Source organism: Passer montanus, unplaced genomic scaffold (genome assembly GCF_014805655.1).
Source record: "Passer montanus isolate IOZ18808 unplaced genomic scaffold, ASM1480565v1 scaffold128, whole genome shotgun sequence".
Classification (NCBI taxonomy): Eukaryota; Metazoa; Chordata; class Aves; order Passeriformes; family Passeridae; genus Passer; species Passer montanus.
Window position 1 is genome coordinate 267,592 of NW_024359610.1, and position 142,907 is coordinate 410,498.

General features: G+C 45.7%; 3 protein-coding genes across 14 annotated transcripts; 1 reads left to right on the plus strand and 2 right to left on the minus strand.

Annotated features, from left to right (window-relative positions):
* Positions 1–375: 375 nt before the first annotated feature.
* On the minus strand, positions 376–55,192 carry PKP4 (plakophilin 4). 12 transcript variants are annotated; one of them, XM_039698600.1, is made up of 22 exons: positions 55,057–55,192; positions 37,135–37,268; positions 27,497–27,609; positions 23,577–23,611; positions 19,349–19,474; positions 19,000–19,190; positions 17,644–18,199; positions 15,823–16,014; positions 14,182–14,386; positions 13,057–13,189; positions 11,789–12,002; positions 10,683–10,866; positions 10,258–10,375; positions 9,600–9,791; positions 9,286–9,459; positions 8,317–8,467; positions 5,819–6,014; positions 4,958–5,042; positions 4,733–4,850; positions 2,634–2,765; positions 1,897–1,970; positions 376–1,443 (listed from the first exon to the last, which is right to left on the minus strand). In XM_039698600.1, the coding sequence occupies exons 2-22, from the start codon at positions 37,261–37,263 to the stop codon at positions 1,195–1,197; spliced, it is 3,567 nt and encodes a 1,188-aa protein (XP_039554534.1). In that variant the 5' UTR covers positions 37,264–37,268; positions 55,057–55,192; the 3' UTR covers positions 376–1,194. The 12 variants fall into 12 exon arrangements, with proteins under 12 accessions (XP_039554534.1, XP_039554526.1, XP_039554525.1 ...); XM_039698592.1 differs by having other exon boundaries at positions 376–1,446; XM_039698591.1 differs by having other exon boundaries at positions 376–1,446; positions 17,644–18,202.
* An 8,107-nt stretch (positions 55,193–63,299) lies between these two features.
* On the plus strand, positions 63,300–112,915 carry CCDC148 (coiled-coil domain containing 148). Its single transcript, XM_039698604.1, has 15 exons — positions 63,300–63,393; positions 74,336–74,405; positions 75,996–76,117; positions 78,801–78,904; positions 79,473–79,555; positions 79,718–79,881; positions 80,126–80,221; positions 80,312–80,493; positions 85,864–86,002; positions 87,998–88,204; positions 101,343–101,483; positions 102,731–102,849; positions 107,969–108,086; positions 109,601–109,741; positions 110,850–112,915. Exons 2-15 carry the CDS (start codon positions 74,351–74,353, stop codon positions 110,994–110,996), a joined length of 1,818 nt encoding a protein of 605 aa, XP_039554538.1. The 5' UTR covers positions 63,300–63,393; positions 74,336–74,350; the 3' UTR covers positions 110,997–112,915.
* Positions 112,916–113,036: 121 nt separating this feature from the next.
* UPP2 (uridine phosphorylase 2) lies at positions 113,037–120,602 on the minus strand. Its single transcript, XM_039698603.1, has 7 exons — positions 120,390–120,602; positions 119,678–119,795; positions 118,385–118,537; positions 116,223–116,337; positions 115,328–115,537; positions 114,008–114,154; positions 113,037–113,513 (listed from the first exon to the last, which is right to left on the minus strand). The coding sequence occupies exons 1-7, from the start codon at positions 120,413–120,415 to the stop codon at positions 113,365–113,367; spliced, it is 918 nt and encodes a 305-aa protein (XP_039554537.1). The 5' UTR covers positions 120,416–120,602; the 3' UTR covers positions 113,037–113,364.
* Positions 120,603–142,907: the final 22,305 nt, after the last annotated feature.

Below are 142,907 nucleotides of genomic sequence, written 5' to 3' on the forward strand. Positions count from 1 at the left end.
GCAGACTGTAGTCAGAATGAAGACCATAATTTCTAGGACAGCAAGGTGACCTCAATTTCCATGAGAGAGCAAGGGGAGGGGTAGAGAAGTGATGGAAAGAAAACAGCCTGCAGTTCTGAAGTATCTTGGATTACCAATACCAAAAGTAAAATCACAAGTCTGAGGAATCTTGGTAGGAAGGTGCTGGATTTAGCTCTTTGGGCCACCAGCCTGACACATTCAGGACATTTCCACTGGAGAGAGCTGGGAAAATGTCCCAGATGTTTTGATATGTTTAACCTGCTTAAGAACATGCATTTAGAATTAATTTTCATGGTATTTCTTTCTGATTATCACACAGAGAAAATAATAAGAAAAAAATGAACAGGGAACAGCTTTCCATGGATGAGACTTCCATATTTATTGTTATTCCATGTGCATAGAAAATGGCAGTGAAGTTCCTTATGAAATAGGCAGGGAATGGGAGAAATGTAGATATACTGGACTAGACTTGTGCTTCAAAATTACGCCATTCATTTTTTAAAATTTGGGGTCTTTTCCTCTTAGAATTCACAACACTTTCTTGGTTTTGGGTTTGTTTTTTTGTGCATGATGTTTCAAATTCCTTTTCCAATGACACACTGCATTACAAATGGATGGCACTTGAGACCAATGTGGCATTTCCATATTTACACCAACAAAGAAATTTACATGACGCAGTAGCATACAATCCTGACATTCAGTAATAGCAATAAAACAAGGGCAGCCATTGGATTTTTTCTGTACAAACTATCAGAACAAGACTTTTATTCACATTTAAAAAATCAGCTTTAATTTGCTCTGACCTACACGCTTTCCAAATTCATCATACTCAATTCTCAAACCTTTCATCACATCGCCCACACCCTCACCAGACTACAGGAGCTACAAGTAATGATACCTAACACCTAAGCAGAGCAAAACCATCCCTGCCAGCTTTTTCTCCTGACAATTCCTCACTCAAAAAACCCCCAAAAAACCAAAAACAAACAAACAAAAAAACAACCCCAAAAGCAAAACCAAGCCCCCCTGCAAAAAAAAAAAAAACCAAAAAACAACAACCCATCCTTTTTCCTTCTTTTCTTTCACTTTCATATTTCTTAACCAAAACAACACGGGGCCATTCCAGTCCTTCTCAAGCCAGACAAGAAGCACGCTGGGTTTTTCTCTCTGGTGCTACACCCAGGAGTCAGGAGAGCCTGGGTACTGTTCTGCTCGGTAAGAAGATCGTCTGGTGGAATAAAAGTCTACATAATTGGTGGTTGATTTCAGTCCATACTGTGTTGTGTAATCTGAAGTAGCAGGAAAGTGAACTCGATCGTCAAAGTAAGGGTCCTCGTAGCTGTGTGGGGACTGCAGGTACAACCGATAGGCATCGTAGTTTTTCCTGGTGCTATCTTCTTGGCTGTAGTACAATTGCTGATGCTGCTGGTCAAATGATATCAAAATGAACTTTCAAAAATATAATTAGCAGAGAAAATACTTTAGTATTTTCTAATACTAGAAAAGTGCAAGTGCAACTCTATCCATGACAGTAATGCAGGTTTCAAACCTTCATGAAATGCACCCAGGGAAATGGAGGAAATGCCCCTGAGTTTGCTGTCTCCTCCTACATCACTCAAAGCGAGTAACTCCCAAAGTGCACAATTTTAGAGCTCAAGCACAATAAGTACAGAACCTGGCCATACCTACCAAAACCAGCCCAAAGCCAGCTCAAATCACTGTAAGAAGGTGCTGAAACACGTGACTCGTATGGAAGCAGCCAGGCTGCAGCAGCCCTGAGGCGCTGCCAGCTCAGGGCACTGTGCCCAGGCCCCAGGCTTGCCCCTCCTGCTGAGCCGGGGCAGCAGCGCTACCTGAACACGCCTCTGGGCTCACCTGCAGCCGCCGGTTCTGTTCTCTCGCTGGTGAGGAGTAGGAGCTGATGTAAATTGGTGAAGCTTTGCTAGAACCTGGGAGAAAAAAGTTTAATGCAACTTCAGTCTTTATTCATTCAGCTGCAAGTCTATTGGTTTTTATCTTGCCTTTTATGTAGCACCCACACTATTAAATCTGCAGATTTCAGTACCTGCTAATGATACAGTGTAATATTAGAATGATGGCAAATGCCCCTCAGCAGCAGTTACAGCAAAGACAGGAGGCTTATGTTGCTGTTTCTCATTTTACAGACTGAAAATCTTTAAAGCAAGGAGTTTCCTTCTCTTTAGTTACTGTTATCTATTGTTTTGCTACTTGTGTGACATAGTAAGAAGGAAAAGAGAGATCAGAGAAAATATGAAATCTTGATATAATTTAGTAATATAATAACATAAAACTGCATATTAAAATTTATAACATAATGTACATAATAACACATTTCTCTGTACTAGTATTTTAAATAAAAATAAGAACTCCAACCACCCCTCACCTCCCAGTGAAGGGATCTGTGTTTACTCTGGTACTGGGCAGTTTTACAGAGAACAGCAGACTGGTGACACCCTGCCCTGTGCCACCGCCAGGGAATACAAAGAACAGAAAGGGAAAGCAGAAGCTGGCAGCAACCAGCCCGCTAATGCAGTTGTCTGTGTGTGACTGTGAACTCTTCCCACGAGGAAGATGCTCAGCTGGTCTCTTACCAGTGTAGATGTCTTTATGTGCAATGACATCGCCCTGGCTGCTGTAATACTGCATAGAAGGGTGCGTCCTGTCGTACTCGGAGCGAGGCTCTCTGATTCCCAACAAAGCCGGGGACGAGGACGTGCTGCCAACTGATGGGAAAGAGAGGTTCTCAAGATTGACAACAAAAGCCTTTTGCACAGCCAGCCTTCCTCACCACTCCCTGCTCCAAGTGTTCACAGCCAGGGGGTGGGTAAGGACAGAACAGCCGGAGCTATTCCTGGGTGAACACCCTAGAGCTGCCAGCAAGGTACCAGAGACTGCGAGGGGCAGTCACTGAGGTGCTCACAGGCAGACAGGGGATTTTGTGACACTCACAGCCCAGGTATGGCACCTTACCATGCCCAGGACATCACCTGTGTGGAGGCAGAAGATGATCCTCTGCTAATGGTGATGGTTTATCTAAGTTACACTTAAACACAATACTTAAGGCCACGCTGTCACTTGCCCAACCTACCTGGCCTCAGTGACCTCTGTATACACAGGTAAGTCCTGGGCACGGTGTGCTCTGGGAGGCCAATGGCCATGGGGAGATCCCAGAAAGGGATCACTGTGTTCCTCAATAAGCAGCTGAATCTCAACTGCCATTGTAAGAAGTTTGTCCTAAATCCTCCCTGGATTTAGCACACATCCCTTGGGCTTTGTTGGCTCAGAAAGACTCCAGCAATGGGAGTAAAATAGGTAAAAACAATTTCTATAAAATTTGCTTCAAAATATTAGTTCAATGATAATCGTCTTCCACTGATGTGTCCGTTACATCATAGCTCAGAATTCTGTGTTATTATGGATAATTTAATTGCTGGTATTTTTCTGGCACATTCATGGCTAAATATGCCATGTTGTTAAAAGTCTGACACGGGTCAACATAATAATGTTGTTTTAATGGTGAAGTGACTGAAACGAGAACAACTGTTCCAGGCCAAGCGTATCTGCTCCAACAGGCATCTGCTGTGCTCAGCACGATGCTGCACAGCCCCTCTGGGGATGTGGGCCTTTCACCAGCTTCCACTGACTCCCTTGGGCTTGGCTGTGCTCTAGAGCAGAAAAGCAGACACTTCCTATTAGGAATTTTTACTAAACCCTCTTTCAAATACAACATCCTCTGAATATTAAATTAGAGCTGCTCATCTATTTCCTACTTGTCATTCAAAGAACTGGAGTAACACAATTGTTCTGCTGGTGTGTCCTGGGAGAGAAAGCGCCGAGATAGAAATTTGACAGTTGGTGTCAGAATATCCTTTTACACTTGGGTAGAATCCAGTCATTCCCTGAGTGTAAGCTGTACTTGCTTCCTTGGTGGGTGAGAGGAACTCTGGCACAAACACAACAACAGGTTTACTTCTTGTAGGAAAACAAATCCCTGGTGGAGTCCTTGTTTTTCAAGTCAACCATGTCATAAAGGAATGTGTGGGGGTTGCTACTTTTATGTAAAGAAGTAATTAAACAAGAGTGTTGTAGGAACTGGTCACCAATCTTAGCAGTCACAGTAGCTAGGTATTTCTCAGTGTTAACAGAGATCTGCTCTAGATAGTCTCTAGAAGAGTAAATTGGGTAAAATAAAATGCCATACAAAAACAAAATAGAAGGCTTCAGGTAGGTTTTGTATCAGCTGTCTTGAAGATCTAAATCCTAGCACTGAACACATTGAAGGAACAAAGGTGAGAAATAAACAAGGAGGAGTCAGAAAAGTAAGGTTTGGGGTTTGGTTGCTCATTCTTATGGAACATGACACAGCTGGGAATGAAAATGAGCTCCTCACTGTGGGTGTGTTGCTGTTTATGCTGCGAGGTCCCCATGTTCCATGAGGCCACTTCCCTATCCCCACACAGCACAGGAGGAGTGGCTTTGAACGGGGCAATGGTTGGTACCAACGTCCAGCTCTATTCATTGAGGATTCCACTTTGCAGGAACAGTTCAGGGAGCACTCAGAGCATGTGAAGTACTTTGCTCAAACACCAAACAGCAACAGCCTGACCTCTGTGTTTTAAATGGAATTAGTACAAAATAGAGAGGTGTTTGAGTTAAAAACATGGGACAGCAAGTCCCCTTCCTGACTGACCTGACTGCATGACAGGTGACATCTGCTGATTGGCTGTGGATAGAGAAGGATGGGATTTGAATCTCTCTCGTTCCAGTGTTGATACTGGTGTAATAAAGTGACTTTGATTCCATCCATCCTATGGAGTGGCAAAAAGAAAAACACATCAGAATAAATTGCAAGTTATAAGTAAATGAGGAGTTTTTGCGGCACCGTTTTCCAGTGTAAGCTAATTTTACAATTTACCTTTTTGTAAATGCTCCGGAGGTCGCGGTACTGCCACAGCGTGTTGAGTACCTGGGCCGCCGCCTTGACAACCTTCAGCGAGGACCTGAGGAGGTGAAGAATATGGCAGTGTTAGAAAGCCACTGAATTCCGCTTCAAAAGAACAGTGTTCCTGAGCTTTGTAACAGCCTGAACCTGCTGCTGTGGGGCAAACCAGGCTCTGCACCACCAGCGTGAGCACAGCCAAGCAGCAGCCTCACCACGAGATGCGGCTCCTGCTGCCCCATCCACCAGCCACAGGGGTCTCCTGTTGCTGCTGACCCACCACACGCTCACAGGTTTAATTTCCACTAGACAACCACGGTGCCTGCACAGAACTTGTCTCTTGGCCTCCCTGGAGCCCTGATAGAGTGGGCAGGACCAGCTCCCCTCAGCCAGCACTTGCTTGGCAATGCTGTTCGAGGGCATTCCCCTGGCCACGTTCTCTTCCCACTGACCAAAGGGCTGCACTCGGTGCATTTCATAGCTGCTGGGATACATCCTGACAAAGGTGCCCACAGAGTCTGACTTGGAAAAGCTCCAAATATTTTCCTAATCTTGTAGGTGTTGAAGAGGTGACTGGCTAACTCATTGAACGTGAACAGGTCCCATGACCATGGTTACTGTGAGCAGCTGTAGAAGCCTCCAGAAGGCTGAGACAGAGAGCACTGCCCAAGACAGCGGTACCGGTGCCTCCTCCCTCCCAGTGAGACTCCAGCTGACAGCTCCTCAGACCCAGACTGCAAAGGCAGATCTTTTTGCACTCAAAAAAGCAGTTCCCACATTCTTAAGCATTTTAAATGGACACAAACAGCTCAGGTATGATCTTTGCTGCCTACTTGCCTGTCACCTCTTCCCTTTGTTATGTTGACCAGCTTCTCTATCCCACCAGTGTCGGCAAGGGCCTTGGCATTCTCCATGTTCTTGCTGGTGACCTCGTGCAGGGCGCAGCAGATGGCAGCCACCGTCTCGTCCGACAGGATGCTCGGCCCGTTGCCTCCTGGCAGCCGATTGACCAGGTCCCGCATCGCATATTTACCTGCAAACACACACCACAGAACCAGGTCAAAACCACACGTCCGTCCTTCATCATTGCAGGACTCAGCATAAAACTGCAGCTGAAGGCAGTGAGAAGCAGCACAGTACCAAAACCTGCAAAGAATTCACATTTTACACAGAGCCAAGGGAGACCACATGACAATTTTTGAATTTTTTTTTCCTTTTAGCTTAAATGTATGACAAGCTAATTTTGCACTAAAAAAGGAACAATTTTAAATGGTAATTATTTGGAGAAAGAAGAATTGTTAAAGAGAAAATATTAGGCCACTTATGATTGACAGTGCAATGCACATTGCTGGGCTTCGTCTATGGGAGGATTAAAGAAATCCTTACAGTAACTGGAAATTCTTTGTTCTGGATGTTCTGTTCAGCTTGTTTGCTACCTGTCAGCTCTCAGCTCTGTCAGGCTCCAGCTGCTGACTGATGCCAGAGATAAGCTGCACACAAGGGACAGTAACTAAGATAAGGTCAAGGTTTCTTCCTGTTTGGGCTGTACTGTTAATTGAATGATTAATTGATTTTATAGTAGACATGTATTTGCACGTAACAGTGAATAATGAAGAAGCTTTGCACAAAGTCATTTGGTATCTATTTGCATAATATGCCTGAAAGGAAAAAAGGAAACAAAAAGGAATCAAAAAGGAATTCTACAGGCAAAAGGACACTCAGTGGGAAATTATCCCCACAACGGTGTCTGCAGCAATACCCTGCCATTGCAAGCCCTTTAGCAAGCTCAGCCACATGCTGCACGTTCCAACATATATTGTGATTTGCTGGAGTCCTCACCTCTCATTTTCTTCTTCAATGGACTCTGAGAGCCCATTGTTCCTTTCCTATACCAGCAGAGAAGCTCTTAAAGATGATTTCTAGCATGGGGTAGTGCAGAACTTGCTTCACATCTGGCAATGTTTTATCCAATGGTCTGTTTCAGAGTGTCTGAGGCCAGAAATTCTCTCAGAGGTACAGCTTTGACAGGGAGAGGGAGCAGGTGGAAGACCATTCCTGAGCTGAAAAGTTTTGCCAGGAATGGAACAAACATCCTAACAAGAGAATATCACCTGAATCTGACCTGCACAGGGCTGGTGCTATGGAATAGGATTCTCTCTTTACACATTTCTCATGTGTAACATTTGCACTGCAGGAAAACACACTCTGAATGTCCCAGATCAGAAGCTTCAGAAACAGATAACCAAGTTCTGTCCACCTGTATTTCTCTTTTTGAGAATAATGATCCTCCTATCTCTATAAACAGTTGTTATACGCTTGACCCCACAATTCTAGACACAGAAAATGCTTTTGTATCAAAAATGAGACTTTTTATATCACATCATTTGTTAACAGGGTTCACTAAAGCCACAGCAGCCTGAGGCTGAAGCATGTTCAACACTAACAGACTGAGAAAATTCAGGGCAGGAAAGGCAGGAAAGCTGACTGTCATTTTGTTGGGTTTTTTAATGCTAGATAAAAAAGGCACAGATGAATGCTTAAGGGGTTAAATATTAGAACTGAAAAGACAGTAAGTTTTTCTAGCGAGCACCTCTGTTGATGACTTAGTTCAGCAAAGACACAGATGATGCTCTATATCTGTGTTTTGCTGGGGAAGATTTCTTCCCTCTCTTCCTGTTCAGGATTGTTAAAAAAGCATGGCTGTCATGGCAGCAGAGCCGTTGCATCCCCCAGGAACACAGGGGAGACCTGCACCCCCCAAGCAGGTGAGCACTGAGCTCCAAGGAAGCAGGGCTGTGTTTCCATCCCCCTTGGCACTGATGGTTTTCTGTCTGGTTTGGCTGGCTCCCATCCCAAGCTGACTCCCACCCATGAAAGGTAGCCAGCAGCACACTAATGTGGCAATATTGCTCTGGAAAGCTGCTGCTGTCAGGACGACTCATTTACGTGACACAACTGATGTGACACAGAAACATCAAGTGTGCTGGTCCCATTAGTGCAATCTGACTGTGGATTTCCCACCCAAGGCCTGACATCCTGGTGCTGTTGATAAATATGGTCCACAGGAAAGGGTGTTTTTAGGAAAATGTTTTACTCAAACTACTCTCTCTGCCACTGTAAACCTGAATGAGGGAGATAATACTCATCAGGCAGTACAATCTAAGCTTTTTAGCAGAGAGGAATGCCACAAAACCAGCATAGTAGTCTACAGACTCCCAGTAAAGCCCTATCAGTTGGGTTCTTGCAAAGTTCAGAGTATTTCCACAGTTACAAGGAGTTGGATTCTTACAACTGGATGCTCTTTTCTGGCTCTCTTGGGGCCGGTCTGTACGTACCAATGAGCTCCTTGTTCCGGACGTCTAAGGCCATGTTCCTTAAGGCAGTTGCCACAGATGACACCACTCTGTCGTTGTCCATCCTCAGCAGCTCCACGAGGATGGGCAGCCCCTTCTCCTTCCTCACGGCAGCGCGGATGTAGGCTGCGAACTGACACAGAACCTCGGTTACCCACCAGCCCTCCACAGCCCTGACACTGAGACAGCCCCGGGCTGGACTGGGACTCTCAAGCATGTTTGGTCATTTCCAATGAAAGAGGACATGTTTGATGTGTGCTTTTTCTGTGATTACAAAGAGCTGGCTCTTTGCCTTTTTTCACTCATTCCTCTTACAAAGAGAGAAAGTATCTGAATAGATGATGATTATTGAAAAGGGAGCAAGGGGGTTGGGTTTTGCTTGTATTTTTTTTTTTTAATACCAATTACATAATGGTCAAACTGAAAAAGGCTTAGCTGGCTTGCTGCAAGCAAAGGAAGAAATTAATGCTTGCTGTGTTTTTTAATTTCTCCATAACAAATACATGACACAATATAGTGTTCTCATGTGCTGCTTTTGTAGCACATTATGTATGCAATGGACAGAATGTATAGAAATAAATAATGGAATATGGAAATAAGGTAAATTTATTTGTCCTGGTCTTATTTCAACAGCACCTCCCTACCAGAATTCACAGCTAGAAGAAGCCAGAAAATTGTTTTGTTCTGATAAGATCAAAAGATTAAGCTGGAAGAAGCTTTTTCTGTTTATTTAAAATAAAGGCCAGCTTCCATATGGCTCTTGTTGCCCCTGCTCTTGCCAAGGCTTTTCACTGTGGAAACATGACTGCAGCACATGAGCACTAATGCACAGACAAGAGGGGAATGCTCAGATGCACACGAGGAAATGGCATGTCCCCCCAAACAGATTCCAGGGTCTTACGAGAAAAAGCAGTTGGACTACAAAGAGGAGGAGGAACGGAATTCCCATACCTTCCAATTGCCTGCAGAAAGGTTCTGGAGTGATCCTGCAGAGCCCTCCAGAGTGGCTGGGTTGGAGCTCTCTGCCAGGAGTGTCAGGTATGGTTTCACCACCGATGGGTGCCAGAGCATCTCCACCCCTTTAGGAGACTTGGAAAATCCTGGGATAGGGCCAACTCCATCCCACTGAGAAAGGAATGCAGATTTGTAACTGGACAAATCCTCTGTATTTTCATCCAATGTAGGGTTGTTTTTGTCAAGCTGTGTCCTCCCCCACTATGAGCCAAACCCATCTGAGGTATTTGCAGTACATTGAAAATACAAACCTGATCCTCCTGGGAAGTTTTTTTTTTCTTCTTCTTTTTCTTCCCCCAGCAGCTTGGCTCTGAGTCTTTGCTGGGTGACTCTTTTCCCAACAAGTCATCCAGTTCATTGATTCCCAGCAGCCGTGCCTGAGGTACCTCCAGTTCCAAACGATAGGAAAGGTTCCTCAAGGTGCACACACAATTCTCCACTGTCTGAACCAAACCAGAGAGACACCACGTCACCAGCTCTTCCTCACACAGACACAAACCAAATCAAACCAGTTCAGTAGAGAAGAAAAGGCACTGGGAGCACAAGTGCTAAACTCTGATGCTGAGCCTTGGGCTGTGTTGTGGCTGCTTCTTTGGGAAAATGCAATCTCTCTCAAATCTGACAGTATTTATAAGAGTGGTCTCTGCTATAGTGGCTTATTCTTTAGTATTCTGAAAATGAAAGGCATAAGAGCTTATTACTGTTTCATTAAGGAACAGATACAGTAGCACTGAAAGCAAGAGGTGACCCTGTGCACACAGCTGAGTTTGGCTGTGCCTCAGTAACCTGGGTCTGGGAGTGAGGCCAGTTGAGCTGAGGACATCACCATGCTCTGCTGAGCTATACAAAGCCCCAAGATCAGACACACAGTTTAGCACTAAAGTATCTGTAGATGAGACATGCACACACCTTGCTATCATAATCTGAGGTGTTCACACAGGTGTGGATCACATAGAGCAGTGAATCCACCAGTCCTTCGCAGGACCTCATCTGCTTTCGCGCCTCTTCCCCAGCGGAGCTCAGGTTCCTGAAAGTTGGAATGACAAAGGAGCACGGTGTATGTAAGGACTTACAGATAATCACTTATTAGACAGTCTGCAGAAGGTTTTTATGCAGTTGATTAGTAATTGGTTAGCAACTCTTAGTGACTAACTTGGTAATTTTCATATTTTTCTATTAGGAAAAAAGGACAATTGGAAAAGCTGTCTACATGATGGAACTCTGTAATTTATCAACTAAAACAATTCCTTTTGTCTTTAAAATTACAATACAAGAAAGACCTGCTGGATAACATGATTACTCTTTAAAAGGGAGTATTCTAGAAGAGCAAATACCTCAGGCATCCTGTTGTATTGCGCAGAACGAGGGAAGTCTGAAATTTAATTTTATGATCGTCATCAAAGGAGGAGCTGTTCCATCCCGAGTGGGGCACTATCACAGTGTTTGTCAGTGTGGACAGAGCATCTCTAATGATTGTCATCTTCACGGCATCACACGAAGACAAGTTCCAGAGAACCCCTTAGAAGACATTTCCAGAGCAGAAAAGTCAGCAGACCCTTGGCAAACAAACATGAAGCAACACTGACAACTTAAAAGACATTACTTTAAATATGTGATGTGATTCTAGAGCAGGCAGAACGTGGAGAGCCAGCATCCAAAAAGGAGGAAAGCAAGGTGAACAAAGTGACCAGTGCAGGAGGGCATGGCTTTGGTTTGGTTTTTTGCCAATGATAAGGTTTGCCCTGACATTCCTGCTACCTCACACCACATACCAGGGATATCAGGTACTAAGGAGCAGAGCTGAACATACAAGAAAGGATATAAAAATCCTACGGAAACTTTCTTCCTGGAAACAACAGCAACTAGTCCAGAGCATGTCCAATCCACCCATTAGCTGCATGGAACTGCTATCCATCTTTTATCCTCGGGCAGAGATCCCTAGTCCCCTGCCAGGGAAAGTCTCCATACATGACATTCAGATACAGAAGTATGAAACCTGACATAAATTACCAGTAGAACTGTATATACAAATAACATGCTCAACATAGCATTGAATCTTCTTTTTCATCATGAAACACTGCTTAAATAATTTTTCTGAAGAAGTCATCCTTGGTCATAATTCAGATTAAATGCCATACACATTTACATAGTTTGGATCCATCTTATGAATTCTGCAAGATCTTATTTAAAGCTGTTGTCAAGAAAAGATAAAAAAAGCCTGTAATAAAACGAATGTTCAGAATCAATAAAGAAATACCTGCTGTGTGTGCAGGAGACTCATATGAGGGAAAATCCATCCTAAGTGGAGCTTTAGTGCAACTACCTCAGCATTCACTTCTCCCAATGACTCTACACTCTGTGCTATTTTAACTGATCAAGATAAGTGTCCAGAAGAGTATCTTGCATTACAGCTCTCTGCTAATTTCCCTTCCAAGCTTACCTGTCACCAGCTCTTTGACCTCGCCATCGACTGACTTCCTCAGCAGCCGCAGAAGGGCAGGTATCCCTCCCACGTTCTTCATGGCTATTTTGTTCTCATCAGTGGACTTTCCGTAAACGAGGTTCCTCAATGCACCACAGGCATTCTTCTGAACCTCCAGGACTCTGTGATCCAGGAGATCCACCAGGTGCTTGATACCTCCTAGCCTACAGACCTGGAAAGTGGAATGTCAGGACCATCAGCACCCACTGATCTCACCCACCTCACTCTACAGATGTAAAAGGCTTTTGTTTTTATGAGAACAGTACTTCCCATTCTACTTCCAGAAGAAGCAGCTGCTGAACCTTATTGACTTGATTGCTACATGGGACTGAACCTCTCCCTCCACCCCACTGCAAAGGCTGAGGGTCTTTTTCAGACACTTGCTGTGTTCAGAGATCGTTATTGCATCAATTTTGTTTCCAGTTTTAAAAGTAATTTCCTATACACCAGAATATGTTTTTAGGGAATATTGGAAATAAGAGCTGATTATCACTGTGATCGTCACCAGATCATCAAAACTACCACCTCTTCATCTCCCAGCAACAGTGAATTATGTGGGCTATCGTCTTACAAAAGTTGCACCAACATTTTATTAACATAAATAAAATTTATACTGAAAATAACATCTAGCACACACACATAGATCATGCAAACGAAAAGGCAAATTCCCTCAAATTAACAGGTCACATCTGCTTTGCAAAAACAGCAGATCTTCGAATGCAAAGTTTCAAGAGATTTCAATAATAATCTGAATGTTCACCCAGATGTATTCTGCCCCCACATCACAGTGGCATAAACAGTTTCCTCCATGTTTCTCTAGGATTGGGCTCCTTTCCTTTGCCTGGCAGCTCACTCATTCCCTAGGATGCCTTAAAACACCTTGATAAAAACCAGTGAAAGCACTCCAGAGCTCCTGGTTGTTCTTGTCTCCAGTCACCAACAGGTTACACATAGCCAGGCTCTGGCAAATCTACTTTAGAGTTCTGCTGGATGACAACTTTAAGGTAAAAGATTTCCATAGAATTTCCATGCAGCTCTTATGACAGGAAGAATCTCAGTGTGCATAATTACAACCCCCAGGCACTTCAGTATTAGCATCCACCTGGTAGGCACAGGAACACAGGAGGGTCACAAATACGGTGTCATGATGAAGAAAAAGGGAAGAGGCAAGAGGCCTAGTTTTCCTGGTACCGCTGCCCTGGAAGAGCAGCCCCAGCAGCACCTACCTCTGTTTTCACTTTGTTATCCCCAAAGCAGAGGTGCTGCAGATAGGCAGCTGCGTTGGCCTGCACCGACGGGAACTGGTGCTGGAGCATGTGGATGACCTCCGGCAGCTCCGGATCTCGCCACGCAAACTCCCTTCAGTGGACAGCACACAGAGAGAAGGCATTACTCACAAAGGATGGGGGTTTACCAAGTACGAGTACTGCAGCATCTTAATGGCTTTCCAACAATGTGCTTTTTTCTGGAGCAAGAGGGCTAGAAGGAAACCCAGGTATAATGGGATAGCAGTGGGTCACATCACCTTTTAGTTTTCCAACTGGAAAAGGAACACTATATCCATGTGCTTCAGTTGGCTTATGGACCACACAAATACAAATAATCACTAAAGTAACATCAACTCAAACATTTCAACCTATAAAAAATCTCTCAAAATCTCCCACCATGTCCCCAGGACAGTCCTGGAGGCACAGCTCAGCCCAGCTCCTCCAGGATGAGCTGGTTTCTCAGTGAACCAGCAATCCAAGGAGGGACTGAAATTCCTACTAATTCCAAATCCACACTGAATATGCACATAAGTCCTTCCAAGCTGTGCACGGCCAGGGCTTTGATACTCCCAGGTGAAATACAAGGTTTTAGCGCAGTGTCCAGAGTAAATGACAGTGACGATACTACGCTTGTCAGAGGCTCACACTGTGCACAGATATCTGCAACATCAAACCAATAACTATTGCAGAAATACGTGTGTTCACTTTCAAAACGGCACATTTATAAATAGTTTTAATACTTATTTTGTTTTGAAATCTAAGCAAGCTGTTCATAAAAAATTCATTCAAATAAATTAGGTCTGTACTTTTGAATTTTCAAGCCCAAATTCCCATTCATAGAAAAAGAAAACTCACTACAGTGTTAGAGGTTACTAAAAAATATTTTCAATAATCCAGTCAAATCTCATCAAAGTTGCGTTCCCTGTAATAATTTCTCCATAAAAAGAAACATGAAAGAAAAATGCAATAATAAAACGTGGAACAGCTGTTTCTCCTCAGCGCAAGAAGCAGCCCGTGTTTGCTGTTTCGGCAATAAAGGCGGAGATGTGCTTACACGAGCCGGGCTGACTGGGAAGGACTTGCCTGGGGTCCTTGTGGATGCTGTCGATGGAGGGCGAGCGCGTGGTGCCGCCGTCGGGGTGCAGGCGGCCGTAGCCGGGCTCGGGCAGCCGGAAGGGCACCGCCCGCAGCGGCTCCGCCAGCGTGGCCGCCGTGGGCAGCCCGTAGGTGTTTCTTTGGTATGTGAGGGTGCTACGCTGGCTGGAGGATCGCTGCAGGTTACCCATGCCTAGGATAAAACAGTGTCAAGAACAACCAGGTAACAATGCCTGCTGAAGAGAAGGGGCGACCCCTACTTAACAGTGCAAGCAAAAAAACCATCAGTCTTGAAAATGTGTACTGTGCTCCACGTTGCAAGTTGATGCCAGATTGCATGGAGCAATTTCTCAGTGTCCCATGGAAATGGAGAGGTTAGTTACAGAATGAAAGGTTTGGTGGGATCAGACTCGTGCCTCAGCTTCCCTCAACAAATATTTAAAGTAGGAAATGCATCCCATGCCAACAAGCAGAAATCTGGGTGCAAAATGTTTTCAAAGTTCATATCAATTCTCCAACTGTACCAAAAAAAAAAAAGTAAACAAAAATTCATATTATTTATATGATAGTTTGCTTTTCCTAACTACACGTATACTTCCCCTGACAAAAGGTAACATGTGGATCATTGCAAAGATGAAACTGAGAAGTTCAGGAACAAGAACGTGTGTCTTGCAGTTTGAACAGAGCTGTTGTGGTGGCTCTTGTTCTTCCAAGGAAAGTGGTATTAAGTGGACAAGTAAACAAAGAATTCCAGTTTCTAGTTATATTTTTTCATTGCCACATCCTGACAAACTCCATTTATTCTAGGTTGTGGAAAGCAGGAGAATTGCAAAAGCTGGTTGCTCCTTCAGCACTATTCTCTTAGTATTGCAGTTACATTAGCAAACATTAAAAAGGCATTTTCAAGTGTGTGAAAACATGGCATATGAATCGGACAGTTCTCTATAAATACTTCTGGAGAGTTACTTAACTAAATCACTCTAATATTTTAAGAGTTTTTGGAAACCACTATACAGATTATTAATCAACCTTAAAGAACAAACTGCATTGCAACATGCATTACATTTCTCTCTACAGAAAATAAATCCTAATACTAATCTAATGCCTATGCTCTTCATAATACATGAGTGGCACTTCTGTGAGATACTGGAGGAATATTTTGGTTTCAATAGACAATCCTCAGCTGTAGCATTTACCATTATGCTTTGTTGAGAAGTTGGGTAAAACAGTATTTTTACAGTGAAAGATGCAGTAGGTAATTTTAGAGGCAAGCTCTTGTTTTACTGTATTGATGAATAAAAAAACCCCATGAACCAACTCAGTTCTTAAGAGAGAGATGCACAGAGAATGCAAGAGAGGAAGCAATAAATTCTGTGTGTCATGAACACACTTATCTGGGATGTACCCGTGCATGTGCTATCAAACAGAAAACACTCTGACCCCAGCCTGACAGTGATGTATAGCCCCAAGCATTCCCTGCAAACATCGCAAGAGCCTTTTAATTCCTGCAGGTTCTTTTAAGTCCTTCCATCCTAGCTTCTGTCTGCATTAATTGATACCCTGCAGTCCTTCCCCCTGCTCCCCGTGCCCCGGAACAGCGGGCTCGGAGGAGCCGAGGCCGTCACCCACCGGAGCCGGTGCGGAACAGGGCGGCCTGGGAGCTGTGGTGCAGCTCGATGGTGCCGTGGTTGGGGCTGCGGTACACGGGGCTGTAGAACGTCCTGCCCTCGTAGATGGGGGTGATGTGCATGTCCGGGGACACCGCCGAGCGCAGCTCCTGCCCCAGCTGGCTGTGCTGGCTCGCGTACGAACTCCTCAGGCCTGCAACCAAGCACAGGGACATGCCTGTGGCCCTTCTTCAGCAAAGCAACAGAGCTCCCAGGACTGAATCTTTCTTCCTTTAGCCAAGAAAAGGTGGTGTTTAAACCTACCAGTACATGAAATGGCCCATACTGAAAGGCTCGCTGACAAAGCAGCATTTCCTTCACCAAAAGTTTTGTCCATGCACTAACAACTTGAAATTTTCTGACTTAATTTTTTGGTATCATTTACAGCCTAAACCACAGAGAATAAAAGCTGAGTCAGCACGCATGGTGCACAGATTCAGCAATAACAGGGTAAGTATGGACCTGACAGAAATCCTGTCATGACAGAGGACACAGCCTAAAGGGGTTGTAATCCTGAAACAGTCCATAGCACTAAGAGCAAACATCTGCTTGATAGTGGCAGCAGAAATGTAAGTACATGGAGAAAAATCATTATAAAGGTTTTAATAGTCCATGATGTGAGTATATATAAACAGCTATGCTGCAGGTGGATTCATATTTTTCACCTTGCTATATATTTAATATTTCATACAAAATGTATACAACTTTGTCAACTTTGGCATTATCACTGCAGACACTAAAGTTCTGGCAGTTATCAAAGCAGCAGAATATGTGAAATGAGCTAAGCAAGTATGATGAAATGATTGAGATTACAGAACAACTTCAAAAGTACATTGGAGTAGTGATGTGTAACAAAATGTATCCTTCATCTGTGTATTCTCCCCTCCCAAAATCCCAGACCTACTCTGCCACAGCATCTGCAAGGAAAGCTTTGGGCCATCACTAAGAAAACACACCTACACATGGTGAGAAGAGAGGACTTGAGCAGGCAAAGAGGGCAGCAGGGCCTTTCCCATCAAACTCATTCCAACCCCTTATCAAATTGGCATATTATTAAGTCTTGCAACAGAGGTGAGGGAGAAGACACATTTTATCTTTTACTGAGGAATTAGAGCATTTTGGAGTTTCCTGCACTATAATGGTTCAAAAGAAAAACTAGAAATTGCCATCTGTTTCAAAGGGCACATGGTCTAATTGGAAAATCACCTTGTCTGTACTCATTCAGATGAAGGTCAGAACAAAATCAGTAACACACAAAACTTCAAGTGTAAAGCACGTTAACAAGAACTACCTCTCAGATGAATAGATTCTACCTTTTAGGGCTCTATTTTAAGCTAGTATTAAAATGGTTATCCTATATTTAACTTGCAGTATAAGATAGTCTAGAAATATCAGTGGAAAAAATCCCTAATATTCAGTGGTAATATACTATATATTTTAGGAAAGAACTAGACATAAAATTATTTCCAGGCTAGTATGCTTTACTTTATGTTTAGCCTGCACACACATTTAAATGTACTTTATCTCTGAAAATGCTGACATGCCTTTGTAAGACTAAGAATTTCATTTAGCAACTTAAATAATAGGATTTAATTCAATGCATGTCTAGCAGTTAATAATCATAAAGCCAGTATTCATGAGGAACTTGCAACTGACACAATGTTTGACATCAGTGTTTACAACTGACCTGACACCACACCAGCACTGCCATTGTGCCCCAGTGCTACAACACCAGGACTGCATTCTGGGTTTTCTACAGCTGTGGTCTGTGCCCGTTACTCACCTGTGAGGCTATCTGGCCGTGGGGGGACCATCCTCTCATAGATATCGTACTGCTGTCCGTACTGTTCCATGTCATGAATTGTCCTCTGCAGCGTCGTCCCCAAGTGCTGTGGAACTGCTGTCATGCCAGAGCGCTTCGGGGAGGAGGATCCCAGCTGAGTTTGGGATGGAGAACCCACTCGGGTTTGCACATCAGTCAGGGCAAGCGGAGAGCCGACTCTGCCCGCGGTCTGGTAGGGGGCAGAGCCGCTGCCGGGGTTTGCCTGCCGCGAGGTGAGCGAGCCGACGCGGCGCACGGCCGAGGGGGAGGCAGGCCTGTGCGCGGCGTACGGGGAGCCCGCGCGCTGCACGGGCAGCGTGGTGGAGGAGTACGCGTGGGAAGGCAGCGACCTCTGCTCAGCAACGCCGGGCGAGCCGTACCCGCTCCCCAGAGACGTCCGCAGCGACCCCCGCGACGGGGACATGCTCGTGCTGACCACGTAGGAGGGAGACTGCGCTCTGGATGGCACCGAGCTAACCCGTCTCATCACACGGTTGGTACTGGTATTTGCTGAAGGCTGCTGAAAATCAGAAACTTTTATGAGTTTTATAATTTAGAGTGGATATTGTTCTCCTGTAAGACAGAGAAGTCAGCAGGAAATGCACACAACTTAATGGTATATACAGGCAGCTGGAGTGTACCTTCTACCCTAAACTTAATTCCTTCAAGTTTCCCTGTAACTTTTTTCTAACCAATGCTTCTTTGTATATAAAATGACAATTTAACATTAAAAACCCACCTGTTTCTCATTCTCATTTGGCTTGCTACATTAATCTTCACCTATGCTTTCCTTCCTCACTACTCAATGACTCTGGAAATTCAGGAACAGTAATAATGCAAAGAGTTCTGGTATAATCCAGAAATATTCTAACAATTACTGTCTTACTATCATTCCACTTACTGAAAAAGGAGGGAAAAGCTAGAAACCACAGAATGTACAGGAACACAAGTAGCATCTTCATTTAAGAACTATGCTCACATACAGGCTAACTTCTAGGAAGGTTTTCCCCCATTTCACAATGAATTTTGAGTGAGTGATACTTTCTTGATATGATAATAGCAGCGTACTGCGCAGTCAGGAGTGCTACTTCACTTCAGCTCCAGAGAATGACCCAGATCACAAGTGCTGATCCCAGCAAAGGAGTCTCTGCTGCAAGCCATTCCCGCTTCCTAACCAGTGAAAGCGTTTAACAAAAACTAATTTTGTAACATTAACTCCAGCCCATAGAAAGGGGGGCCCAGCTAAACAGCTACTGTCTCTAAAGCCTGCTGGAGCCCGTGCACAGCCAGAGGTGCACCCTGCACTGGTCAGAGTACCTGGACTGACGTCTGCCCCTCGGCGCGTGAGCTCCTCACATCATGGTTGTTGAGGGGTCCACCAAGGGAATGCTGCTGTCTGATCTCTGCCTTGTTCAGGTTTTGGCTGTTATGGAAACTGCTTATTTCCTGGTAACCACTGTCAGAATAAGAATTCATTTGTGTTGAACTTCTTGAGTTACCTACAGACCCTGTAAATATGAAACCAGCATAAGAATAAAATCATCTGACAAGTTCACCAAGTATTATATAATTTTATTATTTGTTGCATTCATAACTGTATTACATTTTTATACTGTCAATACAAAAATATATTCTAATATTTAAAATGCACACAACAGACCCTCACTTTCATGGAGAGATGTCTGCTCTGGTGAGTAGAGAGTCCCTTGCTCTGCTTCTGTCCTAATATCATAGGCATTGGTGTGAACACCCTCTGACACCTGGGGTTTGCTTACACTGGTGGGCGGAGGATCTGAAAGAATAAATTATTTAGATAAATCCAGTGTCTCATATGCAAGTTTCCTGCAAACTCAATAATGATCATTTCCTCTTACTAATGGAGGACCAAACAATCAGTTTACTGGCAGACAGGTATCATCTCCCAAACACAATGAACAGAATGCTAATAGAAATCTCTGAGAATTTTTTTACCTGAAAGTTTTGATGTAGCTCTACAGCTCTAATTTTTCAAACATATGTTCCAACCTATTTTAATGAAAAATTACTTAATTATCTAGTACACTCTGAAGAATAGAAATACTGTGCCACTGTGCTGCAGTACCCAGTGGATAGCTACCCTTGCCTTAAGAGCCTGTAATCAATACAGATTAAAGATGTAAAAGGCTGAGCTGAATTTCATCCCTGTCTGTGTACTATGAACAGTAGTTGCTGCAAATTTCTAAATTTTTTCTTAGTAAACTAATATCTAAATATTTGCCTCTTAAGCTAACTTCAGTTCCAAGAATGCCAGATGAACTGTTGAGACAAATGACAGTGTTATAAGGAAAGGCAAAGGAAGCACAGCAATGCTCCTAGAAAAGGAAAGGAAAAAGAGTCTGGAAGAAAAAGGACAAAGATGAGGATACTGAATCAACATTATTTTAACAGAAATATTAAGCATTCAGTTATCATCTTAAGCAAGCAGCAAAGATGCAATACAGAACCACAGATTGGTTTGGGTTGGAAAAGCTCTCTGAGACCACGGAGCCCAGCTGCTCCCCCAGCACAAGGCCAGCACTGCCCCACCATCCCAAAGTGACACATCCACACGGCTTTTAAACCCCTCCAGGGACGGGGACCCCACCCTGTCCTGGGCAGCTGTGCCAGGGCTGGACAGCCCTTCCATGAAGAACTTTCCCTAATATCCCAGCTAAACCTCTCTGAGGAAGCAGAGTAGGCAATGGAGGTTATGTTTAAAGGTAACACCTGAAAGGTAAATTCTTGCCACAGAAATCCATGAAAGAGCCTGGAGCAAATCCAATGGGAACATGCCAAGGAGCACCAGCTCAGCCCCAAAGACTGGTTGGTGCCAGAAGCTGTGGGCCCTGGGCAGCGATGCCTGATGCACAGAAATACTCTGGCATTCACCAGTGGCTGCACACAAAATTCTGGTGTCTCACTACCTGCATAATGTGCCATAAAATCTTACTCAGCAATTGCTATTATGGAGAACGCTTGAACACTAGTCAGATTTTTCAAAAAATCAATAAATCCTAGAAATCCTAGGCAGTCAGCAGTTATTTACCAGTAGTACATTCTTAGGTCAAAACTAGCTTGTAAAATTTGAGGCTAGTTATTTTACTAGGAGTATTATGACCAAATTTAATTAAGATTTAATAAGAAGTGTTACTACACTTCCATTAGTTTAATCATCAGTATGCCGAGAAATGATCCAGAGAACCAACACTGCCAGAACTGACTTCACAGCCTGTTACACCAGCTCAACACCAGATGGTAACAGCCACCAGTGGGTGTTGCTTGTTCTTTGGAATAAAACACTTGGAGGACTTGGACATTCACATTAGGATTACATCCAACTTCAATACTTTAATCTTCAATCTTTTTGTTTATCTAATACAAGGCCCTATTATCTCAGTTACTGGATATTACATGATACTAAATCAATGTCAAACTGACAATCAGTTTGGGGAGAGACACAGGAAGAATAAGGTCCAATTGTGCTGTTCAGTGCAGATGTTCCCAGGACAGAGGTTTGAGCCCAATCTCGCTCCCATCATACACTGCTCACCAGCCCAAAGCCTTCATAGGGCTAAAAAATAAAGATTGTTTAGGCTGTTTAACAAAGGCAAGAATGCACAATAAAATGAATTGTTGTCTTTCTATCTGACTCCGCTACCATAAAACAGGAGGAAAGCCCTGAATAAAATAATACCCTTCTTATAAATGGCTGATCTAATATTCTATTTATAAGCATCTGCAAAACAACATCACTTTATATTTCTGTGAAAAATTCTGTATAATTCGACTGATGCAGAAAGCAATTCTAGCTACAGTCACATCTTATCATCCACTGATGCTTTTGACATAAACCACTACCTACAGTAACAGAAAAGGTGATTTAAGACAGTGGTTTATTCCATCTTTATCTTCAGTATTTTCAGATTACAGCTCATAAAGCAACTAGTGACACTTCTACAAAACAAAGATTCCTGGTGAATTGGGGAATAAAAGCTTATAATCAAACCACAATCACAGCATAAATGTAAACAGGAAATGAAACGTAGATCAGGAACTTCTAAGAAAGAAATAGGGTTTTTTTTCCAACATGCCCACTTCTGAGCAATTACTTCAGGAATGGCTACTTTGAACATAGAGATGTGTGAAATACACATCTAGGTTTGCATTAACACATAGAACATCAAAACAGAAGTAGAATTTTGGCCATATGTCAAGTGACTGCTTAGCAGGGAGATGCACATGAGATTTCTAAAGAAAAATACACAAATGTGAAGGGAGAGTTAAAGAAGAAAATAAACATGAGCTGGATGAAAGAAAGAGAGAAAGAGAGAGAGGAAAGAAAGAAAGAAACTAATATAAGGTCAAGGAAGAAAGTGAGTAAGTTATGGGGATATCAGAAGAGGAAATAAAGCAGTGGAATGTAACTGGCTGAAATAAATAAGTAAAACAACACCTGAGAGCTCTCAGTAAAATCTGTACCAGTTGTGAAACATCATTGGGACATTATAAGCAAGGGGAAACAATGTGATTTTAAAAATTGTGAACAAACAAAACCCACAATCCCCACAAATCCAACATTCACATTGAAAAAATATGTAAGACTTGTTTCTCAGTTACTTGAAAAAACAAATTTGATTTTTGTTTAAAACCACTGCTGAAAGAATACCTGAAAAGCACCACCATGACTAGCAAAAGTTAAATGGCAGTGCAAGTAGGCTGTTGAGAATATTAGCTTTAAAATAAAGGAAAAAAGCTAATACGTGCCTCAACCCAAGTGCAGCAACAGAAACCATGAAAATACAATTATGCACAAGTTTAAGAGCTTAATTTCCAAATAATACAAAACCCAGGAATGTCGTATAAAGTAATGCCAATGATGGTAATTATGAATATGCTTGATTGAGCAAGCGGCAGCAGACAGGGTCCCTGAGCAGCAGCCACTCAGCTGCAAGGGCAGACAGCACCCTGCACGAGCAGGACAGCAAGGCTGTGCAGAACAGGGTTCATGCAACTCTCACCCTACAATGCCAGCTGCACTGGGATTGCCCCATTTTGGCCAGCATGACAAGAGCACACGGTCACCCAGCACATGTGACCTGCAGCAGCCCCTGTCCGTGCCTGTCCTGCAGTGGCTCCTGCACATGCCCCCATCACTCCAGAGCCCACGGAGTTCAGAGAGCAACTCTGCGATGTCAAACATCAACTGACGCACACAACCTGTCAGAGCTCTGTGCTCTGCCTGTCAGGGCCAGAAGGATTATTTCAACAGACCAGGGAATGCCACCTTGAAGATACACTCCTACCCTCTCCCCCAATATAACCAGGAGCTGACGTAGCAGTACAAGAAAAATGCTTATTTTGGAAAGAAAGTTCACACGACGTCAAGGTACAAAAGTAGAAAAAGCACTCTCAGAAAAACCTCCACTTATTAGAGTTTTTCTCAGTTAAGAAAGAACATCTGTAAAAAGAAAAACAAACAAACAAACAGTTTTCAAGCTTAAAACATGCAGTATTTTTTCATGCTCCTTACCTGACAAGGGGAAGACTCACAAGTAAATTTTAGTTAATTGCAAGGAAGACCCAGTACATGACAAGCCTTGTGTTAGAGTCACAGCTCACACAGAAATGCAAAGGCACAAGGATACAAGAAAAGTACTTGCAACTACCTATAAGCTCAAGCACCTTTTACAGTAACATAGAGAACACATATGTCCCATATGTGACAAAGAAAACATTAATGTCATACTTTAGAAAGGACACTTGGGAAAGATATGTAGCATTGCTGCTTAATGTTCCATTTGTGTCAAAACAAGCAATGAATGCCAAGAAAATAAATCTACTTGGGCTTAAAGCAAATTGTACATAAAAGATAATACCTGAGGATCTCCAAGGAAATGACTTCTCAGTAGAGCTGCAGAAAGAAAAAAAATTATCACACAAATGAACCTTGTGGTTAGTTTGGACTTTTTATTTTGTTTTTAATTAATCATAGAAACCTTTACAAAACCCCCCAGCAGATAAAACTTAAATAGTCCATGTAAATATCACTCTTCAGTGCTTTATACTTGACAACCAAACCAGTGTATATTAAGTTCAATTTCCTGTTAGTCTGTGGGAATTACTCACGGTAACTTCCTGTACATCACAGCACCAGGCAGTGCAACCTCTCTGCAGCAGGACAGGTGAGAGCACCAGCTATGACACAAACTGCTGTTTAAGGTGTTATGCTGTCAGTGACAGCCCACAGCAGTGTGTGCCACCAGCAGCACTGCACAACCAGCGTGCACAGCCTGCAGGCACCTGTGTACCACCAGCACCAAACGTTTTGTTCGGACAGCAGCAGACACTGCTCATGGCAGGGTCCAGCAAAGGAGGTTTGGGGATCACCACTCGAGAGCATCTGGCTTCTACACGTAAAGCAGTTCAAAAATCATAGGTCTGTTTCTGTTCATTTTTTCACTGTTTTTTCAGTTTCCAGTTTTCCAGAGGGATTTCTGATCCTTTGTACAGAACAAGTCAAACCACCTGACACACGCAGCTACAACTCTGAGAGTGAGGAGGTGACAGACGTCACACTGTCCAGGTTAGCAAGATGCCTTCAGAATCAACTACTACACAGACCAAGCAGGTGTCTGATACCAGTGTAAAACCCAACCTTCTCCTGCATTTTTCCAATACTGACTTTTTACCAAACTATCTTCATCCTTTTGTCCTTCCTCTGAGTCATGTGCTTTCCTGTGCTCACAGTAGTACTGATGCAGGCAAATGCAGAATTCATCCATGTGTTATTAACATCAGTCTAAATATTTTTATGGGAAAATGTATTTCCTCACTCTAAATATAAAATACCAAACTTTGAATAATACATCATTTTCACAGTGATTACAAGCTACTGTTTTCCAAATAAAAAGCTCTTCAAAGGAAAAATAGGCAAGTCCATCAGATTTGATTGTGTCTAAATATCAGCATGAGACACTGATTTTGGGTAAAATGTAGCAATTTCTAAATGACCTTTTATTTTACTTCTTTCTAACACAGCTACCAATTACAAAAAGTAGCTTGGCTACATGAACAGCATGAGATACTTCTTTTCTACAATGAAAACAAGCACTTAGGAGCCTTTTTGGAAACAAAATATTTGTACAAGAGTGCTAAAGACACATGCTAACACAAACTGAACTAGAGTTCAATGAGACTTCAAGCAAAAGGAGAACAATGAGACTTCAAGTAAAAGAGAATTCCAATGCAGACTTCAGGTGTCTGAAAGTCAACCTCTGGCCCCAGAACCGTCACCCTACCTGAATACCAAATTTTCCACTCTTTCCCTTTTGCTCTGCTCTTGAGACTTGTTGGAAACTCAGTTCCTTACACTGAGGCAGCATGGCTCTGTGCTGCTGGCAATGGTAACACATTGAATACATGCATGTACTTTACAGTCACACACACAAGGCTACAACCCAGAGCACATCCCTGCCCAACATACCTGACTACCTGAACTTCCTTTACAGGTACAGAACACAGGAATGAAAAGGGCTGCTCTGACTGTGGGTCACAGGAAGAAAGCTGCTTCATCAACACTTCAACTGGTTAAGCATTTAACCTGACTCTTATTAAATGATTTTGGAACAAGTCTAGCATACATCACCTACTGATATCATCACCTAGCAGGTGCCATGTTTAGAAAACCGCAAATCTGTCAGCTTGGAGCAGTAACTCCAGTGCATTTCATTTCAGTGTTTAAAGCCTCTGTGGTGACACACTGGAGGGCCCATGCCGAGCTGCTGCTGGAATTAGTCACAATGCTGTCTCTTCCTGACAGCAGCATGTAATATATCCAAAGAGAGCCCACACGTGGCAAGCTGAACTTTGGAAAATGTTAATTTAGCCCACTACTATCCTTGAAAAAGAATTAGGTTAGTAGAGTAGAAATACAGAAATATTCCTCTATCAGAAATATCATAACAGCTTGGTATGACATACATGACATTTCAAGAGAAGATATGACAGTAACACAAATATTTGGTAACTGGAGACACAGCATGCATACAAAATGTGCTCAAATCCATTTATGCCTTTTTATTTTTTATCCTTTTGATGGTTTTGCTCAAGCGTATTTTTAAGCATTTGGATTGGTTTGTTTGGGTTTTTATTGTTTGAGGTTTTGATTAATTTGATTTTTTGTTGTTTGTTTGTTTTTGGTTTTGCCCCTTTCTTAATTTCACACCTTTTCCTTGCCATTTCACTGCTTTAGTTCAAAGTTATCTTAGATACAAAATTCAACCAGCTGCCAATCTGGAAAAGGGAAAAATCTGATAAACAGAAAAGGTTTTGCATGAAAACATTTAGAAACAAAACACACTAAGGGTCACCAGCACTGCTTTACTTTTTCATGTGGCAGCTCACAAACACTTTGCAGCTTTGAATTTCCAGGTTAGAACAGGGGCCAGCATCCCTCTCAGTGAAATGGCTCTGCCACTCTGCTAAGGCAGAAGGGGCTGGTGGAGGTCCCAGCTAGGTCTCAGCCCACACCTGTGCACAGCACAGCAGGCCTTCAGGAACAACACTGACACTTAGGGAAATTGCAGATTTTTGAATTTGTTAAGCAGTGTGCTATTTTATTAAAAATTATGTAAACACAATTATGACCTCCAGTTCCTAGATTGGACAGGTCAATTCCCAGTGTATCTTTTGCAGGTTTTGCATGACATGAAACAGTTTAAGCCTATTATCTCAGCAAGTACTCCACAAGGTGAAAAGTATTTCTGATTTAAACAGCACCACTTGAGAGAAAAGCAGTGATTTCCGTCGCCTACTTTCCTGCTTGGCTATACTGCTGCTGTCATCAAGAAAAGGCAACAGATGAAAAAATTAAGTACTATTTATTAAATATTTATAAAACGGTGAAAAGCTGTAAAAAGCTAAAAATATAATTCTGTTAAAAATGTATGTAGTTCACACATATTCCTGTAGTATCGCAGCTCCCTGCTACGCCTCCATGGTTGGAGTACATCTGTGCTGCGAGGCAGCAGCAAGGGGCTGTTCCCGGCCAGCCGGGCGCGCTGCCCGCAGAGCTGCCAGCCACGCTCCAGTACCCCACAGGCTGCATGAGCTGTTCCACTCGTCCTTTAGCTTCCCTTTCAAATATCTGCAGCAACAACACATTCACAACTATATACACTATATAGAAAACTTCGTGTAACCTAAAATTCTTAATATAGGGGGATTTCTCTAATAAAATGTCATGTACTAAACTCCATAAACTTGTATTACCCCTTACAAGCAACCACGAAAATCAGTATTTTATTTCTCTTGTTGAGACAGGTAAGCAGACATTTACACAAGTATTTTAAGTAAATTAGCTAAGTTTCAGTCTTCAACTTTTCTAACATCTATCTTCTTGAATTCACCAATATAACAGATTCTTCTACCCACTCTGCCAGACCCTGTACCAGGAACCTAAGTACTCCTATGCTCCCCCGCAGAACAAATTAACCAGCACTGCCACCAAAAACAGGTAGTCCTGGGACTTGCTGGCTGTTTCCAGGCGACCCTGGAAACCACTAGTTCTCCAGTTGTGAATTCAGAAAGTGTCTGGAAAAATACACGGTTGTCATTAGAGAGGCCTCTTGAAACTGTCCCATAACTCTTTACAGCAAATCTGCATTTTTTTTAATCCTTCAGATATTAACAGAGGTGAATAGCTATCAGTGAAAATATATTGTATAGAGGACATAAGCACCACTAAAAAGCCTTTAATTTATGGGACAAATGAAAGTAAAGTCATCAGGACCTGTACCTTGTGCTGGCGATACTTGGTGACTCTGCTCCAAGCCTACATCTCTCTAGCTGATTAGCCACAATTTGCCTTTCCACTTCCAGTTCTCTGGTAAGTCTTTGAAATTGAAGTTCCTGAAATTTCAAAATAAAAAGAAAAGCATTCTTGATGTTAAAAAATGGGTGTGGATTAACTCTGAAACAATCACTGATTCATCACAGTTGTGTGTTGTGTTTTGACTCTTCCTTAGGTGAATAAACTATAAAAGTGGAAATTAAATGTGTCTTTAAATCAGTGATTCATGCAAATACTGATTTATCACCTGTTACAGAAAGAAAAACATTTAAGCATTCTTGGGTTTTATTACTCCTGCAATTAAAATTTTTGTGTCTTCTTACATTACCACAGTCTAACAAAATCAGTGCCTACAAAATCAGTCTTCAATTTAATCTATAAACAAGGAAACTGGAAAATATCCTAACCTTTCCAATTATAAACCTTCAAATCCTAAGCTATCCTACATTCTGACTGTAGTCGGAAACCTTAAGATTTATAACTTCAAACTGGCTGAGTGTAGAGATGTGCTATTTCATCTTTTCTGAGTTCAGCTTTTTTTATATTTCTTGGTCAAGGGTACCAAACTTCTTCGGCCTTTTTAAGAGGCTTTTGTAATGCAACACTGCAAGGGTCATGTGGGAAATACCAGTGCTGCACAGGACGGGTGTAACTGAAATCGGGAACCATTTTCTAAAGCTCTCTGAAATCCAGACTATGTCACATCAAAGGATATTGAGGGCATTTTTCTCCTCAGTTAGCTTTTATTGACCAGAGAAAAAGGTTCTATTGAGCAATTGCATTATTTTTCAAACTGATACTGTAAACCCTCTGAAGTTTAGATAAACCATCTAAAAATAGCTGAACACCAATATTTAGTAATCAGATGAAGCACCAAGCAAGTCTTATATAGAGGTCAAGTGCAACACAGAGCACTCGTTTGATGTGAAAGCTCAAATGACTGATGAGGTTTGCTGCCCAGCAGCTGTATGGAGCCAGGGACATCAGCTCCTGCAAACTGCTCCTTCACGTCCCACATCGCACGGAATGGGGCGGAACCACTTCCCTTCCACCAACCACTCTCTGCTCCTGCCCTTCCAGAGGATACATGTGATAGTGGATGTGTCCAAACATTTCTGAAAACTCCCTAACCAAACTGAATAAACACCCTAACATCCCCAATTTTGGCCAGAAAAAGTGGGTTTGCATCCAGGACATGTTTCCTGTTCCTACTTATTAAACCAATATTTAAACAGCAATATCATGGATGCAAACTGCAAATCTGAAAACCTATTGTTATTTACTGATCTTTTAATTAGATGAATAAAATTAAACATGCTAGCCATTAATTGCTTCAATTCAACTAATCTGTATTAATTTCCCTTTCCATTACAGATAAAGGCATTAATGAACACATTATTCTAGAAAATGTCTTGCTGCATAACATCTCAAGTAATAAATTGTCCATTTAAATAAAAATCCTTGCTTTTTGCCCCACACTACAAAAATTCAAAGGCAATTAAAACAGAAGAACTATATTTCTATTCTTCTTGAGAGTAGAAGAGGTGAATGATGCAAGTGGACAACAGAGCAATACATTTTACTTCATTTATTTAAACTACATTTAAATGCAAAACTTGCTTGTATTCTATCAGAAAAAACTGAGCTAAGGAGAAATAGGAGAAAAAGTCAACAAGCCTCATTTGGCCACTTCAGAGACACTTGCACTGCTGAGCTGGGAGCAATACCATCAGCTGTCTATTTACATTGTTCCTCACTTTATCTTGACCTTGACCAGAAAGCCACAAACTGCATAGTGCACTGAACAGCAGAGGGGTAAGAGGCCTGCAACCCATCTGCCAGTTTTAAATCACACTGATGCTTAGGAAGATCCAATGTGCTTTTGCAAGTGCAAGCATAGGTAAGAAAAAAAAAATCCAGCTCTGTTTTCTAGTCTGACTACATTCTGGCATGCCCAGCTGGGAGTCCAATGAAGCAGCAGTTTACAAACTTTGAAACCATGAGTGCTGACTTGTGTATGTGCCTTATTAAATTTGAGATCTGCAGCAGGTGCTGTGTCTTACATACCTGCATAAATAAACAAGATGGATAGTTTCAGAACTACCATCATTTTTACAGCTGGAATACCTCATGCTTTAAAACTTTTTTCTTTTACCTTAAATCATATTATTATTATTATTGTAGGAAATGAAGTCCTAACCAGCTCTAAATTGACCACCTTTCTAGTTAATGCTTCCTTATAATGAAATTCTATACCACTCTGAGTGTACACTGGACATACCCCCACAATGGGTATCTATCAGACAGCACACTAGGCTGACAGGAATCTATCAGAATTTGTTTCCAGCTTCTCTGGGAGCAGTGGGAGAGCTCACTTCTTGAACAGGATGCTCCCTGCACAGGGCTCTGCCCTGGGCACAAATCACAACTCACTGACTCCTGCAGCACTGGCTACTGATAAAATGGCATTGCAGGACTCAAATACAACTCTTAATAGGCTTATTAGCATTTTCAGCAGAACATGTATGTGTCAAGCACATAGTAAAATCAGACATAAAATTACAGAACACACTGCCATACTGCATCCCAAGGAGCAAACAAACCTTCTTAGACAGACACACTACACTGGCTCAGCCAGAACTACATTTATTCAAAATTATTCAACATACATTGAGGGAAAAAAAAGCAACCTGTAATTCTATAAACCTCTTTAGCAGAAACTACTTAATCACCTGATCAAACTGCAGGTTTTATGTTCATAACCTAAAATTCCACTGCAAAGCCTCAGGACATCATTCTTAATACGAAACTACAATAAAAGCTTTAAGCACAATTTCAGGTCCGGATCAGGAAGCACACATACACAGGGCAAGAAAGCAGCTCAATTTGGAAAACAGTTGGTACCAGCTGCAGGCAGACAGGCTGCTGTGAGTGAAAACCAGAGCCCAGAACATTATAGAGCTGTCTAATCTCCTTTTGGAGGCTGTAGTTTTTTCGGAGGAGGGCCAAACCCTGTGTTGGTGTTGTAGTGTTCATACCAGGTGACCAACTGCTCTTCCTTGGCAAGCTCTGCCCAGCAGGAATCTCACTTGGGATGACATTTCACTGCATCAAGGTACAGGCAAGGCTAGTTACACCAATCTCAGCAGCTGAATCTTCTCTCTGGGTAAAAGCTCAGTGTCTCTGAGACGCTGGTGGCTCCAGAGCAAGGGACAACAACCACTGTGCTGGACTCTTGCCAGCAAATATTTGAAAACAAGTAAGTAATGGGAATGCTGTTTGCACAACTGACCATGAAGACTGCCATTCTCCTGTTGCAGGCACTGGATAATAAAAGAGGGTTTAGGGGCAATTCTGTGCCTTCTATCTGCATCCTATCGTGATACCATTGCAGATTCATCTTTTTAACTTATGTTAACGAGGAACATTTCTCCCTCAGTAACACAGATGAAAATGAGGAATTTACATTCACCATACTGAAAAATAAAAATTACTTTCTTCCTGCCCTGTTGTGATTTGAGGACCTCTGGAAAAACACAGAGAACTTTAAACAAACAGTGGTCCAGGTGGCTAGTAAAAGGTTTTCTACTGACAGCTCTGCAAGAATCAGTAGCAATTGCACAAGCAATAAAGAGAAGTCACACATCCCTTTCGAATGGCTCATGCCTGGCTAGCCAGACACAGACTGGGCAGCTGGACATCAGGCTAAACAAAGGCATCTCTTGCAGCTTCTTAACTTGACCAGTTCTCAGTGGCTGCTGTGACAGAAGACTGGGCTAGGACAGGCTGGCACTCCCAGTTGCAGTAACAGTGGGATATGTTAAGTTGCTTCAAATGCCAAATGTCACTGCCAACAAAACATTATGAAGGTAATTGTAAGCTGAAATATAAAATGTTTTCCAATTGCAAAAGTGTTGTCTGTTGAACAATTGAGCTGAGCCTCCTTCAATAGCTCAAGTTACTCATCTAAGAAAGTGTAGCCTGCATTTGAAAGGAATATTTTTACCTTGTGTTTACTATTTCTTATTCAACTGTAAACACAGTGCAGAGCCACACAACTTCCATCACCAGTGAAAGTTCACACAGGGATACAGAAAAGGCTATTATATTTTGGATATTTTCATGATGCAAATGTGCAACAAAGAAGAGGACAAACAAAACAGAAGTTGATTTATATCTTCCTTTATGTTAACCTCTTGCACTCATCTGTGCAAAGTTCTCTGTTCCTACCTGCCATAATTCAGAGCTAGATCAAGCAACCGACTACTTAAACCCACATGGAATACTGTATTTTCCAAAATGGATGTCATACCGTAGTGACCCAATATTTAAATTCTCTACCAGAATCCACTGCAGAAAAAGCCTGTACTTCTAACTAACCATATTAGAGCAACTTTAATGTTTTCTGTAAAAATTAAGTTTACTCACGCACACAACAGCATTTGCATGCTTTCAGTATCTCAGTATCTTCCAAAACAGAAGACAAAAGATAAAAAATTGGACAGTGTAGAGAGAATCACAGATTACAGGATGTGAGATGACACAGCTACAATTACTGGCTGATCACACTTACTCTGTATTCAACAGCAGCAGACCATTAAAGCCCTTAATACTTTTATGCATGCATTGTTCACTAGTCTGGTACAACAGTTTAGTGCTGCTCTAGCTGATGAGAGATCAAAATTTTAGCATTTTATAAAAAGCTTACTGTTGCCAGTGGCAGGAGGGAAGAATGGCACTGGAGGCATTCCCGGACTGCCTCTGACACATCCTCTCTGGAAGCTTTGTGACAACACTCGGGCAGCTCAAGTCAGTGCTGGAGCCGAGGGTACTGCTCTGCCAGCTGGGCACCAGGGTTCAGTCACTGCTGAGCAGACAGGCTGATAATCTAAACCAAGTGTGCTACACAAAGTGTCAATACTCCAGCATATGTCAGAGGCCCCCACAGGTCCAGATAGGCTCTTTTGCAAGGGGAGTTTCTCCTCTGAAGCCTAACAGTGCAAAGGAGAAAGGAAAATTAACTTTGAGTCATCATATGGATAAAGGAGTACAGAGAATTTTGATTAAGGAAATGAGCTAGCTATTTCACCTGAGACAGCAATGGCATTAAATTTATTCTACAGTAAGACATTTAGGAAGTTGACATCTCAGACTTGACTCACTGAAACTAAGATGCTGGTAAACAGCAGAAACTCTAAACCTCAGAGTTCTAGGATTAAGTAGGCAAGAGTGACCTATGCAATTGAACGCAACACTAAGAGAGTTGGAAGAAAACCCCAGTTCTTCCAGCCATTCACAAAACGTTGACCAAGATTTTTGTTTCACTCATGCCAAACTTGGGAGGGCATTCAATGAAAAGTACTGCTTTCAATTCAGAACTGCCACACATTTATCACCTAACTGATCATTAGATGCATGCAAATCAGAATTTCAAAGTTTGTGCCCAGTTACTGAAGTGCATTTAGTAAGTCTCTTTTCAGGTATCTCCATGAAGTGACATGCCTACACAGACTACTGAATGTACAGCACTACATATCTGAACTGTAAAGAAATCTCCAAGACTTAATATCAATAGTTCTCAGTCAAAAAGATGTTTTAACATGCAACACAAAATTGGCAGAATGCATTCTTCCTTCAGTTTCCATCTGAAAAACATAGAGGTTTGCTCCCTGCTCCCAAACCCTATAAAAAGCATCTCAAAAATAATGTAAAAATTAGTACTTAAACAATAATGAATAAAAAAGTGAGGTGCACATTCTCTATTTATACAATACAGTTCAATACACTTACACAAAAGGAAAAAATTTTGCTGAAGTCCTGAACAAACAGCACTTATAGAAAAACATGTAGAGAATCTCAAGTACTTTCCATCTGAAAAGCATATCCAATCATTCTTACTCTATCACCTATTTACCAAAGAAATGGTGAAAAGTTGCCCATCTCTAAGTGTCACAAACAGCTAAACCAAAGAACAAACTAAAAAACCAGCCACTGCTGCAAGTGCTTCTGTCTTAGCAAAGACATTAAAATCAGCACATTCCAGTTACTTTTGAAAACTGCATTGATGAGTGGCTTTTCCTGCAAGACCTTTTCTCAGCCCAACCACTGAAAACTAATGTGCCAAGCATGAAATTCACAATTCCAAATGATCCCCTTTAATCTTGTCAATTCAGCAGCAGTTCATTCCAAATCCAGCATTATACAGCTTGAACACAGAAAATAGCAACGATTCCACAAACCTACAAGGAGCAGTTGGCAATTAGTTGCCCTACATTCCAAGTCCCCCAAAATACCATGCTGCCCCTACAATTTCTAATAAATTGTTATTTTAGTATGAAAATACTCAATTTACTTTTAACTTGGATAAGAGATTCCCTACAGAACTCAAATAAATGTCTATGCAGGATTCAGAACACCCCAGGATTCAGAAGTATAGACATGTTTTACTTTTATCTAAAACTTGTTTCAGCAATTCCTAAGATACTTCTACCCATGATAGTATGGAAGCCTTGTAACATTTTAGAAGTGAAATTCATGTTTTAGGGAAAAAAAATTCCCAACCCTCCTCTAAAACAAACCCATAGAAAAGAATCCCCTCCCCAAACAAACAAAACAAAACAAAACAAACCCCAAAACAAACCTAAAAAAGAACCACAACAAACCTAAAATACTCAAAATCCATCATCAAATTCACTTAAAGACAAAAATATGAAAATATGTTACAGCTTCATTACAATTAGTCTTGGGATTCTCCTGCATTCAAAAAGGAATTCCTCTATGAGAGTCACAGAATCCCTGAGGCTGGAAAAGCCCTCCCAGACCACCAAGTCCCAGCTGTGCCCATCCCCACCCTGTCCCCAGCCCAGAGCCCCGAGTGCCACCTCCAGGAATTCCTGGGACACCTCCAGGGATGGGCACTCCAAACCTCTCTGAGCCCCCCTTCCATGGGGAAATTCCTGCTGTGCCCACCTGAGCTGCCCTGGGCCAGCCTGAGGCCGTTCCCTCTGCTCCTGTCCCTGTTCCCTGGGAGCAGAGCCCGACCCCCGGCTGTGCCCTCCTGGCAGGAGCTGTGGAGAGCCACAAGGGCCCCTGAGCCTCCTCTTCTCCAAACTGAGCCCCTTCCCCGCTCCCTCAGGAATTCTCCAGGCCCGTTTCCTCCCCTGGACACACTCCAGCCCCTCAATGTCTTTCCTATATTGAGGCACCCAAAACTGCCCCCAGAACTGGAGATGTCTCAGCAGTGCCAGCACAGGGGAGGGCACTGCCCTAGTCCTGATGGGCACACAAGTTTTGACAAGGGCCAGGTGCCTTTGGCTTTCTTGCCCACCTGGGCTCATATTCACTTTAAAACAGATCTTGAGCTTTGTCAGAAAAGCACAAAGCTACAGTGATCTAAATTTCTTCACAGATTACACCTCTTCTGCTTGTGTTATTTTATAACACTACAAGTGAATTGAAATGTTCCTTTCCTAAAACATGACCAATTTAGATAGACCCAGCTGTCTGACACCTGACTCAACAAGAGACTGATCAGAGATTAGAGTACACACTCCAATTTGGTAAAATAGTTGCTTCAAACTGATTTGCAGTCCTAGGGAAAGGAAACAAATGGAAACAAGTGGGAACTTTATTTAGAAGCAACTTGTAGGGTTCAAAGGCTAATTAGTGCAACTTTTTGTATAATCATAACTATTGTCTCATGGCTATGGCAGAAAGCTTGAAGTAATTGAATACATTTATCTATCTTAGAACTACTGCAGTAATTTTAAAAGTTTTTAGTAAATTAAAATCTTGCCCAATACAAGTAATAATAAAGGCTTTTCTTGATTGTGTTTCCACTGCAGTGTTTCTGAAGTACTTGGGTCAGGGTGTGGCAGTTCTATTTTACAAACACTGACCTACTGCCCCTCGCAGCAATTCCTGTACCAAAGGAAACAGCAAACAGTGTAGCAGTTTCTGTTCAAGCTTAATAAAGTGAAGAACTTCACTGGAAAATATTCTGTTCTGGGCTTTCTGCCACACAGGAAGGGTGTTGAACATGTCAGTGTCCTTAATTATTATCAACAGAAAAAATACCAGAAAGCAGTAGTTCAGCTCTTAATTCTTCCATATTATCACTTCCAAGACTGAAGGACAATTTACACCTTCCTCCCCTCACACTCATTTTATGTGTCTGTACATTTAACAGTAAGGCTCCAATTCTGAAGTTTGTGCAACGCTGATGATAAATTACTATTTAATTTTTTTTAGCTTTCATCACAATTTAGTTATGCAATAGCAACATATTTAATAGTCTTTTTACAAATGGAAAGAGGAAGAGGTTTTAACCTCCTTTTCAAAAGAAAAAAAATATTCCATTATAATTTTTTCTCCAGGACTAATAAAAAGATACAAACATTGTTTGGGCAAAGAACACTAACAAAAGCCTTTAGTGCACACTCATGTCTGGAGCTGTTCCCGACAGCACTGCCCTGCCTGCTCACTTGATGGGATCCAGCACAGCTGGAGCACAGAGCTGTCCCTGACTGCAGAGCCCAGCTCTGACACTGCCACTGCAGATCCAGGGCACAGGATCCCTGTCTGGAGATGGGCAGGGCGTCCCTGCCTGGAGAACCCGGCTCTGCCACTGCCACTGCAGCTCCCTGCCTGGAGAGCCCAGCTCTGACACTGCCACTGCAGATCCAGGGCACAGGATCCCTGTCTGGAGAAGATATAACCTAATTCTCACCTTTAAAAAAAATATTAATACAGGACAACATAAGAACTATTATATCGTTTGCATTCAGAGCTACATCTTGAATCAAGTTGTGATTCATCTTCAAGGAAGTTCCAAAACAGAGAAAGCAAAGCAGATTTATTCTGAGGTTCAGATGTTACAGTTTATGTATAAAGGCAACAAAGATAATGATTATTTCTCAGTATGATACAATGAAAGCTAAAGTATTCCTTCTCCCTTTGTGTTCCTTAAATTTAAAAAATTTTAAAAAATGAAAACCTTAACTGGGGTGTTTCCTTGTAGAACTGCTATTTTTTCCACTTGAATGATCTTTACAAATTAAGGCTGAATTTGATTGCAAATGCAATTTTATTTTTCCTGTAGAATTTATCACTTTAGATACACACCCATAAATGTGCTTCACGTGTATTAGTACCTTGGTATTGATAACTGAAAACAAACTCAAAGTTTAAAGACCATTTTCTAATAAAGCACAATTGATCATACCCAATCTGTATGTGCAGGACTTTTGCAGGACTTGAAAGGACTGATTCTAGTGTTGCATCAATTCTACACCAGTTTTTCTATTTCTTTGCCACTAAACCTGCATTTCCAGTCTGACTTATAACAGCAGTGCAGACATTCCAAGGGATACAGAACACCAGAATGATGCTTCTGTTTAATGCAGGTAACCGAGCCCCTTATGCTCAGATTCTAAAACCGATACCCACAACAGACTATGGTGGCACTGGGTGACATGTCACAGAAACAAACAGCAATGGTTGCTGCAGCAATGCAGTAAGAGACGGCGGTTAACTCCACACACACTCTGAACTCAGGAATTGCTGGAAACAAGGCAGATAGATACCTGTTCCTTTACAGAAGCTAAAATGGTCGTGGCAGTAGTCTCTGGTTCCATGCCTGGGCCTGTGGAAGTCTCCTGTGCTGTCTGCGGCAGCCCCTCCTCCACCATTGGGCTCTGCTCAGGGGCTGGCATTTTGCCTGCAATAACAAGATTTTAATATAGTTTACATTTTCAGCCAGTGATGTTTAATATCCAAGTTTTCAGGATTATGAATTATATTCATTTTTTTCTAGAAGCTTTTCAAGCTTAACTAAATTAGCAGAGAACTTTATTTCATTACTCAGTCTATGTTGTGTGACTGTGTTTCACCTTCACAAATGGAGACCAGAATCACCTACACAACTCAAGAGTTGGGCAGGAGCAAGCAACCTTCATGATGCTTCAAGATTATGTTTAAAAATACTATTTTGTGGTGGTCAATAAAACTAGCACAATTCAAGATGCATGAAAAATACTAGTGTTAACTATTAAGCACACCCAGGATCAGTACAAGTTTACCACATGCAGTTTTCAGCACAGAAGAATGACACATAACAGCAGAATGCTCTGCTGTCAGGAACAAACTATGGAAGAGACTAATTATGGTAATAAAAGCTTAATGGGAGCAATGCTTCTAATGCTCTTTTTGCAAAAGAGGAAATTAAAATGCTAAAGTTAAAGCAATTGCCCTGGGCTATGGATAGTGTGGAAAGGACTGACAGGATTAGCGTCCAATAATCCCAAGCTGTGTTATTGCAGAGGCAGCACACTGACAACTCCAATCCATAGAAAAGAGCAATTAATTTGTTCAATTATCAAAGTCACTATTAACCAATATTACAGAGATAGTTACAAAGTGTGTTTAATGCTTTGAAAACAGCAAGTAAGTGGCATTCACAAAGCTTCTACACAGATACCACGCTTTAATTTCCTTCAGAAAATAAGGCTTGTGAGGTCTAATGTTAGAAGTAATCTGTATTTCATTTTAGATTTTCAGAACACACTCACCCAATATTCCTAGGGCAGACAAAGAGGAACAGATTTGTTCTCCATTCCATTCATTACTCAAAGAGTGAGGAGATGCTTAGGCTGCAAATGGGCTCCAAGGCCAGGAATGGACCCATGAGACCCCTCAGTGTGGAGCTGTATCAGCCATGAGCACCTGAATGAGCACAGGGCAATGCACAGGATCAGTGCACACCTGTGCTGCAGAGCTGCATGTTTTTGACAGGGTTGAAAGGGGACTTGAGCTGACCCTGGAGGGATCTCTCCTGGGATCACTGGCCTCTTGCGAGGTTTCTCCCTCACACTGTATGCAGAGCCCAGGCAAAGGCAAAGCCCTGTGCTGTCAGCAGAGTGCTGTGCTGCTAATGGAGAGGTGAGGTGATGGTGTAAGAAAAAGTGCTTTTGTTCTACTCTGTGCACAGCAGCATATGGGCTGTAAGAGGAATGGCTCCTCTTCAGGCCCATGAGCTCTTCCGGCACTAGCACGGGGTCTTTATTAACCACCCTGTTCTGGTTTGCTAAAAGAGCTCCTGACACGGTTCATGTGCAGTTTCACGTCAGCCACTGAGGGAAACAAAGTTTTTGGGGAAACTCAGGTGAGACGAGTGAGGAGAGGCAGTGGAGCAGTCATGGGGGCAACCTGTGGTGCAGAAGCCTGGTCACCCACCAGCATCCACCACTGCAAATGCAGAAAGAAAGCTGCTTCCCAAACACATCAGAGAAGGGGCCCAACCCAGAAAGGCAGGACTCGTCCCGTCAGCACCTTGCAGGTGAAGCACAGGGAGGCTGTCCTGTACATACTCTGAAATGAGCCTGTATGAACAGCCCATTCTTACCATACATGTACACCACTTATTTTCTGGAACAAGGCAAAGGAAACTGCACAAAGGACACCTGAAAATGCTAGCCCAGCCACATCAACAGCCACTCTACTGCCTTCTCCCCTCCCCACAGACATGGTGCTCCCCTTGTCTTCCCTCCTCACAGACATGGCGTTCCTCTAGCCTTCCCTCCTCACAGACATGGCACTCCCCTTGCCTTCCATCCACACAGACATGGCACTCCCGTTGTCTTTTCTCCTCACAGACATGGCGTTCCTCTTGCCTTCTCTCCCCACAGCCATGGCGCTCCCCTCACCGTCTCTCCCCACAGACACGGGTCTCCCCTCGCCGTCTCTCCCCACAGACGCGCGTCTCCCCTCACCACAGACATGGCGCTGTGACCACCCCGGCACGCTGTCCTCCTCATGGCCAAGCCCCGCGGCGCACGGCGAGCATTCCCTGTGCCCCGGCACGGTCACAGCCCCGCGCGCTCACCCACGGCCGCTCCCGCAGGGGTTCCCGTGCTCGGCCGAGCTCCAGGCCCGTGGGGTGCGGGGCTGTGGGAGACCTCCGTCAACTGCAACTGGAACAGAACTCACTCTCGACAAATAAAGCGTCATTAAATGCTCCTTGAGTTCCAAGGTGCCACAGATGAATACCCAGACATGTCTGGCTATTTTTGAAACACTATTTTTATTGGTTTCAGCTTGCAAATACAAAGGCTGCCACACTGAGCCTATGTCAGGTGCAAGCTGCATGTCAGGTGGGCACACAACTAAAGCTTCAAGGACCATTTCTACAGAATCCATTAATAGCAATTAAGCAAGCAGAATAAAAAACTACCTCTAATAATTGTATAATAGGATTTTGAAAAGTCAAATGCACAACTTTAGGGTTTTAGAAAATAGAAATGGTTTCTTCAAAGTTTTATTTCTGAAAACAAACTCTTTAATCAAGCAGTAAGAACCCAAAGCACAGAATACATGCCACAATTCCATGTGTCATAACTGATTTTTTACATCGCTTACCATAGTTCTTTTATGACTACAACTCAGTGTTTCAGGTTTCTAAATGACCTGATAAATTTACAAGCATATCAAGTAATAAAATTACCCAATCAAGCCTTTCCTTCATTTAGAAACACCTGCTAAGCAATGTAAAGGACAAGTCTTCAAAACTCGCATGTTTGACATGCACTTCTCTCAGAAGGGGGCTGCCTGCTGGTCCATGTATCCCACTGTGTCTCCACCTGCACGCAATAGGGCGGTGCCTGCTTGGGCAGGGATCCTGTTTGGGATTTCCAGGAGAGAAATACAAAATACAGCACTGAAACAATCTCAATTTGGCTTTTCCATAGTTTTCTCTCTCTTCTTACCCCAACACTGTGAATAATTTCTCAATCCATCTGTAGTAGATTTCTGTAACAAACCAGTCCAGAGAACATCCCTCTGAGCTTGCTGGAAGGTGTGCTAATTCATTGGAACAGAAAATATACCCAGTATTGAGTATGTAATAAAAACATCCAGATAAAAACCAATCAAATTAATTATTAGTGAAGGTGTCAGTGCTAAATGTACATCTATCTCAGTGTTAAGAGATGTAATCACAGACTTACATCCTTTCACATAGGCAGTTGTTTCAACTGATGTTCCTTCAATTAACACATTTCTTGGCAAAGTTACTGATTTTCTAATCTTGATTCCAACATTAAATAACTGTTGGCTCTGATCCTACAAACACTTAGGTACAAACTTGAGCTAATAAACAAGTCTGCTCATCCCCTCCCTGCCCTCCTGCCAGGCCCGTGGGCTCGGGTGACAGCACAGGAGAGTCAGGGAGCAGGAGGAGCTCTCCAGGGCCCAGTCCCCACCCCCACAGCTCTGTCTAGGGATGCTGCTTAAGGACAGCAACTCACAAAGTCAAGGCAGATTCTCATCTTCACCTTATAGGAACAGGCAATAGCAAGAGTAGGTTTTGTGAGAGCCTTGAAATCTGGTATGAGTGAGAAGCTGAGAGCAGCTACTACAAAACCCACTTTCTTACCTACACAAGACTAGGATTTATCCACTCAAAATACTCTCTGGACTTGTGCTCCCGCTCATTTGGGGAGAGATAACTGATTCATTATTGTAAAACTAGCAGCCAGATTTCATACCATAAAAAACTAGGTTCACAGCTATTTTGCCTGTCCTGGCTGAGCAGTCAGACATCACCCAGCACAGGAGACTGCCCAGGCAGTCCAAACCCTCATTCCCCACAGCCCCATGCTGTAGGTCCCTAGCTCCTGCCCTGGGCTGCTCTCTGCAAGCCCTGGGCACGGAGGGATCAGCCAGTACACACAGGTACCATCAGAAAAGCACCTTAATGCTTTCTTGCATTCCAGTTCTTTTAATTCTCAAACTGCTCCTGCACACTGAAGATCTAGGATCTCTATAGCCACAATGAAAACTCAGAAAATGTATTTTACTGTTTATAGCTCTGTTCAGTGCATTTCAGCACACCTGACTACATCTTAACAACACTGAACATCAACGTTTACACACTAAATTCTCTGCTATTGCAAAGAATACACAAGAACTGGAAGCCTTAAATGTTCTAGAATGATCTGGTGGATGTTGCAGAACAAAGACTTGTGCGTGGTGTAAATGGCTCTAATGGAGCTCAACAGTATAATATGAGAAGCTTGGAACCATGGAGGACAGTGAGAATTCGCTGTGCATTTCAGTCTCTGGTAGAAAATAATGTCTTTCAGTCACTTAGACAATTTTTCAGGAAAATACTTAAATAGTTCATCATGTAGTGTAAGTCCAAGGAAATTCTTAACATCTATTCTGGATTTTCAAATTCTCTATTTAGAAATAAAGGCCAAAAACAGTGATAACCTAGCTCGAGGCTGGCATGTCCAGATCAAGTGTGCAAGAGACAAATCTGCTCAATTTGAAACCTCCAGTTTGAAATACCCTAAAATAATTTTGAGAACAGTGGTCTTCCCAGCCTCTCTGCTGTAGAGACTCACTGAAATAGCTTTATGAAACCACACAGTAAATCAAAGCAGAGCAAACCAAGCCACCATAAAGAGTCAGCTTTCCATCCAGGGAGGGTTTGTCAGGGACCACCACACTGGACAATTGCAACAGCCCCATACCAGCTCCTTCAGAGGGCAGTGCTGCCTCCACTGTGCACCCCCCGCTCTGCTCATGTGGCTCATGCAGGCACCAGCTCCTAAAGCCTCCCAGCCCTTCTCCTCCCACAGATCCTGCACTGGGCTGGGCAGAGTCACCCGGTGCCTCCAGCAGCAGGCCAGTCCGAGTGTTTTCCTGTTTTCTTGCAGCCAAGTAATCACTGACACAAGGAAGCAAGAACACACTACTGAGAAACAGAAGAAATATGCGAAATCACCAAACCAAGTGTAGTAAACCATACTTTAAGTTTTCACTGTCATTAGTCTCTACTCCCCACTTTTCAGTGCTCCTCCTGTTATTTTCTTAGACATATCCAGACAGCTTTGCCAGTACTGAATAATCCCACTTCTTTTACTGCAGGCCCAAGAAAAAGCCAGAGCTTTTAAGGATTGTTGCCAGACAGAAGTGGTGTTTTTCACAACGTCCTAATCCCTTCCCTTCGTATTCCTTCTGCCTTCCTTACATTGGTTATTCTTCCAAATTTGCTTCTTGCCTATGTTCCCTGTTTCTGAGCCTCCCACTGCTGACCTGCAGCCAGTAAGAACAGTCACCAGCACAATTTGTGCTGAAGAGGTAATACAATTCTTACAAACTCTGCCAGCTAGGACACAATAATAATACTGGATCAATAATAATAATAATAATGTATTTATTTCATGAGGGCAACATGAGAAAAACAATGGGCAACCTCTCATCACTGAAAATCCTCATATTTATCTAGCCGCAAGGGTAACTCAAGCAACAGTAGTAAATTACCAATGATATTAGATAAATACTGATTAGTACAGAGGGGAAAACCTCCTATAAGCTAAGATCAACTTGCTGGGACACTAACATTATTTGCTACATGACAAAGTTATTCTTGTATATCAATACTAAGAGCAACAAGGCAAATCTCAGCTCTTGGTCAAAGAATCTGGTCATCCTTTACAGTGTACATGAAAAGTCGAAAGCTGAACAAGACGTACTACATGTCTAGTTTTTACAGGATGATATGATTAAAATTTATCTGTTTCCAGGTTCCTGGACAGAGCTGTCAGAACGCTTCCAGGTAGGAGCAGTTCCCATTGGCTCCACCCTGCTGCCAGGCCAGAGTGCTGCTCACCTAAGAACCAGGCAGGGATTCACATGCTCAAGCTTCCTGCACCCAAGTGACTGAACCACGCTCTGCGTTCTGTCTGCCAGCCTGCAGAATGTCTTTGGAGGGAGAGGCAGCAGATGACAACTTACCCACTTGCAAAGACGATGCAAGCAACTAAAAATGGGTTCTGTGAAAGATGGCTCCAGTGTTTACATAAAAAACAGGGTTTGAAATTTCCAGATGCAGCAGGGGAAGATACTCCAAGCATCAAGTGCAGGCTCCCCACTGTGTTCAGAGACATGTTTCCTTTATGGACATTAGTAGTGCGCAAGTTCATGTGGACTTAAGGATGAAACCAAGAAAATAAACACATTACCTGATGAAAATATGGAAGAAAGTAACTTCAGTAATGGCAGAATAAAAACCACCTGCACAGTTGCACAGACTGAGTCCCATAGTCAAAAAAGAAACCTACACACACCTGACCCGTTGCCTGAGAAATGTGGGAGATGTGTTTAACTGATTTACTACTAAATTTAGCCTCTTCCTAATCTCTTTTTCTTTACAAGACATATTTTTTCCTCCTTTTTTTTTTTTGGTGGCTTTTTTTTGTTGGTTTGTTTTTGTTTTGTTTTGGTTTTGTTTTGTTTTGGTTTTTTTTAACTTAAATATATGCAGGTTCAAAAACCACTTGGTACTATGCCCTGATTAAAATCTTAAAATGTACATTACCCTAGCTTTTTGATAAACATATTTTTGTTACAGTTCCTAGGAAAAGACAGTTTTTTACTTTTTTTTGGCTGATGGCTACATGCTATAACTCCACTCCAGTGAGCAGGCAAGAATCCACATCCACAAATATCTAGTTGTAACATGCCCACGAGACTAATATCTTTTATAGCTTTCAAGCTAACCATTCACCAGAAGGTATCAGACATGTAAAGCAAGACAACCATTTTGAATAAAGACATATTTATAAGCATGTCCTTCAAGGCCTGAGGCACTGTCTGTAGCTCACCTGCAAAGAAGCCTCTTTGTCATCTGAAGGATGTCTGGAGAGCATTTACACTTGGCAAATGTATGAAGTACGAGAAGCTAAATGGCCATAGAGTTTTTAGTAGTTTAAGTCAACAAGGCTCCATGACTTATAAGAAAGAGACCCCAAATCTGAGCCTTCCTTTTGGGCCATCCCACATCTGTGTTGCTCTTTTCTGCTGAAGTATCCAAATCCACTGCCACTGAACACAGCCTCATCAGAGCACAGTGCTCAAAGCCAGCTCTGCAGAATAGCAAACAGACAGCAGGTCTCGAGGGATGAAGTTCAGCCTCTCTTCTATTGCACACTGAGGGGGAGGAGGGACACGCAGCATCACAGAAGGATTTTAGGTTTTCCAAACAGACTGTCAGGTGGCTAGGGCATTCATCAATTACTCATTCAAGCATGCACAGAAGGATAAATTCTCCCTTTGGTGTTGGAATAGATGCAATTAATGTAGGTATGAAGTCCTTCAGAATGAATTTCACAGAACAAAACTTGCAGACTGACAGCTGAGAACCTGCAGCACAGGCGTGCTGTGCTGACAGCACTGCTGCCCTGTGCCCCAGCTCCACACCCATACCCGCTCCATCTCCCACCTGAAAACTACAAACAAGCAAATGGCAATTAAAATGAGAATGGCTGTAAGTACAGATATGACCACTACCGACCACAACGATGGCTGCAGCTGCTGATCAATTTCTACTTGTATTTTCTCCTAGCAAAATTATTACTGAAGTGTGACTATGTTATTGCTAGAGAGAATGGTCACTCCTGCAGGGAGACATGCCTCAGCTGGAAGTATTAGCAACCCAAACAGATGTTATATGCCTTTATAAAAGTATGCTTCTCAGTTTTGTCATATAGTATATTTGAAAAAAAATCATTATACAAAAAAAATTCTCAGCTACAACAATTATCAGCTACAACCCCCATGACAAAAGACAGCTGGAGAGTTACAGACTTCCACAGCTCCGTGTTTGGACAATGGCAGTTTTTGAGCGATGTGGTGTCACATGTATCCCTGAGAAGGTCTGGAGCTGGACACCAGCAGCGCCGGCCATATCCTGCCTTTAGGAGCCAAGCAGCTCGAGCAGCGCTGCCCCGGCACAGCTGTGTGCTCACTGGCACCACAGCCTGCACATCTGCAGGGACAGCCGTGCTCAGCAGCGAGCCACGGAGCGGCAGCGGCTCGGCCGCGCTCGGCAGGGCCACTAACCCGACTGTGCCCTGCAAAACTGAAAAACTGACCATGCTGAAACCCTGCTTTGACTCAGGATACATTTATGGGTTCTTCAGCACTACCGGTGGATGTTCCTGCCCAAATGGCCACTACAGAAATGTCAAATTCTTGTATACCATAAACATAAATTGAGGTATACCACTGTTTTCCAATAAACATGGCTTGATTAGCAAAAGATTTTACTAAAATGAAGTTTCATTAATTAATAAACTGCAGTTTACTCTTCCTTTTGCCCTGAAATAGAATTGCACAGCAAAACTCTGTTTGCTGCCAAGAACACTCTACCTGCAAACTTTTACATTTAAGCAAATGAAGCTCTTGCCTTTTCTGTTCTCCAAGCTAGAAGCTAAGAAAACCCCTTGAATGTAGAAGCAAAATATAAGAATTAGACAACAAGCATCTGGGTTTTCAGGCCACAATTACCAATACTTCCGTCGGTTCTCCAATATTCCAAAGGTGATATTTTCCGAGGTGTATTTAATTTTGTTCAGCCCTCAGAATTGAAAGTACTGTAGTAGAATTACACAAAACTCTACTCTATAGATAATTTGGTATTTCTACTAATACTTTTTGAAGAGATGAAGAGACCAAAATTTACAAATGATACCACAATTCGAGGAGATCAAGGACAACTGACTAATTTGAGGAAAACCACAAAGAATGATGAATGAGCCAGTGTTGATAAACACAAAATCACACAAACTGTTCCCATCCAAGTGACCCATATGCCTTCCTGTAGCAGGGGTAGGTGACAGAAACACAGCTACAAAGTTAGGCAGGCTCAGGTTAAAGTGTCTGGCTAGGCAGGGAAACCTTTTGCAGAAGTGCCAGAGGGGGGAAAAGCCAGGTCAATGGTACATTAAATAATGTCAATAATTGTAACCACACTCCAAAACAGACATCCACAGTGCAAAATGTAGGCAATCCAGCATACAGCAACAAAAAATTCAGAGAGACAGAAAACTATATATTGAAGGAATGAAGATTAAGTGTGGAAATGGTCAAGAAGCAAAACAAATATTGAACGAAGACATATGGTTCTTTGATGCTCAGTTAAAACAAGGAGAAACTTTAAGAACAGCATTCACAAGCTTCCTGCTGTGTGGCAGAACTGCATCCTTATGCAGCACTACAAAATCCTAAGATGTGATTTTCTTCTCACAGTGAAAAAGATTTCTTCCTGTAAAATCTGCTAAAGGCATGCAATTTTGTCATGAGATGACAACATTTTGCATCAAAGTTTACCAGTTGGAGATGCAATTTAGATAGCTTTCCTGCCTCAGTTCCTGAAAGACTGAAAGTATGACTCAAACGTATTTTAAATGTTAACATCAAAGGAATCTCAAATAGTTGTCACAACAACACCAACCTTATTTCTACCTTTTAATTCCCTGCCCTATATTCTAGTCACATGCTAATTCCTGAGCAGGGCAATTAAGCACACCAAAACCAGTAACAGGCACAAGAATTTCAAATGTTAGGAAAGAGCATGGGCTTGTTTTATCAAATCTACCAAATTTTGTCCAATGACAAGAGCATTAGAGAAACACATTTGGTGTAAAATCGTGACACTGCCATGTGGCTTTGTGAGATGCAACCAAGAAAGCCCGGGTGAGAGCACAGGGGAAAAGAGGGGTGACCAGGGCACCTCCTTAGGAAGCTGAAACCAAAGCAGCAGCTCACTTGCATGGAAAGGCAGCTGGGGAGTGGGCTCTGCACAGCTGTGCCCGGGCTCCCTGGGACAGCAGCAGAAGCTGGCACTCGTAGGCATTCCGTAGGGCATGGCTGGGGCAGGGGCACACAAAGCAGGGAGTGGTGGGCCAGCACGCGGAGGTCAGGAACTACAGGAGAATCCAGCTTAAAACAAACAGCAAGCTCAAAACCAGCTGACCCCAGCACACCAAACGCTGAAGTCTGCTCATGGACCCCAGCAATACCCAATTTCCTATCAGCTCCTAGAGCCCTGCCTCACCCACACTCCAGGTGATGCAGGTGACACAGAGAACCAAGTCCTGCATCAAAGCAGATACAGCAAAACAACAGCTCTGAGGAAAACACAAAGCTGGAATGCCTGTAATCAAAGTACCTTCCCCTGGTAAAGAAAAGAGAGGGAAAAGAAAAAAAAAAAAGGTATCTCACTGATCTCTCCTGCTTCTTTTCCATTTTGCACTGCATTGAAAATGCACCATCTTCCCAGACTGCTTCACTGAAGTTTTCTGCACCCAATTTCAAGCTGGATCAATTGAAAAGTCAGAAGAAAGCAACTGAAACAAAGCAAATTTTATGAAGAAGTGGCCTGTGTTTGGATGTAAAACAGAGATTTTGGGAAAAGCAGTAACAGCCAAAATACTGAAGTCACTGCAGAAAGACAAAACAATAATCAAGGATAATATTTAAAAGAGCTAGAGCTACCTTCTTGCCAGTATCAGACAATATAAATGACATTAATAATTTAAGTGTTGCTGTCTTCTCTAAATGGAATACAGGGGTTCTTTTTTGCCCTTCCAAATTCAAATGAACATGATTTTTTAGAACACATCTACACGTAATAGAAAAAATTAAATGTTCACACTTAGGATTTATATATGCCTGATAATTAATACTGATATATTTAAATAAGCAAACCTGCCAACAGTGAAGATACAAACTCAAACAGTTATTTTTACAAATCTCAGAATGAAAGGTTTAGAAGCTTTGCTAAAAAGCAAAGCCTCTCAGTAACAAGGAGGGAGTTGGAAAACTACGCAATTTTAAGTCGTAAAAAAATACAACAATTAATTAGTGTTTTAGGGGATTTCCACTTTCAAACCTGAGAAAGCCTGCTCCTGCTTGCTCTCTGCAAGTCCAGGAGAATGTCAATACAACAACTCAGGAAATACACTCCTGGATGACACCAGCAGAAAAGAATGCACTTCCACCACTTGCGAGATTGCTCTTTATTGCTCTTTTATGTAAGCTTAGGGGGTAATTGTAGTTAGAGGCAAATCTTTCCATTTTTAGAATGTCTTACTTCAGCTCCAGAGGAGTATCTACAGTTTCAGGAGCTGCTGTTGAAGCGTCCTTTCCGGGCGCTGCTGGGCAGAACGGCCCCTCTGGCAGGATCAGCACGGAACCCCGGCCCCTGCGGAAGGGAGGGACCCACCAACACCCCAATCACTGCACTGCAGAAGCTCAAAACACTGGGCACACAAACCATTTATGCCACCTAAAATGAACCATTTCAGAAAGGTGCTCCAAGGCAGCTGCTACTTATCTTCTCAGACAGCAGGATACATTACAGATCGTAACACAATGCATATCTATCCAATAGCATTTTCCTGCCTATTTCTGAGAGCCCACTGCAAACCCAAAACACTTAAAATTGAGCTTTTCAGCAATAGCACAGGAGCCTACAGAGGTTCAAACTATTGGCTTTTATTCTTTAACTTAATATAATATAGGACATTCCCTATTACTTCAGTTCTCATGCGACCTGAGAGGTAAAGCTGCAAATACCAGAGCAAATGTGAACATGCCCAGCAAGGAGGGGCAAAAGTAGGCTCAAAAACCTACCTTACACACACTGTGTTTAAAAGAAATGTGTAACACCGCACTTTTGTCAAACTAAAACCCAATAAAAACCCGATGAAAAATGTCATGTATATATATATATAGAGAGAGAGAGAAAGAGAGAGAGAGAGTCTACACATTATTACTTCAAATAAGGTTTTCAAATAAATTGCTTCTTTAAAACAGCAAATATGTTTCATAAGTTGTTTATCTACAGTAATGCTGCTGGTTAATTCCAAATAACACTCAGCACACATCTTCTGATGAATACTGTCAAAATCTTTTTTTGTATGTTTTAAAAGTAGCCCTTGGCAAGGTTATTAATGCAGACTTCAGATCAGCACATTCCTGTACAGCAGGATAAACATGCACACACATTACCTTGTCCCATTTTTATCTGTTCTTAATACTGATGCTGCTGCTGCCCATCATCAGCCTCTTGGTGAGCTACAGAAAGGATATGCCCAGGAATAAGCAAGAAGCAAGATAAGGAATAAGCAAGAAGTCCCTTGTCATGTATGGTCACCTTTACAACTGAACTGACAGAGTACCCTGCCCATGTGTCTTGGGGTGACATCCTGGAGAGCTGCTGTCCTTGGGCCCTTGGGGACCTGAGCACAGCTCCCTTGAGGCAGGGCAGCCACACCCAAACACAGCACGAGGGCTGAGCAGAACCATGCCAGGTTGATAATCCAGCCCAGAACAGCCCAGGCTTCCTCCCAGGAGCACTGTCCTGGCCACACACTGCTGCTGTGGCCCTGGCACCAGGAGCACTGTGGCACAGCTGGCACACCTGTGCCTCTGAGGCCAGAAGCACTGCCAGGGAGCCAGCCCTCATCTTGGAGAAGCCAGTCTGATACTCTTTCAAAACCAAGATCGCTACCATCACCACCCCTGCCCTGCATAGGAATGAGAAATGAAAGAACTTAAAGAAAGGAAAAGGTGGTAGAGCTGGCACAGGACCAGCTCTGACACAAGGCTGGTTACTTGTTCCACACCTTACACCAACAAACACCATGCAGGGGTGGGACAAGTCTTTAGACTCCATTATCCTCAAGTAAGCCTTCATGAAAGTGAAACTGTTTACTGGAATGGCAATATGAACTGCAGGTTTCACAATGAATTCTAGAGAACTGATGACCCAACCTCATTAACAACCACTAGCAAAAGACTGAAAAACCTGTGCTGGTACAAAGTACATCATGCTCAAAGCTACCAACTTTCAACATTAGAAAAGGGCTTCCTTAGTAAGCTATCAATTCACTGTCTTCACAATAGACTGCTGTCATATCTGTAATTTATTAGTTACAATCTTAATCCATCAGTGGATTGTAAGACCCACTGACCAAAGCAAAATTCAAAGAATAGGAACAGTCACGTCACCAAGAGAAGTCATAGAAAGTAATTACCTTTCTGAAGGCTGTTCAGTTTTGTAACTGGAGTTCCTTCCCATGACAAAGGATAGAGGTTACAGTATAGCCATTAACACTGTTCAGTCAATCTCCAACAGCAGAGAAGAGACAGCTGCCAGCAGTGGCCACTCACACTTCGGGGTGTGACCTCCATTAGAAACAGACACCACCAGAATCTTGGTCCTGTGAGACCCAGCTGCTCTAGACATCAATGGAGGCACGAAGAATCAGCACAGTGGTGGGGCATAGCTATTCATTTAATGGATATGGTGACCAAAAAATGCAGTTAAATAAAAAAGATTACTCAAAAAATTCAAGCCTAAAAGACACAACAGAAAAAAAACCAGTTGCCAAAATTGCCATGGAGCACATCATTATGGACTGATTCAATTTCTAAATGGAAAGAACTCAAGTACGCAGAACTGTAACTTAAGTGGTGGATTTGAGAAGAACCAGTCTTACAAAATAGAAAACAATGGGGTGATATGAACCAGCTGAACCCAGCAGAGCTGATCTCGTGCTCCCAAATAAATCCATAGCTATCCAAAGCAGTGGAAGGGATGACACACCCAGGCATGTAACTAAGCTAATAGACGAATCCTTATCTGGGAAGCATACCTACTATTAAAAAGAGATACAAATGCAAAAGAAGGTTGAAGTTCCCTTCCTAGCCTAAGGGGAGAGGAGAAATCTACCTGTCTGCTGCTGTTTTCCAAGTAAAATAATAATGGAGTTATGAGAAAGCTAGAGACAAGCAACCTAAAGCAGCACAGCAACTAAGAATGACAGAAGCATCTGTCTGCAGAGAAAACAGAGCCAGGTAACAGCCCAGCAGGCACCTCAGACAAAGGTAAACACAGCCTCTGCTGTCAAATGGCCGTCATTATGTATGCAGCCTGCTGAAGGGAAGGAAGGCAAAGAACTAGAACCAACTTCTCCATCCGGAGACAAGTTTCTCCACTGGGAATTCCCTTGTGATTGATCACACTTAACACCGGCAAAACAACGGGCCTTCATAACTTCCAGATTGGGGGGGTTGGCAGGCAAGAAGGACATGGGGCATTAATCTCGCCAATGCTCTTTACCCAAGCCACAGACAGTGACCAAAGAAAGTTTCTGTGACAGACAGCAAGGTCGTCACCAAGAGGAAACTGGAGAGAAGAACATAGCTGCTCCTGTGAGATGGCCGCAGTGATGGCACATGCCGTTGTAGAGTGCATCGAAACCACACTTCCAGCAGAGAATCTGAAGTGTTGCTCCTCTTAGAACAAAATGGAAGTTAACTCAGCACCTGGCACAGGCCTTGATTCTCACATTTGCAATTGGTTCTGCTGGTTTGCCTGAATTCAAAGGCTGTCATGATGATAAAGAAACCAAATCCTCCTTTTTCATCACCAGAATCCTTTCAAAATAGAAACTGAGGAAGATACTGTTTTCTATTAATATTTGGGTGTAAAAGTGAGGATAAGGAAACATTTGAGAAAAGACTAAACAGGTCTTAAATGACCATAAAGAAATTTATCACTGTAGCTACAAATTAGGAAATTTCCCAGTGAAACGAACATTTTGGAAAAGTAAAAAAGTATAGTGAATATACCATTTGAGAACAGAATTACTGGTGGCTATTTTCGCCACTGTTGTAATTGCACTGTTAGGATCCATAGAGAGGATTCCTATCATACCAGTACTTCTGACTTATTTTTTCTTATTTGTACAAATAAAATCACAAACGCCTTCAATCACAGTTAAACCAGCAGAAAGTAGCTGGCTCCTCTGGGATGTGTTTATAGGCAGCACTGTTTTGATTCACATTCTGCTGGCATCTCTGCAGCTGGAAAATGTTAAGGTCAAATCAAGGTGATTTGCTTGCTTTCCTCCTGTGGTAGGCCTGTTTCAGTTAGGACTTTAATAAAACATACACCTGTATCTCCATACAGGAGCTCAACTAACTAACAACCAAAGCTATTACTGCATTTAGCATCCATCCATAGCACTCCAGCAATGCCAGGAACATCTGCATGCCCACAAAATCACACGTTCAAGTTCCACCTCATTTAAAGTACAAGCTGGCACGTGAAAACCTTTAGTTCAAGTCACTTTGTCTCCCTCCTCTAGTACTGTGTTAAGACTTCACATCTTGGTTTAAGTCCACCTGGGATAAAGAGGGATCTGATCCTGTCAGTCCAGTGTAAGAGCAAGTCAAGGCCGCAGCTGCTGTAACCCACCCAAATGAGTAACACAATTGTAGCTGTGCCAAGATAAACAATAACTTGGGGGACATGCTGATTGTCCCCTGCCCAAGTCACTCTGCACACAAAAGTCACAATTCTCTTTGAATCTGCCACATAAACCCACACAGATCCTACACTGAGGGAGTTTGACAGATGTGTTCTTTCATCTAGAAGAAGAAATGATCAATGCTGGCCAGGTGAGAGGCACAGTCACTTGCATCTCCCAACACACACCTCAGCCAGTTTCACAGGCCCACTGCCAGTATCCTGGACAAGATTAATCATATTGAACACCAGCTTTCGTTTCAAGGAAAACTGAGTGAAAAACTGATGCACACCTAAAACTGAAAGGTTGCCATTAGTGCTCATAAATCTATGGAGTTGTAAGTCTCACAAATTTAACACACCAAACTGATTCACATTCATATTGAAAAAGTCCATTGGCAAGAAGTCTGAACTTTGGAGCACACAAGGCTCCCATCAGTAAGAGCCTTTGAAAGGCAAAGTCCCCAGCACTACAGAACACAGAGCTGCTCACTCCCTGCACTGTGTGAGAGATCAGCCCATGCAGTAACAAGCACTGTATTCCAAAAAGCAGCATATCCTCAGTGACAAGCACTGTCTTGCCACTGAACTGTGCCATTTCAGAGACTGAAAAGGTGCAAATATCACAAGCACATGGTAAACCCAGCTATCCACAAACCCTTCAGAAGAGCTCCAGTGCAGCAGAGCAGAGATCCCTCTGGCTAATCCCCACAGACAGGGACCTGAGCAGTGGGTGTTCTGTACCCTGGGGCTCTCTCCCAGCCTCCACTAGGAAATGAGCTGGCTGCACAAACACCCCATCTTCCAGTCTGGAATTACTAGATTCAGCTAAATTATGGGGATGTAATTGTAAAGGAGATAAATTCCAGCTTACAATACCTTTCTAAAAGTTGTGTAAAATGGATAAATACTTTGAAGGAACACCAAATGTTAGCTGTTTCCGAGAAGTTTTTTTCCCATAGTCTGTAAGGAATCTTTTAAAAGCTCCAAGTACAAGTGATTCTTGCAACAAAAGAAATTGCAGAACAGTGGTTATTCATCTGTTGTCTAGAACCAACCAAAACCTGGTTCTGAAATACAGGTCAAGCAAGCTTAACAGTTTTGAATTTCAACAGACTAACTCTTCTATAAGGATTTCCACCTCATACCTTGGTGTAAGAAATAATAAAATACACTGACAAGTGTAAATCCAAAAGACAGCAGTACAATGGAAGGGTTGATAAAATAAATGCTGTAAAAATTTAGAAAGTTAATAAGCCTGTGTAGACATCCCAAGTACACCCCAGGCTGTTATAAGTTGCCAGAGCAGAGGCTCTGGGGCTGGTTGTTAATTAGTTCCTGGGCATTAGCAGCATGACATAGCAGAGCTTTCACACGTAGTATTTATGTTTGTACTAGGGAAAAGGACACACCACCCTTGAATTTCTGGACTTACAAGGCATTTTTGCTTCCAAGATAAAAATCCAAGATAAAAAATTTTCCAAGATAAAAATCTCTATTCTGGCTCTAACTCTGTGCAAGATGCACACCATTTCAGTCAGCTAGAGGATAGTTTAAAGTCTGGAGATCAAAGCTAAGGCAGCCTCGGTGAGATCCTGTGCAAGGAGGGAAACAGCTGAACGCAATCCATGCAGCAGCACAGCCTGCCTCCCCTTCCTCCAACATGTTTAAGTTTGCCCACTAAAGACTTGGAAGTGAGACAGACATGCCAAATATTTGGAAAGAAAACCCTCACAGGCAGGTGGCTATTTGCCATGCAGACAACAGTAACAAGTTCTTCCAAAGGCCTGCCTGTGTCAGGGAACCTGGGGGAAGGAAGAGCCAATTATCAGCTCCAAGAGAAGCAAGAGCAACTCTAGAAGCGGTCTGCTCAGAGTTAGCAGTTCTTCATTTCGTGAGGACATTCCATACAAGCAGAAGGCAGCTGCTGGCCTGTGGAATGAGGCCTTCCTGAGTCCTGCACAGCTGAAGGAAGGGCTGTCTGAACTTTTCACAACAGGGCATTCCCCTAAAGCATGATCAATCAGCTTCCATTTTCCTTTTTCCAAGGAAAAAGGTCATGTGTATGCTTCAAAACACAGAAAGTGTCTGCGCAGCAGAGTCCTTTGTTTTCACCATGCTCAATCACAACACCAAGCTGGAGAACAATCAGTTTAGAAAAACAGGATTCAGCAAACTGGGAAAACAGCCCCAACACTCAGTGAAGAGCTGAGGATCCCAGGTGCTCCTGCAGCAGCCCCAGCAGGCCAGCCTGGCGCAGGGGTTTGTTATTGGGATCGGTGCTGACTGGGTTTGGTGCAGTCATTGGTGCCCTGAGCTGGAACTTCCACAGCTGCCCTACCTGTGAGAGGAGCACACAGCTTCCAGCACAGCCTTCACCACACCGTCACTTCTGACCACTTCTGGGAACACCCGACCAGGTGGTAACATCATCCCACAGTGTGCACTGCTGCACATAAAGCATATTCTTCAACTTTCTAAAAAAAAAAACAAAAAAAACCCACTAACAAAAAAAGCCTGGAACATTGCCATAGTAAAACATTTTTGTTCTGTTGAAATATGACTGCTGTGATGCATTGAGATGCAGAGAAAACAAATGAAAATTCTGGAAAAATTGCAATAATTTGAATTATCTTTGCTATCTAAAAACAGTAACTTCCTTTAATATTTCAAATTTCAGTCTGAAATATATTAATATTTATATTATAGGTTAAATCAATATACTAGGAATATACTAGGAATACAAAACAGTTCAATATTACCATATTAACTAATACAATGAACTATATCACTAAAACAGCATTTGCTAATATTTTAACAAGGCAAGACTTCCTAAATCTAATGCACTTCATACCTCTTAAAAGCAGGAAGTTGTGGTTCAGGATATCTTCTTTTGTATCTATATTTACAACAGTAAATAAGATATTTTAAATCTACCCATTATGAACAGCAATAAATGCATTGTGTTTAATAAAAAATGTTATCCACCTCCACTGTGTGACTGCATTTCCAGACTGGATCAATGCAGCAGCAGCTCCCAATGGACAGTGGGTGGTTCCTTCCAGAACACTCAAGTTAGCCAAAATAAAACTCAGTAGCTCATCAGACAAATTCAGTTCCTGGATTCAGTGTCCCTTGCTAATTCAACACTTTTTAACTGCATATCCTCAGAATTTTTTTTTTTTGGGATTTGGGTCTTTTGTTGTTGCAGTTTTTTGATTTTGTCTCAGTGTCAGTACCTGACCTGGTGATTTTTTTTCCTGCTTAAAAATAACCTGGGTTCGACAGCTAAATTAAAAAAACTCTGAGTGTTGAAAGACTGACTACGTCAGCCTGAACAAAAAGCATCCCACAACAGGCAGTGCTCTCTACCAGAACTTCCTTAAGAAGTGTCAAGTTATTGAACCACAGGAAGTTTTTCTGACAGTCTGCCTATTCTGTGAAAAACATCAAACTAGGAATTTTTTAAAGTATCTTCTGGAAAAGACTGTATTTAATGACAGTGAAATTTCCCAAATTTCAGTGTACGCTGTTGCTATGATTTATGCTGAGGAACAGTAGCAAAACTAAGAAAACTCAGAATTTTCTTTCTTTATGTGATAGTCCAAATAACACAGAGCAAACGGGCGCATCTCACAAGTCCACAAGCCAGTCTGAGATTTCTGGGTTCAATGTTTTTTTATCTCCCACCCAAAATATAAACATGCTCCCAGGAACAAGTGATGCATTGTATCAGTCATCTCACTGCCAACATTTTAAATTTCAGCTGCACTATGGAACTGGGTATTTTCATTACATTAGTTTTGAGGACAAAGCTGGATATGAAGGCTATGGAACAGCAACAGGTGGCAAGCTCTGTCAGTATATCTTTGATTAAGGCTGAATCAAATTACACAGCCCAGGTTTGGTACTGGCTCACAAGCACCCTGCAGAAGATGTGTGGTACAGAAAGGCATGTTCTTGCTATCTTCTCCAGTTGCTTCATAAGTTTTGCCTTTCTGCCTGTAAGCTCTGTGGAGCACAGACTTCCCTCTACGTCACAGAGGGCCAGGTCTATTTGGAGTTTAGGCACAAGGGTGATACAAATTAAATCTCCTTTCATGATAGGCTATAATTTCAATACTACTGTGTTATTTCTCAACAAGAATATAGGTAAATTTGTTTTTAAACAAAAACATTATGAAAATACTAAGTCTTTCTGAGATCTGTTTCCCTTTGTACCTTTAGATACCACACAAGAGTTGAGCACGAATTATCAGAAGACAATTGTTGAACACCATTATATAAACATACCAGTACACAGAATGTCTCCAATTAACAGTCCACTGCTCCACTTGTCCAGAAGCCACTGAAATCAGTTACATTACATACACTACCTAGGTTCATTTTGTGAAATATACGAAATGCTTCAGCTTTAAGCCTGTCACATTGACATGGAAGTTAAAGAATTATCATTTGTCTGAAATCACTTCAGAGAGAGCTGAGTTTCTGTGGTTTCAGTTTTCACCAATCAGATTTACCAGTAGGATAACAAATGTGCCAATACCTAATTCCCGGGCTACGCAACAGGAAGTCTAGCCAAGGCTAGACAGCAAAGAACATGGGTTTGGAATTGGTTTCCTTTGGGCTTGGAACTGAAGAGGTTTCCTCTTGGAGCACCTAGGATGCACTGCCTGCTGCTGCCTTCCTGGGGAAGAGGATAGAAATCCACCACAAGATGGAAATCTCCCATCCACATCAGATTTCTAGCACAGATGGCAATAAGTAAGATCATATAGAGAAACCTAAGGGATAGATTAGATGCTTTCTATTTGGACACATGTAATGCAAATGCTTTTGAGTCCCTGTTAAAGCATAGCCCAGATGACAGTCTTTGGCTTGCCACACCACAGACAGAAGACAAGGAGCTTTTGATAAGAAGATAAAGACGGGAAAAGTTTTTGGCACTTACAGAAACAAACAAAAATCCAGAAAATTTTTAATGCTTCCTCCTTGTTCCTTACAGCTGGACCTCAAAGGACAAAAAGCAATATTTGGCATCACACCACAGCTCCTTCTTTTCCTCACTTGCTCCCAGACCTCTGCTACTCCTTGCCCTACCTGCACTAGGAAAACTGCCCCTACCTTCCTGCCTTCAACCCCTCCACCTCCTGCCGGGACATTCTCCCTCTTGCTCCTGCTGCCTCTGGAGGTGGCCCCAGTCAGTCCACAGGCATTTCTTGGACCAAGCTGATGCAGAGCTACGCCTACTGCCAGCCAGCACAGGTGCCCCAAGACCAGCAAACCCCACCAGGGCTCCCCCGTGCAATGCTCTGAGGTGCACCTCCCTCATCAGGGAAGGGTGGCCTGGTGCCCCAAGCTCCTCTGCACAAACTCCACGAACCCTGAAGGCCAGTTCATCCCACAGCCTGCACAGGGGCTGTGATCTACCTGCCTCACACATCCCATAGATCCCATAGCCACAGGGGGATTTCATTCACTGCCCACAACCACCAACCCATGCACAAACAGTAAATACATTAAAAATCCCCCCACTGAGCTGTGATGCAGAATGCAAGTTTCAACTTGTGCACCTTCAAAGAATTTACAATAGATTCCTTTCTGCTCTTTAATAATGAATTCAGCACAACACCAATCAAAACATTAGATCAACTATGATGTTAATTGTAGGTTCATAAAACCACACTACACTTCAGTTAGAACCCTACATGGGAGGGGGTTCATTTTACTTATTTCTTGAAAAATGGTTTAATGACTCTCAAATAAAGTAACAACTCCTGCTTTCATTTTCTCCACTAAAGGCATATTTTAAATTATTTTTAAAAGCAATTAAACAGGAAGTTGACTGGTGTTCAAATCCTAGTAAGGAAATTTCTTACCTACCTAGGTAAAATCTCTAAAATGCTGTGCAAAGTTAAAAAAAGTGGGGGGAAGATCTGTAAGAGATGGTCATGGAGACATTTTGGAAAAAAAATAGCAAATTATTTTTCTTAATATAGTAAAATAACTTAAAATTAATGTAGGAAAACATACAACAAAAGCATGCCTTTTTATAAAAACTCTATTAAAATGGCACCTTATTTAAAGACACCATACTCAAAGAATGGATTTTTCCCAGCTTTCTGAGGTCATCTTTGTTTTCCTGTAAGAGTGGGATGCAAGGAAGAGGACCAGAAAGTTGAAGACAGCCCCAGACATTCTGCACGGATCCCGGCAGCCAAAGGCTCTGCCTTCCCGCTGGCAGGGAGGGAGGGCAAGGAGAGGCAGCAGGGAACTGGCCAGGCCGGTTCCCAGCAGACACCACTCGCTCCTCAGGAAGGAGAGCTGACTCACACAGCCCATCCTGAAAGGAGGACAAGCCTGTGCTGGAGTCACTTCCCTAGGCCAGGACACACGGCTGCTCCACGGCCTCCATGAGCCTGGACACACGGCTGCTCCACGGCCTCCATGAGCCTGGACACACGGCTGCTCCACGGCCGCCCAGGGCCTGGACACACGGCTGCCCAGGGCCTGGACACACGGCTGCTCCACAGCCTCCCAGGGCCTGGACACACGGCTGCTCCACGGCCTCCATGAGCCTGGACACACGGCTGCCCAGGGCCTGGACACACGGCTGCTCCACGGCCTCCATGTGCCTGGACACACGGCTGCTCCACGGCCTCCATGAGCCTGGACACACGGCTGCTCCACGGCCGCCCAGAGCCTGGACACACAGCCACCCTGGGCCTGGACACACGGCTGCTCCACGGCCTCCATGAGCCTGGACACACGGCTGCCCTGGGCCTGGACACACGGCTGCTCCACGGCTGCCCTGGACCTGGACACACGGCTGCTCCACGGCCTCCATGAGTCTGGACACACAGCTGCTCCATGGCCACCCTGGGCCTGGACACACGGCTGCTCCACAGCCGCCCTGGACACACGGCTGCCCCACGGCCAAGCATCAAGGTCTGCAGCCTCCCATGGCCCAGATGAGCTGCCGTGACACACCACTGCCAGACCCTTCTCCTTCAGTCTTGCCTTTCAATGACAGAGTCTGAGACTCCACTATCAGAAAAGAAAACAATTAATCTTGTATGAAAATGATGAACTGCTTCCTTCCTCCTGAAATCCAGGCCTCTCTTGTCTGCCTCAAAATAAAGGAGAGAGGTACTAAGGGCAGCAAGGCAGAGAGGAGCAAAGGTCTGAACGCTGCTGCCAGCTGCAGAGATTTAACTGACAAGACACTGGGATTTTCTTCCATGCAAGCAAAAGCTTTGGGAAGGTCACCAGAGGCAGTTTTTGGCTGTCTTTATCCACCTCTTCCCCTCCCTCCACAAACCTCCCCCTAGCAGAATAAATGAGTATTCTGTTTGGATAAAAGAACATGAGAAGTTATCCAATGAACTAGGACATCTCACAGGCCGTAGGAAAAGCAGCTGAGAATCAGCACAGCTCCCAAGCATGCCCAGAGATCGCTCGGTGCCATCATCCCCTCCAGCTCCATTCCCAAGTTCTGCTGCAGGGCCAGCACAGCCTGCTCCTTGGGAAGGGCCATTTCCACAGGCCTGGGCTCTGGGCTTGGCTGTGGTTGTGTGTTTGCTCCCCATCTTCACTAGCATTTGAGCTGCCTTGTTGTCAGCAATATTGCAATCAAGGCGGAGGCAAGTAGCAAGCGATAGTGACTGGCCATGCCCAACAGCCCTCTTTCACATCTGGTTTCTGGTCACTTGCACACAAAGCTATGCCAGGCCTTTCTCTTTTCCCACCTCACTACTAAAGTTCAAACTAGTTTAACTCTGGACTGGCAGTATATACCATATTCATAAGGATTTAACATCTTATTTTTGCTTGAGAAAAAAAACAAACCTAACCAAAAATGCTGAAAATTCCAGAACTCTGACCCGTACCAGCACAGGCTCCCGGGTGATGTCCACATGCTTATACAAGGTAGAAGAACACGTTGTTCCTGTAGCAGCTCCTGCAGCGGGGTCCCACGCAGCCCTGGCACATGGAGCTGCTGTTCCCAGCAGGGCAGGCTCCGGACACGCGGCTGAGCGCTCCTGGAGCGGGGTCCCACCCACGGCAGCCTGCCAGGAATGCTCTGATCCTGGCCACTGCTGTGCCTCATCCTGGGCACTGCTCTGCCTCATCCTGGGCACTGCTCTGCTTCTGGGCACTGCTGTGCCTCCGGGCACTGCCCTGATCCCGGGCACTGCTGTGCCTCATCCTGGGCACTGCTCTGCCACCAGGCACTGCCCTGATCCTGGGCACTGTTCTGGCTCTAGACACTGCTCTCATCCCAGGCACTGCTGTGCCTCTGGACACTGCTGTGCTCCCGGGCACTGCCCTGCTCCACCATGCCCGACAGGAGCACAGCTGCTCATCTGCAGCACCTCCACGTAACCCGCCCAGACTCACTGACTGACTGAAGGTGGCAGAAAGTAACTGAGAGCAGTACAGACTGTGGCCAACAACAGGCTCACCACTACGCCTTTTCAGACAAGTGTCACAAGTTCCGCTTGCTTTTTTAGGGGACTTTTCTGTACCACATTACACTAAGTACCAAACCTAGTACTAAAGCAAACTAGTCCACTGTTAAGCTCACTGAACTCCCTGAACTAGCCACTGCTTTCCTGCACCAAACAAATAACCAAATGTTGCAGGACTTGATTATTTTCAGCATCACAATTCAGAAAAAAAAACCAAACCCCATAACAAAATGTAGACATTACTCACACAGTCCCAAAGTTCAGAACTGCTTTAGCTCTTCATCTGTACTAAATGTATTGAAATAATCTACATAAAGTGAAGCAGAAGTACAGGAAGTTCTTATTTATGTTTTCTGTTCATTTAAAATGCCGCTTTTCTCCAGTCTTCTCTCAGTGCATGCAGATTTCTACACTAAACAGCAAACACACATTACTAATTAAGATTACTATTATTTGTACAGAGCATATGCTATCACTGAATATGAAAGTACCTCAAAATGCACTACAGACGCTGTTCTGCTGTTGCAAGAAGCTTCTATAAAAAGGCAGTGTGTATCCTATAACTTTCCTTGTTTACATTGTGTGACTGAATTCAACTGTTCATTATAAAAGGATCCTGCATTACTATTGAAAAATGCAAGCTCCAAAAGGTGTTATCTTGTTGACATTGTAAGAAAAATTAGAACAAATTCTCCCCTCTCATAGAAGATGATTCTTACAAAACTTTCTCCAACTGTGTTTCAAAGCAGAACTTCTGGTATCAGCACTGCTATTTGCGCTGAACATCTAACAGGATGAAAGGAAAAAAGACACAGTTTTTACTGGAAAGGGCCTATCAACTTTTCTACCTTAATTAAAAATATTAATAGCATCTTATTTCAGCAGCAACAGAACAGTTCACAAGCAATTTCAACAGAAGGAGAAAGTTACTGCAACCTACCTTTCCACAGTCAGGTTACATTTACTTGCATATAACATTGTAATATTTAACAGAAACATTGCAGGATATAAATGCCAACAAAAAGCTTTTGCCCCCAACACACACTCCCCCCACTTTAAACAGGATGAACCTGACTGAATTACTGTCTCTTCATAAACTAAACAAGCACCTTTAGTAAGTTCCCATATCTTTATCGCAATGAACACAGTATTTGATGCTGACCTCAAAAATACAGTTATTAGTTAAGGGGAAAACACTATCATCCTTGTCATCTCCTAATCTCCAAACTCCAATTTATCAAAAACTGACAATGCTGAAAAAACTGAAAAGCCAGCTCATGCAACACTAGTGCTCTCAGTCCAGCCACACCTTCTCCTTCAAACAGGCGAATCTGGAAGCAATGACTAATGTAAAATTAACAGGGAGCGGGAGGCTATTTCGAAAAAAAAAAAAGTACAAAGGTCTACGGGGCAAACAGAGGCACTTCAGAAACACTCAGTTCTCTGCCGGTGAACTGGTGATGTCTCCTGAGCGTCAGCCGGGAGGAGAAATGGACCAGAGGGGGCTTGAGTCATCAACTCTGTTTTTTTCTGTGCTGAAACAGCCTGGGTTCAGCATCAGCATTTATTTTATTGCGGCGAGACTTCATTTCCCAGCTCTCCCAGCCCGAGCCGCGGCAGTGGCACGCGGTAACCGGCACCTGCAGAGCACTTTCCGCTCCCGCACACACCGCAGCGTGCCCGGGGCACGGCCAGCCGGCGGCACGGCCGCCTGTCCCCGCGGGCCGCGCCCGGCACGTGCTGCTCCGGCCGGCCCGCGGGTGCCAGCGCAACGGGCAGCAAACACCGCCAGAAGTTACTACAGCCCCGGGAGCCGTGCTCCCGGCGCGCGGGCCGAGGATGCTCCGCGGCTCCCGGTGCTGGGCGACGGGAGCGCGGCTCGTTCTGCGGTCACGCGAAGGGTGAAAAACCCATATTTAAATCCGGCGCAGGGAACGCCGCGACGGCAGCGGGGCCAGGCACGCCCGGGAACCCCGGGGCGGCAGCCGAAGCCTGGGACTCCGGGGCACACCGGGGCGGACAGAGCCGTGCGGGCACACCGGGCGCGCAGGGCCCGGCGCTCCGCCATCCCCCGCAGCCCCCGCCGTGTACCCGCCCGGCCCCGCGCCCGGGGCTCACCTCACCCCGAGCCGTGCCTGGGGCGGCTCCGCCGGGACAGCCCCCGGGGACGGCAGGCTGCTCCGGCGCCGCCCGCCGCAGCCGTGGCGGTGAGTGTCCGAGCGCGGCGGGGCAGCGGTGTGTGGGTGGGTGCATGGCTGGAGCAGCCGGCCGCACGATGGCCGGCGCGGGCTGCCCGCGGTGCCCGCCGCCGGGAGCAGCCCGGAGCTCCGGGGGTTTCGCCGGGCCCCTGCCCGTCTCGCCGTGCCGCGGGCTCCGGATGCCCCCGTGGGCAGGAGCTTGGGGCGGCTGGCTGGCCGTGGTCCGCCCGGCCTGCCGCTCCGGAGAGCCGCGGAGCCGGCAGGGCGCACTGCCCGCGGCGCTGCTCAGACCCGACGGGTCAGTCCGGGTGCTTGGGAAAGATGGAGAAACGCTTTCCGTAGTGTTTTAACATCCTACCCTTTTAAGCTTACAGTAGCAGCCGAACTCTCTTGATGGCGCGTGAGGAATCACAGATGTAGAAAAGAAAAGCCAGTATCCCTAAAATCGCCGTAAAACATTTCAATAACAGGCTTTGCGCGTGTTAAATGCTTGATCAACTTTTTGCATCCCATGCCCGTCCTGGACTCGCCATCTCGGTGTGTCTCGGGAATCTGGCCGTGGCCATTCCTGTCCTTCCCGCACAGACTGTCCCGGTGTGGCCCAGGGGTGACTGGTTTCCATTTACTTACACTCTGCTCCCGCCCTGCAGGTCCGATAGCGATCGACACTCTGCTCTTCATTGAATGACGCTGTAAATGGCTCAGAGGAGCCCAACCAAATGGCCACTTGAATCAGCAGCTCTTGCTGTCTCGAGAGGTTGTTTCATTCACCCCTTTTCCCTGTTGCACAGATGGGATGGTGTAGAAAGCCTGCTGTAAAGGAACAAGAAAAACGTATCCACATTGTCACTTGTGTCTGTTTCCATCCAGCTCAGTTTTTCGGTTTAGTGTTTGATGGGGGGAACCATCGTTTTAATTTACGTATAAGGACGCATGAACTCGTGATGTGGTTTAATTGGTGCTGATGCTGCAGGTAGAATTATGTCCTTCGTTAGCCTCTGCTTGGGAGGGAGCTGCAGGTAAAAGCAGGAGGTAGCTGAACACAGAGAGCCACCTCTAAACTCATACAGTCCCTTCTCTGAATTTCCCACTGGAATGTAATCTGCTACATGGAAACCATCTAGGCTATTGGTAAAATATGTAATCTCTGAGGAGTTTGTTGCTATTTGTATCATTATTTGTATGTTGAATAATGGAGTAGGAATACATTATGATGATATCCACATGGAAAATGTTTGGCAGCTGTAAACAGGAGTCTTGGGTCCTCACTGCTCTGAAAAATCTCATGACTTATACCATGTGAACTACATATACAATATTTCCAAACTAAAAGGGTGGTCTCTGTCTAGGAAATGGGAAACAGGAGCTGAGGGGAATAACAGTAGAAACTTAGTAAAATAAAGAGTAGCAGGTGTGAAATAAAATAAGTGGTGGAAGGGTCAAATGAGAGTGGAGAGCTGCAGTAAAGGAAAGATAAAATGTGAACTAACTAGATCTAGAATAAAGGGAAGAGAAAGCGCAGGATGTGTGAGAACTGTGACCTTCCTTAGCTGCAAGGCTGCTTCTACCGAAGGTGTACTGAATTAGTTAAATTAGTTTCAAATCAGTCTCAACTGGTTTTCACCTGTAATTTGGGTATTATTATGCTGGCTTGGCTTTCACAGATAACAGTTTTGGGAAAGGAGGACACTTGCTTGTCCCTCAGTAAATGGGGCTGTTCCTGGTGTCGTTGTGGGGGCTGTGGAAGGCACAGCCTGCGGGCAGGATGGGCACAATGCCATCCCAGCCCTTCCCGGCCCGGGCTGGCTCCCGGGGATAGGAACGGGCTGCTCCAGTGCCCTGCATCCCTGCGGAGCCGCGCATTGCACGGGCTGGCTGCGCCTTGGAGTTCCCGTGGGGTGAGATGGGGAAGGGTAAGAAATGCTGGGGGAAGGAGAAAGGGATCCTGAGCGGGTTTGTTTTGGCACAGAAGAAGTAGAAAGAATTGAGAGGTCCTGTTGGATTTGGAAATATGTTGGACGACTGTCGGTGGGGAAAAGCTGTTTCATTCTGCCTGGTGTTAGTCATACCCTCAGAGCTGGTTTATTTGTTTTGGCACCCTGAGCAGCCAATGCATTATCTAATTGACTGCTGCGTGTCCCAGTGCAGCAGTCCTGTCCAGCAGGGATGACATGGGCTATGGAAAGGAGCCCCATTTTAACTTGCCAATGCAATGTCACGGGGGGAGATTCTTTGATTTCTTATCCTATTAGCTGAAAGTGCCCTTTGTCAAATATATGTTTAAATTCTTACACAATTTTTAAAATTGGACTTTAAACAAGTCGATTTTATTTTTATTCACCTTCTTCTGGATGCACCTTGCAAGTGGGATGGTCTGTATCGTTCTCATTTGGAAAGTCATGATTCCACTGTGTTTGCAATTTGTAACAACCTAGTCTCATGTTTTCCTTTGGGACTGTACTGGTTTCTCTTGAGCCTTAAATCTGACCCCTTAAACTGGCTGTGCTCATCTTGCAGTGGTTCAGATGACAATGTTGTTAACAGGTATTTGCGAGTTGTTTTGCTGCTGTTGTGCTTCTTCAGCGTTTCCAGTCATTAATATGTTTTTCTGCTTTGTTTAATCTATTCTGAAATTAATCCATAATCGAGTCTTGCTTTATATATATAATATATTCCACAGGTGTTTACAGCCCTTGCAGAACATTGACATGCCTATTTTTAATTTTAGTGATAAATATCAGTCACAAAAACAGTGTTGTTTTGTTTCTTGGTGGATCTTTTGTTTTCCTCTTTTTTTCTGCGTTTTGTTTTGTTTTTGTGAATTTGGTTGGTTTGGTTTTGGGGAGTTATTTGGGGGAGGCTGGGGGGTGTGGTTTGGTTTCTGCTGGAAGCTATTTAATGCTACCCATTTGAACTGTAATCTCTTCCAGATACTGAATTATGAAGGTTTGGGGAAAAAAATACCTGGAGAAGAGAGTGATGCTCATGGCAGGCTAACACAACACATGAGCAGCTGTTTAGTGCTCACATGGGGAGTTATTTAGATATGTGGGTTTCTTTCCTCTCATTAAAACCTACAGTTTGATTTCAAAAGTTATTGCAAGTCATTGTGTTGATGTCACAGCAACTCAGTCAATCACAATACAATTGATTTGGGTAATTTTGAAACTGTAATTTCACTTGCTATAGAAAGCACTAAATGTTCTCCTGCTTTTTATTGTTTAACTGGGGAGGTAAGGCACCTAACAGGTGTATTTCTGAGGAAAGTGGTGGGCTGACATTCTGCTTTTTCAGTGGGGGCTTTTATAGAAATGTTCTGTTTCAGACAGTGCCGTTCAAAATTACTGCTCTGCTGTGGATAGATATTACTCTTTCCCAGCGGTAAAACAAAATACTGAGGAAAAACTATTGGATGCTGACAGGTTGTTTGCACTTTCTTTTTTTCTTGCATGGCTTTGAAGCACCAAGTAGGAGTATTTGATTGCAGATGGTGCACAGTGCTCAGCATGACCACCAGCCTTCCTTGCAGAGCCCCGTGCTGTGGCTCAAGCCCAGCTGCCGTGGGAAGGACAATAATGCCCTGTAATGATACTTCCCTCCAGCTTTCCCAGTGCCAGCAGCAGGATCCTGCAACTGTGCAGGGAGCTGCACTGTGGAATGGATCCAGCTTCCCCAGAACCCTCCCTGGCATAGGTGCCCTTATTTTTCCAGTTGGATCAGTTTTCCAGAGCACGCCGCTGCTGCCCGTAATGCCTGCACCAAGGGATGTGCAAGCAGCCCTGCGCAGCGGGGTGAGGGCTCCTCTTTGGCAGGAGTGGAAAGGGCTTGTCCTGGACACCTGCTTCAGCAGAACGGAGGAGGTTTGGGGAACACAGCTTGCTGACCTGTAGTGTGGCTCAGTAGCCTTTCCTTGGCAAGGGATCCCAGGGAAATTGGGAATCCTGGAATTCCCAGTGCATCCTGCCCCAGTATATTGTTTCAGCTGGTCGCGTGGCCCCAGGAGTGGAGTGAGGGTGTTGTGTGTGGGGCAGCATGAGAAGGGATGTCCTCAAGTGAGCTGTGCTGCTGAAGCCAGCTGATGGTGAAATCAGGTTTCACAGGATGCACCTGTAAGTCAGGGCTCCTCTAGGACATTGCAGCACCTGGAAATAAGCAGGCAGCGTGGCAACAGACAAGAAAATGATTTGGAGAAAAGATGGCAGGAAATGCTGAGTGAGATGTCCAGTAAAACAAGGTCATCAGCAATTGGTCTGTTCTGTGGGTTTTCAGGTCCTAAGCTTGTGATTGTTGTGTAAAAAACCTTAAAAAAAAAAAAAAAGAAAAAAAGAAAAAACCCCAACCACAGCATACAACAACTCTCCCCAAAGCCCACAAAGAAATAAAAAATCCCTCACCACCCCAGCTCTGGGCAATGCAGGTGCTCCTATCTGCTCAAGGACAGGGGAAGGTCTGCTAAAATCCTTTGCAGTTTCTACCAACTGCTACAGTTGCTGACTGAACAAAATATTATCTAGCTTCTTACTAGTTTGTATATGAGCCTAGAAAAAATGTTGAGAAATTAACCAAATTGTAATCTTTCTTACCAGACCAGGGATACAGAATGTCAGGCTGAAATCTAGGGATACTTCTGAATAAGGAGTCAACAAAGAAAATGTATACCCAGAAAGATTATTTGATTTATGGTCTGTACATTTCTGATGGCTGTGACTGAGAGGCCCCAGACAAGGATGAGTTGCTTTTTGTAGTAAGATCTCAGACAACATTATGCAATAATTTAAAGTGAAAATGTGCCAAATGCTTCCCTGCACATAACTCTGGGAATTTGGCCTAGCAGAACTGGCAAAAGCTGTACAAAATGATACTGATGCTCCTGACAAAATAAGCTGCAGTGTCTCCTAAATCACATGAATTATCTGTCCCTCTGGCTTGTCTCTCACAGGCTGCAGACAAATGTTCTGCTCTGACTCCCACTACGCTACTCAGACAAAATCACCTGGGCTGGTTTACAGGACAGTGCCACAGAGGAGTTGGTGCCAGCTCCCGAGGTCCCTCAGGGTCCTCTCTGCCCCGCGGTGCTCGCCCTGGCTGTGTCCCACCTGCAGCTCGGGCAGCAGAGATGCAGAATTGCTCTCAAGTGCAAATGCTGCAGCTCCACACAGCCACAGCTCCTGGTGGGGCAAACACGGAAAAGCGTCTTGGCTGAAGGAGAAGCTGGACTTATTGAGATGGAGTCATATGTTCTTGAAGCACTGTTAAACTGTTCTGCCAGCAACATAAACTAAGCCAGCTGACTTCTGCCTGCAGCTCATTAGGAAATGCGTGCAGAAATTGGTCTGTCAGCAGGGCTGTGAGGAACAGGCCTCCAGCAGTGGGGCAGGGAACCCTTCCATACAGATTGGGGTTTGTTGAGTCAAAACCATCAGTAACAAGGCTAGCATGAAAATGGGGTGGGAGGAAATACTTTCATTAAAAATACTACACAGAAGGCAACAGTAAAGACAGAGGCAAGTGCAAAAGGTGAGGACAACTTAAAATTACCTTTTTAATTCCTTAAATAAGGAACCTGACTGCTGTTTTCCTTCTTGCTTTTGCAAAATCTGAGATCTAGCTAGATATAGAGAATAAAGCTATCATGACTCTCAAACTGTGTATTTCCAATTGTGCGTTTTGCAACAATGAAAACAAAATCACATTGGCTGGTTTATCTGAAGAGCAATGGGGCTGTGACTGAACAACTGGAATCCAGATATGTTGCACAGATTTTTTTTAAATGCAGACTTCAGTATGTTTTTGTCCTTCTTTTTTTCCTTTTAAATTGACTCAATGACTTCAACCTGCTCTGAGCTTCTTTAAGTGTCTACAATTGAACTTCTGCTACTACTTGCTATTGACCCTTTCTGTGTCTCATGGTTTAATACATGTGATGCTTCTTGCAGAACTCACTGATCTGCTGCAGCTCCTTTTGAGGTCTAGCTCCTTAACTAACCCTGCCTCTAAAATTGGATCCTTATTCCACTGGCCAGTGGTGTTATCCGTGGAATCTGTTTCTGCAATTTCTGTGGTGCAGTGTAAATCCTGCCTCTTGATGAGAAGTGCAAAGCCCAGGTACTTTGTTGTACTGCAGGGAATGTTGATTCTCTGCAGTTTTGTGGAACAGCATCTTTGCTCCTGTTGTGCTAAGTGAATTCTGTAGATTTAAGTGTTTTTTCTGAAGAATGCAGAGCAGCAGAGGGGTGAGTTGCTTGCTGCACCATTCCAAATAAGCCTTTGCACCCAGCCTAGCCAATAGCAGGTATGCTTTATGGGCCAGGCAGTCATAGGTCAATTTAACTACACATTTATTATTTCTTAAGTAAGGGAGAAAATTGTAGGGTCCTATAATGGATAACTCGGCCTCACATCTTCCAATTATTCTTTCATATATTTATGCATATTGTTTAATTTTGTAGCTTTTGTTGTACATGGAGGTAATAAATAGAAATCCAGACAGAACATTGATAAAAACAACATAAGACAAAATCCTGCAAATCTCTTGTGGTACAGAAGTCTGTAAACGATGCCTCAGAATTTTTGCCTTTAGCTCAGCAAAGCTGGACTTTGTCCAGGTCTGTCCAGCCACATGCCAGGAGCTGCCCAGAGCAGCTGTGGCTGCCCCTGGATCCCTGGCAGTGCCCAAGGCCAGGCTGGACAGGGCTGGAGCAGCCTGGGACAGGGGGAGGTGTCCCTGCCATGGCAGGGGGTAAAGCTGGATGAGATTTAAGATCCAGCCCCAAATGTTCCATGATTAACTACTCGAAGCACCAGAGCATTTTCTGATTTCATCCTGTTTCATTTAAACCTTGCCATGGCCAGGTGTGCTCACTGCAGCAGGCCAGCTGCTTTTGGTCCCTGAGAATGGACTGTGCACTGTTTTGTTCAAAACAAATCAACATGAAATGCCGTCTGACTCACTTGATCCAAGGTGATGTGATGACTTCATTTCCTACCCTTTTTGTGTCAGCTTACCAACTTCTAAAGCATTTATTTCCTTTTTTTTATCTACTTGTTTCAACGTTTTTTCTAAGTGTTCCTAAAGCTTATTTTCTCTTGGATTTTCTAAGAATATTCCAAGAACAGAAGGGAAATAGAGTTCCCTTGTGATGTGCAGATCCTCAGAAAGCAGATGAGCTATTCCCTACCCCTGCAGTGTGACAGAGCAGTCCATGAAGCTGATTGTTTTAAGTGTTACTCAAATTGATCTTCCTAATTTGGATTAAGTTTTACTTAATGAGGAAGTAATGAGATTATCATAGACAAAAAGGACTGTGTCTCTTTTGGAAACATACCATTTCTGAGACTTGACTTTATTTCAAAGAGAGCTATAATTCTTTCTTTAGGGGAATGTAAATTTAAATTGCAATCAAACAGTGGGATTTTTCTAGAAACTGTTTTGACACCGAATGATAGAAGTATTATACAGTGTATTTTCTTCCTGTGGAAAGGATTGACTGCTGCAAGATTAACACGTTCTGGATGGGTGCCCTTTTCAGATAGTTAGTTCAACTAGAAGAGAAAGGATCTGATTAAGGGATCAAGCTCATTATTTGTTTGTTATTTGTACTCCACACCCTACAATGGGAATGAATCTTTGCCTCTTTTCCTTAACAATAATTAGGGTCAGAGGGTTCAACAACTGTATATTAATATGCCTTTTTTAAAAATGAAAACATGAAGTAGCGAAGCAATTAACCTTTCCATTAAACTTTAAAATGTTTTAGAAAGCCTTCCACAAAATGTTCAAGGCATAGCCAGATACTCAAAAGAGAGCACTGAGAATAAGGGCCTTTGAGAGTGGGGATTTTTCCGGAGTTTATTTTCTAGGAACCTCTGCTGCAATGTATAATCCAAGTTGCTGTTGGTGCTGTTCTCAGTGTCTGTGGTTCAGCTCTGGTTTTTTGGTGGTGTAGCCCCAGCAGTACATCAGGTGAGCCACAAAGGGGACTGTGACACCTGTGACACCTGCTGTCACCGGGTTCTGTGTCCTTCCTTCACACCAACCTGTGGAGCCCCGGCCCTGCTGCCACTGGTGAGGCTACTAAACTGTGTTTTGTGAGAACTTGATTCATATTATTGATTTTTGCATTTAATAACGTGAGTGATTTAAAACGTGTACAAGAAATTATGTTTCAAAAGGCATGTCTGGCTCATTGAGCACTGTGCCTCCCTGCCAGAAATCCATCTGTCCTTTGCTTGGTGAGCAGCACTTTAGCTGGGAGGGAAAATTGGCCCCAGTGACCCAGATCTGCAAAGGTTTATGTATGCAAACAACTTGTTGAATCCAGACAGTGGAATTAGGCTCTTAAAATCACTGGTTAAACTCACTGGGAGCATTCACTTGTGGAACTGGGCCTGGGCTGGACCTGACTCATCCCCAGGGGCAGTATGTGGCAGGCACCAGGCTTTGCTTCTTCCAGGAATGCTGACTGACACTGGGGAGTTTAATTTCTATTCAAATGATATGAAGGAGAGTCATGCCTCAATATTGGCTATTTCCATATATGAGAATAAACATAGGTCATATACCTCAGACACCAGCAAGGGCTTGCATTAAAAATGTAAGAAGAGTCTGTAAGAATGTACTGAAGAGTTTGGTTGAATTGGAGATGAAATATTTTAAGAGAACATGTTTTTGTTGCCTAAAAGAGTTCAGTGAATAGTGAAATACTAAATTGTCAAAGGAGCAGAAAAAGATTTGATAAACCTTGTGTTTTTTACTGCTAAGAGATTTAGCTGTGGTTGGCTGTAGGCAGAGCTGACTTGGCATTCTTGGGGGACAGATCTCTATGTACAGGGACTTCTGCCTGGTGGCTGGTTGATCTTGTGCACTTTTTCTTTCTAAGATGCATCAAGACTCCCAGCCTAGAGCCTGCAATGAAGTTTGAGCAAAGCTTTGAGGCAGGGTATTGGAATTTGGGCTTAGATGGACTTTTAGAGTATTGGAGAAGTTTCTAGATATAACTGCATTAAAGCAGAAATAAATATAACTGGCAGTGCTTTTATAATTTTGATTAGTATGTTTGCTAGTTCCTGAAGATAAGGTGCAGATTTATATGGATCTTGTCCTTTTCCAGAACCATCTTAACATTTACTTTCAGTGTTTTAGTGAGGTCATAAGGTTGAATAACAGAAAATAATGCCTGTGAAAGGCTGAGATCAGATACAAATGTATGACATTATTGTGGAAGAGAGAAACAGGTTGGCTAGAAGTGAATAAGGGCTTGGTTCATCAAATACAGTAGCCCTAAATTTACAGAAATGCCCAGTAAATTATTCTGCCTCAGTTCTGTTCTCGAGGTCTATTCTCTTGGTTTCTTGTGAAAGGAGGCGGAGCTAAGGTTAATATGTGTGAAGTTTTGGTCAAATACTGACATTAAATCAGAAAGATGCCAGTAGAAAGAAGACATCAACAATTCGCCAAATGACCAAATAAATAAATAACCCAGACGGGTAGCTCTGCTGCTGCTAATCTTTCTGGTATCCGTAGCTATTTTTCAAAAAGGACAGCATGTCTTGTGTTAGAAGCTTGTCATTTAAAGCTGGCCAGATGGGCCCAGATTAGGATGATGGTTCCCCAAATGTGCAATACAGGAGAATGACGCTGATGTGGCAGCTGCGCAGGGAACTGTAATAAAAGGTTTTAATAGAGGGAAGTGCCTGTGGTGGATCCAATCTTCTTAGAGCTTTTGAGTACTCCCAATTTTCCATCAGTGTTATTTTTGCCTTCATTATATGGTGCAGACGAGAGTCACTGTAGTACTCCCTTCCCAAGTTTATCAGCAGAAGCCGTGCTCAGATGATCAGAAACCCAAAAAAAGCAGGCAGGACTGACTGTCCATAGCAGAGGGCTGGATGCAGAGTGTCAGACAGCTCACAGCAAAGTACACTGCAAACTGTCTTCTGTTGCAGTCTCACCTTTTTACTTGACTGACATTAATAGCTCTCTGGCAGGGTAGTCCCATTTTCATTTCTTCTGCTGGTCGTCCTTCCCACCTTCCTGTTGCATTGTGCCATCCTTGGAGTTCGTAGGGATAAACTAGTTCATCTCACTAGAACAGTGAGGAAATAACTCCACAAATGAATAAATTTTGCTGCTCTACTCTTTGCTGTGTCACTGCTTGCTGTGGGACCAGGCAAACTCAAAGGTGTGACAAAGAGATGGAATTTTGTGTGTGTGAAATTTTGGCAGTGTGGCTGGGTTTGAGGGAGGGTTCATGGGGAGCCTCACTGGACATGGCCTTTCCTTTCTGGTGTGACTCAGCTGTTGATTCAGTTCAGCTGGAACACCTCAGGTGGATCTCTTGCTTTTATTTCTGTGCCAGACCTGGGATGACACCAATGCATGCTGAATTGAAAGTACGGGGTTTGACACATACAAGACATTTTTTTACTGTGTTGTGAAGCTCATTGCATCTGAAACAGCCTGTTTGACCCATGGTGATGTGGGTGCTTGATGCATGCTGCTCACCAAGGGCTGAGCCACTGCTGCCCAAACACTGACCTGGTTTCACAGGTGTTACTGCAGGGGGGGTTAAAGGCACCTAGGCATCTCCAAAGGAAGGAAACTGTGAACTTTTCAGGCTTCATTTCTATAAAGCAAACAACTCCTCAAAACCCGATGTTATATTTGGATAGAGGGACTCATATTTTGAAGAGCACAAAGCAAAGAATAGATGAGCTATGTCACAGCATTACAGATTCATCAAGGAAATAGTATTTTGTTTTCTTGGCTGCTAAATGGTATGAGGCACATGAAATCTCTCCTAAAGTGAAAGATAAACTGGAGGAATTTCTGTCTAATTACATTTTTAGTGAGATGTACCTCTTCTCAAAAAACAATAGATTTTTTTGAAAGTATTTTTAGACTGCATCCACAATGTTGGTATTCTTAAAACCTATGTTTGTTTCTCAACAGGTATAAAAAATAAAAATGGGTGAACTGGACCATGGAACGTTGTTTTCAGCTCATAGGATTAGTGGTGGAGGTATGTATGCTATCGTGTTTAATTGTTTTCTCAACTGTTTATGAAGCACTCTGCAATAAATAGCCTCATGTAGGAACTGTTGTAGCACCCTGGTTATGGTTTGGGTTGGAAGGGACCTTAAAGCCCATCCGGTTCCACGCTGTCATGGACAGGGACACCTTCCCCTGTCCCAGGCTGCTCCAGCCCCCCTGTCCAGCCTGTCCTTGGCACTGCCAGGGATCCAGGGCAGCCCCAGCTGCTCTGGGCACCTGTGCCAGCCCTGCCCACCCTCCTTTAGTTCCTGTCTGTATCCACCCTCCTTGCAGGCTGCAATTGGTGCCCCTTGTGCTGTCACTTACAGATCCTGGCAAAGAGCCTTTCTGTTCCCATATAAGCCCTCTTTACATATCAAGAGGATGCAATTAATTTCCCCTGGAGTCTCCTCTAGCCAAACATCCCCACCTCTCTCAGCCTGTCTTCACGGGAGAAATGCTCCAGGCATTTCCACGGCCTCTGGGCCAGGTTTCTGTCCCCCTGTGCCAGGGCCTGGAGCTGGGGGTTGTTCTCTGCAGGTCCAGGTGCAGAGCAGAGGGGCAGAACACCCCCCTGGCACCATTCATAAAATGAACTAATGAACTCAATTCCAAGCTGCCTGTCCTGCAGGCCAGGTGCAGGCTGGCTTGCTGGGCTCCTTGCCAGTTCATACCCAATTTTTTGCCCCAGGATCCCCAGGTTGCTCTCCCCAGGGCTGCTCCCATCTATTCGGTGCCCAGTCTCTGCCTGTCCTGGGCACTGCCTGGCAGGAGGACTGGGAAAAACCCTTCCCTGGTGAGGCATCGCCTGGAGATGTGTTGTGAGGCTTTGTGTAGGCATGCAACAAATGAAAATCCTGGGGGAGGCTTGAAGGCGGATCGTGGGATGGCTCTGCAGGATTTATTTTACCTTTTACCCCTCTGTAAAGCCACATGTCAGGCACAGCACCTCCAGCCATGGGGCTTAGCAGGGAATGCAGAAACATAATGGCCAATTTCACTACTAAAGAAAACTGAAGCAGAGGTTGTGAGGAAATGCCCATTCCTTATCCCTGTAAGCCTCCCAGCTTATGCAGAATGACTATCTGTGCACAAGGGCTTCACAGTGCTAGGGCAAGAGTTCAGGTAGCTCATTTACAATTGTAATTGTGCCTCAATTTTACACCGTCTAGAAAAAATCTACTCCTGTTGCTCAACCCATAGATTGCAAAACCATTGAGGCAGTTTTCCAATCAGTGCAAGAAGGATGCATTTATTGTATTAGAAGTTATTACAATGCCTGTAAATGCAGTTTAAAATGAATTGATAACTAAATTCATATGTAAACTAAAGACTTTTCAAATTAACTTTTCGTAAACAGATCACTGGTTACTGTTTCTTATATGATTTTTGTTAGTATATTGGCATGTTTCTTTCAAATATATTATGTCATTCACCAACTAACAATATTGGTATGAAAACTTCTAGTGTTGAAAACATTGATTCTGCTTTCTATCTATAGAGCTTTCATTTTATGCCTTGCACTTTAGTTATTTCTCAAGAATTTGAAATGTCCTTATGTGTTTTATGTGATAACTAGACAATTTGGTGGTTCCTGCCAGAAATGCTCTTTGCAGCCAGAAGTACAAACCTGTTGACTACAAACATCTGTATGAACTTGCTGCAGAGGCAAAAATGGCCTCTGCACAAATTCAGTTAAAGGTATGATTTTTGTTTTATTTGTAATGTGACTACTTTTGAAATTCAGTGACCATATTTCTTTCAGCCAGAGGGGGTCAAATGTGAAAGTTCATCACAGCTATACTGTGATTTGGATGTGTTAATGTCAATGTGGGGACTTCAGATCAGGGATGCAAAGTATGTGTGGATTCTACTTTCCCAAAAGACAGGAAAAATTTGTATTTTACTGCCTTGAGGAAATTCACCCAAACTTATTGCATAATCCTGGGGGCAATGAAGAATTTGTGGGATTAAATGAGAAAGGAAGGCTGATCCAGAAAAAATGCCAAACAAAAAGATATTAAGTGAGGATTTCCAAAAGTCAAGCAGACTTTAAAGAAGATTAAAAATATTTAATAGCCATAAAATGTAAATGTGGAGCAGACAGAAAGGTATAAATTGGTACAGAACATCTCAAGGGGTAAAGACAAGGGGAGCCTTGTTTAATGCTAGAGAAGGGTGAATGAGAGAAAAAACCTACATGCTTCCTTTATAATATTGCTTCTTTAGTGCATGTAGGTATCATATATCAACAATTCTGGCAGGTATTGCTTCATGGATTGGCAATGCCAAATTGTACTGAATTCATTCAAGCTTTATTTTTTCATCTTTCTTTTTTCACCTTCTCAAGTGTTTTCCAACTGAGTAGGTAGTGAAATATATATGGTGGAAGCTCCAGAGAGACTAGTATGTGTTCCACCTACTACTTTCTGTTGCTGATTCAAGCCTTTCAGATTTTGAAAAGCTGGGTTCCTCTTCCTTTGAAGTAGAACCAAAGAAGTAAATGGTAAATCAGATGCTGACTGCTTAAGAAATAAAAAGACAGCTCAACAGGGAAAAAAGGTAATATTACAGCAGTTATGAATAAATGGCAATGCTGTTGCTATAAAATAATTTCAAGAGCATGTTGACTTTACATACAAAAGTACTTAAACTTTTGTTTCTTATTTTTTGTAAACTTGGTTTTAGAATTGGTTTGCAGATGTAACTATTTTCAAATTGCTTTCAATACAGTATTCTGTTTGCTTAAGTCTGATTTCATATAAGAGTTTTCATATTGTAACAAGAGAAAGAAGTAACAGTAACATGTTTTATGAAATAGAGGAAACTATAAGTAACTTTTCAAGTGTGAAAGTATGTAAGCAATAAAAGTGAGACATTATCTTTGGTGCAGAAGTGTGGCCACGTTTCTTTTCCCAGACAAAAGCAGGGCACAATTCTTCTGGATTCAATTCTTCACACAAGGATTCCTGAACCTCAGAGAAAGGAGAAACACAATTCTTATTTCATTTGCTGTGTCTGTGTTGTGCTGACGTAGAATACAATATGAAGACTGTTTATCCAAAGTGGTGGTGTTTTGTTCCCTTGGCCTACCAGGACCAAGAGTGTGTGTGTGTGTCAGACTGGGGGCCAAGAGTCACGAGAGAGTCACAAACTGAGTGTAATTCTGTGCAGTGGTGAGCAGAGCGAGTGCTTGGCTGATTCAGTTTAGATGTAATGTATATAGTATAGAATAGTTTTCCAGCCCTTCCCTGTGTGTGAGTGCTGCGAGGAGCAGTCCTCCGCCTGTGCTGCTGGTGTCCCCAGCCCAGCCGGGGCAGCAGGGGGACACGCCGGGGACACTGCTGTCCCTGGGTGTGTGTGTGAACACGGAGGGGTCAGGGCCAGACCCGGGTGTGGGCAGCCTTGCCCCGGCCAGGAAAGGTGCACGTTGGTTCCACCCGAGCCAAGTGGAGTCCCAGCAGTTTCCACTCGAAACGTCATTCCTTTGCTGAACTAGGTGGAGTGAGATCTTTATTCATTTCTCCCTGTTATGAGCTAACACAAGGATTTCTCTTGTATTTTTCTTGCCTTGCTGCTGTTTTGCCATAGGACATTGTATCTGTGCGAGGGGGAAGCTGAGGAGGGGAAAAAGGGTCAGTGCAGGAGCTGTGGGAGCGGCTGGGTGCAGATCTGGAGGAAAGGGATGGCAAGGGAGCACCGAGGCAGAGTGGAAAGGAGCTTGTCCTCAGCACACACCAAGCTCAGAGACAGTCGCAGTGGCAGCAGGGTGAGAGGAAACCACTTCTCTCAGGCTTCTGATCCTTTTTCCTTCGCTGCTGGCTGGCCAGAGTCATCTGGTTCCCCCTCAGCAGCCTTCCCCTGGCAGGCTTTCCTCTGGTTTAAGCAGGAACTCCATCTGTTTCAAAAGCAGGTATTCCTATTTTACCCAAAGTGTGAAGCAATGTTTTTGTGAAGTCCTCAGTTTGAGAGCCTCTCTAATTGGATAGATTTTGTAAAAAACCTCTTTTCTGGTAATATATTTTTGAAAATTTTTTTCTTGACATACTTTCAGTCTTTCATCTTCCCACCTGTAAGAAAGTGTGTTTTTTGTTCTTCTGCTTATCCTTCTTCATCTTTACTTCCAGGGACATAGGGATGGGACAGGAAAGAAGAAAATGGACTGATTTTTTTTTTTTCCCAACTTTCTCCTCTCATTAATTGTGATTTGAAATGCAACAAACTTATTTAATGAAAATTGGTTACATTTGACCCCATTGTTCTTTGGAAAAACAGTTTTTTAAAAAGCTATTAAATTAATCATTCTGTATTTAAAAGTTTCCATGTGAAGGCGTTTGATAAAGCTGTTGAATATGTTCAAAACAACCTTTAATTTTCCCTGCAGATTAAAAAAGCAGAGCAACTTTCAAAAATTAGCAAAGAGCAAATGCTGCTGAAACAGCATCGCCAGGTGTGGTGGCAAGAGTATAAAAGACTGAGTGAGAGCAGGTAAGGGCTGAGGAATCTGAATGAGTGGTTACCAAAGAGACAAGCAGACAGAGTTTTGGGCTGGCATAATTGATTCAAGGGACACTGAGGAAAAAAAGTTTGTAATACCTGACCTGAAGGTGTTTTTGTGTGGGGAAGGAAGGTTTGTGATCCACAGGGAGAGGGGTCTGTGACATGAAGAGCTCACCTGGGTGCAGGAGAGCAGGGGATGTTGCTCTCGCAGCCTCTGAGGCGCTCAGTTATCTGCAGCATCTGAAGACTGTGTCTTTGTAAGAGTATCAGAAGTTTTCAGATGCCTTTTAGTGCCTTTAGAGGCTGTCCCTAGGCTGTGTGGTGAGGTCACACAACAGGGAACATTTGCAGTGCTCTTGTCCATTACCCCGTGTACTCAACAAGAGCATTTGTGGCTTCTTTACCACCTTTGTGTCCAAGTCCTTCACTTCATACCTTCCCATGCAAAGAATCCCTTTTTTAATGTAATTATTGGAGTCTTTGAGGCTCATCAATCTTGCAAATGTAATGAATGAGAAATTAAATCTTCTGCAAAACACGTGTTCATTTTCTTCAGGCAAAAAGCAGAAGAAGAAATGAAGACTTTTCTAGATGAAGAAAGCCATAAGAATAGCATTTTTTCTGATTTGAGGGAACTGGGTAAGAATTTTTTATTAATTCCTTAACTATTTTTTTAATAGCTAACATTATCTTGATTGCTTGTTTGGGTTTTTTAATCCATTCCTTGACAGGTTTAGATTTACAGAGCACGGTGCTGTGTAACATTTTTTGTGTGTTTGAGAAAGCTTTATGTTCTTGCAGAGCAGAAATTGTCCAAGGAGTGGGACACATATCAAACCAACGCTTTAGTTCCTGTCTGGCAGCTAAAGGAGGATTTGAAACTCAAGCTGTCTCAAGTGCAGCGTTACCTCTCAAAAGAATCTTGTCAGAAACCCAAGATCAATTCAGCTGAAGTGTTACAGCAGGTTGGTATTTTCACTTTATTTTTGCAATTTACTATCACCATATTTTTAGCATTATCTTTTCTTTTTGTTGTTGAATTTTGAGACTGTAATTTACATGCATAGTTGTGCCATAAACCCCCTTTTTATCATGGTGTAAATCTGTAAAAGTGTAGCAGTGCAGGGCTGGAAATTGACTCTGTTTCTAAATAAGAGTTTTCATATTGTAGCAAGAGGAAGAGTAACAGTAACATGTTTCATGAAACAGATCAAATTTATGAAGAATCAACAGAAGGCAATTTTGGAAGGTCTCATCCTTGAAAGTCTGGCTTTGGAAAGAGAGCTTGAAGAGCACAAAGAAAATGTAAGGTTTCCTTACAGGCTCAAGTAGAAGTTCATTGAGGGGGTAGATATGATGCAGAGTAGTGTCCTGAGCAGCATTTCTTCATTGCAGGCATTAGTGCACCCTTCTGAAGAGAAAAACGGGCTTCTCCTTGAGGTTCCCCCCGAGCTGCAGTGTCTGGAATGCCCCTACCCCGACCTGAAGGCCTTGGTGGTGCAGGAGTACCGGGAGCTGGCCAGCGGCCACCGGGCACAGCTTCAGCAGGTGCAGCAGCAGCTGGAAGCTCTGTCCAGGTACTGCCCGTGCGGGGGGAGCCGTGCACCCGAGGGCTGCTTTGGGAGCTCTGGGTGCTGGGCTTGGCGGTGCCACTGGCTCTGCTCGCTCTGTGCAGAGCTCTGCTCTGCCCAGCCCTTGAACAGTCACTGCTCACACAGCCAGGGGTGAAGCCAGTCCCTGCCAGAGGTACCAGCTGAAACAATAAGCAATCTGTTTGGTGCATTGAGGAACCAACAGTCTGGGGTGCATCAAATGTCCTTTGCACACGCTCTTGCAGGAATGGAAATTGCTCCTTCCCTACAGTAATTACACTAGCAAGATTATGACAGACAAGTACAGTCCTTTTCCAAGGCACACCTCCTGGGCTTTCATCTATAGAGCAGATAAAAAAGGCCAATGTTTTCACAAATTTTGGATCACTGCAGTAATTGTCATCATAGAGAAATGTAAAAGATGTACATAGCTCTGATTCAGATAACCAAAAAGAGGAGAGATTTTTCTGTAAATGAAAATGTTTATTGAAAGAGCAGTATTCATAATGATCTAGAAATGCAATAAAGCTGTGTATTAATAATATAAAGCTTAGCCTTTCTGCTGAGGCTGTCCAGAGTCCAGGAGGTACTGAGCTGCAGACATTGCACGGCCTTTGACTTGTTTTTGCCATCTCCTGATATTCCTTTGGATGGCTTCAGGCTGTCAAAAGACTGAGGGGTAGGGCAGTGGAATGGTTTGAAGCCTGGGCAGGAGAAACTGGGGAGAACAGGCAGGTCCCTGAATTTCTTCGGTAAAACCATCACATGTTGCTTCCAAGCTGGTTTTCTGTGTACACATACAGTGCAGTGTTTGCTCTGTCCCTGCTGCTGAATGAGTCTGGTGTGCTGAAACAGGCTGAAGATGCTGGCTGCTATAGAAAGGGACGTTATGATCTGCTAATCTTTTGTACAGACTGTACAAACATTGTGTGTTCAGGTGTGGCACCTGAAACATATATGTTATTACTGGAGCATCCTAGCTGTTAGAACATGACACTTATTGAAAAGTGTTTTGATTTATCCCACCAAATCATTTTGATTTATGAAGCCACAAATGGCAAATTTAAGCAGTTCTTTTACAGTTCTCTGATATTGTTACAGTTTCTCTTACAGAAGTTTTAACAAACTGAATAAGAGAACCTGTGACAAATGGTAAATCACTAAATATGTACCAGGTCTTTCTAGCAGTTTTAATAAAATTTGTGTCAAAGTTTATGATCAACACAATTTTGGTGAAAATTCATAAATTAAAATCCTTGACTTACACGGCATGTGTGCTAGTGAACAATAGGCAGACGTGGATATAGACAACATAATTTCTGAAATGGTTGAAAAATCTGCCATAGAAATGGAAGAGGAGCTTGGGTTTGTTTTCAAGCCTTATACAGGATTATAATATTTTATAATCTAAAAAGGTATGAGTTTAGGTCTGGAGCTAATTTTTTATTAATTCCTTATTAATTTTGCACCAATAATTAAATAATATTGGGACTTAAAGATAAAATGCCACATTTGCATTGGAAAGAAAATCAGTTGTAGCCTGAACACGAGCAGTGGCTCTTTGAAGGAAGGAGGGTGTGATCTCTAGAAGGGAAACACGCAGTGGATGGAGCTGGGGGACGTGGGGCAGGAGTCTGCTGGGGCTGTAGGAGGCTGCAGGGCCATAGACCCACTTTGGGACAGTGTGCCAGTCCTGGCAACTGCAAATGGAGGGAATCATAAATGAACCACCAGCAATCATCTCAGGCATTTGATTTAAAACTAGACCTTGGGGACTTTTGTTTGTCTTCTGGTCTCCAAATCTCTAATGTGTTGCTCATTTATGTTCCAATAGTTTTATCCATAACAGGATTAAAAATGAGTTTTCAATTTAAAAAAAGAAAGACTTTGTTCTTATAGCACTGCTTGCTTCCAAGGTATGGGTTTGTAAAACTCAACTCCTTACATTTATATTGGCTAATTTGCATGGAGATATCCTGTGAGTTTGCAAAGATGCAGCCTTGTGATTGAAGTATTCTATAATTCATCTTGCTCACTGTGATCCAGCTGGCACAGATAATGCTGTCAGAAATGGAGTGACAGGTCCTCGACCTTGCTGTGTGTCCCCTGTGCTCTGCTGGTTAATAGAGCCTTAACAAACCTTTGCAGTTACTGCTGTTGCTCTGTGCCCAGAGAGACCACACAGCCCCCTGCAACACATTCTTTTCTTATTTTTGCGATTTGAGAAGTTGCTCAGTAGCACATGATACTATGATAACACAATGGCTTGGTCACTTCAGCTGGGTCACTTGGCCACTTCACTTCCTCTGTCACCATATGCTGATTGTACAGTAAAGAAACCTTCAGTAAATACTACTCTGCCATTGCACATCCCATTTTTTTAACAGCTTAGACTGTCTGGAACAGAGAATTTGGAAAATGTACCTAAAATGTTCAAAAAAGAAACTTTAGAATAAGATAGTGTTCTGGTCTGGTCTATTCTGTGCGACTTTCATTCACACTAGGATGCACATTGCAGTAGTCATTACTTGTAGAAAAGGAAGAAGAGCTTGTGTTTGTTTTCAGGCCTTATACAGGATTACAATATTTTATAATCTAATTTTTTTTTGATGTTGCTGAAACACAAATGTTTGTGTTTGGGAAACATACCCAGGTTGTGAGCTATCCCACAAATGGTGGGCTTGGACTGATGTGTGTTAGAATGATTTTCTAAGCACTATTTTATTTTTCCACAATTTCCAAGGATGCCTGAATAATTTAAATCACTGCAGGATGAATGGAGTCTCGCAGACTCGGCACTGCATCCTTTCAAAGGAACGGCAGAGTAGGACAGAGCCAATTCAGCTCCTCTGCCAGGCCCCTGCTGGGCTGCTCCTGCTGCGATGGGCAGCGCCTTCAGCGGCACCAGGGCTTGGCTTCTCGCTTGGTGGCACTGTGTGTGGTGGCACTGTGTATGGTGGCACTGTGTGTGGTGGCACTGTGTGTGGTGGCACGGTGGCATTATGGCACTCTGACACGGTGCCACTGTGTGTCTGGTGGCACGGTGGCACTGTGTGTGTGGTGGCACGGTGTCACTCTGTGGTAGCACTGTGTCACTGTCGCGGTGACACCAAATAATGGCACTCTGACACGGTGCCACTGTGTGTGTGGTGGCACGGTGGCACTGTGTGTGGTGGCACTGTGTCACTCTGTGGTAGCACTGTGTCACTGTCGCGGTGACACCATGTGTGGTGGCACTGTGTGTGTGGTGGCACTGTGTCACTGTGTCGGTGGCACTGTCGCGGTGGCACTGTGTCACTCTGTGGTGGCAGTCCCCGTGTGTGCCCGCAGACGGACGCAGCCGCGGTGCCGCTCCCCGCTGCCGCTCCCGCTGCTGAGCGAGGAATCCGCGGGGTTCCAGCGGGGAGAGGGAGCTTCCCCCGGAGCTGTTTGTATTCCCTGGAGTGTGTGAGGCCGGGGATTAGCGCCGGGGAAATCTGTTTCAAAGGAAGCAGCTGCCTCGGGCTGTGCGTGTGAGACAATTGCTGTGTTTCAGCTCGGAAATGAAATAAAGATTGGGCTGTGCTCTGGTACAATGCTGCATACGAGAAAACCAAGCTCTACGTTTAAAATTTGGGTCAAGCATTCAATGTTTGTCAATATCTTGACAGTGCAGAAACTTGGTAATACCTTAAATATTCATGTCAAATGTGTTGGCACTTTTCAGAGTTGTTTTAGATGAGATATTCCTTTCTGCAGTTTTACACAAGTGTGAGTGAGGTGGCATCCCAGATTCACTCAGCAGGATATGTTGAAATTCTCCGTGTGTTTGGTGGCTATGAATATGCTGGGCTGGGTCATGCTGTTTTGGTTTTTTTGGTTGGGTTGTTGTTTTTTCCCCCCGCTATTTTTCTATGAGCAGCTGACAAAACCTCAGCACAGCTGACAAATTTTGGCACAGCTGACAAACCAAGGCACTGGCAGTCAGCTTGTCCCTGCTTACAATAAAGCACTTGTGGCTCTCTCTCCAGCGGATTGCTCCCCCAAGGATGTCGCACAGGAATTCCTCCTTGTTCTGGGCAGTGCAGGGAGTCGTGGCTCGCTGGCCATCAGAGGAACACGAATCAGTGGAGCTGGCCGGGCTGCAGCCTCTCCGCTGCTCCCTGCTCTCCAGGTCTGGGGAAAGCCTGACCGGGGCGGATCCCACCCTGCCTCACTCCTCTCTGGAGGCAGAACACCTCTGCTTGCTCACCAGCCTGCACGGGCAGAAATAGCCAGGGTAAGAGGTTGCAAGACAGAATCTCAGCTCTTTGAACTCTCACTGCTGTCACTGAAGCGGCATGTCCAGGTGTCACCATACTGAGGTGTGTCAGGACCCACAGAGGAGGGTTACTGATTCTTTAGTGGTGGATCATGGAGTCTAGCCTCATGTTAATTACATGTGAGTTTCTCACAGAAATCCCTTTTTGGGATTTTTTCTTGCCTGCTCTTTCTGCGTGCATAAGGATAAGGCTGTTCCAACACCTCACTGGATGCAGTGCTGTGGAACACAGACAGGGCTGCTGGCTTGGGGAGTCCAGCAACTGCAGCAGCTGGAGGCAGCAGGAATTTGGGGGTGGGTAGAGTCCCATGATTGCCTTCCTTTAATTATCCCTGGGCTCTTAGTCACTTCTGAAACCAGGTCACTGGGCTAGAGAGACCTTTTGGTCTGACTCAGTGTTGCTGCTTGGATGTTAATGCTGACAATGACAGCCTGACATTAATCCCTTCAGGGCCAAGAGTTCAGACTGAGGCTAAAAATCTGCATCCCAGCCTGTGGTATTCTTTCAGATGGATGCTACTTCTTGCTGCTCTCATTTTCTGAGACAGAGGCATGCAAACTGATTCCTACAGTTCCTACTCTAGAAAAAGGTGACTCTCATGCCTTGCTGCTGAGTTTATGGCTGTTAGGAGTTTGGTAAACTAGATCTCCATTTAGATGTGTGCAAGGACTGTCCATTCATTCCCTTCTGATTATTTATTTAGTGCTCAGTGGTGGAGTCTGATCATCTTATTCCTTTTACACTGTATTTTCCCTGTGGGGTCACTGATTATCCAATCATGTGGCATATTTGAGAAACACAGTGACATTCCCCAGTAAAAAGCCAGATTAGAAAGAAAGAGAACAATTCACTCAAACGATGCCACGGTAAGTGTCACATCAGCAAAGCAATGTATGTTTGCTTTATTTCATTAATCTGATTTTGTCACCTCTAACCCAACATCAGTTTACATCATCAGGACTGTGAGCCCACTCAGGGCTGGGCTGTCCAGAACCAAACTCCTCCTTTGCAGTGGTTGAGTTGTACTGGGATGGGTTGTTTTGTGTTCCTGTAGGAACAGTGACTGGAAGGAAGAAGATCAGTGGGTCTTCCAGACTGTCATCAATCAGTACCCAAGTGATCTCCAGAGGAGGAGGACTTTGTACCTGGATATGCTGCAGAGGTATCTTCCCCACAAATCCAGGCAGGAGCTGGTCAGTGCTGGTTTACCTATTCATTCAAACATGCAAATTCTTAAACTATGTAGTGAACAGTTGTATTAAAGAATGTATGTTTATTGAAATTTTTTAATTTAAACATTTCTTAATTATAAATTTTATTCTGCACAGTAAAGAAGAAATGTCCCTGTTTTTGCAGGAATTTTAAAATATCATCTCTTCAAAACAACTCCTGGGCAGATTTTTTAGTTCCACATAGTCTTACAGCTAAATTTACAAAAATAATTTGTTAGCATTGCTTCTGCTGTATAGTTTTATAGCTGTGTTATGCCACTCTGCTTCTCTTGGTGTTTTCATTTTTCATGAGGATGCACAGCCTTGTTGCACTGTCTTGGAATAGTTATTTTAATTGTTCTGTGGCACATATATAGCATGAAGAGTAGAAAGTTATCTCCCGCTCTAAGGGAGAGGTTATTTTTATATACATAATGCTTTCAAATTGATTGCTGATTCCTCTTGCACTCCACAGTGAAAAAGCACATAGCAGCTAATTGAGAAACCCATTTTGAGGCCAGAACACTTCAGGATGTCATAAGGAAAGTAGGAGGCTTTTCTTATCTCTGTCTGTATTTTTAGACCATCCACTTTCCTGTGTTTGAGGAGTGTCTAGTGCAAAGGAATGACAGTGAAGTGATACTGCTAATTAGCCAGGGTTTCACTAAATATAAAGTTCTTGTGGATTTCAGAAATTTTGCCCTGAACTGAATAGGACTGAATAGTCACATGCTTTGGAGAATGCAGGTATGTTTTAAGCACAACCACTATTAAAGGGTCTCCCTACACCTTGGAAGGTTCATTTAAAATTTAAAAATCCTAATTCTACAGTGAGCTGATGTGTCTTGGTATGTGTATGAGCATGATGACTATGGAAATGTTAAAACTCTGCTAAGAACCTGTCCTTAGGACGTGTTTGTGTCACACTGGAGCAGCAGCCTAGAGCCTTCCTCAGGGTGGTCAGGGGTCAGGCACTCGGAGCCTGATCCCAGAGCAGATCCGTGGAGAGCTCTGTGTGTGGAGGAGCAAACCCCAGCCCCTGCCTTGCTCAGGAGTGTCTTGGCCCCAGGAGCCTGGCAGTCTGGGGCAGCAGCCCTGGCCGTGGGAGCTGCTGGGGCAGAGTGCTGTGGTTAGCCATGGGGAATCCGAGGTGCAGCTTCAGCCAGCCAGGAGCTGATAGGAATATCTGTGAGTCAGCATCCCCTGCTCCCTGCCAGAGGCCTGGAATTAGCATCTGGAATGGTCCCCTTGGCACCTGAGAGCAGCCAGCCATCTCTAGAAACTCATTCATCCCTACGTGTTTTGGGGATATAAGACAGGTTCAAGACTCTACTGCCTCATTCTATGCAGCCTTACCTGATACTGCTTCCATCAAGGTCTTGAACCTTGGATATCCTCATGAACCTCACTGAATTAGGCCAAAGCAAGTGGATTTTGGATTAAACACTCCCTGTTTTTGCTAGGTGGTGACACTGGTGGTGGCACTGTGCTGCTTGGCGAGCTAAGATTTTATTTCCAAATTTCCTGCTAGGAAAGAAGTGAACCTGATTTCCCCCTGTACTGCTTTTGTACAATTGCTGTTATTGGTGTCCTGTTTCTCTGCAGATCAGAATTTGCTAGGAAAAGCCTCATCTTGCTGGAAGTGCTCAGTATCTCTGGAGATATACTGAAGGACCTGCTTATATGCTATGTCCTTCAGGGCAGGGAGGGACTGTAGCACTTCATTTATTCCCGTAGCAAAAGCACAGCTGAACCAGCTGGATGCTGTGCTGCTGGAGGGTGTCACTGCCCAGGTCACCAGGACATGGTGACATCCTGGCACCTGGCAGAGTGCCCTGGGCCTGCGCTGCTGATTCCACGGGAACATTGGTGATACAAGAACTAAATCAGTTACAGCCAAGTTTGCAAAAATGTCTAGAATTTTAATTTTATTAATGAATAGTTTTTAAGCCTTTCTGAAATGCCTTCCTCTTGCAGGTTGCTCATGAGAAGGCTTTGGATCACTGCCATTCCATCAGGAACCAGCACAGAGTCCTGCTGTCAGCCTGGGCTCAGCTTAGGAAAGCCTTTGTCCTCAGGGCCCTGGCGACTGCTGCTGAGGCTGCTGCTGCTCATGAGGCAGAAGTGGTGCTGGCTGACTCCAGGCAAAAGCAGCTGGAGATCTGTGCTGACCTGAAAGCAAAGGTACGTTCGCTTATAAATCCATCACCAATTCTGTATAGAACAGATGCATCCAAAATGAAGTTTTTTACATTAGCACTTATCTGTTTTCAGGTAAGTAATGGATATCTGCCTGTCCTTCTGTTGTTTTTTTTTTAAGAATGCTTTTTAAGATGTGAAACAATGGATCCCATAACTTGTTTGGCTTTGTTATAGAAGGCTCACAATGTTCTGATTTACTGTGGTAAGAGGTGAAAAAAGATAAAAATACCTGTGTGGTTTTGGTGAGTGTATAGAGTAAAGTGGGAGGAGGCTGGACACAAGAGGAAGATGTTGTGATGTTCATGCCTAAGGTGTTTGTGGGAGGAATCCCATTTTTGGGCATGAGAGGCATGTTAAGATTTGTTTAAATTGCTCTCTGTGATTTTTGACTTGCACTGAAATGAACATCTGAGAGCGTGCATGGTGGTGTGTTATTCTCACTTTACCAATATTCTCTCTGCTGTGCCCTCACTTTTCAGTGAAATACTAAACACTTGATTCAGGTTTCCTACGAGAAGGAAAGCATGGTAAAACCTGTTCTGCGAGGCAGGATTTTGATGTTGATGCTAGCTTTTAGTTAGCAATAACACAAAAGCCCTTCTGTCTTGTGTTCTGGAGCGGTCTGGCGTAGGAAGGTTTGAATCTAAACACTTTAGGGTTAGAAACTGCCTGGGCATGACTAAGTGGGGAGCACCCTGCTCTGACTCCTGTGTCAGCCTTCCCTTGAGCCAGGGGCAGGAAGGAGTGGCTCTCTGCAGCTGAGGGGATGTTTGGTGGTTTTTACCTAGGCCTTCCTTTCTGGAATGCCTGTGTGTCTCTTACCTGCACAACCAGAGATGGAAGGGCCAATTATTCCAGAACTGTGAATTTGAGCCACTTTTCCCGCTTTGTTTCTTTTACTTTTCTTCTGCACAAGAAGTAACAAGCTGATTTTGGAGTACTTTGTTGTCTCCATATAAGATTTTCACAAATGCACTGAACATTGTCTGAAAGATTTTTGGATTCTGACCTCCTGTTTCCAGGAGCTGTTTGAAACTTAAACCTATTAGGCCTACACTTTTCAAGGGTGACTTCAAAGGGATCTTCGTTAAAATGTCGAACGTTTGAACAAAACCAACTCACCTGTTTCCCAGAAAGGAGGAATGAAAAAGGAACATTTCTTTCATTAAAGGAGGATATCATTGTGACCTTGTTTTGATCAGCTCCACACCTGAAAGGGCTGCGGGGCGGAAGCTGAGCTTGGGCACAGAGCTCACTCATTTTAGAGAAATGGTTCTCAGTGTATCCATGGGTTCTGTTTTGGTTTGATGGGGATATGCATTTGAAATCTCATCGTTTGCCCAGTTATAGTTCATTTTACAGACTTGTCTTTTTGCACTTCTGAACTTTACAGCTACAGAGGGCTGGAAAGCAGCTGCTGGCAGGTAAAAGGGAGCTCAGTCCAGTAGCAATTCCCACAGGTAAAACCCATCCTGAGAGAGATCCACAAGATGGGTAAAAAGTGAGTGAGGGAAAGAGTGTGGAACTGGAAATCAGGGATTAGGGCTGTTCTTCCACCTTTTCTTTTTGGCCATTGATTGATTTGACATTTTGCATTTTGGGAAGTTTTGCATCAGGAAGCCTTCCTGGTTTCCCCTCCCAGAGGGGCAGTGTAGCTGCTGCAGTGATTTACCTGTGAGCAAGCCCTGGCTATGCTCGTGAGGAGGCTGCAGCTGACTGAGAGGGACAGGGATCTCCCATTACAGCAGCAGGTTTCAGAGAGCCACAGCTTTTGTGTTGGCCCCATCTGTGAAAGGAAATGATGGCACACACACGGAAGGAGATGTAACATCTGACAGGCTGTGCACTGCTTTGGTTACTGCAATAACCACACAACACCACCCAGCTTTTATACAGTTCCCTTCCTCTGGCAACAGCAAACCAAAGGGGCAGCAGGCTGACTAAAGAACACATGATTTAAAGCTGTTTAAATGCACTAGAAGCACCTATGCCATTGGTGAGACTCTCGGTCTTGTGACTGACAGGGAGGGATAATTAAAAAATAAAGCAGCAGAGAAGTTAAATTAATATTTATAGCAGTTTTTACTTGGGGAAAGGACTTTCGAATTTTTATTCCAAGTTCCACCTTACAGAAGATCAGTGCGTGTCCTTAACAGAAATCATAGTCCCTAAGGAGGAAGTTTGGAACAACTGAATAAATCATGAGGGCCCTATGGTAGCCATCTGAAGGAAATGAAATGTGAAATAGGTAATGCTGGGGAGGTTGCACTGTACATTCTTAAAGAGTAAATGTGCCTGGTACATACCTTTAACATCCCTGTTTGCCATGGGAAAACAAACAAAGCAAACCCTGAGGGGTCACACTCAGTGATCAAGAGTCTCTCTGCTCTGGTGTGCTTTGAGCTGTGGGAATCTGATCCCCCCAGGGCTCTGGAGCAGACACTGTGTAAAACAAACTCCATCTCTGTAAAATCCCTTTTCCTGAACGACACAGAGAAGCAAATGTTTCCATGTTGCAAGGCAGGTAGGGCACGAAATGAGGAGTGATCTTTTCAGGGGATTAGGAGGTGCTGCCCCACAGCTGGGGTTTGAAGTACTTGCTGTATTACATCACAAATTCAGCTGAGGTGTCTGCATGCATTCCAAACATTATTTTTATATTGAATCTATCTTACAATATTTGTAATCTGGTACTTTCCATCTTCATAGAAAATGGTTTTAAAAGAAGACTAGAGGGAAGACCTACAGCAGCAGACATTAGGGCAGTTGAATCCCCTGTGTGTGCTGCTTAGGGGGGGTTTTTCTTCCTCAGCACAAAGCTGTGTGCCTGCTTGCCTTTAAATCTCTTCTTTCCCTCGTTTTGTGCTCCAGGATTAATCCCCACTCCAATGCTAAAATCTCTTGCAACACATTGTGAATTTTGGGAGAGCAGCTCTTGCATTTCTTATCCTGGCAGAAACGAAGATAAATTAATTTCAGAAAGAAAAGTATTAGGTGGAATTAACAGGGGTATTGCAAATTGTGTAAAGTGTCTTGCAGATTGCTTTCCTTTTCCTTTTCTGTATTGTAAGAAAGGATGTGGCAGTAAACTAAGGGGAAAATATTTCCCTATTCAGCATGTAGCCAAGTCACTGGTTTAAATGCTGTGACTATCACCGGAGATCAACATTGAAGTATTACAACTGAATGTTAAAAAAAAAATCCACAGAGGTATCAGATCCAGTGCTTTGACTATAATCCGGTCATTTTGAAGGAAACTTTTTAAAAGAATAAATATTTGAACAGTAAGGTACTTGAATGGTTTTCTTTTCAGAATTATTGTCTATTCACTACTGAGTTGACCCATTAATTTGTTGGACATAAAAAATAGAAGGAAGTTATAATAACCTAAATTTTAAATATAGCTACTCATGTTTGTGGTGAACTGAAGAGCTGTAGGATGCTACAGTGTTTCTCCAAAATGTATGTGGGCAAGTGTCTAAGACTCTAACACTCATCAAAGATGAGCCAGCTGTGACTCAGTTTTCAATCCAGACCTAATAAACCTGGATTTAATGGTCTGAGGTCAGCAGTGCCATACTGTGTCTTTTGGGTCAGACAAAGCTCAGTGCCTGTGGAGCACTTGCAGAGGCAGTCTCTGCACCTTTGCCTTGCTTGCCCTTCCAGCAGTCTTTTCCCGGTGCCTGTGGAGCACTTGCAGAGGAAGCTCAGTGCCTGTGGAGCACTTGCAGGGGCTGTCTCTGCACCTTTGCCTTGCTTGCCCTTCCAGCAGTCTTTTCCCCCCTGTCCTGTACCTGCGTTCCGTCACGTGAGGTTGTTGTTTCTGATCCATGTCCTGTTACTCTCCTGTGCTGCCCTGGGCAGGACGGGGTGCCCACGGAGCCCTGCACTCCCGCTGTCCTGTACCCGTGTTCCGTCACATGAGGTTGTTGTTTCTGATCCATCTCCTGTTACTCTCCTCCCCCTGTGTGTGATGTTTGCCTGTGCTGCCCTGGGCAGGACGGGGTGCCCACGGAGCCCTGCACTCCCGGGACGCTGCCGAGGGCAGTTTGCCAAGGCAGAGAGTGTGCTCCTTTGGATTCCTCCAAGGACAGGCTCACTGCTGCGTGCCTGATCCCCTGGGCTTGCACTGCAGGCTTTTGGGAGCAGGGTCCTGCATGGGAGGAGAGCACGGACTGATCTGAGAGCTCTGAGATCCACTGAAACTGCCCACAGCCGCCCAGAGCTCCAGCTGCCCACAGGAGCCTCAGCCTGGATGTAACCTGCTCAGCTGCCTGTCTGCTGGTGAGGTCTGCAGCGGGCTTGAGACAAGCACTTCTCTCTCAAATCCAGCTGAAATTGCCCAGTGACACCTCAAGTTGCTTGAGGATGGATAACTAGACAAGCTGACAGCTCTTGCCCACAGTGTTTTCTTAGAATGATCTTCAGCGAGGAAAGTGGCACCTCAGACAAGCAAAGCTGCACCAAAACTTTGCAGTTGTAGAGGATCAAAGGAGCTCTCATCCAAATGATAGCAGATGGGTCTAGAAGAGAGAATTCTGCATCTAAAGGAAGCAATTTAGATAGGTAGTTGTAGATAGAAATGCAGCCTACTTAAGGTTATGCATGTGTGAATATTGATGCCTATATAATATTTACATATGTTTATAAAATGTTGACATTCCCATTGTCAAGAAGAGAAAGATGTTCCCAGTAATGCTGGATGAGGAAAGAGAGGACCTGCAAGGACAAGCTGTGAGAAATAAAGTGTTCACACACTGCCCTGAGCAAAGCTTGATGTGCTGTCAGCCCCAGGGAACTGACACTGCTCCTGTTCTGGATCCTGACTTTACCAGTGCTGATCCCAGCCCTCACTGAAACTGGTCCGTGGTGCTCCTCCTCAGGTCATCACTGAGGGCTGTGCTCAAGTGCTTTTCTCTCATATCCCTTTTTCAGATTTAAACATTTAAATAACGGAAGACAATATTCTGTTAATGATCAAAACGGTTACTTTTAACTACTTTTCTGGTGTTTATTTTTTTAACCTCTTAGAGGTAGCCTGTGGAGCACAAGATGCTCAAGAGTACCTATCAAAAATCTTTTAGGGATGTGAACCTCCATTTTTCTTCTAACCACAGCCAGAACAAGATTAACTTCTGAGATTAGCAAACTTGTAAATGTATTATTTCTTAATTATCCTAGAGCCAAATGCTCTAATGCTGCTCTAATTCTTCTTGTAGTTCTTGTGTAGGTCAGTCAGATGCAGAAATTGTTAGCTTTTACCATTTATTGCTCATCATTCAAGACCCTGTGGAGTCAGGATGTGATTCCAGGTGCCGTTCAGAAGTTTCCAGGGTTGAGGAATCTCCAGTTTAGAGAGAAAGGGGCAGATTTTTATAGCTGAAAGTTACTGGAAACCTCAGACCACCACGGGAGTTTGTTGTTGACACTGTGGATGTCTGTACCTGCTGATGCCTGTGTGGTGCCAGGACCCTGTCCAGGAGCACAGGCGAGCTCTGTGCCAGGACAGGAGAGCAGGGCTGTGCTCCCAGGGACAGGGAGCACCCTTCTCTCTGCTGGGCAGGCTGGAGACAGCCCCGTCCTGGGCAGGCTGGGGTTTGCTTGGCTTTGGGATGCTGTGAATATAACGGACCCCAGAGCTGTAGGCAGTGACCCACAGCACAGACAGCAGGACATCTCTGGGCCTCTGCCATCAGCATCTCCACAGAACCTGAACAGCAATGCTTCTTGCTGCCTTGGGGATATATGATATGGAGCCCCTGTGAAACCTGAACTTCTCCCACCTCCCTCTGCAGCCCCTGACATACTGGCTTTTTAAAACTTTGTGGCAGTTCAGGAGGTTACTGACACCTGAGAAAAGAAAAAATTATACATTCCATGCTTATAAAAAAGCACTCTCTAAATTTAAAAAATGATGGCTTTTTCATACTCTTTGGATGAACTGCCCCTGCACCGTAATATTTCAGACTCCAGGGAACTGTTCTTAATATACACTTTAATTTTTTCTCTTTTATAAGCTCTAGTATTCACACCCTCAGGCACCCATCTCATTAGCTTTCCATTTAAGAATACACGCATACACTTCCTATTCTTATTGTATTTCCAGAAATAACACTGTTAATGTTTTGTATGTCAGTGTGTGGTGGCTTTGAATAGTGCAAGTCTTTTTTTATTATTATCAGTTAATACAATTACCCAGCAGTAGCAGTTCTCCCATACACCCCACTTTCCCTGGCAATGTCAGCTTTGCTGGGGCACAGTTTGCTCGTGACTTCAGAAGTCACAGGGGCTCCCTGGAGCTGTGGAACCTGTGGGGTGCCCCGTGGCAGCACGGAGCTCTCCCAGTGCTGGGCAGCTGCTGCCAGCGGGCCCAGGGCTGCCCAGATCCCCTGGGTGCCCTGCCATGCTTACCCAAACCCTGCTGGAGCCGGGCAGGGCAGGTCCTGGCAGGGCAGGTCCTGGCAGGGCAGGTCCTGGCAGGGTCACTCTGTGCCCAGCACCAGCTGCAGCAGCGCTGCCCTGCAGATGGGAACGGCTGCAACATCCACCCCTTACCTCTTCCTAGTCCTGGCACACAGGGAAGAGTTTGAGCAGCTGAACTAGAGTTTCTATTGAGAAATTGTGGGTGAAGGCAAGTGCGTTTGAAAAAAAGCACTTTTCTTGGAAAAGAAGTGCACTACTTTTTAGTAGTTGTTGGATAGACATTTCCATACAGTTAGTGACTTTTAAAAAAAGGTTAGTTTTGTAACAGACTTCTATATTCCTGTTTAGTTTGTCAAATATTTAAATCCAAGGGATTTATTATTCTATTAACCCATATGGGATTTATGTGTTTAACTTCTATTACTCTTGAGAGAAATTGACTGAATCCTTACTTTTCTATGGGAGACTGGGTCTTAAAGTCTTTTTTCTTCTATGTTTCTCTCCCATTTTCTTAAAAATATTTTCTTTTTTGTGCACTTAAGAATGGCTGGGAGTTGCTCAGTCAGGAGAAACAGATCAGCATGTGCTGGTTCCGTCTGAAGTGTGAATGGCTGAGCTACTTTGCTGCACTGCTGGCATTGAAAGTCACCTTTTAATGAGTTTTCTATGTTAATCTTGTAGTGATCTCAGTCTGACCACTTCTAGAGGAAATACAAAGCTATCTGTGGGGAAATAAAAAGTTTGCCAAATCTAAACAAAATCATCTTCCTTGTTAGATATGTCCATTTGGAAGTGGACTGAGAGCAATATCCTTACTGAAGGGCTGATGTTGCAATCCTGCTATTTCTTTGGCATGTAACTTCTTATGACTTAATCACCTTTTACATCTGCTTTGCTTTTTTCTCTCTTTCAGACACACTAGAAAGGCATAGCTCTAAAATGGCCTTTCTCTAGAAACAGAATTCCTTCGGTCACCAACTTATTCTCTGGCTGCAGCCCCTATTTTAAAAATGTGAAGGAAAAATGTCATAGTTGACGTGGTTTAAATCCAAATTTGCAATTGAGAGGCATTTTTGCCTCCCTGTGCCTTGTGGCTTCCATCTGGAAGAACCAAGAGGTATCTCTGGCTTGCCATAAATGGGATAACTCTCAGTTCTATATTCAGCAAGACCCTGAGCAGAGGAGATGGTGATGACGCAGGGAGGCTGGGAGGGAGAGGACTGGGGCTGGTTTGGGCAGTGGATCGCTGTGGTTATCTGAACATGCACATTTCTCAGCGTGCTTTTGGACTGCCTTGGCTCCCAGCTTTCTCCCTGTCCCGCGCTGTGAGCAGCTGAGATGACTGAGCGTGCTGTGGGAAGGCAGCGACCACGCACTGCTCATCCTTCCCAGAGCTCATTTCCTGCTTCCCAGTGACTGCTTGGGCTGCTGGACTGACCTGTGCTCCGAGGGCACCTTCAGTAGCCTGACATGGAGCTTTGCCAGCCAAGCGCAATGTTCTTGGTCCTTGTGCTGGTTTTGGTGCACGTGCTGTGCTCAGGCAGCCTGTGCTGGCCCGCTGGGAAGTGTGGAATGCTTTGTGCTCACTGGGCTCTCCCACCCGCTTTGTACAACAGCCTGTGGGAGCTGTGGTGCACTTTGTGTGGGGTTTTTTTATGCGTGAGATTTTTAAAATACTAAATTCCTTTAAATAGTGTTTGAGTCTCTAGCTGTCTCATAATCCCATTTTGCTGTTTATGACCATGCAGCCCTGACCTGCAGCTGTGATCCCACCACGAAAAGCTGCCTCTGTTCTGCTGTGGGCTTCCATGGCTGGAACCAAATTTTGTGGTTCTTCTTTTTTGTGGTTTCTTCTACCATGTAGAATCTTCACTTGTGAAGTTATTTTTCTTGAAGAGACCCCCTAAATTTTTTTCCCAGGGATTCTTAAAATCAGTTGTGAACAATTTGAAGAAGAAAACAAAAATTGCAAACCATAGTATAGATAAGGAAAGATGAGCAGAAGTGACTCAGAGATTAATAAAACTTTGTCAGATACTAGAAGAGTATTTAGAGTGTGTCATTTTATATGGTTGAAAAAGTGAGCTAGAAAACATCAGGATGGGATCTCAGAGGATTTTCCTTTTATGCCTTCACTTATGACAAACACTGCTGGCTTTATCACACAATTATTGGGAACTTTTGCTTGGAACTTGGATTGTACAAGCTTGTATGTCTGTGTGGCACAGAGTGATCTGAGCTCTGGGTAGTCATTTCTGGCACTGTTCCTCCCAGGATTTTGTCCTTTTGGTTCCTTGTGCACGTTCTCCTCCGTTTCCAAAGCTGAGGCTGCCCCTGCTCCACCTTTGCCCCCTCACTGCAGCCAGCTGCCCCGTGCTCCTGGGTGCCAGCTGAGGAGCTTGATGCCACCTCTTTGTTTATAAAAAGTCATTGCTGCTTGAAGAGAAAGCCTCACATGGTCCTGTGGTGGCATTGTGCATTGTTTTGTCTTTAAAAGAGTTGTATCTGAACATTAGGTGAATGGTAAATACATTATTGCTATTCAGATGTTACAGTGAAAGAACTAATTTATTACTTTAATTAGTTTGTAGTGCACTTTACATTATTGTAATATGCAATATTGAAATAATGAACTAAAAAAGGTGTGTATGCATTCTGTTCAGCACAGCAATTTAATAATTCTCTTGGCAAAACCTCCTCTAATAATACATGAACTGTGAAATGTACTTGAAATGCCATTTGTAATTAAAAACTTTCAGAACCTAAAGTTGGCAGTGCCTGTACTGCTAAAATGAAAACAGTTTTGTGGAACAGGCAATGGGAGAGCCAGGTTTCAGTGTATTTTCAATATTAGTTTAACTACTAGGATTTCTTTTTAATATTTAAATAAAATATTTACTGTTGACACAGTGAAATATACCCTTCTGATTTTGAACTCGTAGGAATGGAAGAGTGCAATCAAGAGCACATTAATTTTTTTGTGTGGTCCCAGATTGCTGCTGTAGTGAAGCAGAATTATTGTTTGGGAGGCTTTTTTCTCTCCAGACCTGCATGATCCTGCCTCTGGAGATAAAACCCCGATGAATGCAGCAGGCTCTCCTGCACACTTCAGCTGTGGAACGCTGGCAGTTCAGCACCAGGGGCCGGGAGCTGCTCCCTGCAGAGCTTGCCCAGCCCTGGTGCTGTCCCGGGGGGGCTGCCCAGGGCAGGAAATGCAGCTCAGGCTCTGCCCTGCCCTGCCTGACCACGAGCCAGAGCCCAGATCCTCATTTCTAACCTGACACCACAGGACAGGACTGGTTTGGGAGCCTCTCCTGACACCTCTTGAGGATGTGGATTCCCCTGCCTGCTGCACAACGTGATCTGGGGCTGTGAGACTAGAACTGCTCTCTAGCACACAGGACTTTAAAGTTCAAATTTTGTTTAAAATTGAAATATACCGGTATTTGGATCATCTGGTTAATGTCTAATGTTTGTTACTTCTTGGACTTCACTCTAACTCTGCTCTGTTAAAAACATTTTATCCTGTATAATTTCAACTCTTCTTCCGGGAGAAGCCATGGCATAAGACCAGCCTACGGAGTCATGGTCACATATTATACATATTTTTGCATGCATTGCTTTTCTGGCTTTTACCAATGTTTCTTTTTTTGGTTGTTGTTGTTGTTGTTTTGTTGGGGTTTTTTTGGGAGGGGGGGTGTTTGTTGGAAGTATGTACTTTTTTGTCATGATTATAAATTTTTTTAAAGGAAGTTATTCTTATTTTTTGTTGGGGTCTTTTTGGGAGGGGGGGGTGTTTGTTGGAAGTATGTCCTTTTTTGTCATGATTATAAATTTTTTTAAAGAAATTATTCTTATTTTGCCCTAACAAAAAGGCATGAATTAGGTAAACATGGGAGGGAGCAGGGATAATCTAAACTAATTTCATGTGCTGAATACAGAAAATAATAACTGGGTATTGTGAACAGGTATGGAAGAGTGAAACTCTCCTCTGGTATCCTTGTTACCCATTTTTCTGATTGGCCTTGGGCTCATACATTTAAAATCCTAACGAAAAAAGGAAAAAGTAGATTCAGAATTGAAATTTAAACAACGGAAAGCATGCTCTCCCCCCGAGTAAATGAATGTGTTAGTGGTGACTTAGGGCAGAGCAGGGAGAGGCACTGAGTCACTGGCCCATCACCTCTGTCTGGGAGCACTGCTGTGTGATTCATGTTTGTCAGCTCAGTGAAGTTCTGAGCTGCTGCTTGGTTATGCTCATGTGTTTGTACACACCCTGCCAGAAAGCTAGACTGTGCCCCAGTATTGATTTCTGACTTGATCAAAAGGCTGTGAGGAAAGAGCTGGGTGGGAACAGCCCCAGCAGGTGCCTGTGGCACACCACGAGGTCGGGGTGTCACAAGCAGCAGCTGGCTGCTGCCAATGGAATGGGTAACAGGGGCTTGGGGTGATTTCAGGACAGATGGGTGTCTGTGTCTGCTCTCTGCTCCAGCGTGGTGCTGCCTCCAGCCAGCTGCCAGTCCCACACTCCCTGAGGGTTTCTCTGCTCTCCATGGGCATTTCCAGGCACTGCTTCCCCTCAAGCATCAGGGAAATGCAGCTTTTGTTGAGACCAGTCTATGGCCTCGCCATACTAATGGCTGCAACCAAACAACCAAGCAAGTCCCTGGTTAGTAATAAATGAATATCCAGGGAAGAGCACTAGAGCATCGGGAGAGCTCTCAGACATGGAGGGAACTGAAGCTGCATCATGAACTGCACCCGGTGGCACTGACCTCAGCATTGGAGAGCATTTGAGAGGAGTGGGAAGCAGGATGTAGGGAAATCCAGGCTTACAGAAAGCAATTTTTTTGTTACATAATCTGACTGTTACCTCATATCAGTTGAGAAAATCTGTGATGTTATTACAGAAGTTTAAAGCTCCTTCAAATGCTCCTGCAGCTTATCCCAGCTCCAATCTGAGTATGCTTTTTGCAGATTTCACTCACTGTTTGCTTGTTGTCAGATTTTAAATCTTTCTATATATGGTGTTGCTTCAGTCTGTTTCAAAAGCAAGGTAGAAAGGATTGCATGTTCTTCTGGCTCATTTTCAAAGCATTTCTTTTTGAGTTCATTAGCGTGGCAAGTGAAGGGTAACTGAAACAATTCAGCGTTTTATTTTAGGTTTTTAAACTGCTAAACTGCATGAGCAGGCTGCTGGCAAAATTGGTACATGAAGATTTCAATTCTGACAGCCCTGATGTCACAAATTGCACATGTGTGGGAAGCTTGACTGGGGCATTGCAGCTGAGGCTGAAGGGACCTCTCCAGACCCCGAGGCCAGCCCTGCCCAAGCAGGGTCAGCTACAGCTGGTGACTGTGTGGAACCAGGGTTAAACAGCTCCACAGCCTCCCTGGCCAGCCTCTCAGCAGGGAGGGGATGAATGCTTTGGAATTTCAGGTGTTTCACTCTGTGCCTCTTGTTTCCACCCCAGACACCTCTGGAGGAGCCTGGCTCTGTCCTCTTTGCACCCTCTGCATTTTCAGGTTATTTTCATGTTATCACTTTGCCTGCACTCCATGAGAAGTCACAGCGTTGTTCAATGTACTGCAAAGAGAAATTATAATTGTTATTTTAGCAAGAAGCAGGGCAAGCATAGCATTGTTCAGAGATGCAGCTCTCTGAGAACCTTGGACCATGGGGAGGGCTGGATTTCTAAACAGAACATCTTTTATAAGCACAAACCTGAAGAATTAATAATCTGCACACACAGCCAGTGAAATGCAATAAAGGTGGAAAAATTATAAGCATTTTCATATCTTTGTATTAAAGTGATGTAGTGTAGAAAACCAGCTGAAAAATGGCTGCAATGCTTGTTCCTTAGAGAAAGGCAGAGTTCTGTTAGTGCTTGACAAATCCATTACAAAAGGAGCTGGCAAGCCAACAGAAAGGAGAATCATTGATCCTGTAGAAAGCAGCGTGAAACAGATGAGCTCACAAGGGCTGTGACAGCCCGAGGTGGAGCGGGGCTGGGACGCTGCAGGTGAGTCCCTGCCCATGGCCAGCTTTGGGGACACGCTGTCTCCTTTCACCAGCACAGTCAGGGATGTGTCAGGAATGGATTTTTGGCACGCTGGGCGGGGTGGTCAGTGCCACCCCCAGGAAGTTTTGTTAGGAGGAGCGGCAGGCCCTCACAGGGGTGCAGGAGCGTGGCTCTGTGCTGCTGTGCCGGGCAGCACTGCCTCTGTTCCCACAGAGGAGGGGTGTCAGGCACGCAGACCCCACGGCCTTGAGCAGGGGTGCCAGACCGGGCTGCACACCTGTGCTGACAGAGGTGAAGTCCCTGTCCCTGCAGCGAGCAAGGAGCTGTGCCAGGAGTGCCTGTGCCAAGGGCTGCAGGTGCTCTCTGCTCTGTGACTCTTGGTCTCCATCCCTTCACAGCTTCTAGGTGCTGAAGGGAGATGTGAATTACTGAGGTGGTTTTAGCCATTTTGCCTAAAACCTTCTCATATGTGATTTCATTGCATATTGTGCTATCAGCTGGGAACTGCACGTGAACATGCAGAAGAGTGGTGCTTGCTAAAGGGTTGTGTTGTTGATAAGATTATCAAACTTACTTTGTAAGCAGATTACATGAGTTTCCTTCCCAGTCTCAGCTTGGCAGGACCAGTGTTACACAGTCTGCTGCAGGACTGTCTCTTCAACTGTTTCTTCCAGGTTCTACAGTGGAAGGCACAGCAGGAAGAAGCTGCTAAACTAGAAGCTGCTGTAGCTGCCAGAAGAAAAGAAAAGGAAGATGAGAGAGAAAGGCTACAGAGAGAACAGGAAACCATCCGTAGAGCTCAGGATAAAGAGAAAGTATGAGAAACTTTTATACATTTTTGAATATATTAATGTGTACCATTGCTTCTAAAATCTCTAGCTGATCACATAGCAGATGTATTCTTGTAAAGCATTAGGTATTGACGCAGAGATGTGCAAATGGCTAGTCAGGTCTCTCTCCTGTCCATTTCAGCTCCAAAGCTGCCTGGTGTGACACAGCAGTTGTGTTACTCTGTTGCATTTCTTAGGAAAAAAGGCTCAGCAAGTGGCGGTGTCCCTGTCACAGAGGAAGCGCGGAGGCACGGCGGGTCTGGCTGCACAGGTCTGTGCTTGGGGCAGCATGGCAGCCGCGGGAAGCCGCCCGCGCTGCAGCTGGGTGCTGCAATGGGTGCTGCAATGCAGCAGCGCAGCCCGGCTGCAGGGGCAGCCCTGCACACTGCTCCCAGGGCTCGTCTGCTGGCTCCTTGGAAATGGCCTGCACGCCTCTTAACAGAAACTCAGAAATGCGCTGCAGTGAATGCAGTGCTTTGGAAAATCACGCTGTGTCACAAGGATTTCTGTTGGCCTTTCTACCCAGGTGATATGGCAGAAATCCGTGCTGTTTCACTGAGGTTTTACCTCAGGGACTTTAGTGAGGGCTTGCTGCTTAGGTCACAAGTAGCTTTGCTGCTGCTTCTCTTTTCGTTCCAGCTTGTTGTGTGCCTTTGCCTTTGTACACATGGTGTTTGCAGTGGCAGGTGGCTCTGAAACCACAGGGAAGGAAGAGGTGTAGGGAGCCAGTGCTGACCCAACCACCACCAATATTCATTTTACCTGTAAATATTCTGGTTGTGCAAACTTTTCTCTTGCTCTGTGTAATGTCTAGATGGAGCAGCGCTCTGCCTATGCACAGATGGAATAGCAGCTGTTTGGGGTCAGCAGTCATATGTTTCACTGGAGTATTTTACATCCTAGATCCTTAAAAGGGCTGATAACCTCATACTGCAGCTGCTTTTCTGGGCAATGCAAGCAGAATGGAAGTGGTAGTCTTCAAATTGTGGTGGGAAAATATATTCAAATTAGTGTTCACAGTCTGATTTTACTACTTTTGTTATGGGAGCTCCACGCCCTCTTGCTCTCCTAGTAAATATTCTGTTAGCTTGTAGTGCTCTAAAATAGAAATTTTATTCTAAAAGGATCAAAATTGGAATCTCTAGCTTAGTGCTTTTCTTGCTTGCTTTGTTCTCACTATCTGGGCTTTGTAATGTGTGTTAATTTGTTTGCTGTATTTGGTCAAACTCTAGCTGAAAAAATACTGGGCTGAGAAAGAGCGCAAGTGGCAAGAACAGGAGGAGAGAGATCTACAACAGCTGGAGGAATTGAGAAAATTAATGGCTGAACAAGCAGCCAAAGACAGAGAAAGGTAAAAAAAATTAAATGTGAATACCTTTAGTACCAATAGGATCTTCTTATAATCTAATTTGCTTTGATCTCCTGACTTTCTTTTTTAGAATAAATTGAGGATAACATATTTTTTCCTTCCTGTTTCTAGTAAGGCTGCATCCTAGGTGATTGTATCCTAGATGCAATTTATTTCAGTTTGAATTAATTAACAACCATCAAAATTTCAGACCATTGTAAGCACTAAACTGTCATAAAATGTAGCTGAGTAATAAGACCTTCTATATTTCACTTTGCATAATTATTTATAATCAGTTTTGGTTTGTTTGAGGGGCAAGTGCAAGGAACACATTCAGCACTTAACAGACTCTAAGATATTTATTGTTACCTTAGAGAGTCCTAAATTGCTCATCTGGTTGTAGATGCTCTTCACTGTTGGATGAGATTTAGGACTTGAGCCTGCTCAGGCTTGAATTGCCAAGTCTTTGTTGCACAATATGACCTTCCACAGTCTGTTGGAAATACTGGATTTCATGGAGGAATCCCTCTGTCAGAGGAACATAAATCCCCTGTGTGTAGTCTGGTTATAACTGCTCTCAAAGCACAGGCTGACTCTTTTTACATAGAGGAAGACACCGAGTTGTGTGGACCAAAAGTGCAATTAAAATAGGGTTAAAGTGCCATTGGCATTAGAGTATTAAAGTTGGTCGGAAGTATTCTGTGGGAAACACTACTTGAGTGTTACTTTGTTAGGACACCTTGTGACAACTTAAATGTCTGTGTCCTTATGCTACAAATATATTTCTGCCTTTCCTTAGACATGCCTGCAGTGGTTTTGGCTCACAGGAGAAGGAGCACATCTATTTGAATTACTGGGAGGAAATAATCACCCCTTCAGGCTATTGTGATTCCGAAGTCAGTAAATGTTGTGCATTCTGTCACTCAGAACTGACCTACTGTACAAAATGGAACATTTCACTGTCCAGGCTCAGGTGCACATGTGGCACTGTCACATCCAGTGCAGCACTGCAAAACTGACAGTGTCCTGGTATGTGCCACCTGCCAGAGCACAGAAACTGGGTTTGAGCCTTTGCAGAGCACTCATGAAACATGGCACAGGCTGGTACCATAGCTGTGATCCAACACATTTTCAGGGTCTTTTGGAAAAGGAAAAAATGAGCTGACTGACCATTCCAAGTACAGGAGATTGCCTGGATAGTGCATAGAGTTTCTAACAGGTACAATAAAATATTTTTTAAAAGCCTCTGCTATTATCCTGAATTGCTTTTAATCAAACTAAATTAATTTAAAATTAACTAATTGGGTTTGTTTATGCAAAAAAAAAAGACCTGTTATCACAGAGTCACTAAGGTGTTCTGTTTATTCAGGTCTTAGCTTGTAAATGCAATAGCCAGGGCTCTGACCGGGTCAAAGTAAGGGATTAAAGGCCCTGAAACTGGATGTAGACTTTCTAGTGATTGAGTGATTTGTATTCTACAACTCCTGTCTGAGAAGGGAGACATTTAACTGATTGGGCATTTCATTTTTTGGCTGTGGATGTTCCTAGGTAGTGCAGCTCTTTGCTGTCTCCAGGCTGTGTTAACCCACACATGCCTCAGCCCAGTGTACACTTTGTGTAAGATCCCATAGATGCTGAGCAAATGAAGTGTGGTGAGAATAGTGAAATCAGCAAGAAATCCTATTCAGTGGTGTTCTCTGCATTCAGAAAGGGGGGAAGGGTTGTGATTTCTGCTCCAAGCCCAGTATCTATTCTCTATTAATTCTTTTACCCAGGTAATTTAATGCTAAAATTGTAAAACAATGCTTACAAGAATCTGCCCCAGTCCTGTCAAATGTCCCCAGATGCAGGCAAAAGTCATACTTCTTTTGTGCTTTCTTCTATTCATTTGGTGCTGTTTGCTGATAGTGGTTCAATTCTTAAAACAGGGTGGAGGTGCCTTACCTGACTGCTGAATGTTCTTGCTGGTTGTTGTGTTTGCTGATAATGCAGAAATTGCAGATTTAACTCCTTCAGGCTGAGAACAGAGACTAAAACTGTCTGAACAAGAGTTCTGGTTACTGGTGTGTTGTCATAAAAGGTCTGGGCGGGCCACAGTGGAAAAGGAAAGCAGAGAGTTCTGGGTCTCTTTTATTCCTAATAAAAACAGGAGGTTTAGTGGCTGACAGCCTGAGAGGGACACGTGCTGCAGAACCCACAGGTGTGAGGCACATGGTGGGAGCTCTGCTGGCTGGCACTCGGGGGAACTCAGCCCTGTGCTCCTGGCATGGCTGTGGGACTGCTCAGGGGAAAGGAGCCAGTGTGCCCATGGAGAGTGGAGTGTGGGGCAGGAGGGCCTCTGCTGCAGCATCACCCTCTGCTGTGCTGAATGTCTTCACTCCACGTGTCTGTGCTTGAGAACACTGAATTATTGGCTCTCTTTTAATGTGGTATCAACAGCTACCAACTGCATTTAAGTCTTACTGGTTTGACATCCAAAGAGGCAAGTGTTTTTTGTTACCAGTCCCCTTCTCCTTCTTCATCTGTGCAGTGAATTTTAGTCAGGCTCTCCATCAGGTCCCTGAGGTAGGCAAAGGTTTGAAAACACATCACATGTTCTAAAAGAATGTTCTCCCCTAACGCAATAGATTTGACATTGCCCTTGCAGGGTGAAAATAAAACTGGCATGGAATTGTGCAAATATTTGCACAGACAACCTTTGGGAAGCGGGTTGGCACAGCGCTGCTCTCCAGGGAGGCAGTGAGTGGGAAACACCTGCCGTGTTCTACCCAGCACCAGAACTGCTGCCAGCCTGGCCCCAGATTCCCAGGAAGGCAAGGATTGCTGTGTGCCAGGATCTGATGGGATTGACCCACGGGAACAGAGTGATGGCCACTGTTTGCCATGGGGTTCTGCTCTCCAGGGCCGGGGTTTGGACCCTGCATCTTCCCCGTGCCCTCAGAGCAGCTCTGTGTGAGCTCAGCTCCCTCACCCCACCTCAGGGCCTCACACACTCCCCTGAAACTCTCCTGGGCTCTCCAGACATAGTAGTTCATCATTTCCTATTGAATATTTATGAAACAGTGTCTGAAAGCAGTTTTAATGAAAATATGCTTATCAAAAATTACACAAATGTGTACCTGCAATGCTACAAAAGGTAGCTTTTACTGAAACTAATCAGTTATGCTCATTTATCAGCTGGTGATTTATTAAAATGTTACTTACTATGGTGCTTAAAAGCAAAATTAAGATATTTTGATCTTGAGGTTTTCGACAAAATTAACTTTACATATGGTGCTTAAAAGCAAAATTAAGTATTAAGATATTTTGATCTTGAGGTTTTCGACAAAATTAACTTTACATAGAAGGAATAGTAGCTAAAATGTTACTAAGTGTAATAGAGTGAAAGAGAATGAACACTTTATTTAGATGTGGACAGGGTGAAATCAAAGCTTGAGTAAACACTGAAGCCAAGTATAAAAAAGCATTGGAAGTGCATTCCAGCTTAGGAGCATGATGTGCAGTGGAGAATGCATTTCCAAGGTGTCTGCCTTCCCTGGGTGTGGATTTCATCGCTGTGCATTGCCTGCTGACAGTGACACACTGTTGTGGTCGATGCTGCTGTGCTCCCTGCAGCCTGTGGAGGATGGCAGCACAGCCACGGGGGCAGGACCCTCCTGGTACCCAGCTCTGCCCTGCTCCCGGGCTGCTCCCGGGCTGCAATCAGTCGGGATCACCTGGACTGGGTCAAACTGGGCACGGAAAGGCCTCGGGATGCTTCCGTGTAGCACTGCTTTGTATTCCCCGGGCAGGAACACCGCCAGGGGCACACAAAGTGTTTGAGCTTAGGCCTGGCCAAGTGCCCCCCATCTTCCTTGGCTTTGCACAGAACCTTCCAGAGTACTTAATTTCATGTTCTGGAGTATTGTAAGACATGTATCACAATAGCTCCGGCTGAGTGAAAGGATTTCAGTATAATTTTTGTCATTTTTCAAAAAAATGAAGGTTTGCTTTTTATTAAATGCTCTCCATATAAAAAGCAGATTAGGCTTTTTCCCTGGTACAGAATGACCCCTGAGCACTGCTGCTGTAGCATTTCTCTGCCTAAACTACACTGGACACCATGAGAAAGTGGAAACCTCTCTGGGATCCCCTCAGGCAGCCTTGTACCACACTCTTGGGATGAACCTGTTTGTCCTGCTAATTGTGATTGGGTTATGGGCACAGAGGTCTTCACTAGCCACCAGCAGAACTGGAGGTTTAGTTCTGATTGTTGCAGTTTATAGCACAAGTTTTATACTCCTTCTAGCTTACTAAAATTTGGAGAGTAAGAAAATAACAATACATGTTTTATTGTAGCTCAAGCAGCTGTCTCGTCTCAGTTTCTCTAAAGGCAAGTTCAAATTTGAAGGGCAAAAGGAGAGTAATTCTCCAAATTCAAAGCATGGCATTGGCAACTCCTGTAGAAGGACTAGAAATGACACCCCAAAAAATATCTATAGCTCCATAAGGAACAGACTCTGCACAATAGTCCAAAAATGCCTGCAGTGGAAGTTGGAGCAGCACAGTAGTGCTGTGGGTGAAGTTCTGGAGTTACTGGTGTGAACCTCCAGCTTTTTCCTTTGAAAGAAGGGCATAAGTCTTAGGTTTGTTTTTTTTTTCTTTTTTCTATGACAAGACTGGGAGTGAGGCGTTTCTTTTAATGGAAAGGGTTATAGGAAAGATTTCTTCTGCCACACACAGATGTGAGAGAACATTTCTTCTTGGCAAAGGAAATGGGGGAGAAAAAAAGAGTACCAGGGCTATATAAAGCATGCTAGAGAAAATCTGTGGTCTAGACATGGAATCTGAAAGGTTAGCCAAGTTGTTTAAAAGAACAACTGACCAACCAAAACAAATCAAAAAGCACAACTGCCCAAACTCCCCTTCCCCACAAACCCAAACCGAAGCACTCCAAGAAAAGGAGCACATTGGAATGAAAGAGCACCTTTGTGTTTGTGAGGTGTTTTGATGAGCCACCATGGCCTCACGGGTGGGTCTGTAGAAGAAGTGGGTGTGTAGAGCACAGAAGGCAGTGTTTGAACTGAAATGGCAGCACGGAGAGCGGCGGTGCCCCTGGCCAGCGTTTCCCTGTGCCCCGCAGGGTGCAGTTCCGACGAGCCGTGCTGGAGAAGCGGCTGCTGCAGAGGAAGGAGCTGGCGCTGCTGCGGGCCCGGCGGCAGCAGCAGCAGGAGAAGCGCCTGGACGCGCTGCGGCAGCAGGTGGGCTGGCGCAGGCTGCAGGGCACGCACTGCCCCACGCCGACTGCCAGGCAGGCACAGACACAGCGACAATCTCGCTGTAGGGCTGGCCAATAGTAATTCCCTCCTGTTATAAATCCTCTGTCCTTTGTGGCTCTGACAACAGGAACATTATGACTTCAATTGTACTGTAGGAGCTGCTGATATCTGAGAGGAGATAGAGAGGGTTTTTTTCCAGGCTGGATGTGATTTTTCTTCTGTGATTTTTTCTGGGTTTTGTTTGTTTTAATAACCTGAAGTCTGCCTTGTCTCAGGCAAGATTTATGAGTAATTTATATTATTTTTAAATTCTGAAAACTTGCACACCTTGGATGACTTTTCAGAGATATTTGAGTCTCTGAAACTTTTGCACATTACTTTTAAAAAGACACCCATAAAATTCTTACTAATGCTTTTAATGTCATAGTAAAAGTAGTGCCAGGGTTATTTTTTTATACTGCTGACTTTTGAAAGAGTAATTTAATCTTAATTTACATTTTTGTATGTAATCTCCTTGTTTTTTCCTCCAAAGAGGCTGGCTGGTAGTGATGATCTGTTGAGCTCTTCCCACTGAGTCAATTCTCTTGCCAGAGTAGAAAATGCTTCTAGAAGGGCCTTTGCCTGGGATGTTGATGCTCCCACTTCATTATACTTCTCTGATCAACATCTATTCTTTGTTTCACACTAACGAAATGCTGCTTCATGAAATATCTGCAATGTTTGTATGGGATGGGTGGGGGGAGGATCTTTAGTAAAGTAATTTGGCCTGTAGATTTGGGCAGCCTGTAAATACAAAGGGGATATTTTATTAAAGAGATGGATGAAAAAATTATTGTAGGCAATTTAAAGTATTTTTTTCTGTTTTTCACCATTCTTCATACAAGCTTCTGACTTTAGCTGTTTTGCTCATGCATCTTTCTGTATTTTTCCAAAGTAGTATTAGCCTGTATCTGAATATTTTAACACAAAGAAAGTAAATAATGAAAAAATATTAACTCTGGCACAATACAGTGTCTGGGAGTCTGATATTGATCTAGCCACAGGAAATTACACAGTTAAAGCAGATGCACTTCAGAAAAAAACAGAGTTGTATTATTTGGGGAATATAACTCAATGCTGTTGCCTGTGAGTCTGTAAAATTGTGAATTATCACCCTGAACACCTTTGTTTCCATTGAAAGAAAAATAAGAAAGTCCGGACTTCCAGGAATTGTGGGTATTGCAGAATTTTGAGGCTGGTGGATCCTTGTAGAGACTGGGTGGGACCGGGGAGCTCATGTCAGTGTCTGTTGGAGAGCTCAGGGTGCAGTTGCTTCTCTCTCACATGCCCTTGTTGTGCCCAGGCTGTCTCTGCAGCTGGGACCCTGCGCTGCTGTCACAGGGTCACTGCAAAGACAGTGACCAGCGGTGTTCCAAAGGTGTGCTCCTGAGAGTGATCTGCTCTCGCCTCAGCTCTGCACAGACACTGTAACTGTGCCTTTCGTGCTGTGTCTTTAGGTTGCCATTGTGGCAAAATTAGATCCAGCCAGAGCAGTGGCTGACACGGTGGCGTCAAAAGCTCGGATGGGCATTGGAGCCAGGGACGAGTTTGAGCTGCAGCAGCCCCTGTTCAGGCTGCACACCTACAGTGAAGAGCAGGTAAGGGGCTGTAATCACACTGTGTAAACAAACCAGGAACTGAACTGGCTGTACTCGTTTCAGGGCACTCAGGTTGCTGAGGAGGCTGCTCCCTCAATTTCAAATGCACACAAGGAACATCTTGATATCTTTAAATTCCCTCACTGTTCCCTATCTGCTCAGTCAATGTATTTGCAATTATTCCCACTCAGGAATTTGAAAATTATTTATGAAAAGAGAAGAGTTATGGTACAATTCCGCGGTGTAAAAGCTTTCTTTTGACACTGAATAAGATTAAATTTAAGGTGTCTATAGCTGAAGTTGTCCACCACTGCCCATTTTAAGACATTTTAAAGCTTCTCATGCGGTGTAAAAGCTTTACTTTGACACTGAATAAGATGAAATTTAACGTCTATAGCTGAAGTTGTCCACCACTGCCCTTTTAAAGACATTTTAAAGCCTCTCAGTTTGGTAATGGAAAGATGTGGGTTTTGTTTGGTTATTAAAATACCCCAAATCTGACAAATGTCCAAGGTTCTGACAGATCTTAACTTAAAGATGCTTTGAACATGTATGTTTGGGTCCTGTGTCTTAATTCTCAGCATGCTCTTTCTGTTTCAACTCCAGACAGGTTTGGTGCTGCTCAGGCTGCAGTATGTGATCCCCACCCAGCACATCCCATGCTCCTTCCCAGTGCTGCAGGGGCTGTGGATCATGTTCCCAGTGCTGGTGTCCAGCAGCTCTGGGCACTGGGGAGGTGATGCTGGAACTGGAAGCAACATGTTGCTCTTCCTTGTGCTTCCAGTGCAGTCCCACTGCAGACCATGGAACAGGGACTGGAAAGAGGCTTACAAATTTGTCAGATAAACTTTTGACAAATTCCAGAAGTAATTTCCCTCAGATTAATTGTCATTCTGACAAATGGAAGTGGCACTGCCACGTAAGCACAAGGTGACACTGAGAAAAATCATAAAGGCGTTTGAAGCACTTGGATTCTGTAGGAACAGCCAGGAGGAGATTGGAGTCTGTGCTGCACTTGGGGCTGTGTGCATGGAGAACATGGGGGAAGGAAGCAGCTCCTCAGGGAGCTTTTTGGCTCCTATTGATCATTGCTGTGTTTTTTTAACAGGTCATTTCTGACCCCAGGCTCCGTGTCGAGCTCGCTCTCCGAGAAGCTGGACTGCATAAAACACTTTATGCAAGAGAGGTTTTGTCAAAACTTCCACCACCAAAGCTTCCAAGAAGAGACATGGAATCGACAGCTTTTAAAATGTAGAGCACACCTCATCTGAGGGACACAGCAGCATCAGGGCTCTGGCTTGGCCCACGATATGCAAACCTTAAATTCCCTTTGGCTGTCCTAGAACTGCTCCGTTCCCTGTGTGTGCGGCCATTCCAAAGCACTCCAAGCCTTTCTGAGCTGGGCTGCACCACGCTACACCAGCCCTGTGCGGGTCTGCAGAGGCTGGGCTGTGTGCTCCTGGGCTCCTGGAGTGGGATTGCCCGTGTCCCTTTCGACTGCGAGCTGGGACACCCTGCTTAAGGACTCCTGCACACAGCCCAGGCAGCCTGACCTGCAGCACCTTGAGTAGGAATTCTTGGGATTTAATTGGCAGCAGAAGCCCAAAACAGCTTTACACAACAGTTAATTTAGATTTTATTATGTTACATGAATAAATCCCACAATTTTCTTTCAAGGTTTTTTTAGAATTTGATTCTTTTAGTTATAAAGTCTTCATTGCCATGAATGTTTCTAATATCCCTTGATTGTGATGAAACTTAAACCTTTGTCTATATTTAGAAGGCAACTTGCTGCATCATATTTACTGCAAACCATTAATTCAATTTCATATTGCAGATTAGTTTTTCAGTATAAATTATGAATAGAGCTGGGATCTTTATTCCTTTATTTTCTGCTGTGACAGGCTCCTGAGAGCGAGCACAGGGTAGCCCAGGAGCAGCATAATGCGTGTTGCAGCTGATTTAGTGGGGAAATGCTGCAGAGCCTGCCCTCAGCTGGGGGAGTGATGTCTTCTGGACTCAGCCTTGGTGTGCTTGTGCTAAAATTACAATTCTGTGTATATTTGTGCTTTTTATTTTGGCATTTCCTTTGGGGTAACTCGTTATTTTTAAAGCACACTTGGCCACCTCACAGCCGACTATTCCTGCGGGGATATTCCCTGGATATTCCTGTGGAGACCAGCAGTGCTGTGCTGTGGGGAACAGACTGGCTGCGAGACAATTCCCAGAAAGGCATCATCCCAAACCTAGGCAGTTGATTTTTTCCTTGCCTTTAAAAGCAGATCTACAAGTTAAAAAAATGTGCACCACTGAAGTTGAGATTATAGTTGTCATGTTTTAGAAATACCAAGATGTTAATTAAAAAGAAAGTTTAAAGGGAACAGGAATTGATTTTGAAATAGTGGGCACAGATTTTTCGGCTGAGACTTGTGATTGTTTTGTAATTTCTCAGGGTAGAGACTGAGTAGAAGTCTATACAGTCTGGGTTACCTCAATGCAACAGTAAGTCAGGGCCTTTAGTGATACAGTGCGGCTAGAATGAGGATTTTGGGGGGGTTTCACAAAACAGTGGAGCATGGAGGACATGCAGGTCAGTAAAGGGTATTTGGCACAGCACTGCCAAGGCTGCTCATGCCAGGAGAGCTCTGCACACCCCTTGCCTGTTCCCCAGCCTGGCTGGACACCTCTTTCCTGCTCCTGTGGGAAGGAGGTGGATATTTCACCCCACTTCATAGTCCTCACCTTAGAATTGGCCACAACTGATCAGAGCCCTTCAGGAAATGGAGATGCTTATAAAGACTTTGGTTTTCATGATAAATCTTTCTACACTTAAAAAAGGGAAATCTTCCAAGTTACACACATAAAAATAGTAATTTTAAAAATGTTAATGATAAATGGGCTTCTCAACACGCATCTCTTGCAGCCCTGCTTTGTGGGTTTGGCAGGGTAGGAGTGGCAGTTCAGAGCTCAGCTGTCTTTATGCCAGGAATGAAGCATGGGCAGGTCACTCTCAATCAAACTTTTATAAAGATTGATGAGAATTTCTCTGTAAAAATTAAGTTTCTTAGTTTCAAGATAGACTACTTATTTGCGAATTTCGGTAGTGAGAAAAGTGTCTTTACTGTCAACCAGTGCCTGAAGGCCAGGTCCTCACTGGCCAGGGCTGGCTGCTGTGGTGTGCTCAAACTCTGCCATGTGCCTCTTTGTGACAGCTTTAAACACTGTGGGAATGACAATCTGAACGGCCTTTGTAACAGCAGTAACAATAATGGTCACAAATATGGATTAATTTTCATGTTGTTTACTTAGGTTTTGTCTTTATTCCCAAAGCAAAGGGAGCTCCTTCCCGTAAGATGGCTGTGGACAGGAGTGCCCCTCAGAGGACAGTCCTTCACGGCGGCTGGAGCCAGGAGTGAGGAAGCTGCAGCCCTGTTCCACAGCCCGAGCCTGCTGTCGGCGCAGACCGTGCCGGCGCGGTTCCAGCCGCGCCCGGGCCGGCAGCTCCGCGCCGCGGTGTCCGCTGGCCCCGGCAGGGCGGGCGCGGCGCTCTGCCGCTCCCGGAGCAGGGCCTGGGCCGGGCCCGCAGCCGCTCCCGGCGCGGGGCCCTGCGTGCTGCGGCCACCTCAGTCCCTGCGGGGCAGTCCCAGGCGCTTGCGGATGAAGGCGGCGATCAGGCGCTGCGGCCGCTGCTGGTACTCCCACAGCACCTCGTGCGGCGCCCGGATCTGGTCCCCCTCCAGCCGGTCCAGCAGCGTCACGCACACGACGGCGGCTGCGGAGCACGGAGCGCGGTCACCGGGCGGAGCGGGCCCTCCCTCACAGGCCCCCCCTCCTGCCCTGCCCTCACGGGCCCTCCTGCCCTGCCCTCACGGCCCTTCCCTCCTGCCCGGCCCTCACGGACCCTCGCTCCCTCACGGGCCCTCCCTCCTGCCCTGCCCTCACGGGCCCTCCCTCCTGCCCGGCCCTCACGGCCGCCGCCGGGAGCCGCGGCTCCGCTTGCCCGCAAACCCTCCGGGGCTGCGGCAGCACGGCCGGGATGTGCTGTAGGGCCAGGAGGGGCGTGAGGGAAGCAAGCTGTTGGTTTGTCCAGCCCGCACTCGGGTCTCCTAATGCACACTTGGGTTTTATTGAACTATAAAATATGCTTTAGTGCCCTTTTCTAAATAAAATCATTAAGGATGTGTGTTTGGCCCTGTGACACGGAGCAGGACCCTCAGAGGGGGTTTAGCCCGTGTGTGGGGAGGAGGTGGAAGCGACAGGACTCACCTTTGAGGCCACACAGTCCACACAGGGCAGCGAATGCAGTGGACTCCATCTCAATATTCCTCACACCAGCCTCATAAGCCCTCCTTAAGTACTCCAGCTTTTTTTCACTGGAAAAAGAGCATAATGCACCATCTAATCTCCCCTGACCTGGAAAGGAAGCAGAGAACTGTTACTGTTGGCCTTGCATGGTGTCATGAAGCAAATGGGAGGTCCAGCAGTGCCCACATTCTATCTGAGGCCCACAAAGTTTTCCTGTGAGCAGCTGGTTAATTCGTATTCCCCTCACTGTTAAAGCCAGCGAGATGTGTCTGTGTATCGGGGAAAGAATGACGCAGGTTTCAACACGGGTGAGAGGTCGAGTCAGCCCTCAGGTGCCAGCGGATGCTGTGCTCTGTGGGGACAGGCACTGCTGCACAGCAGCTGTGAAGGCCTGCCGGGTTAAATCCCAAAAATGCCAGCTGACTGCAGAAGAGGTACAACAAGCCGTGCAGAATGGGAACACTGAGGAGAAGAAACTCTTTTAATGTGGTTTTAATTTTTCTGCAGAGGCTGCTGTGGGTGGAAGCTGGAGCTGCTTGCAGAGACATTCCGGGTGTGCTCAGGGAGCTGGTCCCAGGGCACTGGTGCCGCTGCAGGCAGGACTAAGCTGTGTTCATTGAGGGAGCCATCCCGCCCTCTCCTCTAACCCTCCGGGGGCTCTGGCTGTCCTGCTGTGTGCTCAGAGCAGACCTGTGCCCCGTGCAGCTCCTCCTCTCGCAGTGTCCGAAGGCCCTGGGCCAGGCAAGTGCTTACCTGTGGCTGGCCAGCCTGGACTACCCTTCAGTTTATTGCTGCTTCTACTTTAATCCTCTCAAATGGCTTTTTGTTTAAATAAAATATGGACTTGAGAGATACACAGATGGCTGCATCTGCGAGCAGATCTAAAGGTTTATAAATAGTGCTCAGATTATTAATTCTTCTTTTATTACGTTTCATCTACTCTGCAATCAGCATTTAATTTTGCAAAGGAAATGGTTCCAGAGTAACCAAAGTTTGTTTATGGAAATCTCACAGGCAACCTAATGTTTTCCTAGTGTTTGGTTGTTCTGAAGTGACGATCTTGCTGTAGGGGAACAGCTTGGTGGCAAACTCAGCGAGGTGCAAGCAGTGGTACTGTGTGTTCTGAGGGTGCCTCCTGCTCTGCCTGGGCCCCCCAGCACCACGTGGGTCTCTGCCTGCAGCCCTTCTGGGGCCTGGGTTCCCTGCATAGCTTTGTCCTTGGCAGAGTGGAAAGACTTGGCATTATGTGTGGTGAGGAAGGACAGACAAAGCTGGCTTTACCTTCGTAGAAGTCGTAGGTGCACATGGTATGGCCAATGAGCGTGGGGAAGTCGGGAATGTCCCTGCTGCAGGCGAGAAGTTCCTCTGCAAGGCCCTTGTCCAGCTCGGTGCTCCGCACCACCACATCGTCCAGCACCACCTGCTCAAAGCGTGGCTGGAAGGAGGAGTCCACGGCCGTGTCCGTGATCACAACAGACCCAGCCTCGATCCCTGTGGAAATGGAAGCTGGGGTTGCCAGAGCCCATAACACCTGTGTCCTGCTGCCAAACCTCAGCACAGTAGGAAAATCTCAATAGATCTATGTGTGCTTACAGGGCTCTTCAGCGAGTAAAGAAGATGTCAGAGAATAATTGAAATTCGTGAAGTAGCACAGAGGTACAAGTAAAATGTACAGAATCAGCACAAGATAAGCTCAATAGATCTATGTGTGCTTGCAGGGCTCTTCAGCAAGTAAAAAGATGTCAGAGAATAATTGAAATTCATGAAGTAGCATGGATGTACAAGTAAAATGTACAGAATCAGCACAAGATAAATGAGTGACAGGAGTTTAACTGCTCCTGGCTTGCAGGGATTGTGTACCCCCTACCTGCAGGGATGGGCAGCACCACTGCCTCAGCCAGGAGACACAGATTCATTTGGGTCACCACTAATCCATGTTTTCTGTTTGGAAAGTGACACATGGCTGTAGTGGAATTGAGGCCTTTGTACACTCTGAGGATGTGCACTCTGCCAAGCCAGTCACTACAAGTTTTCTGGGTTTGACCCATAACAAAATATCATGTTTGATATTTAGAGTCCTGAAAAAATGCTGAAGTTCAGAGCTGCATGACCTATTGCTGAGAGTTCTGTTTAATAATAGCTGTTTTGCTCTGAAGAAAGGCCATGAATGGCTTACCTAAGCCCCCAGAAGTACCGATGCGTATAATAGTAACATCCCGGCATTTTGCGTGGTGCAGCAGTTTGATCAGCTCATGAAGCATAATGGAAATGGAAGGGATGCCCATTCCATGCTGTTGGAAGGAGAGAAAAGAGAAACATCAGTCCCCACAAGGCTGTGGCAGGTGACAGGTATGTGACTGCAACAAGCTCAGGGCTATGCTCTGGTTTCTTCTGCTGGTGATGCCAACAGCAATTTTTTTGAGGGCAAAGATTGATCTGGGGGTCTTTTTAGTCTGTCCAGGTGAGGTGTCTAACCTCTTCTCCTCCACTTGATGCTTTAAAGGTTCTTCAGGTTAGTAGAGCTGGTGTTCATCCCTGGGGACCCTGTGCAGGCACACAGAGGGCTCCTGTCCTTCAAGGAAGGGCCACAAATACATCCCAACATCTGAATGCTCCCAGGCCTTCCCCATCCACTGCCAGTCCTCACACCATGTGCTGACTCGCACTTTGTTGTGTCCTGCTCATGCTCTGGGAGTGGTGAATTTCAGTGGGAGCAACCTGAGCCTTCACTTCTCCGTGGCCCTTCCAGCCTGTCCTCACCCCATACTGGAGCATCCCTGCAACATTGCTGGGCACAGTGGACAGTGGAAGGGTTTGTGTCCCTCGGTGAGGACAGGCTTCAGGGTCAGGTGTTGGCTGCGTGCCTTGCAGGCTGCCTGTCCCTCTTGCTGGCTGACGGTCCCTGCCCTGCTGCCCTGCTGTCCCCAGCCCCTGCCTGGCTACTGGCTCCCCACTGCTGGCACTGGCTTGTTCCCATGCTCCACAGACAGTGCTGCCCCACTCCCATCTCTGCTGCTGCTCCCCAGGCCTGGCAGATGTTCTGCAGGCCTGGAGCTCCTGGGGCTTCTGCTGCATCTACCCAGTGCTCTGTGGCTTCGTCATCTATCTTCTGCTCCATTGCTAGACCAACATCCTGTTCTTAGCTTAACTTTTAAGTACAAAAAGTGTTTGATGCTGTGGAGTTTATTTTTCCTCTTGAAAATGCCTCAATTTTTTTTGATTTTGCTATCATCTTCAAGGAAGGAAGCATGTAAGGAAGCTCAATTGATTAAGGTACACAGACAGTTTTTGTGTTGCTTTGTCTCCTTTCTCTTGGCTGTGAGACCAATGCTCTGTTTGCCTTGTATCATGTTTTAAATATGAAACCTTTTTGCATGTTGTTATTCTGGAACATCAGCCTGGCTTATTTGCTGATGCCTAAAAAATTAATTCTCATTGTAAATATTCAGAGCTGGAAACTATGTTCCTGCCCCTGTATGTTTGAGCTCAGTTGTGTTTCTAAGCAACTTGCAGAAATGTGATGTTGGCAGCAGCTCTGCATGATGCTTCTCAGGGCGGCCATGTGCTGTGCCCCGTGTCCCCTTCTGCACTGGCCAAAGCTGGTGCATGGCCACAAGCTCAGTGAGGGTTTGCTTCTGGCCAGGGTTTGCTGCTGCCAGGCTGGGGAACTGCAAATCTTGTGGCAGTTCTCCCCCTTGGATCCTCTCAGATGGATTCCCTCAGGCTTGATTCCCTTGGTCAGGATTGCTTTGGTTTTGTCAGAGGGACAAAACACGAGCTCTGTTGTGTGAGTGATTCCATCTGCTGTGAATCACACTTCAGACTAATCTTGTGCTGAAGAAATGGCATCAGGACCAAGCTTTTGGGTGTGAGTGCTCCCCAGCACAGCCTGTGTTTGCTTTTTGCTTTGTTCAGTGCCAAAAATCCTGCTCTAAAAGAATAATTAATAATAAGGGCAGCTTTTTCTTTCAGAGCTTGTATCAAGGTAATACTCCCAGCAGCGTTTCATAGTTCATGTGTGGTGAGAAGTGGTTTTGCCTCCCAAACTGAGCTGAGCAGAACATGTGCACGTCTGTTGTCAATGCGGCCCTTTCCAAATTGAGGCTGCCGGTGCTGGGGAATGCTATTCAAACAGGAGCGGCTTTGCCATGGCTGAGGTTGCACTGCTGGGAGTGGCTGAGCAGTGAAAAGGGGAAAAAGCTCTGCTGGTGGGTGCTGGGGGAGGCGAGGGCATGTGAGGGGGAGGTGGTGCCAGCCCATGCCCATGCCAGCCGGGCCCCCGCGCTGCCCGGCTGTGGGACCCTGCCAGCCGCAGCCCCAGCGCGGCGCGGAACTCACGCTGATGGAGAGCACGGGCCCTGCCCGGTACATGGCGTAGCGGTCCGACCCCGCGCAGATGTCAGCCACGTCCTCCGCGGCCAGCCCCAGCTCCCGCTGCATGAACTGGGCAAACGCCCTCATCCTGTTCGGGCTGCCGCCGACGCAGACAAACTGGAATAAAACATCAGCGCGTTGGTACCTAGCTACAAGTACCCCCAGTCAGCCTGAATGTGGCAGTGGTGGCTGTGCCAGGCACACCTTCCCAGAGAAAGCAGTGGGATGGCGCTTCCTCACCATCAGTCAAGGGACATTGCAACACCTGAGGGTCACAAAACCAGGAGTTAACACAAAACCCAGGCAGTCACTCTGGCAGGGTGGCGACTACCCGGGGTCTGGGCAGCCATACAGCTGCACATACTTGGGTATCAGTCCTAGGCAAGAAAATCTAAACTAATCCTGCAAATTTTAGCTAGTATCACCACGGATAGCAAAGCAAACCCAGATGTTGGAGGAGCTCATTGGTTAGTTTATTCTATGAACAATGCTGACTGCAATTAGTGAGCGCTGGTGACGGCATAGAGGCCATAAAGTCAGGGAGTAAAATGGACAAATTTTACATATTAAAGGAAAATATGCTCACTGAAGGTAGGAGGAAGATGAGCGTGCAGCTCCCAGGACAGTGCTGATGCTGCTGCCAGGGTGCAGGGCAGCAGGAGCCCACGCTGTGCTGTGCAAGGCTGCTGCAGCCCTGGGCACTGAGGCTCTTCCCCCGCACAACTAGGGAAAGACTCTGGTTTGAAATGAAAGAGGATGCCATCATGACAAGTCAGTTTTGATAGCAGGTCTCAGCCAAAAATGATGTAACATTCTCTTTCCCTTGTCTCCAGTAGATGATGATCAAGATTCTTTGGACAGATGCCTATTCTGTCTGTCCTGCAGCACGGGGCCAATATTAAATCAGTCTTACAGAGCTACAGGTTTTTAAAAGGATAATTTTCTGTTGTGGTTTCTGCCCAAACCAAACAAGGACAGATAACCTCCTTGCCCAGGCTGCTTTGGCTGTGGAGTCCCCTAGCTGAGCAGCCAGACCCACCCCACAGGAGCTTTGGCAGCAGCAGGGCTCAGCATGGGCCAGTAGCACCGTGGGATGCAGAGCTGGAGAGCCTGTGCATTAGCTGAGCAGCCAGACCCCACGCCATGGGAGCTTTGGCAGCAGTGGGGCCCAACATGGGCCAGTAGCACCGTGGGATGCAGAGCTGGAGAGCCTGTGCAGGGGCGAGCTGCTGCCTCGCTTTTGGACCTGCTCTTTACCTTAATGTCCCCAAACATTGCTGGCAGGTTGTGCGTCTTCGTTCCCAGGTCCAAGTGGTACAGGACATCCTCCTCCATCAAATCCAGGTGTGGGTTTTTAACAAGGACACGCCCACTCCTGCAGGGAGACAACAAGGAGATGGGTTGGGGCACCAGGCTGAAGGGAGAGGCACAGGCAGAAGTGGGCACAGGGCAGCCTGGAAGCTCCACAAGGGTACATACAGCCCTGGTGTTAGACAGGGGATGGGACAGGGGCAAGGGACAAGGGACAAGCCAGCTGTGTGTGGTGTTTGGACCAGCTGTCTTTCTGCTCCAGGTAACCTCTTTGCCACATCTGTTATTATATCTATGTATTTTGCAAAAAATATGTCTCAGTATTTATCAATTTTGTCAATGGCCACCTTAGCTGTTTTCTGCATATGGTATTGCCAGCAATGTCCAGGGGTGATATACTGTGCTATTTTCTATGTGACAGTTTATTAAGCTCTTAGCAAATCAGGATTTCACACTTGTCCCAAATAACTGCCTGGCAGGGTGAGTGCAGACACCGCAGGCAGCCAGAGGCCAGCTTGCTGTCCCCTTCCACCTGCTGTAAGAGATGGGAAGCAACTGACTAACAGTGCAGGTTACTTTTATAAATGAGGCTTAAATGAAACCTGGAGAACATTTTTCTTCTCGTATTAAAGCAGATTCAGATGTCCCCGTTACTCACCCTGAGTAACCTGTTGTTTCGGTCATCGCGGCTCCGCCAGAGTCAGCTGAAAGCGATGCCCTGCCAAAAAGGTGAGGAGAACACAGCCTGTGTCCTCAGCTGTCGAGGTTTAGAGCTCAGAAGAGGTTTCAAGGGGCTCTGCAGGGGGTTAAATACCTCCTGCGCTTTGTGCAGCTCCCAAGGTCAGCAGTGGCCAGTCCCCCCCACCCCACTGCCCGCTCCTGTGTGCCAAGGCTCCTCCTTGGCTGGCACGGTTCCTTCCAGACTGGCTTTTTGGGCAGGTGCGTCACCAATAACCTTGACTGGCAGCCCTTGGGCTGGGGCCAGTGACCTGCTGGCCCTCTGGACGGTGACGTGTCCTCTGGTCAGTGGGGAGGGCACTGGGCACGTGGCTGCTCATGTGCACCCTGGGGAGATGGTTTGTCTGAGCTGGATGTTGCTATGCTCCCGCCTCGGGCTGTGTTTCCTTGGCCCTGGGGACTGAAGGACACTGACAGCCTGGCCACTGCTGCTGGCCTGGACACTTCTGCCAGCTGAGCCGTTCTCTGGCCCCAGTAGGTGCAAATCCAAAACGTCCCTGCATTTGTCTGGGGTGCACAAAACCAGAATTTGGGCCGTAGTCAACCTCCAGCCCTGCTCAGAACAGCTCCAGCCTGGCCTGGGGAGGCTGATTTCCCTCTCAGCAATGCCCAGACAGCACTGTTGGCTCTCATGGCCCACCCAGCCCTGTCTCAGCCCAGGATCCTGTCAGAACAGTGTGCAGTGTGCCAGGGACAGCCTTGCACAGCTCCAGTCCAGGGCAGCCAGGGTGCTTGTGAGGCTGTGGGACAAGTGTGTGATGCTCCAGCAGGGGCAGGAGACTGGAGACACTGGTCCTGCTTCCTGTCCCAACGACAGGAGGCACTGCCCTGGAAGATATTTCAGGCAGCTGCTGGATGGGCAGAATCTGGCATTTGCTGTTGGCCTCTGGGAATTGTCAACGGAAGCTCTGATAATTAGAGAAGTGATAGGTAATTAATTATTGGGTGAAAGCACATTGTGTGGGGCTCACTTGCACCCTGCATTCAGGCAGTGACATGGTCCTGTTTTCCTAATGGGGAGGGACAGAAATTGTTGTAACTGAGGAATCCTTTCCCTGAGCAAATGTCCATTTTGCTACCCATCCAAACCCTTTAAATTGCAAAACCCTGTATGAAAATAAGCAAACACTGCAAGCCAGTGGCCTTGGAACATGTAAATTGGGTACCGTGGCCAAGATAGGGTCAGGAGCAGAGCTCTCAGAGATATTTCAGGCTTGCTGGAGTCATACCAAGGCAGGCTGGAAGGATTTCTCTGCTCTGATGAAGTTCTCCCTTCCTGGATGCTGTTCACAAATGCCTGCCAAAAATGACTTATTACTGACGCTCCACAGCACTCCTGAAGAATAAGGATCTGGAGACTCTTCTCCCTTTCAGCACCAGATTTCTGCAAGGGGCACAGAAAAAGTTCCCTTGGGGCTGCACACAGCTTCTGCCTGCTGAAGGCCCTTGGTGTGGTTGCTGTAGTTTCAGGGGCACAGCGGATTGTGCAGTGGGCTCCATGCAGAGCTTCCAGTCGTGTCCAGTGAGAGCTACCTGCTCTGGGGAACAGAAGGAGAAGGTTTGCTGCTGTTAGCAGAGGTGGCTGGGAATGCTCTGGGGGAGGTGGGGTCAGGCTGAGGCTTCCTGTGGATTCTCCTCCTTCTCTGGTCTTGTTTGGTGGAGGAACATGAGGCCCTGCACCCACCTCCAGCACGGCTGGGCAGGGCTTTCATCAGGGAGTGAGGGGTCAGCAGAATGGTGGATGGATGTGTGGACAGATGGACAGACAGCTGGACACCTATGGCAGGGCATGAGTGTTCCCACATGCTGCCTGGGCTGGTAAAGGCAGTGCTTCCCTTTCTCTGCCTGCCTTCCATGGCAGAATATTCTGGGCATACCTGGAAGGGTCCACACCTGCACGGTTCAAACCATCCCACAATAAAACAATTTTCCCAAGCACATGGACAACTTCTTAAATATTTTCTTATGAAAAATAGTGTTCCAGAACAACCAGCTGGGACATCCCTGCCTGGTGGCCAGCAAAGCCCCTGCCCTGCCCTGCTGCAGCCTCTGCCCCTGGTGTGCTCAGTCTCAGGCAGGACCTCCCCTGTGCTGGCAAAAGGGGCTAGAATTTGGAGGGTGTCCCTGCTGAGTGAGCAGGGACAGAGTCCCTGGAGCCATGGCTCTATCTGGAATGTCAGGCTGAGAACTTGTGGGCAAGCAATGTTCCTGCAGTGTTTGTCCCTGCTGTGCCCAAGGTAAAAGGAGCCAGTCTGTTCTATTTAAGTAAACACGATTGCACCAAGGGAAATGGTTGGATTGTGCTTTTGGCTTCCCAGAAGTGACGTGGAAGAGAAGGGACAGCAGCCACCACCATGGCCATTCAGGTTTCAGGGCCTGTCTGGCTCAGGTCAGCTCCCTGCCTGTCCAGGATGAGCACCTTTGGTTCCTTTGTCCGTGGTTATTTTTCCCATGGTTGTTCTCCTTTGGAATGGCTTTCAGTAAATCCCAAACTGAACTGTGGCTGTTCTTTTCCTACCTCTCCTGCTTTCCATGGCAGAGGCTGCAGAATGGAATGACTAGACTAGACTAGACTAGACTAGAATAGAATAGAATAGAATAGAATAGAACAGGACAGACTAATGGACTAGGATATGATAAAATACTAAAAGAAAATGCTTTCAGTTGAAAGGGACCTGCAGTGCTGATCTAGCCCAGCTGCCTGCCTAGTTCTCTTCCTCAAGGGAGCATGGGGAGGTGGGGATGGTGAGAAGCAAAGAGCACTGCCCCAAGTGAGTGTTTGTTTGTGCCTGATTCAGAGCTAAATCCAGCCTCTCCAAGTGCCAGGCAGTGGAGCTGTTACCATATGTGCTAGAGGATGACAAATAAAGCACGATGAAGTATACGGCAGAATAACATATGGCAGTGTAGACAGGCTCTCGGCAAGGGAAGAGATGGGGAGAGCCAGCGCTCCCCGCGCCCATCCGACACCTCTTGTCATGGTAGATGCTATTTTAGAGCAGACAGCGACGGCAGCCTGTGCGCGGCAGGGAGCTCGCACCCGCCGTGCCTGCCGGGGCTCTGCAGCCCTGCTCCCAGCGAGCCCCGGCAGCTCCTGCTCCGCTCGGCTGGGCTCTGCCTTCCCTCCGTGCTGCTGCTGGGTGAGATATTCCAGCAGCCCGGAGCCCGGCCCTGTCCGTGGCCGCCGGGTCGGGCTGGGCAGGAGGGGCAGGTGGTGCCCATGGCAGGAGTGAGCTCCGCCAGCACCACCCGGCAGGGCCTGGGCTCGGCCTCGTGGTTCTGCTTCAACAGCAGAGAGCTGAGGAGCATTCGCAGTGCGAGGGATGTCTTGTGCATTCCTCTAGCGCTGGTTGCTGGCAGGCGGCATGAGGGAGCAGCAGGGGAGTGTTTTACCTGACAGGAGGAAGGCCGTGTGCCAGCAGCACAGAGATTTCCTGCTCCCCTTACCCAGCCTGTTCTGCGGAGCCAGGAAAGCAAAATGTGGATTTTTATCAGCTGTTTGCTCTGGCTCCATGTTTTGCCTTGTTTATTATTGGTATAAAGCTGCTCCTGGCATTGGGAGCAGACAATAAAACACCCCCCGAAGGAACCAGGCTCCACAAACCCTCGGGGCACTAGAGTAATTGCAGCTTGTCAGGACATGTTTCCCCTGGGGGGAAGCACTACCGCAAAGCCATTTATTTCAGGCAGAAATCAGCTGCCTGACCTGGGTCGCCATTCAGGGTTTACTCAGGAGCTGCTGATCTGCCAGTCCCAGGAGGGGCTGACAGTGCTGCTGCTCCACTGCAGGAATGTCCCTTACATTGTGGACAAGTCACTCTTCCCACCATTCCCTCTCTTCAGCCTTGCCCATGGCAGGTGGCATTCACCCTGGGAAGAGGCAGGGATTTGCCTGCCCTGCCCCAGGACAGGCGGGAGGCTGTGCCCACGCTCTGGGCATCCTGTCCCACTGGGCTGCCCAGGAGGTGGGGACACTAGGGTGGCAGCCACGCATGTCTGCCCTTGCAGGTTCAAGGAGCACCAGGCTGGCCCCACACACGCCTTGGGAAAAGGGTTCTGCTGAGGTTTAAACCCTGTTTCTGGCTGGGGTTGGTGCTGGCTTGCTGCTGACTTGCTGCAGGATCAGGGGTCCTGTCCCAGCTCCGCCTGGCTCCTCATGGATTGCTGCTGCCCATCCTGGACAGGTGCCTTCCCTGGCCCCACATGGAACCACTTCAGCAGGAAATGTTGCTTCTGGCATCTTGCTTCTCCCAAGGCTAGTTCCTTTCACGCCTCCAGGCAGGATGAAATTGGTGAGAAGGAAGATGAACAGTGGGGCAGTTTGGCAGCAGGGACCTCTTGTCTGCTCTGGCGTCGGTTCTCCCTTGCCTTCCTCCATGCTGCTTTTTGTTCCCTTCACACTGCAGGGGTGGGTGAGCTGCTCCAACCCTTCCCACCCCACAGGGATGGGCAAGCTATTGCCTGCTGGGAGTACCCACAGAGGTTTGTGTAAATGCCGTTTTGCTGTGACAGAGCAGGGATGTGGCTCCAGACTGGCTGTGGTGGGAGCAGACACAGAATCGGCAGTGGAACCTGCAAGTGAGCCCTGCTCTGCTTGCTCCCTTCCTGCCCAGGGCTTCTCTGCTCTCAAGGCTTCGAATCCAGATGGTGCCTGGGTTTTTTCTCCCTTTTTCTTTTGTTTTTCTTACATGGGTATTTTTATCCTTTTATCTTTCACTCTTTGGGCTTGTGGGTGCCTGTTGCAACTGCTGGTGCCTGTGGGCGCAGGCAGGAGGGAGGGCTGGGAGGAGATTTCGGCCACAATAAGGCAAATGATGCAAGGCCCGAGTGCAGTTCATAAAGCCATGCTGCTTGTCAAGCCCAATCACGTCTCAGACACAGGACAAGGAACAATTTCCCATCAGGAAACACGTGGAGGCTTGGGCGGCTGAGCCCCGGCACTGTGCCCCCCAAGCTGCCCTCCTGCCTGTGTGCCCCACACGGATGGAGTGCCCACAGCTGGTGCAGGGCTGGTCATGGCAGGACGTGGTCCTTGGCCCTGGCAGTGTGGTGGTGCATCACCTCATGTGCTGGATTTGCCAGGCTCTGAGCTCACTGAGCACGGCTGTCCAGACACTTTCCTGCACTCCATGGGGGATTAGGGGCTTCCATGCGAGGGCAGACTTACACTGGCCCCACTATTTCAAAATGATGCACCCAGACCCTACTTTATCCAACTTTATTGTGATGGAAACAGCTAAAGGGAAAAAATGCTGGTTCCAGAGGAGGCACTTAGTTCTGCTGGTGCTGGCTCTGCATTTCAGTGCCCTGTGGAGATACATGGAAGACCCCAACAAAACCATCCCTGCCTTTCCTCCCTGCACTTAGGTAAACCAAGAAGGCTTGAAGTCTGGTTTTTTTTTCCTTTTTCAAACAATTCTTTTCCCTGTGTCTATCATATTTTCTGTCCCCGTGTCCTTTCTCCTTCTCCTCCAGGAAGACTGGAGAGGGAGAGTTTGTCCTGCACCTCACCCCAGCCTGCTGTCATGCTCTACCAGCATGGGAGACTGAGGCCCCAGACACTCGGCCAGCACAGGGCAGGTAGAGACCACAGAGCTGGAGACAGGTGGGAGAAGCACGATAGAGGTTAAAAATAATCACATGAAAATCAAAGTGGTCTCTTGCAGCCTTCAAGACAGATCCCTGCCTTTCTCTGCAACTCTGAGGACCAAGGACCTTAATGCAAGTAAGGGATCTGGCATCTCCATGCTTCACCAAGGGTTTTAAGGTTTAAAACCACTGTGCTCAGGTGTGCACACCGTGGGGCAGGGCTGGTGGGATGGCACTGCTGGCTGTGCTGCCAGAGGAGATGCCCAGCAGGAGCATCTCTGTGCTGGGCCCCCTGCCTGGGCTGAGGGCTCCTGTGGGTGCCCAGTGGGCTCTGTGCAGGTGCTGAGGGCACGGGGTGCAGGACAGCCCAGCTCTTCCTTGGCCTGCCAGCAGTGGTACTGCCTCACTGCTTGGTGCCACAGCTGTTCTAGCTACCTTTCTGCATTTCTAGTATGCAATAATAGTGTGCATTTTCCTGGTGTGGAAAGGTCAGGATCAGAAGCAAAGCCCTGCAGTGGAAGGCAGGCCTCTCCAGCATCCTGCATGGGAATGCAAAAGCACTTCATGTCAGCAGTGCTTGCACTGGTCTGCAGAGCGCAGGAAGAGACATTCTAAAATACCTTAATTGTGATTTAAATTACAGGCACGGAGCATTAATCTCTGTCAGACCTGGAGCACATAAACCTCTGCCCATCTGCAGTGGGATGTGCAGTGCTGCACATGGGGACTGGGCAGGGATCCCTTCAGCTCCGAGGCCCCTGCTGGTGCTGGGGGCTCCGGGTGGGTGTCCGTGTGTCCCAGAGCCGGGCACGGGGAGTGGAGGGGGCTCCTTTCACCCCATCGCCCCTGCTGGTGCTGGGGGGCTCCGGGTGGGTGTCCGTGTGTCCCAGAGCCGGGCACCTGGAGTGGAGGCAGCTGCTGTCACCCCATCCCTCCTGCTGGTGCTGGGGGGCTCCGGGTGGGTGTCCGTGTGTCCCAGAGCCGGGCACCTGGAGTGGAGGCAGCTGCTGTCACCCCATCCCTCCTGCCCGTTCCCTGCTGCCCAGCCCAGCGCTGACCGGCAGCAATTCCTGCGGTGCCTGACTGAGAGCCCAGCGAGAAGCCATGGCTAACGAGGGAATTAATGACGGATTCTGCATCCCGTTTACCAGGAGTTAATTTTCAGAGACTATTTCCAGGCGCCTTTCAGCGACTCGGGCTGGAGACTGGAAGGAAGGAGGCAGGTGCCACCTTGTGTGGAAAGGCTTCTCCGTGCAGCGGGCACAGAATTGCTCTCCCCCTTTCCCTGTGGCGGCGTCATTGCAGACTCCTCCCAGCGGCAGCAGGCAGCCCTGGCCCAGCCCCTGCCAGCTGTTCCAAGGCGCGCAGCAGCCCGGAGCCCTCGCAGGGGCTGGCGGAGGGCGCTGCTCGCTCAGTTACAGCGAGCGAGACCCCAGGGAACAGGAGGGGCTGCCGGAGGCTGGGCACCACCTGGAAACGTGCGCTGGCAGCCCAGAGACCCCGGTGTCCTGGGCTGATCCCAGGGTGGGCAGCAGGAAAGGGGGGTTCTGCCCCTCTGCCCCCGTGCTCAGGTGAGACCCCACCTGCAGAGCTGCCCCAGCCCCGGGCTCCCACACCAGAGGGACCTGGAGCTGCTGGGGAGATCCAGAGGAGCCACAGAGCTGCTGCAGGGCTGGAGCCCTCTGGAGCCAGGCCGGGAGAGCTGGGAATGCTCCCCTGGAGAAGGGAAGGCTCCAGGCAGAGCTCAGAGCCCCTGGCAGGGCCTGCAGGGGCTTAAACAGAGCTGGGGACAAACTTTTTAGCAGAGCCTGTTGTGATAGGACAAGGTGTAAACTAAAAGAGGAGAGAGATAGATTCAGATTAGAGATTAGGAAGAAGTTCTTGGCTGTGAGGGTGGTGAGGCCCTGGCACAGGGTGCCCAGAGAAGCTGTGGCTGCCCCATTCCTGGAAATGTTTACACAGACGTTTGTCCCTGCTTCCCATCCCTCGCCCAGCCCTCCCTGTGCTCTGGAGCTGAGCTGTGGCAGCAACACCCTGCTATGTGCCACACCACATTCCAGCCATAGCTTATCCCACAGGAGGGCTGTGCTCCCAGAAAGGACCCTGCGGGTTGGCAGCCAGCTGGATCACACTGGGCTCGCCCAGGGAGGGGGGCACGAGTCAGGCTGTACCCTCAGCTCTGCCACTCTCTGAAGAGCTGAAGAAACCTGGGCCCTCCCAAGGTGTTTATTTAAATACAACAGCATCTCATGGCACACCCTGGCTGTGCTGGGCTGCCTGCCCTCTGATACACTGCTGGGTTATTTTGGTCACTTCCAGTACTGACAGACGTTCTGCCCCGTCCCATTCCAGCTGTCCAGAAGCATCACAGTGAGCAGTCTTCAGTTCCCTGTCCTGAGTCAGACGATGAATTACTTGTCTTCCCCTCTTAATCAGCTGTCAGAGAGGAAAATAAACTTGATGCCTGGCTTTAGAAGATCAAAATGATGGAACTGTCCTCACTATGGCTGCTGCTCCCTCAGCCTGTCCTCCCTATCAGCTGCTGAGGCCCTGCTGCTTGCTGCTCTGACCCCACTCCTTGATGCTATGGAGGCGTCAGAGTCCTGGTGTCTGCTGGAAGGTATCAGGCTGAGACCACCTGATACATCCAGCACCTCCCTCCTGGCTCTGCAGCCCACTCCTTTCCTCTGTGTCTGCTCTCAGGATGCAAAAGCACATGTCAAACCTGCTCCAGATTACTCAGTATGGTTTCCCAGCTCAGAACCTGGCCACTGTCTCCACGCAGAAGCAGCCTGTCACAGAGAGGTGCAGGTGATGAGACCCTCCTGAGCCCACATGAGATGGGGAGCCTTGAGACAAGTGGGAGGAGAAGATGCTGGTGGCTGAGATGGCTGCTGGCCCCTGCTTTGCTCCTACAGGGGTGAGGGCTCCCTTGGTTCAACCCCAGGGAGAGAGATCTGAAGACTGGCTCAAAAATCTGCAGGTTAAAAAAATGGGGTTTTTTTTCTGTATTGTCTGACCGAGCCTTTTGTGTCAGCATCTCGAGCTGCTTCTGTGGCCCTAAGGGTCAGAAGCATTCTTCTTCTGCACAGCCCCTGAGGTGCCCAATGTGTCCAGGACCTATGGCTTCGGGATGACCCTAAGCCATAAGGCTGGGAGCCACTGCTGTCCTGCTGCTGTGCCCTGGTGCAGGTGGACCCAACCAGCTCTCTGAGGTTGCCCTAGCAAAGGGCAGATAGAACAGGGGCAGGAGGAAGAGACTCCTTGGTAACAGCTGCAGGTGCTTTAGGCTTCCTCAAAGCCCGGAACATCTTTATTGGATAGCTGTGGGGCTGGGGCTTTCTGCTTCGAGCCCCTCGCCCCACTCCTGCTGGAAGCAGGAGCGCCCCGGGGCAGCCGGGCACCGCGGGCTCCGCGCAGGCCGGTGCCCGTGCCCGTGCCTCTCCCCGGCCACCCCGAGCTCCTGCTCGCCCGCTGCCCCCCAGCCCAGCACGGCCCGAGCGAGCCAGGGGAGGCTTTGGGAGCCTGCGGCTGGGGCTGGCAAGGGGACACGAACAACATGTGTTACGAGCCCTGGAACTTAAATATTTTGCTGCTATAAATGTTAGCAACGAGAGCTCTCGTTACATTTAAATGCCAGATGACAGAAGCAGAGGCCAAAAAAAGCTCCTTCGCAGCCAAACAGAAGGAGAGAGGGCGACTGCGCCGGCGGGACACGGGGCTGGCACTGGGGACACCCTCTGTGGGCAAGGGCGGGCACAGGGACATGCGGTGTGCGATGGAAAAGGGACTGCTGGTGCACCGGCCAGCGTGATGAGCGTGGCACCGCGCAGGGCAGGGGGGCACTGAGCTGGTGGGGGGCTGTGAGCGGGTCACCAGCACCCAAGGGCCGCGGGAGCCACCCTGGTGGCCCAAGGGACAGCTGCTCCAGTCCCGCGTTTGGCCTGTGAAATGGAGATGAGCTTGCCAGCATTTCCACCCCGATCCCCGTGCCCGGTCACTCCGTGGTGAGCGTTCCCATGGGCAGAGCCTTGGCCTGCAAAGGCTCCCCCCTCAGCTGGGGAGGAGTCTTCATCGTTTATGTTTCGGCGTAATTTCAATAAATTCCAGTTGGCTGTTCCTGAATAACACCCAGAGCAGAAAGGAACTGTGCAGCCTTGTGAAGTGAATCTTTGCAATTAGAGAACTCGAGCACTTTTTGGTGGGTGTTTTGCCGAAAACAAAGCACTGCATGTGATGGGCTTGGAAAGCACAGGACTAATTACCAGTGCTATTTTAAAAAATGGCATGAAAATGAGTTATGCTGCTAATGCTCAGATGCAAGAACATGGTCTGCTTAATTTAATAATACTGTGCAATTTGTGTAAAACCAAATTGGTAGCAATTTTACATTATTGTTAATTACTTGGAGCCGGGTTCTCCTCGCTGTGCTGAATTGCACCTGGCTCCCCAATGCCCCAGAGCCCATGGGGTTTGCGACGTAAAGACACACAGGAGTAAGGACCTGAAACAGGAGAACTGCTTGGGCTGAGGCCCTCTCCAGAGCTGCTGGGGCAGCAGGCATGTCCCAGTCCTGGGCTCACACTCCCGGAGTGTCCTGGGGAGCAGTGGGAGCTCTGTGTGCCGTGGAGCTGTTGGGACAGGCCGCACCGGCTGCTCCAGCAGCCCCAGCGCGGCTCCGTCTGTGACTCACATGCCTGACTCACAGACGCCTGATGAAATACATGCACTCCCAGTCACATTCATCACAGCTAAATATTAGAACAAGCTCTTTAATTTTGAGCCCGAGTGCTTCCTGGGGTTTTCTCAGCAGCTGTGCTCAGGCCAGTTGCTGCGCTGGGAGGGGCGGTGATGCAACTTCGCTACGTTGCAACTGCCGGGTTTGCTTGTTTGCATGCATACATACAGATATATATTTAGAAATTTCCTCAAGGCAGAAGAAAATAATTCATGACAAGCAGCAGCTTGGAAGGTCACCTGGATTATTACTCCTGTACCGCAGCTCACCTCGAGCATATAAGCAAAGTCTTTATGTGCTGATGTTAATAATGCTAAAGAGTTAAAAACCTCAGCAGCTCTGAAGGCAATTATCAGACTGGCTTTGTCATGCACAGCCTCATTTTGTGTGCCGCAAATAAATTGTATTTTACTGTGTATTTTAGAAGGAATAACAGTGTTTGTTAGAGGTGTTTTTTTGCTGTTGGGCTCTGTCTGTCCCCAGGCCCTCCCCGTGTGGTGCTGCTGGCCTGGGCCGGACCCCAGCCCTGCCCCTGTTGGTCTGGGGCAGTGCTCACCACTCAGCAGAGCTCAAAAGGCAGCCCAGAGGGAGATGGCTTTACCAAATGAGGGGCCTGGACTGGGGTCCAGCCACCCCCTCTGAAACATTTCCTCCATGGCATCTTTCAGCTGCGTGAGCTGTTTCTACACTCCCAGAGCATTGCAAAGTGGTCTGACTTGAAATCCCAGCTGCTCCAGAGACAGGCAGAATTTATGAAGAACCAAGGCAGTTCAAGTTGCCATGGAAATTGTTTCAAAACAGAGAAGCCTGATTTTGCTATACTTGCTGTCTTGGGAGGGTTTTCTGTGTGGAAGGATGACAGGGTGAACCTGGCCCATAGCTCAAGGTGTGCTCTGTGTGCGCTGTGTTCTGGGGCCCACAGACTTCTGAAGACCATGATATTTGCATAATATTGATGTGCTTATTCTGATGTCTGTGGGCGGCAATTTGTGCCCACAGTGCTCCTTTCACATGGACATGCCATTATTACACCTGATTAATGCAAACATTGTCCAGGAAGAAGTTTCAGGCTGTTCCCCAGCATGGAAAAAGCCACACGAGGAGAACCTCATTCCTGCTGGGAACTGGAAGACCCCACATTTAATCACACTCTACTCCTTGCAGAGCTGTGCAAAGTCAGCTGTGTATGAATACCCCCATCAGATCCACTCCACCTTTCCTTGGGGGACTGTAAAATACCTGACAAGCCAGGTGCGTTACCACCCTCACTGTGCCAGCACGGCATCTGAGGCACAGAGACAGCCCCGGGATCCTCCCCAAATCTCAGAACTGGCACTTCTGACTCTGAGATGGCACTGCCAGCCACCAACCCAAACACTTTGTCATGGCATCCCTCTCAGACTGCAGCCCTGGTTTTCTCTCCAAATAACGTTATTACAGATTAAATTCTACTTACAGCTGGAATTTCCTATCAACAATCATGTTACCTACAGAAAAGATAATTGAAAAAACCCTGCACTGTTGGTAAAGCAAATTTATTTGTACGGATGCTTATGATGATAAATAAGAAGTGGCATTCAAAGGAACAGAAAAATAGCCCTGTTTATAGATGATGCTGAGATTACTTCAGTAACTTAATTATTCCCTCTGCTTCACTATTAATTAGAAATCAGTGGCATGTAAACTGTACGTGATCCAGCTACAGGAGGCTGTGGGCAGGAGCTGCCTAATTCCAGTTCCCAGCACTGGTTCCCCCCGTGGCTGAGAATGAGCACTTAGCAACAGCTGTCCCTTGGTGAGCCATGCGTGGGTTACTCAATGACAGGTTCCAAAATTCATATTCTTCTACCAGATGTAAAGTAGGAACTTTTTCATGCAAAGCGCTCCTAACCCATGCGGCTCCTCGTGTCTCCTGGGAGCCCCGCAGGCATCAGTGAGGGGTGGCTCTTAGCCCAGCAGGGCCACCCTTTCCTGGGAGCTCGGATAACCACACGGGCTACCACCGTCACAAGTGCTTTAGGCTGCAAATAAGCAGGTGGGTGTTCAGAAGTGTTGGCTGCCAACACCACCTGTGGGGCCTCAAGGGAAACTTGGCACTTCTGGAAATGTAGCTGTTTGGTCAAATTTTGAAAAGCTGTATTAGATACCCAATCTTTAGTCTTCTCTTTTGGAAAATGGTCCTTGTTAGAACTGTATTTTCTCCCGAGGAACACCTACACTTGAGCTACTTGAATGTCACATTCAGCTACTTGGCAGTACACTGTGGAAAATCACTGGCCTTGTGCTGTTGAGCCAAATGTAGACCTATTTGTATTTTTAAGGGAATTAGTATTCTTTTCTCTGTTTAAAACATTCCTATTACTCATAGTGAGTCAAATCCTGGCCCCGTTTGGAGGGCTGTGCATAAATGGGCTGTATGCACAAAGGAGCTTCATTGGGAGCACTTTCCAAACCCTGAGTCCACCTGCCTGTTCCCGAGGGAACGAGCACTCTCCTCGTGCTCCCACCGCTGTGCCTGCCGCCCCTGCCGTCCCAGCCTGCCTGTGCCACATCTCCTGTTCTCTCCTCTGAGCTCCTCACCTCCTGTCCTGCAGATGCTCACGCTGCTGCTCGGGAAGCGCCGCCTGTGCGGAGGAAAAGCACGCCCACGTCCCTTGTGACAGGGAGCAGAGCCACACTGAGCCAGCTTGGGAAAGACCTGCGAGGTCACCGAGTCCGACCTGTGCCCGATCCCCACCTTGTCACTGTGACCAGAGCACTGAGTGCCACGTGCAGCCCTGCCTGCAGCACCCCAGCGATGGGGGCTCCAAACCTCCCTGGGCAGCCCTGCCAACGGCTCAGAGGCTTTGCGGTGGTCTCTCCTAAGGAGACCCGTGCCTGGCCCTCCACACCTGCAGGTGGAGGCTCGGGCAGCCTTGGGGCTCGCTGCCGTGCCTGGGACAGCAGGGATGTCCTTGCAGGACAGCCTGTGGCTGTCCCTGCACAGCCCCTGGCACCTAGTGCCTCCCAGTGCCTCCCAGTGCCTCCCGGGGCTCTGGCATCCCCCACGGCCCTGGGGAGGCACAGAGCAGTGCTGGGGCCCACACACAGCCTGCACCACGGGGCTGGGCAGAACGTACATGCACCAGGTCAGTCGTATTTGGGGATTTCTCTTGTACGTGGTCTGTTCAGGATGGTTTGGATCCATCACATCATAATGTAGGAGCCCTGCTGACAGTAATTAGATGCAGTTATTCTGGAAAGCCGCTTCCCTTTCCTGCTCAGGAAGAAGGCCGTGCCTTTCCAGGAACCTCAGTGAGGCTGGCTTGGTGCGGCTGGCACAGGGACACGGGTTCACCCAGTGTCAGCCCGTTTGCATCATGGTGACCTTAGTGTCCTGAAGGTGTCCCTGCCCATGGCAGGGGGTGGAACAAGACGGGCTCTAAGATCCCTCCCAGCCCAAACCATTCTGGGATCCTGGGACTTGGAGTGTGATTGAAGTACCATGGTTGGAAGAATGTATGATTTTGGGGAATTAATTCAGGTGGATGATGGAGGGCTAAAACTTCAAGATGAAGGAAGACACCTTCGACCTTAAAAATTATGATGTGACAATAACTAGTTTGTGAATAATTTGGTGTGAAAATTGGAGTCAGATTTTTTTTAAAAAATAGAATTTAGCACATCAGTCTTGTACCAGGATATCTGCAGTCTGGCTCAGCCCTGGAGGCACCTCTGGGTGCTGTGTCCGGCTCCGGCTCCTCAGCACAGCAGGGACAGGAGCTCCTGGAGCTGAGCAAGGGCCTGGAGCATCCCGGTGCCCAGGAAAGGCTGAGGGAGCTGGGGCTGCTCGCTCTGCTCGGGCCCAGCCATGGCCCCGGAGCCGCGGGCAGGGCTGAGCCCGGAGCTCCCGGCACAGGGGGCAGAGCCCGGGGCCGGCTGGAGTCTCCTGCCGGGGCCACCCCGGAGCCCCCCGGACACAGCGGGGACACTGCTGTGCCCCGAGCTCTGCAGTGGTACCAGTGACCCCATGGGCTCTGCCGGTACTGGAACCGGACCGGGCCCTGCGGCCGCCCACCGCCCCGGGACGCTTCTGCGCCTCTCCCGCTGCTCGGGACGGGCTTTGCGTTCCCCCGAACCCGAACCCGAACCGGTACCCGAGCCCGAACCCGAACCCGAGCCCGAACCCGAGCCGCAGCGGGCTGGCTCCCGCCGGGCAGCACGGCCTGCGGCACGCTCGGGCCCTCAGCCCGCCCAGCTGTGCCCGCTAACCTGGCGGCTCTCAGCCCGCCTGCCGGTGTGTGAAATCCGGGCCGGGAAGCTGCCCAGGCAGTCTTTCCGACTCTGTCTGTTAAAAGTGCTAAAAGAACTTGTTTCTAGCAGTGCCTTTACATAAATTGAAACCGATCCACTTTGTTTGCCAGTGGTTGAGAGAGCAGCTGCCTTCATCAGGCTCCCAAGGAGCGCTGGTGGAGGTGTGCTGGAGGCACCAGTGCCTCGGGATGGTTACTGCTGGGAGCTCCCAGGGTCTGCGCTGAGCTGCACAACTGGTGTACCAAACCGCCTTTTAGAGCCATGCATTGAGCTCCCAGGAGAGAACAGATTCTTTCTCCAGATCTCGTGTGTTTTTATGGTCTGCATTGAAGCCCGGCTTCTCCTTGAAGAAGACTCCTGTGGCTATAGCAGTTAGCTGTGGGCAATGACAAGTCTATTTTTAAACTTTCACTTTTCTTTTGTTTCCTGTAATACGATCTTTGCTGTGATCCTTGCACTCATCTTCAGAGGGACGGTGGCGACCTGGAATGCAGCAGGCACTTTGCAAATACTCTCGAGCCCTGTCCTTGAAGGGCTGGAGCTGTTTGAAGAGTGCTGGGGTGCCTTGCAATTGAAATGGGAAAGATGGAGTCCTGGCTGTGGAGAGCTCTCAAGTGCACGGCTGGGGCCTTTGATGGCCGAAACTTTTTTTTTTTTGAGGAGGAGGTGTTAGAGATCTGTTTTAAGGGAACAAAAAGTTCCTGTATGCCCTGTGCTCTCCCCAGGAGGTGTTAAGTGTGTGCAGTGGTTTCAGAGGTTTGCCTTCCCTCGGGATTTGTTTGCTGGGATAAGAGCTGCATTCCTCTGTTTCAGGGGGTAGTGTGTGCTCCTTGCCCAGTGGCACAGGACCTGGGAGCCGTTCCTGACTGTACCCTTTGCCTCTTTGTCTCCTCACACTGAGTGAGGGGTGTGTTTTGTTCTGTCTTCATTTTGGGACAAACTTTAAGGTCTGTTGCTGTGACCGAGTTCACGCCTCAACCTCCTTAGTTTGTGAACAATCAGCTCTTACAGGCCTAAGTCATGGTTAGGACAGAATTATATCAGGTGAAGCTGTTATTTAAACAAAACAACTTGAGGGGAGAAAAAGCCCCTTTATACGTTTTCATTTTTAAGTCTAATAATGTGTTTCAAAGTTTCAGGCTGGGAAAGGGAAATCCTACTGACCTGGTGCTGATGTTGTTTCCAGAGGTGTTGCTGATATTCATGCCTGGGAACCATTGTTAACTATTTTTTTATGATTTACTAGGAAACAAATTTAGAAAATTATTTATTAGAAAAATATTTTAGCTGCAGAGCTGTTGAATTTGTTGCCTCATGTGTATATTCTGTAGAGAATAGGATGGCTGTGTTAGTTACTGAAAAACTGGTGAAAACCTGGGTAGCGTGTGCGGAGGCTCAGCCTTGCCCTCCATGGGCACCACTCAGAAACTGATTTTGGGCATATTGTGTTCTTGGAACTTGCAATTCAACACGCTTTGAGACGTGAGAATTTTATTGTATGCCTCAGTAGCCGAAGATTTGATATTCTGGTGATTGTTCACGCTCTTCTCTTAACACGTATGAAGCTGGTTGCATTTTTTCTGCTGAGGTGACCTGCTGAAGATCACCTCTAACACTGAGTAGAAAGATCCTTTTGCAGGAGAATGCAAGTGTGTGGAGGAGCTGAGGTGAAAGGGGAGGGCTAAATATAGCCATTTCCTGCAGAACTTATCTGCTTTTGAGGCTGGCTTTCCAAATGGAACTGGTGTCTTCCAAGCCCTCGGTGAGGGTAGGAAGAGAACATGGGCGGGGGAAAGAACACCCGTGGGGTGTTGTGAGTGGGTTGTGTTTGTGGTTTTTGTTTTTTCCAGCCAGCTGGTACTCTGAAGTCATGCTTAAATTTAATGAAAGCCCGATGCTAAAATAGGATCTAGGGACAGCCGTTGTGAAATAATTAGGCACCCGTTCAGCCCTTCTTGTCCCTGCCAAAAAAAAGCTACTTGCATTCATTTACATTCTTGGTATTGGAACTCTCAAATGGACATCTTGATACCTGCTCTAGTGTGTATAAACAGGCTGAAAACTTGTCCCACTCACCTGTGCAGCTGTCAGGAGCTAGAGCAGATCACAGTGCTGGTGTCGAACACGGGTGATTGCTGAGTGCCTCTGTGTATGAGGATTCAGGGATAGCACAGAGGTGGGTGACAAGCTGGCCTCAGCCAGGGTGTGCACGTGGGTTGGGGGATGGATTAGTTACTTTAGGACCTGAGGGCAGTCAAGACTGAGAGTTTAAGAGCATCTTAGTTACAGAGATACCAGGTGCTATCAAGATCTTCACCTTTTGAGTGCTGCTGTGCACAAATTCTGTGGCCACGTGTTGTGGGTGTAAGGCATTTATATCCTGTACGTATCTGTAAAAATCAGGAATGATGGTGTTTTCTAGCAGTGTTGGAGAGCTGAATTCACATGTGTTTGAAAACTGTTCTGAGATCACAAATTTATAAAATGTTGTTGACTACAAAATGTATGGAATTCCATGGAAATGCTTTCACGAAATTCCTTTTTTCCCCCACTATGTTTGCAGCCAAACCATGGTTTTAGAGTAATGCTTTCAAATATAACAGTAAGTGGCTGTAGGCAATAGTTTTCTGTGTTACAGTGGACCATGAGTTTGCACCTGACCCAGTCTCAGGTGATGGCAGCCCCCTCCTTAACATGCGGTCATCTGGAATTGTGTGTGTACAGTGCTCCCAGGTTCCTACTCCAGAGTGATTTGCCCCTGTAGATTGAGGCTGCTCAGAACACACTCCCAAATCTCTGCTGTGGTGAGAAGATCCCAGAGAAGGAGCTGCAGTTGTAAAGCAGCATTGGAGCACACCTTTGCCGTGAAGTGCATGGGGTGCTGTTTTCGGGAGGAGCGTGAGGAGCGTGCCCGTGCTCCCAGTGCAGTGAGCACACAGCTGTTCCTGTGTGTGGGAGAAAGCAGCACTGCAGGTCAGTGCCGGTGTTCTCTGCTGGCCCTTCACATGTGCTGCTCCCCTGGAAGGCCAGAGCTGCCCTCACGATCCATCTGCTGCTGAATACTCGGCATCAGGTGCTGGATCAGGCTGGCAGGTAGTGCAGATCCCTCCTTCGCTGTGCTCCTGCCTTCCCTGCAGTGCCTCACCTTGCTGGCTGTGCTGGGCCGGGGCTTCTTGGACACAGGATTCTGCCAGCGCTGGTGAGAACGTGCCTTGCATTCCTTGTGCCTGCAGACTGGTGTGCCACAGCTCTGAAACGCCTCTCAGGCCCCTCAGATCAAGGTCTCTTATCCCAAGGAATGGAGTTCTGTTTGAATACAATGGCATTGATAGTCCCTAAGCAATTGGGATAATCCGTATCCTTCAGCTCCACAGTTTCTTCAAGCTTGGGACCTGGTTTAGCTTTACAGGACATTGGCTCTGCCTGGTTTTGCAAGGCTGGGTGAGGTGGTGTGTAAATAAACTGACTTGCTAAGGGGAGAAACGCTTGAAAGGAAATACTGTAGAGATCTTAAAGTCACAATTGATGTGACTAAATGGGAAGGGATGGTGTTAGGTAATTCCTTATTATGCAATAAATGGGGAATACTGGGTGTAATCGATTGTCAGCAGCTTTAAAATGAAAACCAAGAGTTTTTGTGTAGTGCCTGTTTAAGCTATAGACTCATTGAGGTGGGATATTCAGGAGCCTTATTCTTTTGAGGAACACTTGGATCTGTTGGTAGGCCTGTGGGGGGCCAGTAAATGCAGTGATTCAGATGCAGTTTTGGGCTTGGGAATTTACCTCCGACTGGGAGGTGTGGGGTTGGAATGAGAAGAGGGTGGAAGAATGACCCTTTTGTGCTGTGTCCTTACGCTTTTTTCGTGAGCATCTGCTCCTGGCCTCTTCTGGAGTCAGGTTATTGCTGGTTAGGGCTGTGTGGTGTTGGTTGTTCCTCCCTTTGGTGTGCAGGGGCATTGAGTGGCTCTCACCCCAGAAGTCCTGTTGTCGTGCATCCCCCCTTCTGAAACACTCCTGGAGGGTCAGACCAAGTCACTGTTCCCTGCCTGTGATGCTGCTGGAAACATGGGTCTGAAAGTGTCTGGAGCGTGCTGTAGAGTAACTCCAGCCTGCTTTAGAGAAAGGAAGGCTTTGGTTTTGTTAAGAAAAGCTTCTAAAACCAAGACCTCCAGTTTGGTGATTGTCCAGGGCTGCCTTTGGGAGTAATTTCTGTTGTGTGAAATAACCAAGATGGAGATAGAAGATTGTGAGGGGAACACCAAAAGCTGTTATCTGGGCCTTTTTACAGAAGATGTGTTGCTGCAGCACTTAACCTTCTGTCCTGAGTGCCTGGAATGTTCCTTCTCAGCATGCTGAAGCTGGTCATCCTGTTGAATGGAAGCTGGTGGGAGGAGTTGTTCCTTGCCTTGCAGAGCAGTTTAGTGAGCTGCGCTCACTGGGGGTCGGGGCTTTCTTGTTCTGACTGCAGAGCTTACCTCTGCTAATGAGCTGCCGAGGAGAGGCCAACAAACACCTCTGTAATTGCAGGTCTGCTGCTTGCCTGGCAGGCTCCGGTGACAGCAGGAGCGGCTGGCAGCCCGCGCCAGCCGCCTTTGGCTGCGCACTTAGCTCCGAGCCTACGAGTGCTTCCCTTTGAAGTCCTGGAGCTGCTGAGCCCTGCTTTCGGGAGTGCCCCGGCAGGCCCCTCCAGCCTCCCCCCAATGGCTTGGGCTTCCTGGCCCAGTGGTTTGCGGCACTCGGGGCCGTGGTTGTGCAAACCTTTTCGCTGGCTACTGATGGCAGGGGAGCAAGTAGTCCTGCTTCTCCTTCTCCACGTGCAGTTCCTTTTCCTGGTCTGGCATCTCCGGCCATGCGATACACTGGATAAGGCATTTGTTTGGTTGGAACTTAGTCTGCCTCTGCCAGGTTACTTCTAACCCAGGTTAATTCCCAGGTATTGTGCTGGTGCTCAGGGGGGTTCCTGAGTGTATGAGTGGCTGAGCAGATGCAGAGGGCTGTGAGCTGCCTCGGAGTGTCTGTGCAGGCTGATGCCTTGCTAGAGTGCACCATGGGAGCGTTTAGTGTGCCTTTCCTGCTGGACCTGCCGTGCTCGGCTCCCCAGGGACAGTTCCTGCAGGTCCCCGTGCTGCTGGCTTGCTCTGGCCCTGGCCGTGACAGCGGGATGTGCTCGGACACGCATTTTTGGTGGTCCCACAGGCCTGCCCGCCCTCCCCTCTCTGCAGAGTGGTGACAGCATAGCCAGCCTGTCCCCTGTGCTGCCCACGCTGCTCAGCCCGCCGGGGGGGTGATGTCCTGTGCTGTCAGGTGCTGTGCAACACGAGGTAGAGAGATGAGAGCGAGATCTCCCTAGGAACAAATGTAAAATTAAACAAAATGCGTGTTTGTATTAGTCAGCCTAAACCAGACTGTGCTATTTAGGGCTCTCCATTGCAATAAACTTGTCTCTTGTATTTGTGTGGGAGGACTGCAACAATTAAAGTCATTTTAAGGCTGAACTTTAAAAGTGAAAACAAAATGAAAAGATAATGGTTTGGTTTAAGAGAATATTAATTGTATCGTATTACCTTATAATACTCTTATGTTAGAGAAGAGATAGGTGATATGCTGCAGGTTGGTTATTGGTAAAAGCCATGTCCATGCTGCATGTCTGTACTACACAGTAAAACTTTTCTTGACTTCATAAGGAGTACTTTTTAAAAAAAAATCAATTTAATTGCCGTCCTTATTGCTGCTGGAGAGTAAACTGCTTGCTGCAGATGTGGGTAGCAGCCTGCTAAAACATCGACTTTGATGGCATTGGGCTGGGCAAATCCCAGGCTAGAGTGATAAACAGCACAGAGAATAAAAATTTTCCATCCTCCAGAAGTTGCTGAATAGAACTTAAAAGACTGACAATAAAGATAGAGGTATAAAAGTATGTGCACAGGATGATAAATGTGAGTGGAACCAGTGGGGAAAAAATAGAAAAAAAGGACAATTCCAGCTGATTCCAGGATCAGGAGGATGATTTGGCAGTGGAGTTTGTGGCAGTCAATCTTGTAGGATTATACTGTGTTCTACTCCTTCCTCATTTTCTGTTCTCAGAACAAAACCATGTACAACTTGTAGTGCAGCAGTCTGAGTGTTAAACTAACAAATTCATATCTCCTTAGAGTAGAATTACAATAAGTTGTGCATTAAAAAAGGCTATTTTTAATTTGACTTCTAAATACTGGCTCAAGTTAAATGATAAGAAAGAGCATTTGAGATGTACCCTTAGCACATGAAAAAAATACTGATCCTTGTGAACTAAAAAAACCACAACAAAATGGAGGGGTGTGTTCTCTTGGAGATTGTGATTACAGTAGAAAAATAAATACTTGAAAAACTTAGGAAATTCTTTTCTGGACATGCATTCTTACATATTGAGCATTGATCTAAGTAACTTTTATTCCACTTGACCTTTATTTTTGGACTGAGTTGCAAAGCCTGTCTGGATCCTGAGTCTAAATGAAATGATGATGATGAAAATTGCCATGCAAGCACCTTTTTACTCCACCCGTTTTCCTTCTTAGGGGTGCCTAGGTGTGTGTGTGGTGTGGGACCATCTCTGCTTATCTCTTGACTCAGGAGCTGTCCTCCCTGCCAGAGGTAGCACAGGATCTTTCTTTGATGTCTTGTTCCTCTCCCTGTAGCTCAGTTGGGCAGCTTTGTGCCCAGACCAGCTCCAAACGCCCGTCTGTGAGAGCAGAGGTGCATCTTTGTGGTTGGGATGAAGGTTAAAGCCTTTGAGTCTTGGCTGTCCTCCAGCTTCTTTGCATAATTTGAGCCCGTCTCTGTCCAGAAAGAAACATTCAAGTTATTTCAAGTCACTGGGGTAGAAGAGAAAGCTCCACCTGAAAGGCTGCTCAGCAAGGTGGGCCGTGTTGCCCCACCTCAAACCCCAGGTCGTGTGCTGTGACAGCCTGGCTGGGAGGTGGCTGCTGGCTTCCCTGGCCTTTCCTCCGTGTTCTCATGGGTCCTGCCCTCGACCCTGTGCACTGCTTGAATTCTTGAACAACTCCTTGGCATGGCTTTTGCTCTCCCACATTAGTTGGTCGTCAGTTGGGCCCTTACAAATGTGCCAGAAATGCCACGTAGACACTTTTGTGTGTGTTTGTGGACCCGGCGTGTTTGCATCAGCCTCCAGTGGAGAATAATCTAAGTAACATGTCCCAGCTTGCAGAAACAATAGGGTGTTTTTTCTCTCTTGGTGTAGGTATTTTACACATTTGTAAGACTCGTGTCATACCTCTAAAGCAAACCTGGGCATGGTTGTTCTGCAAAACCTGTTCTAAAATCTAAACCTGTTTATTCCCTTCCCTCCATACAGCTTCCTTATGACACAAGTAATATTTGAAGAATGAGTGAATCAATATGACTGTTCCTAAATTATGGAACTAAAAATCTGAACACCATCAGAAGTCTGAAAGAAATACGGTATTTCCATGCCTGATGCAAAAGTGCATGTTTTAATGACTGGAAAAGTCTTTGACTTCATCTTTTTGGTTGGGATGTGATCCTGGACATTGTTTAGACATTCAAAAAAAATATGTATTGGACTTTCATGTGGAACAGTGTCCAGGATTTTGAGGGAACTTTGTCTTGTTTCTCCATTAGGAAAGCCAGAATGCCATGCAGTGAGGAGCCAGAACAGCAAACTGGGTTTTGAAGCTCAGTTTTCTTACACAGTTCTTCCTGGAATCTCTGGTGAGGAATTGGTGTTCCTGAGGCTGCAGTGCAGTTTTATGCCTTCTATAACAAAGGATCTGTGAGGAGTAAAACCTACTTTATTTCCAG

Bases quoted from the DNA above. Each gene is read 5' to 3' on its own strand.
- CCDC148 (XM_039698604.1), top strand. From the start codon at position 74,351: ATGGGTGAACTGGACCATGGAACGTTGTTTTCAGCTCATAGGATTAGT. The intron at 101,484-102,730 runs GTATGAGAAACT...GTCAAACTCTAG, and splicing joins GAGCTCAGGATAAAGAGAAA to CTGAAAAAATACTGGGCTGA. The intron at 109,742-110,849 runs GTAAGGGGCTGT...TTTTTTTAACAG, and splicing joins ACACCTACAGTGAAGAGCAG to GTCATTTCTGACCCCAGGCT.
- UPP2 (XM_039698603.1), bottom strand. From the start codon at position 120,415: ATGACCGAAACAACAGGTTACTCAGG. The intron at 119,796-120,389 runs GTGAGTAACGGG...GTCTCCCTGCAG, and splicing joins GAAACAACAGGTTACTCAGG to GAGTGGGCGTGTCCTTGTTA. The intron at 116,338-118,384 runs GTGAGTTCCGCG...TCCTTCCAACAG, and splicing joins GGCCCGTGCTCTCCATCAGC to CATGGAATGGGCATCCCTTC.
- PKP4 (XM_039698587.1), bottom strand. From the start codon at position 37,263: ATGCCAGCCCCTGAGCAGAGCCCAATGGTGGAGGAGGGGCTGCCGCAG. The intron at 14,387-15,822 runs GTGGGTGACGGC...GTTTTATCCTAG, and splicing joins CCTGTTCCGCACCGGCTCCG to GCATGGGTAACCTGCAGCGA. The intron at 2,766-4,732 runs GTCAGTCAGGAA...CTTTCCCATCAG, and splicing joins GTCACCTGTCATGCAGTCAG to TTGGCAGCACGTCCTCGTCC.